The sequence below is a fragment of the Arvicanthis niloticus genome, chromosome X (assembly GCF_011762505.2).
Source record: "Arvicanthis niloticus isolate mArvNil1 chromosome X, mArvNil1.pat.X, whole genome shotgun sequence".
Classification (NCBI taxonomy): Eukaryota; Metazoa; Chordata; class Mammalia; order Rodentia; family Muridae; genus Arvicanthis; species Arvicanthis niloticus.
Window position 1 is genome coordinate 21680037 of NC_047679.1, and position 144179 is coordinate 21824215.

The following is a 144179-nucleotide window of genomic DNA, read 5'->3' on the forward strand; positions in this document are numbered from 1 at the left end:
ATGGTTCAAAGTGATACAAATCTATTGTCTTATAGGTCGGGAGGACAGAAGTGTATAATGAGTAACCTTGAACGAAAATCAAAATGTCAATGGAGCTGGATGCTACGATTTGGATGTGGTTTGCAGCTCCTATGATGAAGTTTGGTCCCCAGTGAGAAACAGCTGCAGCTTGTAAGGGGAAATGCTTAGTGAGAGGTAATCAGATCTCTATTTTGCAGTGTCTGGAACCCAAGGCCTGGAGAATGCTAAGGCAAGGCTCTGTGAGTCACAGCCCCCAGACCAGGGATATGATTGAGTGTATAAACGAGATTGATGCTGTTCTTATGGGAGTGAGTTCTTACTTTTAAATCAAGTTCAATGAGAGCACACTACTGTGTATGTTCTCTTTGACACACTCTCCTGCCTATGTGAACAACCCTAACCCTAACCCAAACCTGAACCCTCTATATGAACTTCTTTCCTTTATAAAGTGCCTAGCTTCAAATATTTTATTATGTCCACAAAACCTTTAGAGGCTCGCTGCATTCCTTGGCTCATGGGTCTGCATCAGCTCAGCCTCTGCTTCTAGTGCCATATTTTCTTTGACTCTTAGTTGCCTAACTTCCTCTTGTACTTCAAAGGGCTCTTTTGATTACACAGGACTCATCTGAGTAATACAGGAAATGCTCTCCATCTCAGTCCTTTACTTAATCACCTGTGCAAAGTTCCCTTTTGCCGTGTGAGACAGCATATTCATGGGTTCCAGGTACTGGAGTATAGACCTCCTCAGGCTCATTATTCTGCTAAGCATAGGGATCTTCCTGACTCTAGGCAAGATGTCGGAGTTAACAGCTCCCATTCACTGGCACCCTTTCTTTGGTGCCACACTGTGATTCTTGGCAAACATCTTAATACACATGAGCTACCATCATCTATTGAAACCGCTACCACATAGGACTGTTGTTAAGATGAATGAAGGTAACAGGCAGAACAGACTTCAGAGTGTCTGCTTTCGTCCACATTTGAGGAAACTTTCTAATGTAAAAGAGAACAAGAAGATTAGCCAGACACATGCCACTGAAAGACAACACAAGAAGATGAAATATGCAAAAGTACCTGCCATTAACGTCTTCTCAGAGAGGTAACCGCAGAGAATTAGCCCTCAAGTAAGAACTGGGATGCTGTCAAAGCAGAAGAACATTAGAAAGCAGGAACATGCTTTTGGAAATTAAAAATATCAGTCTGAAGTGTATGAAATCACCACACTTTAAGATCACAATCTTCAAATAGTGGCAGTCTCATACTTGAGCATCATATGAACCCAGAAATGAAAAGGTCAATAGAGTAAAAAGTTAAGGAGGATGTGGGAATGGCTTAGTTGGGTACAGTGATTGATGTGGGTGCATGATGACTGGAATTCAGAGCCATAGCACCCACCTAAAAGCTGAGCAAGTTTACTGGCTTCTATAACAAATGCTCTGAGCTGGAGCAGGGCAGAGACAGGCATATCCTTGGAGATGCTGGTTCTGTATCAAAACACTGTGTCAAAAACTAAGGAGAAAGCCAGGGGGTGCTGGTTCACACCTTTAATCCCAGCACTCAGGAGGCAGAGGTAGGTAGGTAGGTCTGTGAGTTTAAGGCCAGCCTGGTCTACAGAGCTGGTTCCAGGACAGCCAAGGCTACACAGAGAACCCTATCTCACAAAACAAAACAATACAGTACAAAACAAAACAAAAAGCCCTACAGTAGAAAACTATCTGATGTCAACTTCTGGCTTCCACACATGCACCTACTCACTCACGTGCACACACATGTATGTGTAATATGTACACACACACACACACACACACACACACACACACACCACATGGAAGAAATTTCTCAGAAGACACAGGAAAGAGAAGAATAAATGAAAAATAGAAACAATGTAAGAACTATCTCTCTAGGAGGTCTGACTACTAAATAAGAGAAACTCTGGGCAGGAGGGGGGACAAAAAGAAATGGGAGAGGAAGCTACATCATTCAAGAAATTACTCCTCCAGACCTGAAAGACATAAATGGAAGGGTCCTCTGTGAGTGGTCTGGAGGAGGAAACTATCACCACACTAAGACACACATTCTAGGAAAAACAAGAAGCTCACAGATAAATCTAGATGGGAGAAGAAACAACAGAAAGCTAATTTTGGACCTCTCAATAGACACAATGGAAGCTGCAGGTAGACAATTTTGAAGAAATACAGTTTTTAATCAGGAATTCTACAGCCAACCAAATTTTAAGGGTGCTCAAGATATTTTCAGACTTTCAGAGTCTCAAAAATGTATTTCTTGTATATCATTTGCCAGTGGATAACAAGCTTTCCCCTAAAACAAGGGAATCCAAAAAGAAAGGAAAATATAGTTTCAGAAAATGTTTAGAGCTGCCCTTGGTAAGAGAAACAAGACTTGTAACAAAAGTGCTGGGCTCAAGAGCAAATGCAAGGGAAGAGATAAAAAGGCATGGTTCCTCTGAGAACTCAGGGCTATAAGAGAAAACCTACCTGACCTGAAACTAGAGAATAATTTGTAAAAGAAGCATAAAAGCTACATCTGCCTGCAAGCACAGACAGTAATGATCTACCGATAACTCAGACTATCTTTACCTTTCATCTCTGCAATGCCGCTGGGGGCAATTCCAGTCTTACTGTGTTCTGTGAGCTGGTACCTGTGCACTTGCTGGATTTCCATCCCACATGCCTTTGGCTTCCTCCACCAACAAGTGGACACAACATACATCCAGTACCAGCAAGCTCATCTTCCCTTCCTGGTGTGACTGGTTGCAAGTATTGTTGCTTGGGAGAAAAGAAGCATGGTTTAAAGAAAGACGGGGACAAACAAAAACAAAAATGAACAAATATTTACCCCAACTTGGTATAAAATGGCCTGGAGTTAGCATAATTGTTTAGTGGACTGTTTGCTTGCCTGGGTCTTCCCCTGTCCCAGGAGGACTGAGACAGCCAGAGGAAAGCCTGGCAGAGGGAACATGCACATGCCATTCCCTTTTTTTTAAAAAGTGGGTAAAGGGGAAAGAAAATGCTATAATTCAGACAGTGTCAATGATAAAGGAATTTCCTTTAAAATACTACATAAGGTCATCTCTTCCTCAGCTAGCAAACATTTATTTGGTTTTGTAGTATGAATGCTATATTTATTATGGACTTAGGGCTCATTTTAATTTACAAAGTTCTGCCATCTACTGGCCAAATTAATAGTATCTCCTTTGACTTGGCCAATCTCTGCAGAGATTTTAAATATCTTTTCCTTGATACGAGCTTTTAAAAAAATTAGGTGGAACTCAGTAAATCCTGAGGAAGAAAGGAAGGAAGGATTGTAAGAGCCAGAGGGCTCAAGGATACCACAAGGAAACCCACAGAATCAACTAACCTGTACTCATAGAGGCTCACTAAGACTGGACCAACATTCAGGGAGCCTGCATGGGTCTAACTTAGGCCCTCCACATATGTTATAACTCTGTAGTTTGGTGGTTTTGTGGGACTCCTAACAAAGGGAGTGGAGGCTGTCTCTAATTGTTTTTGCATGCTTTGGGGAACCCTTCTCCTCCTAGTGGGTTGCCTAATCTAGCCTTATTATGAGAGGAGGTACCCAGTCTTATTGCAATTTAGTATGTCACATTTGGTTGATATTCCTGGAGGGCCTGCCCTTTTCTGAAGGGAAATGGAGAAGGAGTGGATGGGGAGAAGGAAAAAGACTGGGAGGAGAGGAGTGAGGGGAAACTGTGGTCCAGATATAATAATATGGAGAATAAATTAATAAAAAATATTAAAAGAAATGCTTAATGCAGAGCATTTGCTCAAAAATATTTGATGAATAAATGACATGTTGTTGTTTTGAGATATTGCATAGGACACACAGACCAGGAAATTTTAAGACAAGGCATCTAAAAACATTTATATACAAAATTGTTTTATCACAGTACAAGAATCCAATATGGATCTACCTAACAGAAATCCTTTTCCCCTCCTCCATCTTTCTCCCCTCCTTCATTCTCTTCCCCTCCTTCTTCCCTTCTTCCTCCCTTTCTTTGTGAGATTATATATTCCTGGCTGACCTGAATCTATATAGACTAGGCTGGCCTCGAACTCTCAGAAATGTACTTATCTCTGTCCTCTGAGAACTCAGACTAAAGGTGTGAACCACCATTGCCTGATGCTAAGTGAAATATTACAGGGCCAAGTCTCATGAATGTGTCTTTGTATGTTAATACTCTTCATCATTATAGCCAACATCCAAAGAAAGGAGACTATAAGTGCACTACAGACTCCTGGATGGGTCCATTCTCTTTGCTATGTCATATGGTATTTTAGATGGCTAGAGTGGGAGACTGATGAAAAGTGTCCAGGCCTAACACGTCCTCCTATTAAATAAGCTTGCTTTCTAAAGGAGGTGGAGGCTGGGGTTCCCTAAAGTGACACATGGAAGCACTGAGACGTCAGAGCTAGGGACTGAGCATGCTTTTTGATTTCTCTTAGACACGAGATCCATGCATTCTAACAGGTTCCTTTGGATCAAGTTCAATACAGAAAATTCTGAATTATTCATGCAGGATGATTACTTTATTGAAATGCTTTTTTAGGACAAAATCACACCAGATTGTTTTGATGAGTGACTCCTTGTCTATATTTTTAATTGTTCCATTTAAAAGCCCAATTTCAATTCTGGAACATCTATTCCACTCCCCCTTCCCCCAGTGTTCAGGAATCCTTGAGAAATAAGGGGTCAGAAAAACTGTGAGAGCCAGACGTGATGGATGATTCCAAGGAATTAGTGTTTGCTGGACACAGCAGGACTGATGTATATATGAACTCACAGAAACTGTGCCAGTACAAAGAATACTTGCTCAAGCCTTAGCTTAGAGCAAGTCCCAGCATAGAGCTAGGAATGTGAGCACGAAGTAACATACCCCGCTGAGGAGATATTGACATCTGGTGATTAGGTTAAAGTGACTAAGAGTTTCTAAAATGGTATGACTACGGGTAGGTTAATCATAATCAAGGGTAGGACCTAGACACAAGAGTATTTGGCTGGAGGTGAGGTAGAAACCTAGTGTAATGGAAACTCCTAGGAATCTAAGAGGATGACTCTATCAAAGACTTCTAGTAATGAGAGATCAAGAACCTGAACAGGACATCTTCTGTAACCAAGCAACCCTTTTAGTGTGTGTGTGGCAGGCAGATTGGGACATCAATCCAGCCACAAAACTTTCGACAATTTGTCCTGCCTGCAAGATGTGTTAGGGTAAAAATAGTGAAGAGATTGTGAGATTAGTCAACCAATCCTGGTCCAACCTGAGGCCCATGCCACAAGAGGTAGCCCACACCAGATACTGCCTAGAGGGCCAGGAACCAGAGGCTGGATAGTCCAGAGACCTAGGATAGAACCAAACACAACTGGCTAAACAAAACCAAAAGCAAGCAAACAAAAACAAAATCAATGAAATGATTCCTAATGATATTCTGCTATGCTTGTAGACTGGAGCATAGCATAATTGTCACCAGAGAGCCTTCATCCAACAACTGATTGAAACAGATGCAGAGACCCACAGCCAAACATTAGGCAGAACTCTGGGAATTTTTCAGAAGATGGGGGGGGGGAGAATTATAGGAACCTGAAGGGTCAAGGACACCAAAAGAAAATGGGGCACAATCAACTAACCTGTGCCAACAGGGGCTCACAGAGACAGAATTGACAATGAGGGAGCCTATATGGGTCTAACCTAGCTCATCTGCATATATATTATGGTTTTGTAGATTGGTCTTTTGTGGGCCTCCTAACAGTAGGACCAGGGGAGATCTCTGACTCTTGCCTGCTTTTGGGGCCCTTGTTCTCCTACTGGTTTGCCTCATCCAGCCTAATAAAACTATGTGCCTAGTTTTATTGCAACTTGATATGCTATGTTTGGTTGATGTCCCTGGGAAACCTGCTATTTTCTTATAGGAAAGCAAGGAGTGGCTACGAGGGAGAGAAAGATGTGCGGCAGGAGGATTAGGAGGAGAGGATGGAAGGAAGAGAAGCTGCAGTTGGGATATAATATATGAGAAAAGAATCAAAAATAAAGTTGCAACTTGGACATCAAAATAAAAATGGACACTACATGTTGAAAAGAGAAAGAGACAGCAGGAAGCTGGATGAGTAGAGAGATGGGAATGTGTGATCAAAATGAGTTATTATGTAAAATTCTCAAAGAATTAATAAAAATGTTACATTTTGAAATGTCCAATTCTGGAATCATCTTCCTCTGCAATCATTTTTTTTTTTTTTGCATTGAGGCTAAGCATTCCAAAGTACTAATATTTGTCCAGTCTGAGTCATTGGTTCTATATTTTCATATGTTTCTATACAGCACATAAAGCAGAAAGAGAACCACCCCCAAAGCCAAAAAAAAATCTGCTTCTTTTAGGGTTACTTGGGTTGGGGACTGTTTGTGCAAAGCATGGTAAATTACACCTACTTATGCAGACAGTAAGGTAGGGCTCCTGCTAGTAGGGTAATGTGGGAGAAACATTGCTTTGACTGGACAGGATCACTTTAAAGCCTGTTTAGCTTAGGGTGGCTTCAAACTAGTAATTCTCTATTCATATAAAGAATATATCTTTCTCTCTTTTTTTTTTGTAAGATGATGTCCTTGTACAACTTTTAAAAATTTAAATTGTTTATTATTTTGAGGATTTTATATATTGGTACTGTATTTACATCATTTCAACCTTCCCTCCATTTCCTCTCAAAGTTACGCTCTCTTCCTGAAATATATATATATATATATATATATATATATATATATATATATATATATATATATGTAGATGTGTATTTGTGTGTGTGTGTTATGTGTATATGTTTATATAATACTGAATCTATTTAGTGTGTTCCCTCCTCCTAGTCCTCCCATGCCCTCCACTCACTCTCAAATTTATGACCTCAATTATTGTTATATATCCATACATACATACAAGCAAACATGTGTATGTATGCTTACTCAATCTACAGAGTCCATTCAATGTTGCTAATAGTATATTTATTTAGGGCTGACCACTTAGGATTGGAGAACCAATGAGGGACCTCATTCCTGGAGGAAAGCAAACTTTCTCATCAGCCATTGGTTACCTGTAGCTCTTCGTTTTAGGGTGAAGCTTTGTGTGATTTCTCCTGTCCACACTATGTTTATAAGGTTTCTTCCCCTTCATCCATATTAAAGAGAGATTCATGGTTTGCTTGGACCCTAGATCTGAAGTGCCCCATTGACAGCATGTACTGTTTTACTTATCTGATTGTACACTGTGTTCTTTAATTGATCTTCAATGACATAACCCACTAGCATTCATTGCTCTTTGAAAAACTGGTTTCTGTTGTATTCAGCTTGATCTTCTTCCCATATATTGAATCACTCTGTTTCTGAAGGTCTTTAGAGGATTGACTTGTAAGTACAAATCTCTCCCTGAGTCCTATAAAGACAGCTCATTTTCCTCTATTAAATGGACTTAATTTTGCCTCCTGGGTTTGGGGTTTGTCCTCCAACAGAGTAGAGGACTCATAAAGTGCTTATCATAAGAACATAGGTGCTAAAATCAACAAAGTTTGTGGGTCTTTCATTTCTTCCTGAAAGAAGACCTCACCTAAGCCATCTTTGGAAGGCCCAGGTCTGTGGACTCCTCTCCTCACTGCCAGCCAATATCACAAGGCCATTGTTTCCTTCTGGGCCACCCATGGCTGCCTGGAAGCTTGGAGCTGTTGGCATTTCAAATCTTTTTTTATAACTTGGCTTTCTAACATAATTCTTCCAAATCTATTTGGTCATTTTTAATCTGTGTTAGTAGGGCTTAGTCTAGTTATTTTTGTGCTTTCTGTCTTGAAATTGGTCCAAATCCCTTTAGGAATGGAAATAAAATTACACACACACACACACACACACACACACACACTTAGTTTCATAATTCCCTGCTTCATGCCTTTGAGGTCTTGTCAGGAAGCAGGAAGCAGGTACCAAGAAAACCAGACCAAGAGACCCCTGAGCAGAGTTCAGTGATTTACTTTAAAAGGAAAATTGGGATGTGACTCACATATATGTATGTGTGTGTGTATATATATATATATATATATATATATATATATATATATATATATATATATATATATGGAGAGAGAAAGAAAGCGAGCGCACGAGAAAGATGTGTAGCTTCCCTCAAACACTAATTTATTAGGGCAATTGAATGTCTCATTTATGTAATATAATACATAATCCCTGACAAGTCTTTTTAGTTTTTCTTTTGCCTCAGAAAATATGTTTTATGATACATGAGTTCATATAACCAAAAGGTAATATTTTCTTAAACTTCCTTTACTTTCCAAGAAGCAAGTTCCCTGGAAGTTTCTTCTGGAAAGTTAAAATAGCAAGTTTTCATTCTTCCTAAAGGCCTTTACCCTGAGTAGCATTTACTTTTCATAGGTTAATTCTTCCAAATCATAGAAATACTATTTAAACCATGACAATTCAATAAATCTTTTTACTGGAAGGCCATAAAAATAGATGTATGTTCTAAAATAAGTACTGTCTGGGGCTCTAAGCTAAACCTGCAAATCTCCAGTTTCCTATAGCTATGAGTCATATGGAACAGACAGTTACCACAAAGCAACATCTGAAGGACAAGTCAAAAGGTCCACAGTCTTGCTGTTGCCTGTTTTTCCATTGTAAGATGGGAATTTAATCTATCTAAGAATACAAATCAGGCAGCAGACCCTTTGCCACATGGAGGAACAGTGCTGCACCACTGAGAAGTCTACCACTAACTTTGGCCTTCACTTCGATGTTCTAATAAGGCTAGTTCAGAATCCAGAGCTTCAGTATTACCACTGCCATAAGACAATAGCTATGCGGGCCTGCCTGCTCTGTTCCTTATATGATTTTCCCCTGGCATAGTGAAAGCACCCTCTCTTTCAGGAAGATAATTACATTTCTCAAGCCTTCTGCACGTCCTGAGCTGCATTGCAGCCCAGCATAATTGGAGACAGGCAGCTATTTGCCCTCTAATTTAAAGCAGGTCCTGAGGCTTGGAGACAAACAGGCAAAAGCAGATGCCTGCAAGAGCTGAAGAATCATGTAGGGTAGTCCTTGACTCAGTGGCAAGCTGAAGCACAGTCGAGGCAGCCAAGTACAATGGACATTTGGCCCAGATGAAACAAACATTGAGATTGCTGGTGCCGTCTCTATGTTAAAGGGAAGGATGTTGCATTGGACAAAGGTGTCAGTTCCAGCTGTAGGACTGGCAGACTACTGTGGCTGCTGGAGACAGTAGCATCAGCGTTTTCAGATGGTTCCACTTTTTAAGAGTTGTCACAGATCTCATGTTAATATGCATCTTCCACATTTTAAAAGTTGTCATCTAAGCCAATTAGATTCAAGGCAACAACAAAACTCATCCAGGTAGACCAAGAATACAGAATATAGGAAGTTAGTTTCCTAGCTGTGGCTTAGGGGGAAGATTTTTACAGCATGGGATAAAATATACATTGACACAAATGCTGTTTTGTTTTTAAATGTCTTTAGGAAAAAAATACTAAAGGACAAATCCTGGCTAGGTGTGATACACACCCCTTTAATCCCAGCACCCAGGAAATGGAATCAGGAGGATTAGGAGTTCAAAATTATCTTCACATACTTAGGGGGATCAGGAATTAAGGTTTTCCTAACCTACATATCCAGTTCCAGAGGAGCCTAAAATATGTTAAGATGCTGCCTCAAACAAATAATTTTTTTAAACAAATATCTGGATGTAGTAGTGTAGTCTTGTAATTCTTGCACATGAGGGATGGAGGTAGGAGGATAAAGAGTTTAAGGTCATCCTCAGCTATATAGCAGGTTCAAGGCCAACCTGAGCCCCATGAGAACCTTGTCTAGGAAAGACAGACAGACAGAAAGAAAGAAAGAAAGAAAGAAAGAAAGAAAGAAAGAAAGAAAGAAAGAAAGAAAGAAAGAAAGAAAGAAAGAAAGAAGAAAGAGAGAGAAGGAGGGAAGGAGGGAAGGAAGGAAGGAAGGAAGGAAGGAAGGAAGGAAGGAAGGAAGGAAGGAAGGAAGGGGAAAAAAGAAAAATCAAATAACATCTAAAAATTCTACTGCAGAGTACACTAGAAAGGTGAGTTTAGGACTAGCCTGGGATACTAAAACAAAGCAGGAATGGTGAGGTGGCTTGGTGGGTAAAGGCACTTATCAAAAAGCCTCATATCCTGAGTTCCATTCCTGGGACCCATTTGGTGGATAAAACTAACTTCTAAGAGTTTTCCTCTGTCCTTCACAGCCAACAGATGCATGTGCATGCGCGCACGCACACACACACACACACACACACACACACACACACACACAAAAGTAAATAAATGTAAAATAAAAATGTTAAATGTGAAATCAAATATTATCTATTACTTATAATATGGTAACCTGGATTGGATCCTAGAACAGAAAAGAACTCACAGCTGGTAAGGTAGTGATAGCCAAGGAATATCTGGAGATACCTAGAATTCCTCTGGCTCCTTAGGGTCAGCTTGCCCTCTCTAATACTGGACACTGTGTGATCATAGAACAAGAAGCAGCTCCATTACATGTCAGGTGACCTTGGATGTGTTGTTCGTGAGCCTCATTTTCTTCATTTAAACTTAGTGGGAGGCAATGCCCAGCAAGGCTGCTGGAGACTCACATATGGCTATGAAAAGGATCTTAAGCACATCATAAGGACTTATGATCCCTTCTTGGGGTCCCATAAATGGATGAATGATCAACCTTCTTTTTTTGGATTTGATTGATAAGATGTCTAGCTCTTGAATTTCACACACTATACTTTAATGGCTTCCTCTGAAGCATCTAATGTTGAGAGTCTATGCAATAGCAGAGAGAAGGCTGCTGGATCGAAAATCCCTGGTAGTGGCTGGCCAATTTTTCTCTTACCCATGACAGGGTGACCTTGAAGGCATGCCAGGGAAGTTAATCATTTACTAAGCAGAGCTTTTTCCCCCAAAGACACTTGAGCTGAGGCTTTTCAAGCCTGAATAAGGTCACATTAATCCTTCTTCAAAAAGCTCTAAAACAAAACCACATCTTGCCTTTATAGCATTCGTTTGGAGATAGTTTTTATCATAAATTGGCATCCATGGGAAAGAACGTTTTTTTGTTGTTCACAAACTGTGGGTGCAATCTAATTCTGGTTTAATGATAAAGCTTCCAAGAGTACATGCTGAACTCCTTGGCCTCCATCTGAGTTCTTTTGGGGGGGGGAATAAAATGCTTAGAAAATATTAACCTTTTTACAAAACAATATAATTTTTACACAGTTAAAAATGTTAAGAAAGCCTTGGTTTTAGTGTTTCTCCATAGCGAATGAGTGGTGGCGCAGCGGCTAAGGTGGCCGCCTGCAGAGTGTTTCTCCACTGGCTTGGTGAAACATTTGTATACATACTTCTATCTTTTATTTTCTTGAAGCAGGATCTTAGTGTATATATAATTCAGAACTGAACTTATGATCTTCCTGTCTTAGCCTCCATTAAGGTTGCAGGCATGTGTTGCCATCTCTGGCTATAGTTGATGTCTTTTTTTTTTTTAAGCTGGCATCTCTGCTCTTTAAATTGCAATATATGCTGTACATGGGCCAATAAGGAGAAACAAGGTCATAACCTCAGCCCTAAACACGTGATGATGGTAGGAAGAGACATGGGTGGTCTAAATGCTTGAGGTTGTGAATAACGCCTCAACCATGCAGAACTCAAACACAGCTTGATGGGGTGCTGTTCCATGGCTCTCCAGTATCCTTCTGCTTGTGGGATGAGAAGACAAGGAAGAGGCAATTCAGAATCTGGAGGGACAAAACCCCTGTAGCAGAACTAGCCAGGTTGCTGCTGTTTCAGTTAGGACACAATGATCAAAAAGGTGTTTGTGCTTTGCTTCTGCCAGCACTTACTGCTCTAAGAAGTTTCTTTTCTAGAGATAACTAAGTCCCACCTGATGTTTTACAGCAAAAATATTTTTGAGAGTGGCTGTGACTGAGTAGGATGAGAAAAAGTGTGTCTCAAAGATTCTAAACAGGTAACAAACTCCTGGCTGCTGCCTACACTACATCAATTACAAAAGAATCATGTTTTTACTTGAACATGTACTATGCTCTCTCCAAGAAACAAGCTTAAGGAGTATCTGATGGAGACGGTTTCTGATTCTTAAGCTCTTGACTACACACATTCTTTATTTCACGTGATCATGTATTTACTCATTTAGAGAAAGGATTTTGCTGTGTAGCTGAGGCTTCCCTAAAATTCACAATCCTCCTGCTTCAGCCTCCTGAGAGCTGAGATTACAGGCATGTATCAGCCTGCCCAGCTTTGCATGCTTTCTTTATTTAAAACAGAAATGGCCTTATATGAATCTGTCCATCATTGTATTAGGTGAGGGACCAATAAGCTACTTATGACTTACTGGCCACCTCCTGCATGTTCCATTTCCATATGGTCTTTCAGCCAAGAGTGTTTAATCTAGATTTTTAGAAGATTGGAGGAAATTCCACAAAGAAATAAACAATACATTTAAAAAAGATTTTATAGCACATTAAAAATAAAATAAAATTTTAATTTGGGTATCCATAAATAATGTTCTGTAGGAATACAACCACACACATTGCTTTATCTGTGCTGAGTGAAGACTTGGATAGAGACGTATAGCATACAAAGCTAAGCATATTTACTGTCTCACCTAGCACTGTGTATGGGACTCTGAGGATCAAATTCTGAAATTCAAACTAATGTTCCCCACATTTCAGTCACAATGATGAAGACAATCATTACATGACCAAAGACGAGAGAATCATAAATTAAGATAAATGTTACAAAGGTAGTCCACACAGAACAATGGGAAAAAGACAAATGATGTCAGAAATGGGGGAGGGGGGACAATTTCGTGAAGGGAGATATTTCTAAGGCACGTTGACAAAATCAAAATGGTAAAGGAACCAGTGAGAGGAAGCCCAGATTTGAACATTCCAGTCCAGAAGGAGTTTATTTATACAATCTATCACCTGTATTTTGGTGGCATGAGAGCCCTCACAGAAAATATATAGATGAGCAGGTACATAGATGTGAACAACCTAGTTTACCAAAGCAAGGTAAAGACAGGATCTCACTCTTAGGCTACAGTTTACTAACCTGTGAGGGTATAGTTGTGTGTTCAACTGTAACCTTCACAGCTAAGCTATAAGATAGGAACATAAACAATTAAGTCATCAGGATTAAGTAATGGGCTTTGATGGTATCAAAGAGACTGTAATAGAGTTAAGATTTAAAAAGCCAAGGCTCACAAGCAGTGTGGAGACTTTGGTAGCAGAACACTTGCCTAGCATACATAAAGCCATGGGTTTCATCACCAGATCCGGGGGGTGGGGGTGGGCATTAGAAAGGGGGAGCATAGTAGCATGTTTGTAAGCATTCCATCATTTCTTAGCTTGTGGGACAATCTTCAACAAAACAGCATCTCTGAAGGTTGGGGAGATATCTCAATAGGTAAGGTACATGAGATTCACGGACCTTAGTTCTGTTCTCAGAACTTATATAAAGAAGCCAGGTGGATCCCTACTTCTCTCTAGTAGGTCAGCCTAATCATTGAGGCCCAAGCTAGTAAGAGACTCTCAAATAAGAAAACACACACACACACACACACACACACACACACACACCCCAAACAACAACAACAAAAAAAAAACTGACGGAGCCTGGGGAGGAATACTCATTTGAATTCTGACCTCTATACACATGTGCATTTGCATCCACATGAGCATCCAAACACACACACACACACACACACACACACACACACACACACATTAAATTACTAGGATTATTTAGAAACTGAGTCCACTGTCAATGGAAAAGAGAAGTCCTCCCTTTTATAAATCACAGTGAAGTCAAATTGCTTCTGTTGCCAGTACTTATATGAAGTGAAGGAGGAGACAGGGCGGGAGGAGCCATAACAAAGAGTTCTCTCACAGGGAAGGGCAGTTTGAAACAAGAGCTCCACACATGCACATCGTTGTCTTTTCTCTTAAAATCTACTTTATTCTAGAAAAGACTCAGGGCAACTTGTTTTTAACTGGTCCTCACTTAGACCCTTGACTTCTCTACACATATGTCTCACACTAAAGTTAGTCCTGACCCTGCTGTCTGCACTAACTAAGCTCATGGCAGATGACATCATAATGAAGGGAGCCCATGTGACAGGAAAGCAAAGGGCCTTTTGTTCGTTCTGATTTGTTTTATAACAATTTTCTCCTTGGAGCCATCTGAGAGTCTCACAAGAGCTACCTTTCTGTTCCTGGAGTGTTGCTGCAAAAACAAACCACAAGGTTCTGGCTCTTAACATTTTCACACAGTCTCCCAACAGTGTCTTGCTGGGGGCCAACCTTCCAAAACATGAACTGTTGACAGACCCCCCTTGCAAGAACCTTTTACCTCGGTTGTTATACATGTTGTTTACACTCCCATTTGTACACAGGTTGTGAATGTCTATACCACTTGGCTTGTCTACAGTCCTCTTCCTCGTGAATTATGCATGCTGTCAGCCGGTATACAGCTATCTGCAGCCAAAAGAGGCCACCAGACTCCTCATATTTGACCTTTTTTCCAGAAGTGGCTGGTGCAGACCACATGAAAATGAGTCTCATTAATAGCATCAGATTTCATGAACCAACTGGAGATATTGGTGTCATTCCAACTTCACCTTGACTCTCAAGAAAACAGACTTTAATGACCAATTTTCATGAAAATGAATTAGTTTGAAAGTAAAATAGTAGATGTCACTTGAATCTAATGAAGCGCTTCATTTAGTTTGTTAGGGTTTTTCCCTGAGTGACTGTATATTGGCCTTCTTGTTTTTTTTTTTTTTTTATATATATATATATTTACTGTTTTAAGCAATTGCAACTTAATTACTTTTTTATTCTTTCCAAATTTCATACGTGTACACAATTGAATTAGTTTTGCTCATATTATCTTACCTTGGAATCATAGTAACCCATCAAAATAGGCACTTTCTCCCTTGTGATCTAACCCTTTTCTTTGAGATAGCTAATGAAACATGTCCTGGCTCACATCCCATCCGCTCCTGCCCCAGGTCTTGAATTAACCAGACTTCCAAAGACAGCAGATTCCTTTCCTTAGAGATAGAGATAGTACACAAACCTTTCGAGGTTAAAAAGTAAACCTTTATCATGTCTTTCTAATCTAAACCAAATATTAGGATAATCATCTGTCACCAGAAGAGAAAGGGAACCGCCTTACTGAGAAGTTCCTGCTAATACTTGTAGATAGGAAGAAGTGACAGGATTAGAAAGTTTGCCTTTGGGGGAAGGTTTTCAAAATAGCTTCACAATAAAGAGAGGCTGGTTGTCACTGCATGAAAAGCAGCAATGGATTTCACTCTCTGTAACTGCAGGACAATTTGATGTGTTAGTACCTTATGTGGAATCATGGTGTTGGAAACATAAAAATAATTTCTATTCTGTCTTAGTTATCTATTGCTGTGATAAGATACCATGACCAAAGGAACTTATAAAAGAAAAAATTTAATTTGGGGTACATGGTTCCAGAGGACTAGGGTCCATGACTATCAGGGCTGAGAATGTGAGAGCGGACAGGTATGGCACAGGAGTGCTAGCTGAGAGCTTCTATCTGAATCCACATGCACAGCAAGAGGCAGAGAGAGCTATCTATCCGGAATTGCATGGGCTTATCTGACCTCTAGTGACACTTTTCCTCAAAGGCCATACCTCTTAATCTCTCCCAAACACTTCCACCAACTGGGGACCACGTATTCTAACATATGAGCTTATGGGGCCCATTCTCATTCAAATTACCATAAGTATTATTGCTTTGAACAGGTTTCCTTCAATACAACTCATGTCCTATTCAATTACCCACCCTTAACAAGTATTCCACATCCCTTAGCCATAGTTCCACCTCCCTTCATCGTGCCAGACTCCCAACCCTAGGCAACCTCTTATTTACTTTCTCTCCATGGATCAGTAAATTCTAAACATTTGACATAAATGAAATCATACAATATGCAGTCTGTAGCTTTATCACTCACATGTTCTCAGGGTTAACACATACTGTACAATGCAGTAGAACTTCATTTCTTTATTGGATGTGTGTTCTGTATGCACATGTGATCATGGAGGTACCCAATGGCTAGTTGATAACCTCTAGTGTCCTTCTTAAGGCGACGTCCAACTTGGCTTTTGTTGTTGTTGTTGGTTTTGTCTGTTTGTTGAAACAGGAGTCCTTATTTGGCCTGGAATTTGCCAGTTAGTCTAGGTTGGCTGGCCAAACAGGCCCAGGGATCTACCTGTCTCCACCTTTCTAGTGCTGGGATTACAAATATGTGCTACCAGGCATGATTCTTTTTTCTTTTTTTATTGGCTTATAAAGTAGCAGAATTTTCTTTTCTTTTCTTTTCTTTTTTTGTGGTTTTTCAAGACAGGGTTTCTCTGTGTAGTCCTGGCTGTCCTGGAACTCACTTTGTAGACCAGGCTGGCCTCGAACTCAGAAATCCGCCTGCCCCTGCCTCCCAGGTGCTGGGATTAAAGGCGTGCGCCACCACTGCCCGGCTGTAGCAGAATTTTCTTATGGCCTTTTCATATATACTTAGTTTTGGTTGACCCTCTCTCCCACCCAGGACTCCCCTTTCCCTGCTTCCCATCCCTATTAAATCCTTCCATATCCTATCCCATTTCCATCTTTATGTCTCAAGTACTCTATTGTCCCTACCACTCTCCCTGGAAGTGTCTTTCTTCTCCTTCCATGGATCCCTGTTTAACTTCCTCGGTTCCATACTCGCCGGCTCCCACACAAATACAAGTATTAAAAATAGAAGCTAGGATTTGCATATGAGAGACAACAAGCACTGTTTGCACTTCCGAGCCTGAGTTACCTCAGTTAATACAGTATTTTCCAGTCTCACTTCTGTGCTGATTTTGTAATTTCTAATTGACTGTATGTTCCACATCTTCATCCACAAGGTGATGATGGAAATCTAGGTTGATTCTGACTTAGGTCCTCATGTTTACTTAGCAAACCCTTCACTGACTTATCCCTCTAGCTCTTCATTTATTTTTATTGCTAAAAAGTCTATTAAATTGTTACATTTATATGAATTTTATTATATGTCTGTGGTGGACACTTGGATTGTTTGTCTTTCTTTCTTTCTTTCTTTCTTTCTTTCTTTCTTTTGTATTTTAATCATGCTGCAATAGTATTCAAATACACTGTCAGGAGTGCCTGCTCTCAGTTATTCTGGGATGTCCCAATAAATAGGATTGTTGGGTGATACAGTAAGTGTTCAGTGCTGAAGGAGCAGCCAGACACTTCCAAAGCAGATGAACCTTTTTACATCCCTACCGGCTGTATAGCAGGGCTTTAGTTGTTCCACATTCTTACCAATATTTTGAGATTAACTGTTTTTTATGAGTGTTACCCTACCGGCTAACTTGGTAGTTATTTGTGTATCTTTTTTGGAGACATATGTAATCAGGTGTTTTTCCTATGTATTTTCCCCATTGTTTAACAGCACTTGTTTTTAGAGAAATATTACACCCACACAAAAATGAAATACAAAGGTTGAGCCCCTTGCTCACACATGTGCACGGCCTTTACCACACTCAACACTCCGCACTAGAGGAGCGCGCATCCTACAATCCATGCACTTCTGTGGCGTATCATGTTCAGAGTTGATGTTAGAATCCACTCTTGATACTGCACCTTCTGTGCATTTAATAAATGCACAAATACACATATCCTGCAGAAGAAGTACCTTCCCCACCCTAAAAAAAATATCCTCTGTTCATTCATCTTTCCTTCCCCTCAACTCCCAGGCATGCACTGATCTTTTCTAACTGTATTTACAGTTTTGTCTTTCCAAGATTGAAACATAGTTGGTGTCGTGCAGATTGATATTCACTTGGTAATATACACATGAGTGTCCTCCATGACTTCAGTTTTCAAGACAGTGTTTCATATATTCCACACTCATCTCCATTTCACTTTTGTAGCCACACCAGGGCATGAACATTTGGTCTTCTTGTCTCCATCTCCCAAGAGTTGGGGTTATAGGCATGCTTCACCATGCCCTATGTGGTACCTGGGATGGAACTCAATGCTTCATGCTTGTCGGACAAGCATTCCACCAACTGAGGGGCTTCCTCAGCCCTGTCATCCATGTCTTTTCATTGTTTGATGTTTTATTTTGTTTTTTTTTTTAAACCAGCCATAGCACTGTGAATGAAGCCTATCTCATTGCATTTATTTTCTGTTAACAATGAATAGTATAATATCACCTGGGCATATCATACTTTACTTAGCCTACTAAATACCTACTAAAGGATACCTTAGGTGTTTCTGAGTTTTAAAATATAGACACAAAAGAACAAAACCTTGGTAAAAATCCATGTGCACGCTCTTTTGCCCACTTTCAAGCTGAGTTCTCTTTTATTTATTGAATTGTGGTCATTTTTCCACACCATATTGCAGATGCAAATTCCTCATGAGATATAGGATTTATAAACATTTTCTAACACTCCTTGAGTTCTCTTCTGCTGCCTTGATACTGTCTTCTGAAGTACAAGTTCTTCTTTATTTCAGTTTTGATGTCCACTTTATACAATTTTGTAGTGGCTGCTGCTTATAATTTTCCTATCAAATCAATGAAATCATTGCTTCAGCCACAGTCATGAAGACTTGTACAGGCTTTCTTCCATGAATTTTATAATTTTACCTCTCCCATTGAATTATCTTACCTATTTTGGATGAGCATGTATGGTTTGATGTTCTTACCTTTTTACAGATAACAACGAAAGAGCAGATGAATTAAGTGAACATCTGAAGCAGCTGGAAGCAAATATAGCAACAACTTTAACTGTTGCAAAACCTATGTGGTGGATATATTTTTAAAGTCGCTTAGAACAATTTTTATAAGTAGCAAGCCAAAAAGTAAATAGGGAGAAATTAAAATTACCAAAGTGCTTGATGACAAATGAAAATGTCACTAATACGGGAGCAAAGTTGAACCCACTTTAGAACACGTCGGGGTGCACCAGAGTGTGTGTGTGCCAATGCTCATACATGTTGTGCTTGTATGTGTATAGAGGAGGACAAAGTATCCTGCTCTGTCACTCCCCTCCCTTCCTCTTTCTCCTCCAGACAAGGTCTCTAACTGAACATGGAGCTTGGCTGCCAGCCAACAAGCCCCAGAAATCCTTTTCTCTCTACTCACCTAACCCTTAGAACAGGATAATATACATGTTGCTACATTAGGTTTTTACCTGGCCTTTACTCAGAGTACTGGGGATCTGAACTCATGTCTTCAAGGGTACTCACCAAGCTCTCTTACCCACTGGGCCATCCTTGAGATACCACTTTAGGTTCTTTTGAAACTAATTGTTGATAAGCTTCAGTGCTTTATAGTTAGCTCTGCATTATTTGCTAAGAAAATGGACTTGTCAGGGGACCTTGGCTCTAGTGCTCTTGAAAATTGTTGTTGAAAGGCAACAGCTACCCTGGCCAGCATTCCAGGTGTGGCAAAGTCACATTCCAGATTGCAAAGTGTACTTTGTAGGTATAAAATGTACATCAGAATTTGAGGGATTACTACCAAAACAAGACAATGAACATCTCATTCATCTTTTCATGTTGATTACATGTTGGAGTAATACCAGTTTGGATATTTTGTATTAAATAATGTGTATTAATAAAATGACTATACTGGATTCTTCATGCTAGTTTCAAAATTAAATTAAATTAATTAATTAATTAAATTCATTCAGCAAACATACAGAAACCCCCCTGTATGAAAAAAAAAATCAGAAAAAATGAGAAAGAAAATACAAGATATAAAATCTGTTCCCTGAGTTCATTCCTCTCCATTCATAAGTGAAGTCACATATTAACAATGAAAATTCTCATCATTTTACTTTTGCCACACATATTTTAATCTTAAAATAATGAACATAGTGCAATATGGGCAAGGAATGAAAACCTATGTGCACAGAGTATATGTGGGCTTTCATTCTTCTGGATTTCAACAGTGAGCAGAGGCTGTGTTTTCTGGGAGCCCCTCACCCCACCCAGAAAGGGATTTTCCTGCAGCAGAACTTTGGTGGACCTACTATGCAATTCCTTGGTTTATTCACATTGCACTGACTCTAATCTTGACCACGTGACTTGCTTTAGGCAGCAGGGTATTAGCAAGCAAGATAAAGCAGAGTGCTAGTAAATTTTTGCTTGCAAAGCTTATCTTATTGTTAATTAATTTATTCACAGACAGATCTCATTATATGTATTCTCATTTACTCATTTATCATTGAGGCTTGTCTTTTTGGAAGACCCCCTTCTTGCAACTCTGTAGCTACATTGTCAGGAAGCCTGAAAGGCTACCAGGAAAAGTGCACATGGAGGAGAAAAGGGCTAGAAGTTCACTCAGACAACTGCATCTTTACCTGGGCTCATTTTGCCTTGAGGGGTAAGGGGAGATACTTAAATGTGCCTGGAGGCACTTTCAGTTGTCAGAACACATAAAGAATGACTACTGGTTAATCTTGTGGGTTGAGACCAGGAATGCTTCTAAAGCATCTTATACATACAGGAGAGCCCCACAACAAAGAATTACCCAGTCAGTTGAACGACAGTTGTAGATCAAATCTGGCTGTCAGTTGAAGACAGTTTGTAGGTCAAGGTTTTTCCACAATTTGCCCCCTGTGGATCAAGGACAAAGGTGTTTTGGAGAGAAACTGTTCACACTCTTTTCAGCCTGTATATTTATTTCTCAGTGTTGGCTTTGTGCTTAGCCTGTTTCTTAGGATGATTTTTGTCGACTCCCATTAGTAGCCCCATCAATTGTAAGGGCGATTTGCCCCTTGTACACTCAGCACGCAAGCACAGTTCCTCAATAACCATAGTCCTTGTCATGACAACATGGATATTTCATCTCCTGCTACTATCAAGGTCACAATTTAATCTTAGCTTCTAGAGTTTCATCTATGAATTAACCTCAGATTGGGAACTTTAACCTATTATTTCATGCTCTATCGATTTTGTTATCAAAGAATTCTAGGCTCCCACAGTGATCAGAAACTACTTTCCGCCTCATAAAAGTATGTATAGAGCCGGGCGGTGGTGGTGCTTGCCTTTAATTCCAGCACTTGGGAGGCAGAGGCAGGCGGATTTCTGAGTTCGAGGCCAGCCTGGTCTAAAGAGTGAGTTCTAGGACAGCCAGGACTACACAGAGAAACCCTGTCTCGAAAAAACAACAACAAAAAAAGTATGTATAAATTGAGAGAAATGCCATAATTGACAAATTTTGCCTATGAGACAAATATTTAAAGACAGAAAAAAATTACAGAAAATTGCCGACAATAAATTTTATTAGGTGAGTTTAAGTATAATTAATATAATTCAGTCAATAAAATTTTTAGACATATGTTTGGATAAGTATAAATCTCATCTCTGTGATAATCTGTTATGCAAATTTTATTATAAAATACAGTTATTTGCCACTGAACATAAGGAATGTTTTGAGAAATACGTTATAAGGTTAATTCATGATCATGTAAACATTGTAGAGTTACAGAAATGAACCAAGACAGCTGGAACATCATTAAGCACTAAAATCCTAATGGTGTGGTCTGTTATCTGAATCTTTATGCAGCATACATTGAGTGTAGCTTAAAACCCACTGTAGGTAGATTGTTGTTGCTGCTGTTGTTTTTGAAACAAAGTCTCACAATATAGCATAGGCTGGCCTGGGATTCTTGGTCTCGAAGCCTTAACCTCCCAATTGATGGCATTACTTACATAATCACCTTGGCTCTTTTAAAAAATACAATAGGATATATACATTTCTGTAAGCAGGATGAAAAGCGGCAGAAATGCAATGGGAGTGGTGCTTTGGAGAACTTTTTTGGTAAGCAGGTCACTGGCGTTTCAAAAGAAACCCTTTAATAAATCCAATTTGCTTGGGTTTGAGGGGACTTAAGGGGGGGTTGAGAGACACAGTTTCACTAGACCAGCTGGCCTTGAACTCAGAGATCCACCTGCTCCTGCCTCCAAGAGTGCAGAGATTAAAGGCTGACAACTTTGCAAAGCTCAAAGGACCCAGAAGCAAAACCCCCAAAGATGTATACAATCTAGATACTCTGTCAGTGGCAAGTAGTCTTGGTTGTGGATGGCAAGCCAGTTTTCAGCGGACATGGGTAGAGCCCAACCAATTATCTGGCAAGGTAAATCTGTCTCTGAAAGCTTTTAAAAATGTAAATCAGGATCACTAGCGCCCCACTCCTCCAGGAGCTCAGGATAAATCTCCTTTCCTTCTGTGTGATTGGCTGATACTGCACTAGCTACTTCAGAAATGCTGTGGTGGGGGTTGGGTGCAGGGAAAGCAGAGGACTCCTGGGGGAGTCTGGCTCTAGAGAATCTAGGGGACAGGAAGTTGTGAAGAGAGCATGAGAGCCAGCCTATCTGCATAAAAATGAGGACTCAGAACCCATTGGTTAGAGTCAACTGACCATTGAAAACAAGCTTACCTCTGGCACCTGAGCTTGGGGCTCAAATGGTGCCTCTCATCAATGGCTCCTTTACAGAGCAATACACATTTAGGAACTAGACGGTATCATTTTCAGGCTTGGTGGACCAAGAAGCAAAAGACAAGACATTATGTAGGCATTTATATAATTAGAAAAAAAACCCTGAATTTTCAGTGTTTGTTGAAAAAATGGAAAACAAAATATTTGAGCTCATATTTTAAAATACACATCTAAATTAAATGAGAGGAAAAAGCATTCACGTTGGTGAGAAAACCCTTTTCTTAGTCCATCTTCAAAAGTAGTATATGTCATCACTTCAAGTGCAAACATGCTTCACTCTCGTGTGCAAATAGAGGCCGCTGTGTGGGTCTGGCCTGCGTAGACACAGGGTGCACTTGAAGCCCAAGTATCATCTCTGGGTCCTGAGCTTCCGGGTTGAAAGGCGGCTCTTTAGCTGTGAGGCACCACATGGCCCCTTCCAGCAATGGCTCTCTGTGCCCACTTTATCTGGTTGGTTGACCTCATTTAAAGGCAAGCAAGGAAGTCCTGTGTGGAGCATCGAGCTCCCCTACGGAGCCATTGTACCTGGGTATTTCAGGACCACCCAGAGCTTCAAACCCAGCTGCCCAGCCTGCGTGGGCAGAAGCAGCCTCCCAGCACCCTCCAGCGACTCATCGGCTGCTCCTCCTCCCTCTGACTCCTCCCACAACCTTCCCCTCCTCTAGATCCCGCTGCCGCGTTTTCCCGCTTCCCCAGCAGCCACGGCCACTGCAGCAGCAGCAGCAACAGCAGCACCGGCAACGGTAGCAGCCGTCTGCGTCGCGGTCGCTTTCTCCTTCTCCAGCGCGCTCCTCAGTCCCCGTGCGTCACCATGCCCAACATCGTGCTCTTCAGCGGCAGTTCTCACCAGGACCTGTCGCAGCGCGTGGCCGATCGCCTGGGCCTGGAGCTAGGCAAGGTGGTCACCAAGAAGTTTAGCAACCAGGAGACCAGGTGGGAGTCTCACTGGGGCTGAGGCAGGGGCCGAAGCATGCCCAGGCCAGCTTCGCGGGCGTCGTGCTCTCCCTTCCGGGGCGGGACAGCTACAACGCGGCTGCGCCCGGGGAGAAAGAAGTTCAGCTAGGGAACCCCCAACCCCCAACCCGGTCACCCTGGAGTCTCTGCGCGCCTCCTCGGGCTGTTGTCCCTCTGGTGGCTGGGCCTCTAGTACTCGGACTTCGGCGACCTGTCGACCCTTGGGCACCCCAGGCCCCTCTTTTGCACCGCCTAGCCTGGTTGGTGTCTTCAGTCCGGAAGGGCGATATCGGGGCAGTTACTGAGCGTCTGGGAGAGTGGGCGCAGTCTGTGGGCATCACCTCAGTGCCGGGAATGGTGGGGGCGGGGAGACATCGGTGGATCCGCCCGCCCCAGCTTCCAAGTCTCTGCCAGGCTGAAACCCAGACTCCTGCATGGTTGAAAAGGCTCTTCACAGGTCCCGGGCACTGGGTTTACCCCGGGGAACTTTCGAATGCTACTTCCAGCTGCTGGCGAGCAGAGTACTGCCAGCTGCTCAGGTGACTCTCCAGAGCAGCCGGCTGGTTAAACGCTGCCTTATCCAGAAGGGTGGGTTTGTGCGGGAGTTGGAAAGAGTGTGAGAGCGTGGGAAAGCGGGGTGCACGTGTTGAGCGCTCCTGGCCTTCCTTTACGCGTTGCCGCATCTATTTTTGCGAACTAATAGCTGCTTTGTGTTTATGGAGCTTAGCTGCGCACAGCAACAAGACCTTAGTTTGGCAAGAATTCCACCCATTTCTCACATAGCAAAAAGTAGTCACCAGTATTCAGTGCCACCAGGCAGGCGGAAGCCCTCCTCTGGTTGGACCAGGGATTCCTTGTCCCACTTGCCCAAAGCCAATTTTTTCCCCTATTTCTATTTAGCACAGTGACAGATAACCGTTCTACATTTAGTAGCGTTCAAATTCATTCAGCAAGTTTTACAGGAAAAAAAAAATGCGGACACTCTCCGTATTTGCAAAAGTTCACTAGAAATGGATTGTAGACAAAAATATCAAAGCTAAAACTGAAATTTCCAGAAGAAAGCAAAAAATCTTGGTGATTGAATCAATTGAGAATTTGTGAAGTTAAGGGCATTTGTTTTTCCTTTTTGTTTTATTTTGGTTTGGTTTTCGTTTTCTGGGACAGAATTTTGCTATGTATATAGGCTGGTATTGAACTCACCATGTAGCCCAGGCAGTCTTCAAAATCACAGGAGTACTCCTGCTTCTACCTCCCAAGTATTAGAATTACAGGTGTGTGTGCGCGTCACCAGACTCAGCTAAGAGTTAGGTTAATATTGATGACAAAGATGATTTTTCTAGAGGCTATGTGAATCCCGAGTGACCTTTTCTAGGTGTTAAACTCCATTTACACAGCTCGGGTGACAATAGAAGAAAAGCTGTGGACAATTTAGGCTAGAGAACTGCCACTTTGTTTACTTACTGACTTTACATCCCAATTGCAGTCTTCCCCTTCCCTTCAGAGCTCCCCCACCCCACCCTCGCACACAAATAAATTAATGGGGGAAAAAAAGAAACAACCCAAACCTCCCTGGAGTCAGCAATAAGAAAACAGCAATGAAATGAACTATGAAATTGAATTAAGAACAGTGAAAATTTCATTTCCATAACTTAAAAACAACAACAACAAAAAGAATACCACTTTGGGGTTGAGGAATATGGCTCAGTTGGTAGAGTTGCTTGCAGGACTTTGCATGAAGCCCTGGATTTGATGCCCTGCGCAGCACCAGAACAGGATGTGCTGGCACACACTACAATCTCAGCCCATAGGTGGAAGAAGCCAGAGAAGCAGGAATTAAAGAGCATCTTTGGCTACACAGGGGGATTGGCTACATATGAGCCCATGTCTGTCTTCTTTTTTAAAGTTCACATTGCACTTTTTTTTTTTCTAGTACAGAGGATGGATTCCAGGTCCTTGCTCACGCTAGGCAAGAAGACTCAAACCACTGAGCTCCATCCACAGCTCCCTTTGTAGACTTGAATATATGGAGGGTGCTCTAGGACTTTGGAAAAGGATGGGGAGCTAGGTTTGAAAGTTGCAAGATTTTGTTAGTCTTAGTCCAAGTTTCAGCAGCTCTGCGGGGGAACAAATAAAATAAGCCTCTTTGTTTCGAAGGTGTCGTCAAGTAATAAAGGAGCCGGTTCTGGAGGGAGTGGGTTTTGAAAGTATAAGTGAAGCAACCATTCCTTGTAATCTCTGTGCAGCACAGTGCTTCAAGGCATGGCTAATCTAGATGATCTGTGGGCTGGCTGAGTAATGGATTACTACTACAAGTCCTGTATCAGCTGATAGGGGAAACTCACTCAGATGTTCAGGTGTGATTGTTCGTACATTTATTTAAACAGAAAGAAGTCTTGTCTTTAGTTTGGGTTAGCTTTTCACCACATTTGATCATTAGAAATCCTAAGATTTCGAAGACCCCCCTTTGAGCTCCACTTTCTGTTGAATGGGTTGAGATTTTTTTTTTTGTTTGTTTTGTCTGTTGTAGTTGTGGATTTGTGGATTTTTTTTTTCCCTTTCTTTGAGTCAGGTTCTCATGAGGTCTAGCCTGGTCTGGAATTCACTGTGTGACTTAAGTCTGCCCTTGATTTCATGATCCTCCTGCCCTCACCTCCCATGCATGGATCACAGAGTCCCAAAATACTTTGCTACGCCTTGCTACATTTTATGTTCTATCCTATAGAAAAATTTAAAAGGTTAATGTGCTAACTTTTCTCACAGACTACACGGAGGCGTTGTTTCATTTTTGTTTTTTCCCACAGTCTTCAAATTGGGTGTTCTTGTTTGGCTGTAGAAATGAGAAAACAAAGGGCAAGAGAAAAAGGAAATGGATTCATTTATGTGAGGTACTCTTTCTTCAGTGTCTTGCTGAGTGAGGAGCAGAAGTCTGAATGTTGTGCCCTGGCCCTCAGCACCTCAGTACCTACTTTTCTTAAATGCTACTTAATCAGACAGGCATTCTTCTGCTTTTACCTTTTCATCTGTGAGTTATTTCCATTGTGCAGGGAGAAGTCCATTCCAGTTTCTCTCCCAACCCCAGCAAAATGCTCCAGTGTCCAGAGGACAGTGTTCGTGGTGGGATCCCAGGTCTCTTGTATTTTCCCTGGTTAATTTACTGCTGTCAGGATCCTTAACCTGTATCCTGGGACCCAATGTGCAGGTTACTGCCATTTAAAAAATCACCAAGGACTCAGGGGCTTAAAGCAATCAGTGTTTCTTTGGTTCCCAGACTTGAAGTTAGTGCAGATCAGAGCAAGAAAGGCTTGTTTCTATCTCCAGTGGTGGCAGCTAGGGTGGATACTGGGGCCTCAGGACCAATTTTTAAAGATAGCTCACCCACATGGATGATGATAAGTTTGGCTAGCTTTTGCCAGGCTGTTTTGACTAAGAGTCACTCCATAGGGCTGCTTGGTTTCCCTTCTACCATAGGAGCTGTGTTCCAAGAAGGAGACTTTCAATAGACAGGAAGTAGTTAAGTACCAGTTTGTTAAGGCCTGGTCTTAGAAGTTAGCATATCATCACTTCTGTAACATTTTTTGGCTAAACACAGTACCCTCTTATGTCTAGGGAAGGCACCTAGATTCCGGGGGACAATTCTAGGGACAGGACCTAGATCCTGTTCCACAGTTGAAAGAAGTGTTATAATTGTCACAGCCATTAAGCATTAAGTCAGTCATATGCTTCTGCCTTGTTTGAGGGTCTCTTGTCTTTGGGCTAATCCACACAACCAACCCATTGGAGACCTCCACTACAGATTGGGGTGTGGAGGTCTTTGTAAGTAGAAGCAGAACTGGCTTTGGAAGAAATGTTACCATGATGTTTCCTGTGCTCCCCTGGACTGCTAGTCCTAGGAGGATTGCAGTTCCTTAGTGAGGAAAGGCAGGCCAAAGAATGTGATCTTGTGGGGATAAACAGTCATAAGACCAAGACTTGGGAAACTTTCTGTAAAGAGCCAGGTCGTAAATATTTTAGGCATCGTGCGCCACATATCTCTGTTACTGCTATGTCTTACAAGTCTGTAAGCTACAAGTTCTGCATAGGTCAGCAGGGCTGCCTTCTTTTCTCCTGAAGCTTCAAGAGAAACTCAGTTTCTCATACCTTAGTTTTTCTTTCCTCTTGCAGACAGACAGTCTCATGCAGCCTAGGCTAGTCTTGAACTCTCAATATGGTTGATGATACCCTTGAACTTCTGATTCTCCTGGCTCCACCTCCCAAGTATTAAAATCACAGATGAGTGTCACCATACCTGATTTTACCTACTGGTGGGGCTCAAACTTCGTTTATATGGGGCAAGCATTCTACCAACTAAACTATAGTCCCAGCCCCCCTTTTCAGCTTTGAGGGGACCCCACAGCCCTGGAATCTCGGGACCTTCATCAGTAGAGGATCTTTCTGACTGGCTTTAGTCATCACATCTCTCTCTACTCTTCTAGTCTCCCTCTTCCATACTGAGGGCTAGCCATGCTCACACGCAGTTAAATGTAAATAGTTATGTATGACCTTTCTGTTTTAAGATCACCTGATTAGCATGCTTCATTCCACCTGGATATATACATCCCTTTTGCTATATAATCTAATATACTAAAAGGAATGGGATATAAATGTCTTTGGAGGGTATTCATTACTGGGACTACCAACCATTGTTTGTGTGTGTGTGGGGGGGGAGTGTACAAAAACAGATTGAGCACTGTATTTTGTCAGTCCCTGAGCTATGTAATACTTGCTTTCCAAATTAAGTCAGCCCTATGCATGATGGGATCTTGTTAAATTTCAGATTATTTGTGTGCATGTATGTGCACATGAATGTGTGCACATATGTGGATGTCAGAGGAGAACTCTGAGAAGTCAGGTCTTTTCTTGCACTTGAAGAAGGATAGCTCTTGTTTCTGCCATTTTGTGTACTCCATGCTATCCGGCTCCAAAGCTTCCCGATATTTCTCCTGTTCAAGCCTCTCACCTCTCCATAGGAGTTCAAGGGTTACAGATTCATGCCACTACATCCAGCTTTCTATGTGGGCTCCAGGGACTGAACATACTTTGTTAGGCTTGTGAAGCATCTGCTTTAAAAAAAATTTTTTTTTAAAGATTTAGTTATTTTATGTATGTGAGTACACTGTAGCTGTCTTCAGACACACACCAGAAGAGGGGGTCAGATCCCATTACAGATGGTTGTGAACCACCATGTGGTTGCTGGGAATTGAACTCAGGACCTGGAAGAGCAGCCAGTGCTCTTAACCACTGAACCATCTCTCTAGGTCTGAGAATCTGCTTTTATCTAAGCCACTTCATTTCACTCTTTAGCACTCACAATAAGGAGATGCATTTCTGTTTCTTTCTGTCTACTGTAGCATCCATAGCAGAGAACTGTATGCAGGATTGTGAGCAAGTAGCAAAACTAGTTTTCGGGACCCAGCATGGTGGCTCAAGCCTATAATCCTAGCACTTAGATGGACGCAGGAGGAAGAGGAGTTCCAAGTCATCTTGGCTTTGACTGTAAATGTGTGCCACACAGATTCCGATGGTGTATTTTTAAGTGGCTGTATTCAGGTAGGCATAGTGAAGTTTTCTGTATTCATTTTTTTTTCAGTACAGGGCATGGAACCCCAGGGTTTCATATGTGTTTATGCAAATACTCTACCATTGAGCTACTTGCACAACCCCACTTTCTGCATTGTATTTCAGTATAAGAAATTACACAGACCTAGAGAGATGGCTCATCGGTTAAGAGCACTGACTGTGCTTCCAGAGGTCCTGGTTTCAATCCTCATCAACAGAGGGTGTGGCTCACAACCGTTTGTAATGGGATCCAATGCCCTCTTCTGCTGTGTCTGAAAACCGCTACAGTGTACTCACCTAGATAAAATAAGTAAATCATTTTTAAAAAGAAGATGAACAGATTCAACTCTTTTAAAAAAGAAGTCACACAGAAGCAAAATTCACATGATGTTCATAGTGTCTGAAATATATCAAATTGTTCAACTATTGGATCTGGATTGCCATTTTAAAATAAGAGCTCTATCAGAGCTGATCTGACTCTTTGTGCTGTGATATTCTGTGAAGGGTGTACCAGATGCATGATGGTTTCCTTCTCTGTGTGGCAGCCAGATAACATGGATGTGCTGATTCCGCTCATGCTGAATACCCCAGAAATTTGTAGACATGTGGTTTTCAAAGCATTGGCTACTACTAACTTTTCTCCAGGAGCTACAGGATGACAACAAGCAAAGCAAGGAAGTATACCGCACACAAAAAAATACAGAAAGTTAAAACTGCTGTGCAGCAAAGAGGTAGAGTTTCTATGGCAACTGGGCCATTCCTGTCATCCCGCTGTGAGTAGGATGTGGAGATGGACTTGAAGATTGACACCAAGTTTGAAATTGTGAATGGGCTGTGTGGGGTGGAATCTGAATGTGTAGTAAATATGAAGTTCAGCAGAGAAAAGGCTAAGGTAAAACACACACACACAGACACAGAGAGAGAGAGAGATCAAAACTCATGTGTGAAAGAAAAATACGAATGTTGACTTAGCTCTGATCATCATTTACAGAATTCAAATGAAGCCATCAGTCTTTAGCTTGAATACTGATGTGTATTGGCATGATGGTGAAGCGGGAAGTGTTCATCTGTGTGATGGAGAAGAGGAGGAGGTGTTAAATCCTCATCTTCTAGAAGTCGATACCTGATGCCTCATGAAAAATTAAGATTCGAGCCTTGAATGTTAGCTGGAGACTTGTAAATAAATCTCTGTTGAAAAAGCCATCAAAGAGTGAAATTGCTTGTCTCCAGGCTGCTTAACTGTTATAAGCCTTACAGAATAAGACCCCCCTCTGCTGTCCTGGAACTCACAGGTATGCTCTTTCAGCCTCCTATAGGCTAAACTGCCATACTTTAGTCATGATTTGAGTGTGTGTGTGTGTGTGTGTGTGTGTGTGTGTGTGTGTGTGTGTGATATGTACATGTTTCTGTGGTCATGTACATGTAGAGGCCATCTTTCTCCATCTCCCTCTGCTTTACTTTTTGAAACAGGGACTCTCAGTGAACTTGGAGCTCATTCATTCAGCTGGCTGGCTGGCCTGCCAAGGAGCCCTAAGGATCTGCTGTCTCTGCTCCCCAGTGCTAGGGTTATGGATATGCGTGCCATTGCTCCTGGAATTTTTTCATGTTGATTCTGGGGAGCCAAACTGAGCTCCTCTATGTTTGTGCTGGTAGTCACATTATCAACTGAGCCATCTCTCCAGCTCCTGTGGTTTGAAGTTTTAAGACAATAGCCAGTCTTAACGTTGATAATAGAAAAATTGCCATATAGAATTATCAGAGAAGGCCTGGAACTTAGAATGGCTCCTTGAAAGGTCAGCTTTTGGCTGGCCTAGGGGAACACAGCTACAAGGATTCCCACACCATTCTTTGGTAAGAATGGCTCGTTGTGTGTGAACTATTAACAGCTAGGAAACAATGTGACTTACACTGAGCTCCCGCCTGCCTGGTGCGAAGCTAGCATTTTGGAATGCACTAGCCAGTGGGTGACTACATGTCCAGCTTCCAGTCTGTAAGTCTTCCCTAATAGACAACACTTCCCAGTTGTCACAGCTCATTGCTGGACACTTTGAGCTGGACTTTTGTGACACCCCTGGGGAAGAATGCTTGGAAGGTCACACCTGGATTCCCCCATATCCTTTACCCTTTGCTGATTTTGCTTGGTGTCTGTGCCATCTCCTAAGTCACAGAGTCCCATGATTGGACCTGCTGCTGGATTGCTAAAGTTGGAGGTGGTCTCGGGGAGTCTCAGAGGCTATGATACTAACCAATGCTGTGGTGGCTAATTGCTAATTATCAACATGACAGAATCTGGGATCGCCTGAGATGGACTTCTGGGCCATGTTATGGGGTGGGGGAGGTATCTTAATTGTGTTAACTGAAGTGGAAAGGCCCACCCAAGTGTGTAGCACTATCTATCTCTGCTCCAAACTCTGTAAGTGGGCAAGAGAGCTGAGAAGTAGCATGCATCCATCGTTCTGGTTTTGAATTAAGAGTGAAGTGTGAGCACCTGCTTCAAGGCCCCTCTATCTTAAGTTCCTAGCCACAACGGACTTCACCTTGAACTGTGAGCCAAAATAAAAAGTCACTTTTCTTAGAGTACTTTAAATAGCAACAGGCAAAGAATACTAAGACAGATGGCATTGTTCTTTTGTAGCGTCGAGATTGGTGAAAGTGTGAGAGGAGAAGATGTCTATATCATCCAGAGTGGTTGCGGGGAAATTAATGACAACCTGATGGAACTACTCATCATGATCAACGCCTGCAAGATTGCATCCTCATCCAGGGTAACAGCTGTGATACCCTGCTTCCCCTATGCCCGGCAAGATAAAAAGGACAAGGTAGGCGAGGTGTGTCCTGCCCTAGAAACCAGCTGTGCTCATCACAGTTTCCTCACCTATTGCCTTCATTAGACTATCCAGAAGCATCAGCTTTCCTCTTCAATGATCATGTAAATATGTGCGCTCACCTTGTCTATTTCAGATTTGTCATTGAATCCATCATATGTATCAACACAGGCAATGTATGTTTTCGAAGGCAGTCAAATACCATTATCCTTGTCACGATAGAGTTTTGTAAGGTGGTGGATAGTGCTACATACACGCACGCACGCACACACGCATGCACGCATGCACACACCTGAATGAGTACAAGAGAAGACCATCCAAATTACTTTACTGCCTTGGATCAAGGTGAGGACACCAGTTGCAATATTGTGTACTTATAAATGGTTTCCATTGTAAAACTGGGTAAAGGGACCATAGGGCATCTGCATTGCTGCTTCTAACTGCATGTAAATTCACAGTGCCCCCCCCCACCCAAGGTTTAATTAAAATCAATACTCTATCTGGTTTTATAAGAACAACATTAATATTGCTTATTATTTTAGCAAAATTCCCACTAGTGGAGGCTCTGTAAATTTCCAGGAGAAGCTGAAGAACAGACAGTTGTTCTTAGCCTCTAACACATTAGAGAAGGTTGGTTACGGGCACCATCACAAATTACCATGAGCTGGGTAGATTTACAGAGCAGGAAATTATTCTTTTGTTTGCAGACCAGATGTTTGTGGTCAAGGTGTGTCAGTGCCATGCTTGCTGTAGGGGAGAATCCTTCCTGTGTCTTCCAACTCCCCAGGTATTCAGGCTTCATTTGATCAGTGGCCTCAGTGTTTCAGTCATTGTCTTCAAGACACTTCCCTGCTTGTGTGCCACTGTCATTGAATTGAAGGCCATCCTCATCCAGAATGATCTCATCCCATGATCCTTCACTGATTACATCTGTAATTATGCTACTTCCAAGTGGCATTAATAGGTTTTGAGGGTCAGTACATGGCATATATTTTTGGATGTCTCCGTTCAATTCACCATAATTTGATAGAACTTCCTCTAAGACCCTTCCTAGGGGAGGATCATCCCTGCCTTGCCCAGCAACTGGGGCCCTCAGGCAATCCATTCTAGCTACATTCCTTTAGGCCCTGCCTATGTCCTCTATGCCGCGGTTTCTCCTCCAGTTCTGTGTCTCCACTTCTATCTCTTATAAGGACGTGCATATCATTGGATTTAGGACCAAGCTTATCCAAAATGACCTCATCTCAGTATCTTTACATTAATAGTATCTGCAAAAAACTTTCTACAGTGAGACTCTGTTCCAGACTCATGGGCAAATATGAATTTGGGGAGACAATAACATCCACCTCGTGACAGTGAGAATTTGAAGCTGTTATTTCAAAACAGCACTCAGGATTCCCATGGATTTGAAAACTTAATAAAATAACCAACCCATATAAACATACATTTATGTCCTAAAATCTCCTTAAATATTAATCCATTATCTTCAGGAATGGTTTCCAGAGTCTGTAAGGAACACAGTCATTCAGTGTTTCATTAAAAATGTGATATGAAGAATTCCATTCACTCTTCAAGACATGATTTATATGGATAGAAGAGTCAGAGTTAGCTTTTTTTTTTCTATAAATGATCAATTTTTATTGCAGCTACCCAACTATGTGTCTCAAAACCAGGGATAGAGGACACTTTATAAGTGGCACATGTGGACAGGGGTGTCAGGTATGTGGGAGGGGAGACTGCTCAGTATGTAAAGCATGCATATGCAAAACTGTAAAGCAAATCCAAATTAAAATGTATTTATAGACATTTGTGAATTTCTATTTCTGTATGCCATGAAATATTATTTCCATTTTGAACCCCAACCATTTAAACATGCAAAAGAAACTTCATAGCTCATAAGCAGTACCCACATACTAGCAGGCTAGGTTGGGTCCACAAGCCTCACTTTATATTAGTTTTATAGTCAGTTTTTTGTTACTGTAACTAACGGATCTGTGTTGAGTGACTTTATAAAGTAAAGGGGCTTATTTAGTGAGCCTGAGCGATCCAAACAACTGCACTCTGGGCATCCTGGCTGCTGTTCACAATAAAGCAGAAGAAGGGACTAGCCACGTGTAGAAGGGATATGTGTGAGCACGGGACAACTGAGTGGGGATAGACCAGCTTCATTCTTTTTATTATAGCCCGCTCTTGTGGGAAGTTGCTCACTGAGATGGTTAATTTTAATTTTATTTGTCAACTTACGCAACCTAGAATCACCTGAGAAGAGAAACCTATGAGGGATTATCTAGGTGAGGTTTCTGTATGGGCATATTTTGGGGGATTGTCTTGGTTACATTAATTTGTGTTGGAAGAGCCATTGTGAAAGTAGGTGGCACCATTCCTTCGGCTTGGGTCCTAGGTTGAATGAAAACAAGGTGAACTGAGTATTAGCACACATGCATTCATTCTCTCTGTTCTTGACTATGGATATGACTAGCTTCTTGAAGTCCCTGGCCCCTCCACTTTCCCAGGATGATGGACTGTATCCTAGAATTGTGAGTCAATTAAACCCTTTCCCCTTATGTTGTCTTTGTCTTTGTCAGGGTGTTTTATCACAGCAACAGAAATTGGACTGACTGGCAAGGGGTTTGATATATTGCTAGCATGATTAATTTGAATTAAGTTCATGTCCTTTGGATTTTGTGTTTGGCTCGGGGATAATGTTACCTTGGGGGCTTCTTCGGTAAATTTTGTCCTTATAAGGGTCCTGTCCACTTGCGGGGCATATGTTTGAACTCTAGATTCTCCTTTAAGGACTACAAATACTGAGACACATTTGGTAGTGATTGTTGACATACTGATACATGGTAACCTTTACTAAAGTTCCTATTTGCTAACTTCTCTTTTATTCCAAATTTATGACAGAGAAACCTGCTCTGCCTGCCACCTGTCATTTACATTGCAGGAAATGTTTTGGTCTTTTGGTCTCTGTCCCCTGGTTGCAAGCACTGCCCCAGCTACTGCTTATGCATTTGAAGGTCAGGACAACTTATGGGCATTGTTTCTGTCCTCCACCATGTGAAGCCCAGGGATTAAACACATGTCATCAGGTTTTTAATTACAAGTGCCTTTACCAACTTAATCGTCTCAACCCCACTTTCTCCCACCCTCAGTGGCTTTAATTGTTTTTCAGAACTGCACTATGTGGCCAGCTATCTACCAGTTTCCCCATTGTTAGACATTTAGATATGTTTTCCATTTGAGGCTATTTTGAACATGTGTCCCATGCCTTTCCAAACTTAGCTGCTAATGCACAAGATAAGACTATCATCAAGCAGCAAGGATAGAACGACCTTTGAGAGGCAATAGGTACAGCTCAGGAAACTGTCACTTACTGTTAGAGAAAAGAAGCAACCATGGAAGCGTTTTCTTTCTTAGCATCCCTACAACAAATGGCTGCAAAGAGAATGGCTTCAAACAGCAGCCGTGTACTCTCAATCAACTCTGGAATTGCCAAATCAGGTACCAGACATTTGACCTACACCAATGGGTATTAAATGAAATTGTTGATGGATAGGGTGAACATTTTCAGGCTGGGTTAAGCTTTGACATAGTGCTGGTTTCCAATCATTGATCACTTCCAAAAGGATACTCCAGAGATTAAAAGGAAGTCAAGGGCTGACTGTGCCAGGAAACTAGTGTCCACTGCTCACACTGTTCTCAGCAAGTCTTACATAGGTCTGTAGCCTAACATGGCCTTAGAGGAAGTCAAGGCCCATGGATTGTTCTGGAGCCATGGCTCCCTTTATTTTTCATCCTACTTCTCTATCTTTCTCTCTCTCTCTCTCTCTCTCTCTCTCTCTCTCTCTCTCTCTCTCTCTCTCTCTCTCTCTCTCTGTGTGTGTGTGTGTGTGTGTGTGTGTATACATATACATACTTGTGTTCAGCAGGCATCTTTATGGAGTCAGTTCTCTCCTTCTATCTTTATGTAGGTCTAGCTCGGGCTCATCTGCTGAGCTCCATGGTGAGCCCCTTCGACCATGACTTTTAAATGGATCTGGGGAGTTGGGTAGTCAGGATGATTCAAACTATAGTAAGGAACCAATTACAATTTCATTCTCACATCCAATTGAATCTGTCAATCTGCCATTCAGTGTGTACCATTTGCATTCTGGAAAAAGTTCTAAAAACTGACATCTTCCCTTCAACCATGCAGCTTAGCCTGATGCTCGGTGGGCACTGAGAATTTACTAAGAAAAATAAGAAATGACCATAACCTGGTAGCGCACTTCATTTCTTAGTCTGCTGTTCCCATTTCCCAGTGTCTGGGAACTGTGAGGACACCAACCCTGGTTTGAGATGGAGAAAGGTACTTCCTACTTCCTTTTTTATTTTTTTTACTTTTTTTTTTTTTTTTTTTTTTTTTGCTTCACTTAGGGAGGCAGAAAGCCAGGTGGTATATGAATGTCATAGAAAGCCATGTGCTCCACTTAACCTAGACAGAATATTCTTGTTGGCTACAGGAGGAGCTCTGGGCAGCCCTCCCAGGCTGCCTATTGTTCTTTTCTCTTCCTTTGGGACTGTATTGCCCATGGCCACTAATAGCACAGTGAAATTCTGTGTAAATGCCTCTACCAAGAAACACCAGCGGAAAGAACCCAGATAAATCTCAGGGCTTTAAAACATTTTCCAAACTTGTTTCATGTGTTTTTTACCCCTTTGCACTATAAATACAGAAAGGTTTATTTAGCTTTGATTTCTAAGTACCAGGACCCAAGCACAGTTTCTCACAGGAAAGAAACGGTTTCATAAATGACCATTTAACACAATGGAATATTCACACAGGAAACTGATAATGATTTCATAGTAATTGTCAAAGGCATGATGTAAGCCCCGGTGTTGCAGTTTTGAAATGAAGTAGGCTCAGCTTTGAATTCCAATACCACGATTTACCTTGTTTGCCCTTCTTAAAAGTTACTTAAACTCTGCACCTTTAGTTTCCTTACCTATAAACTGACGACCATCTTAGCTGAAATTGAAGCTCCTAGCCTATCATACACAAGTGGACGAGCTTTCTGAAAAGCTCCAAATATTAGTGGCTTTGTAGCCCACTGATTGGTTGTGACAGTTTAACTTCTATCATTTTAGTGTAGAGATTGCCAGAGCCAATATGCAAAGTAGCGGGTGTGACTGTGTTCCAATGGTGCTTCATTTATGCACACTGAAATATGGGGTTTATGTCACATTCATATGCTACAAAAATCTTATTTTTGTCTGGTTTCCAATGCTTTTCTAAGCGTAGAGACCATTTCTAGCTCCAAACCAGGCATTGGGCAAGTCTAGCCCACCAGCTGACGTTTGCTGGCTCCTATAGTAGACACTCACTAATTGCTAGTTCTCTTCCCTAGAGAGAACAGTGGATTGTGAGCCAGGCAGGGAATAATTATTTCTGAGAGAGTGAAGAAGGGCTGTCACCTTGAATTATTTTTTTTCTTTTTTTCAGAATCATGTATCAGGTCATGTTGATATTTTAGTGATTGACACAAGTCTTTTTAATCTTGTAATCTTTGTATGTGTTTGTTTGGGGGAATGTGTGTCTCTGTGTGTAAGTCCTGCACACTTCCATGTGCATGAGTAAGTGCACGAATTCAGACAGCATTTTTCTGGTGCCTGGTGCTGCCTACCTTTTGTGGGTTTGTTTTGGTTTTGTTTTGATGAGATTTCTCCCTGGCCTGAAACATGCCAGGTAGACAGCCTGTGAACAGCAAGCCTGTCCCCACCTTCCCAGAACAGGGATGATAAGCATTTGTCACCACACCACAGCATTTTGATACCGATTCTGGGCTTGCGCTCAGCTGTTTATGCTTGCAAGGCAAGTCCTTTACCTGCTTTAAATGCCATGCTGATTGTGCTGTCTATAGACTTGTGGTGGTTTGAAGGCGAGTGGCCCTCTAGGAGTGTATGTTTGAATGCTTGTTCTGAAGTTGGTGGGACTGTTTAGAAAAGATTAGGAAATGTGGTCTTGTTGGAAGAAGCATAAAGGTTTATCACTGCGGGGTTGGCTTTGAGGTATCAGAAGCCCATGTCAGGCCACGCCCTGTCTCTCTCTACATCTATCTCTTGATTTATGGGTGAGCTATAAGCTCTTAGTACTGCTTAGTACCTGCCGGCCAAGACGTTTATGGACTTACCCCTCTGAAAGTGTTAGCAATCCCCCCAAATTAAATGGTTTCTTTTATAAGTTCATTTGGGGGCCATAAAATATATGTGAGGATGTGGTGCAGACCTCTGTTGGTGCTTGCTGCTTCTGTGTCTGTGAGTTCACAAGATCTTTGCTCAGTTGATTTAGAGGACCTTGTTTTCTTGGTGTCCTCCAGCTCCTGTGGTTCTTCCAGAGGGTTCCCTGAGCTGAATGTTCCATGGTCTTTCACTCTACGCATAATGGCTGGATGTGGGTCTCTGTATTTCTTCCCATCTGCTGCAGGAGGAAGCTTCTTTGATGATGGCTATAAATAAGGAAGGCACTGATCTATGAATATAGCAGATCATCATTAGGAGAAGAAAGGGATTATTTCTGGAATTCTTAGAGGTACTTAATATAGTGATATCTGAGCCAGACATTGAAGGATCAGAGAATGTGTGAGATTGGGGCAGCTGAGTATGTGAGACAAAACCATGGTGTTCTCTAGCAAAAGAGAACCATCTATTATACAGGGAAGGGTGCTGCATCAGAGGCAAGGGAGAGCAGTTTGCCATTAGCTACATCCAGATTGACCAGAATATTTGGACATTAAAGCTGAAAAAGAACTTTGATTCTTTCCCAAAGTCAATATGAAATACCATTCAGGGGAGTTAAATAAAGATGAAACCATAAGTTGTGATGTCTAGTTAGTATAGTGAAGATCAAAACAATCCCCCCACCCCTTTAAAAATAAGACAGAGAGGCTGGAAAAAAATGGCTCAGTGATTAAGAGTACAGGCTACTGTTTACAGAGTACCTGGGTTCAGTTTGTAAACCCACATGTGGTGGTTCACAAGCATCCATAATTAATTCTAAGGGATACAGCACCCTCTTCTGGCCTCTGAGGGTACTGCATGTACAGGATATGCAGGCATATATACATTGAGGCAAAAAAAACTCTCTCACACACACATATACATAAAGGAAAAACACTTCTCATTAGGCATGAATTTTCATGCCTTTAACCTTTAACCTAAGCTCTCTGGAGGCAGTACAAGGAATATTTCTGTTAAAGGCCAGCCTGGTCTTCAGCCTTCTGGCCCAGGGATCATCTGACAGACCTAGTGATGCAGAATTATTAGGGGCTGATTACTCTGTCTTGGCAGATATAAAGAGTCCACTATTCTGCAACTGTGTTCTTTTCTGGACAGTAATTTGTCAGTAGAAGGAAAGAGGCAATTCTTGCCTAGTAGCTGTCTCGCCACAACTGGAATAACTTCAAAGATGCTCAATTTCTTCTTAGAGTCCAAGACAGGAAGCTGTCAGGGGCAGACAGGTCTCTAATCAAAATGAACATTAATACAGAAAGGTGTGTAACATCAATTCTGTGGACTTCTGATGTTTTGAAAACCAACTATCCATGTAAGGTAATCTGGACTGTTGTCTGTTAACTCCTCTCAGCTATTTCTAAATAAAATATAGAAAACAACCTAACAATAAACTCAGAGCCATGAATTTGCTATAGGCCCTTAACTCACAGGCTAACCATCTCAAATCAGTTAAAAAAAGTTAAAGAAGCATTGGTTCTAAGCCTTGTATTCCTAAATGTGTTATACAGGAACAATGCCTATGAGAGTAACAATATTCATCTCACTTTTATATCAGTAAGAAGCTCATACCAATGAAAACCTTAAATTTGAAATCAAAGTAAATTTTGTACCATTTAAGAAATTATAACTTCATCTTAATAACAGTTATACAGGTTTCTACCAATAGGTTATGGCTATGCAATAAATCCTAGCTGATCCTCCCTGTTCCAACAAAACCACTACTTTTCCCTAGAAAGACAGCCCAATATTAACTACCTCATTCCCCAAGACCAGGGAATAGGGGCACTGAATCTTCATTAATTTTTCAACTGATTATGTGCGTTGAGATAATAGAAGAGGGGCAGGGGAAAGAGTAAATTGATAAACCTCTGACAATGTGTCTTCACTGCATCCAGCTGGAATTCCAGGACATTAGAGGTTTGAGCAGGTCTGTTCAGCTTGCTTCATGAGTAGATACACCAAGGCTGTGTATTCTGCAATATACAATTCTCAAAACAAACTTTAGTATCAAGATTTTTTTTGTTTGAATTCTGGGATCTAGTCTTCTGGCAGCCTGCCTCTGTCATGTCTAATCCATATAATTCTGGGAGTTTCTATGAGGGTGTGCTCCAACCATCCTCCCATTTTCGCCTCCCTGCTCTCAAATTCCCCAACACTAGGGAATCCAATCTTTCAGGCACCAAGGCCCTCCACTTCTACTGATGCCTAACCCCTTACCCACCTCCAATTTCTATGAGGGTGTGCTCCCACCATCCTCCCATTCCCACCTCCCTGCTCTCCAAATTCCCCAACACTAGGGAATCCAAACTTTCAGGTACCAAGGCTGTCCACTTCCACTGATTCCTGGCAAGTCCATCCTCAACTACATATACAGGTGGAGCCATGAGTCCCTCCTTTTGTGTTCTCGGGCTGGAGATTTTAGAATGGCTACTCCAGCTTGTTTCTTAGGACCATTTGCTTGAAAAATTGTTTTCCAGCCTTTTACTCTAAGGTAGAGTCTGTCTTTGCACTGAGGTGGGTTTCCTGTATGCAGCAACGTGCTGGGTCCTGTTTATGTATCCAGTCCATTAGCCTATGTCTTTTAATTGGGGAATTGAGTCCATTGATGTTAAGAGATATTAAGGAACAGTGATTGTTGCTTCCTGTTACTTTTGTTATTAGAGGTGAAGTTATCTTTGTGTGGCTATCTTCTTTTGGATTTTTTGGAAGAGGGTTACTTTCTTGCTCTTTCTAGAGTATAATTTTCCTCCTTGTATTGGAGCTTTTCTACTATTATCCTTTGTAATGCTGGGTTTGTGGAAAGATATTATGTAAATTTGGTTTTGTCGTGGAATATCTTGGTTTCTCCATTTATTGTAATTGAGACTTTGCTGGGTATAGTAGCCTAGGCTGGCATTTGTGTTCTCTTAGGTTCTGTATGACATCTGTCCAGCATCTTCTAGCTTTTATAGTATCTGGTGAGAAGTCTGGTGTAATTCTGATAGGTCTGCCTTTATATGTTACTTGGCCTTTTTCCCTTACTGCATTTAATATTCTTTCTTGTTTTGTGCACTTGGTGTTTTGATTATTATGTGACGGGAGGTATTTCTTTTTTGGTCCAGTCTATTTGGAGGTCTATAGGCTTCTTGTATGATTATGGGCATCTCATTCTTTAGGGAAGTTTTCTTCTGTAATTTTTGTTGAAGATATCTATTGGCCCTTTAAGTTGGGAATCGTCACTCTCATCTATACCTATTATCCTTAGGTTTGATCTCCTCATTGTGTCCTGGATTTCCTGGATATTTTGTTTTAATAACTTTTTGCATTTTGTGTTTTCTTTGACAGTTGTGTCAATATTTTCTATGGCATCTTCTGCACCTGAGATTCTCCCATCTATCTCTTGTATTCTGTTGGTGACGCTTGCATCTATGACTCCTGATTCCTTTCTTAGGTTTTCTATCTCCAGGGTAGTCTCCCTTTGTGATTTCTTGATTGTTTTGACTTCCATTTTATGTCCTGGATGGTTTTGTTCAATTCCTTCATCTGTTTGGTTGTGTTCTCTTGTAATTCTTTTATTTTTTTTTTTTTTTTTTTTTTTTTTTTTGTGTTTCCTCTTTAAGGGCTTTTAGCTGTTTACCTGTGTTCTCCTCAAATTCCTTGAGAGTGTTATTTATGTCCTTCTTAAAGTCCTCTATCATCATCATTAGAAGTGATTTTAAATCTGAGTCTTGCTTTCCTAGTAATATTGGGAATTCAGAACTTTCTAGTGTGGGAGAACTAGGTTCTAATGATGCCAAGTACCCTGGGTTACTGATGCTTATGTTCTTGTGCTTGCCTTTTGCCATCTGGATCTTCTTAGTGCTACCTGCCCTGTCTCTGACTAGAGCCTGTCTTTCCTATTATCTTGGTTGTATCAGAACTGTGTGGGGTGGGTGTTACTACTGGGGTAAGAGCTGGGGCCCAATATCTGCTCAGTGCCCAGGGACAGACAGGAAAGTACCAGTGCTCCTGGCGGGGAGTGACTTCCTGGGTCACAGTGGGTCTCAGTTACTCACTGTTTGGGGCAGGCCTTGCTGTTTGCTTACCAGGTTAGAGCTCCTGGGAGGCCTGCTTCCTCTGGGTTCTTAGAGATTGGGGACAGAGCTGCTGCCCGGGATCTCCTCAGTGCTTGGGCCCAGATGGGAAGGCATGTATTTGTCTTTTAAACAACATAATAGTGTTTGAAAGGAAATAAAGACATTTAATATTAACATTTTATATAATTTTAAGATTGTATTTTCTTTTGTGGCTTACATATAAGAATGAAATGTTAATAATTAATCTCCTCCTACACATGTCTGGACTATGTCTAATGATATCTGTGTAATTTCTCTGGTTGCTTTGATGTGGACTTTTTCATTGCCTGTGTTTTATGACATGGAAACTGAATTCATAAAGAAGTTAGGTAACTTTAGAAAAGGCATATGACACAAGGGACAATGAACTAGTTTCTCTGAATGTTGACTTCTCAATTACCTATAATTGTTAATTCTTGCATTTGGCTTTTTGTTGAATTTGTAGCCATGTTAGCTTTCGTCTGTCGAGGCATGGTCTTCCTCCATAACTAAACTTCTGTGGGGCTTTGGATGATGGTGGGTTTTTTTTGTTTTTTTTGTTTGTTTGTTTGTTTTTTTGTCTTGGTAAAGTTTATATATGTCACTGTTCCCTTCTAGAGAACTCACTTTTCCATAGTTTGGCTTTATCCCTTTGCTTTTTTTTTGTTTGTTTGTTTTTTTTGGCTTTATCCCTTTGATATTTGTATTCTGTATGTAGTGTCAGGTGCATGGCCACACAGGAAGATGGAAGGCTGGAGATGTAATTTAGTCAGTAGAATGCTTGTCAGGAATACAGCATTTCCTGGATTCCAGCCTTCGTACTACAGAAATTGAGCATGGTGGCACATGCCTATAATCTTCACTGCAGGTGGAGGCAGGAGGATTAAGAGTTCAAGGTCAGCCTGGGCTATATGAGACCCAGGTTCAGAAACAAACAAGTGATGCCAACCAATAGTATATATATTTAGTAACCAAATCCAGTGTATCAAATATATCTTTTGTTGTTATAACTTGTAATTTTACTCATAGGTTCCATCTATGATTTGGTTTCCTCATGACTATCCTATGTGAGAGGAATCTAACAGGTTCCATCTTTTTCTGATATTAAATCCTTGTTTCTATTTTTTTAGAGTCGTGCTCCAATTTCTGCTAAACTTGTGGCCAATATGCTGTCAGTTGCTGGGGCTGATCACATCATTACCATGGACCTGCATGCCTCTCAGATCCAGGTACGAGCATTGTGTTTCTGCCCACCATTAGGTCCTAACTCCCTTAATTAATTTTGAAAGATGTGAGTCTGCACAGCTACTATGTGGCTGTCTGTCTTTCCTGTGAATGCCACCATTCCACACACACACACACACACACACACACACACACACACGTTGCTTCCAATTCACTTCAGAGGAGCAGAAACACTTTCTTATATGTTTTGTGGTTCCATCTAAATTTTTGGAAATTAGCATAGTTGTGTGTATTTTGTGTGTTTGTACACATTGCATGCTTTCCTCAGTCACTCCCCATCTTAAGTTTTGATGACAGGGTCTCTTGCTGAACCTGAAGCTAGTGCATTGATTCAGGTAAGGTGGCTGAGCAGTGAGCTCTAAGGATCTGTGTGCCTCTGCTTCCCCAATGCTGGGGTTATAGAATATGCAGGATATCATACTGCAAGCATTCTATACATTCACACACTGAGCCATCTCCCTAGTCCTACAATACATATTTTTAATTTCTTCACAACTTCCTCTTTTGGCACGAAGACAGGCCACATTTCCCGGTGCCTATTTATGATCTATAATGAATGTGAAGTATGTGATTTGTGCTAAGTGCTAAAACAACAACAAAAGTCCTTCTGTCTTCCTGTCTGCCCTGCAGTGCTGTTCTTTCTCTCTGTGCACAGAGCATCACATAAATATCAAAGCATGCCTAAAAAATGGACTGGACTGAACGATGTCTTGTGACATCTTTATTGTTAGGTTTAATTCTGTTACAGTTACCTACAGGGAGACTGTTGTATAAAGGTATCTTTGGGATTAATAATTCAAATATTATTGAGAGGTCGCAAGTATCTTTTTAAAAATTGGCATCTAATTAATCTCTAAGTTCCTTGCCTTATGGAGCCTGCTGTGCAGTGGTGGCAAACAGCATCCTACTTGGCAGGTTGCATATATGGGTTTCTCTAAGAGACCTTAGAGACAGAACTTTCTGGTGACTAGTCCTGTCTCTTATCTTATGTTGTCTCCAGTCTAGGCTTCAGGCAGGTATATGGATCACCATTGGGAAGCCCCAAGGCACAGTGGCCAAGGTTCACATTGGCCAGGCCATCATGTGTGTTATACCACCTGCAAAGTAAGGAACATGTGATTGAGGTCCTACACACGGTCAAGTTCAAGTTCCCTAGCTGCCAGAAAATCCACATCTCAAAAAAATGAGATACCACCAAGTTTAATGCAGGGATGTTATTAGAGAAGCAGCATTTTCTCAACAAGTATAGGACAAATACATCGCTAATCATGGTCCCTCAGGCATGTGACAATTCCTGAAGCCATTATTCATTCCTGAGGTTTTCCACTGTTGTTGAACAATCATGTACTCGAATAAATCTCACTTTCAATCAGAAAACTAAGTTGACCTTGATTTTTTTTCCTTAGGGATTCTTTGATATTCCTGTGGATAATTTATATGCAGAACCTGCAGTTCTTCAGTGGATTCGGGAGAACATCACTGAATGGAGAAACTGTATTATTGTTTCTCCAGATGCTGGAGGAGCCAAAAGGTACCATACAAGTGACGCCATGCAGATTTCTCTCTTGTTACTTTGCTGATTTCTGTATTCCTCTATCTCTTAAGTGAGAAAGCATGCCTTGTTCCCTGCTGGGAGGGGGGGGGATAGTTTAACAGTTAAAGCTATTGCCCCACAAGCTTAAGGGCTGAAATTAGGTCTCAAGAACTTATATACAACTTATATACATGCTGAGTACGCTGAAGGGTCTGTCTGTGATTTTTAGCCTTCGAAGGCAGGGATGCAGGAATTCCCTGAGCTATCTGACTAGCTCAGGGTTTAATTGAGAGACACTGCATCAATAAATAAGGTAAAAGAGCAATCAAGGCACATTTCTGACATTAACCTGGAGCCTCCACATATGTGTGTACATACATGCACATCACAAAAAGACACACTAAAAACCTTTATAGAAAGCATGCTTTGTGTGTGTTTTGCTGGGGATAGTACTCAGTGCCTCATAGATGCTAAACAAATGCCGTCTCATTGATCTTTATCCCTGCCCCCCCCCCCCCGCCCCGGAGGCTTGCGTTTAATTATATAACATTAGATTTTGCAAATGAGCAACTGAATAGGGCTTTGCCTCCAGGACAGAAGCCCATCACACTCCCAGCATTTCACATCATTCATGATAATAAAACACACACATGCGTTCTATATAATAAGAATTTTAGTTAACACAATTGACTGAATTAGTCCTTCTAACCACAAACACTTGATTGGAATAGGCAGAATAGAACCCAGTTTTTCCAGATGTATGTGGAACAATAAGAAAGGAGGTTAAAGTCTGCCTGTATTACATATGGAGCTGGACTGTATTCTAGTGGTCTGGGGGTGTGGGTGAGATGGGGAAGGGCTGGCAGCTTGGCCTGCCCCACCTATTCAAGGGCCTCCGTAAAGAAAGATACTAAAAGCTAGACCCCTAGCCAATAAGCAAGGCCCTTGGCTGAGGAAAAAAAGCAGCCTCATGAGAAATCCAGCCACAGGTTTGTGCCACAGGCAGGTGAATATGAGGGCTTACCTTGGATGTTGGACTCCTGGACTAAGAAAAGTAACACAAAATTAGTCTGAGGCTGCAGTACAATGGAGAAAGCCTTCCACAGTTTGAGTTGGTAGGGAAGCAGTCACTGTAGAATGTGACCTGTCAATTTGATTATCCAAAGCTAGGCAGCCTTGAAGGCCTAATATGCCGGACTCATTGTGTACAGCTATCAGGGTACAGGCAGCCAGTACTTAGGAAAAGTAAAGTGACCGGCAGATGAACACATTTAAAGAAAAACTGAGCATGCTACCACAGTGTCAGCCTAAGGAAGTGGCACTGAGTGGCAGTGTCAACCAGCTCTATGGAGGGAGAGCTTCAAGAAGTGTACAAACCATTAGGGGACTTGGTGTTGAGGAGGCAACAAGACTAAGAAGATGATGCTAAGCCTACACACTGTTTACTGCAAACTGAGGCTTAAGATCCTAAGCCTTGCAGAAGTTGCCAGCTGCTATCTGGGAAGACAAAACCTGGTGGAGTGGAGTTGCATTGCTAAGGTAGGAGCCACCATAAGAAAGGGAAAGGTACCAGAGATCTCTATCCACCAGCTAAAGTAGAGAGGTTTATCAACGAGAGTCAGTCATTTGAGTCCAGGGTCAAGAATGATGATCAAGCTTCAGAGCGACTCGAAAGGGCAGTGATCTTGGGTGTGGCTCAGTGGTGGAACATTGGTAGGCACGCCCACAGCCCTAGATTTCTTCTCTAGCACTACACAAACACATTTGAGTGTACACACACACACACACACACACACTCATACACTCATTCTCATGTAGCTTCTCCCCATTTTTTGATATCTTTATCTACCTGCAGCCCTGCCCTAGAATCACGCTTAAAAAAAACTTGAGTGGTCCATAAAGGAGTCCCAGTATCCAATGCATGGTGGGCCCTGGTTTTCAGAAGAGCACATGTGTTGTGCTCTTAGTTGCTGTCTAGCCGCCACTGGTTCCCAGCACAAAAGAGAAGGAAAGAAGGCAGGTAACGAGAAGGACTCTCTGACAGCTGCCAGAAGTCCCTCTGCACAGGATAGAGACTCCCATGAAAGTCAGTGGCACGATGAGCTTGGGAGTAATAGTACATTGTCTTGCCCAGAGTATGATGAGCACATGTAACTTTGGGCAACACACTGAGGTTTTTCTATGCAATGTCTTTTTAACAATGTGAGTGACTTCGCAGAGTCATTTCTCCTGGATTTCTTCCATATCAACGTTGATATGGAAGCTTCCCAAAGTCATGAGGTAGAACATGCATTCACATTTATCAGATCTCTCCTAGGCTAAGGGGTCCAGGAGTGTTAGATAACTTGGGTTATAAATAACAGCAGTAGAGGGTTTCAGTATTTTTTTTTTTTAGATTTCTGCAACTGTCACTGTTAACCACCTCCAGGACATTTTCATCACACCAAGAGAAAAAAAAAAACCCATGCTCCTTAGCAGTCGCCACCCATGTCCCCTGATCCCATCGGCTACTCCAATGTACTTCTATGGGAAAGCATGTAGAGATGTGTTCATATCAATTGATCATACCGCAAATGACCATTTTGTCTGGCATAAAGAAAAAAGAAAATAGAGCTTTGGCCAGAGCAAGTCTAAAGAATAATAGATTCCATAGAGTTCTTTTGGCCTTTTTCCTTTTCCTATCCCAACTGTCTCTCTCTCTACAGCCAAAAATATCATTCATGTTTTAAGCAAAAATATTGAAGTAGAGGCTAGTGAGATGGCCCAGAAGCTAAAAGTTCCTGCATCCAAGCCTGACATCCTGAGTTTAATACCTGGGAGCCTCATAGGAGAAAACTTATTTCTACAGTTTATTCTGACTGCCACACATGTGCACACGTACGCACGTACGCATGTGCGCGAGCACACACACACACACACACACACACACACACACACACACACGGTAACACAAAATTAAAATAAATTGTACGATAGTTTAAAAAGGGTAACAGCTTCATTAAGTACTGATCTTTCTAGTGTTAGGATAGTGTTCAAACATAAATCCCCTGGTTTCATAGACACAGATGGTAATGTGTTACTATGAATGCGGAACATTTTCTCCAACCTCCTTTGCCTGCACACTTAGGCCACAGCTGCATTGGGGGTTTTAGAGCCTGGGAGGTAGACTGTTACTAGAAGAAGAGGGTCACTGTGGGGTTGTAGTTTATAGCCCAGATCAGCTTCTGCTTGGTTCTCTGCTTCCTGTTCCTCTAAGATGTGGTAAATAGGAGCCACCTGCTCCAGCCACAGAGAAGCTGCCTACTACCAGCCATTGCCTACCCTGAAGAGCTTTATTTCCTCAAACCATCAGCCAAAATTAAACCTCTCCTCTTTGAGTTGTTCTTTGTCAGGTGTTTGGTCACACCAGTAAAAATAACATAGATGCTGTACACACTTCTCCACGGAGGTTTTTAAAAAGCGAACTTGCTATATATTTTACCAGTGCTCCCATACTTAATGTAACTTATGTTCTTGATCATTGTTCAAAGAAGGGGGTTTATTTTGCCTTGTGATTTGAAGGTACAGCCTAGCGTGGCCAAGAAGGCGTGGCATCGGGAGCATGAATCAACCAGTTGCATTGCATTCTTGGTCATAAAACACAAGCGCTGGATCTTAGTGCTTCTCCGTTCTATTTAGTGCAAAAAATCATTTCAAGGAATAGTGACACCTATAATCAGGGTTACGTGGTTGGTTTTATAACTCTCTCTCTCTCTCTCTCTCTCTCTCTCTCTCCCTCTCTCTCTCTCTCTCTCTGTGTGTGTGTGTGTGTGTGTGTGATCATTTCCATGCTACTCATTCATAGACACTGTTGTTTGTGCAATCCAGATTTAGAGACATGTTCTGACCTTTTGCATAGTTGTCTAAATAAGATACATTCCTAAAAGTAGAACTGCCAACCCAAAGGCACAGGCCATTTAAGTTTTGGTGAACAGAGCCCAAAGTGAGTCTTTCAGGAAAAAAAAAAAAAAAAAAAAAACTTCCATATAGTGTCCAGTATGGCTGCCAATGTCTTGGTACCCACCCTGTGCAAATAGTGTATTATCGGTTTCATTTGGCATATAAGGCAAGTGACCTGTGGGTATATCTTCTCATGAACTCTGGCTGTTCTGAGTGAGATCAAGCATCCTTTCTGGCATGATGTTTTTTTTTTTTTTTTTTTTTTTTTTTTTTTTTTTTTTTCTGTGAGTACAAACTGTTGGTGTCCTAGCTGGAAACTTTTACCTGTGGATTGGCAAAGGTAGGATATTACCTTTTCATGACTGTCTCAGTTATTTCCCCAGTGTCTTATCAGCCTCCCACTTTTATATTCTTATTCCCTGAAGGACGTTGAAAACCATCTTACAGTTACATTCTGCCTTCTGGTCCCATGAGGCACTTGCCCTTCTCTTAAATTTTTTTCTTCGCTTATGCTTTTGGATGTTTTCAAAGATCTCTTTTTCTCTTTTAATGTTCTAATTTTTCTTGCGTTTGACATTTATTGGGAAATAAAAAGTAAGATAAAAATCCAATTCCCACCTCTCCTCCACCGGCTATCTAGTCATTCAAGAACTATTGAATTATCCGTCCTTTCTCTATTGGTCTAAAACAACATCTTTTATTATATACTAAGTTCTATCACTTGCAAACTCCCACTTTTAAAACATCACAGAAGAGGGCTTGGGAGACAGTCAGCGGATACGTGCTCTTTCTGCTCAAGTGTAAGGACCCGAGTTTAAATTCCTAGCACTTGTCTAAAAAGTTAGGCATGGCTACATACCCCTATAACTGTAGCACTGTGACAGGTATCAACAGAATGATTAATGAGGCCTGCTGGTTGACAGCATAGCCCCAGGTTCAGAGACCCTGCTTCAAAGTATAAGGTAGAAATGGATAGAGCAAGAAATTTGATGGCTATCTCTATCTAGCCTCTGGGCATTTGTACCTGCACACACATCTCTTCCTCCCTCCGTCCCTCCCTCCCTCCCCGCCCCTGTCTGTCTGGGGGGGGGGGGGCTAACTAGAGCAAAGTAAGTAGGTGACCAAGTTTAAACTGTTGGTCTGTTTCAAACTCCTCAGAATGCTCTCATCTAGCTATTTCTACTCCCTGTGCTGGGAAAGACAGGCTCTTTAAGGATCCACAGCACATGTAGGGATTTGTGTCACCTCTTTTCTTTACCTTGTCTGCTATACTTCCTTGTCACCATCATTTATTGCGATGGACTCTTCTCCCACTGACAGTCTCGCTGGAGCAGCCAGGCAGGTAGTATGTGTCACATAGAATTCATGGTAGGATAATGTTGGTTTCTTTGCTTAATGCAAAGTCATATTGCACTAGAAAAAAAATACCTGTTTATGTGGACTATCAAAACAGTTTCAGAGAAAGCTTCGGGGCCAAATCTTTCCAGGTAAAGCTTTGTCTTGCCACAGGAGGTCACTCTTGGGTAGTCTTTGAAGCTTAATTGAGTTGATGAGGAACATCTACCAATAACAAAGAAGCCTCCCTATAGTAAGTGTGTGTGTGTGTGTGTGTTTATTATATATATAGTAAATACAAATATAAAGGGTTGTGGAAAGTAGATGAAAGTTGGTGCTTAATATATAACTTTTTTCTGATTAGATGCTCTTTGAACATGTGCTATCAAAAATTTGAAACTTGGAAGGAAGAAGAATTTAATACCTTATAATTGTAGGGACACAGGTAGGAATGATTTAGTGTACTTGATGTCCTGAGAATTCACACACACACGGGCACGCGCGTGCATACACACACACACACACACACACACACACACACACAGAGAGAGAGAGAGAGAGAGAGAGAGAGAGAGAGAGAGAGAGCTAGAGAGAGAGAGAGAGAGAAAATGAGAGAGAGAATGAGAGAGAAAGAATGAGAGAGAGAGAATCACATATACAGGATATACAGGAATGGGAGTGGGAGTGAAGTGGCTCTGCAGAACACAAGACCTCCAAGGGTTGTCCTCTGACCTCTACAAGCAGAGTGGCCTGTGCATGCCTCTACTCACACCCATACTACTAACAAGTAACATTTGAACAATGTATTTATGGTGAGATTACTTGGAGAGTAAACTGCTTGCTGTTGCCCTGAGTTTTATTTACATTGGTGCCCAGCACCAATAGAAAAGCTAGGTGTGGCAGTGTGTGTCTCTTAACACCAGTGAGGCAGAGACAGACAGATTCCAAGGGCTTGCGGGTCAGCCAGCCAGTCTAGCCACAATAGTGAACTTGGGGTTCTGTGAGAGGCCTGGTTCCAAGGATAAGGTAGAAAGTGATGTAGGAAGACACCCAACACCACACTCTGGCTTCCACACATATAGGCACCAATCAAACATAGTTTTTATTCTAGCTCTTTCCACCCATGATTTCAGTGTGATTTGTTATATTAACCTCGCTTACTAGAGGCACATCAAGTCTCTATTATGTATGTGGAATTAGTTACATACAGCTTTCTCAGGAAATGATAATATTATAGCGACCCAGGGGATTTGGTTCAGGAATCTTTCCCCTTTGCTAATGTTGCATGAACCAGCAAGGAACTGACATGCCTGGAACTCCACCCAGATCAGGTGTCTTATGAGTCTCAGTGCCAAGAGCCACAGAGCTCACTTTCTTTTCCTGGCCTCTCTGCCTTTCTGCCTGCCTGTTTGCAGTGGGATTATAAGGTTACACCTGGACTTAGAGCTTCAGCCCCAAACTGTAGTGTCTCCCACAGCTGTACTGAGAACCAAGGGGCTCTTCCTGTTTCTTACCACATAAGTAAATACTAATTTTTTCATATCTACATTTTACATAATCTGCCCAAGCATCTTTTCTTAAAGAAAAAAAAAAAGCTGTCTCATGTTCTGAGAACCCACCTTTCCTTAATTGGGGTTTAAAAGGCTTATCATGAAATTGGCATGTGCATAGTATATACTTAAATGATTATGGGGCAAAAAGTTTACCTGTCTTCAAATTATAGTCTTCTTCTTTCACTTAACTGTTTAAGTAAAGAAACTTTATAGATGGACAGTGTTAGAGAGGAAAGTTGTCTGCTGCTATGACTACGGTTTGGGTTCCTACTGTGGTTTTATTGAATTGAATTTTCAGGTTGTATAGTTTGCCTACACATATCTTCATGCTGCCTTTACCGTGAAAGTGCAATTTTAGTAGCTATAAATTCCTAGCCTGACTCCAGGGTGGATGCTGAGAATTTCTGCCATTCCTTTCTAGGTAACCTATCTTTACCTCTTTTAAGATGTCATGTCTTCCGTAGTTATATTGTACTTGCTTGGGAGACTCGTTTATTGGGTTTATTGCTCAGAGGATTAGAATCTTCCAGTAATTCTAGAAAATTCTCAGGCATTGTTTCCTTGAAGTAAGTGTGTGTGTGTGTGTGTGTGTGTGTGTGTGTGTGTGTGTGTGTATATGTGTGTGTGTATGTGGTATGTGTGTGGTGTGTGTGTATATGGTGTGTGTGTATATGGTGTGTGTGTGTGTGTGTGTGGTGTGTGTGTGTATGTGGTGTGTGTGTGTGTGTGTGTGTGTGTGTGTGTGTGTGTGTAGAGGTCAACCTTGGGTGTCATTCTTCAGCAGCTGTCTGCCTGTGTTTTCTGAAACAGGCTTTATAACTGTGACCTAAGTTCCCAGCTAGTCAGCTTGTCTGACCTACTGCCTCAGGAATCCTTCCAGTCTCAACCTCTCCCAGAACAGACACATACCACCTCACCCAGCTTTTAGGTAGATGGTGGAACTCAAACTCCTGTGTGCATGTATGGCAAACACTTTACCCCCTCCCAGCCTCTTTTTCTCTTGACGGAGGACAGCTAGCTGCCTCTTTGCACTCTGCTCTTCATGACTTTGAGTTTATTTTGTATGCTTCCAATCTCTCCTTTTTTGGGTTACATTCTGGACTATAACTTCATCTCACCTTTAATACACTCTATCTAGGTATTTACATTTTGTTAGCTACTGTGCTCATAAGTTTAATAAAATATAAATATACTATTTCTGTTTCACAAAAGAAAAACCATTTTTTTTTTTCTCCCAACTTTTGATCGAGCATTCCTCATTACCCTTTTATTCTTACCCAGGCATCCATTTTATTATTTTAACATGGAAAATTCCTTCATCTTCATTTTTAACTAATTCCAGTGGCTCATTCTTTAGTCTTATGACTTGGTTATAGCTGCTTCTGGCTCCCAGTTTGAGTGTCTTGTTATCCTTGGATGTCTTATGTCCCCTCTCCCTTTTTGTAGAATCCTGAGATTTTGTGTAATCCAGAGAGGACTTGCACATATTTCTTTTGGGTTCCTTGAAGAACTACCCCAAATTTAAACTTTAAATTCAGCTCTCTGCTTGTGGGTTTTCATCACATACATAATGGGAACTGAAATGAGCAGCCATCAGGAGAGCTGAGATGTGGTTTAGAATGTTCTAAAAACATCTGACCTTTAGCCAGAATCAGAAATGAGGCAGAATAAATGCCCTTTCTGTTCCCACGGGGGCAGCAGGGTGGAATTTCATTGCTTGTTACTCTGGAGGGGAAATGTGCGAATCTCTGTGTTACACAGGGGTGTCCTACTGGAGTCTTGTTACAACTTGGTCCCAAGTTTACTCCCTCATCACCACCCTGCAACAGTCCCAGCAGCAAAACACAATTTTAAGATTATTAAAGAGCTGGAGAGATGGCTCAGTGGTCAAAAGCTCTTGCTATTCTTACTTAGTAGAGGACCAGAGCTGGATTCCTGGTACCCATGTCAAGCATCTCAAAACCACCTATAACTCCTAATTCCAGGGCATAAGATGCCCAATTCTGGCATTAGTGGGCACCTGTGTGCACATGTACCTGTGTGCACATGTTTATGTATCCATTTCAGCTTCTCGGTATATTTGTGATGATAGTTTCCTCAAATTCCTGCATTATCTACCTTTGTACTTCTTTCTGTTGGGAAAGATAGTCAAGCTGCCTAATCTCCCAGAAGGCCAAAATGCAGCCTCAAATGTCGTGAAGACTTGAATCTAGATCCCTAGCACTTTTGTAAAAATTGGACGTGGCTGCACTTAACCTGTAATCCCAGGAGTAAGAAGCAGAAACAGGCAGATCTTAGGAAGCTGTGAGCCAGCCAACCTAACCAAATGGTGAGCTCTAGGTTCGGAGAGAGCTCTGTCTCAAAGTGATACAGCGGAGCATGGTAGAGCAGGATACTCCACATTCTTGTCTGATTTGGTCATATTGGGTAAAAGGTGTTGAGGCTGAGAGAATTATGGCTGAATAAGCTGTATAGAGTTCCATAGGTTCTAGCAATTCATCTCTCAGATTAATGCTCAGAAGATCTGAAGAAAGAGGCTCATCTATTCATACACTAAATACATAGCCCCACAATTAATAGGTATGGGGTTTCCTTTTGCTTTTGTGACATGTTTTGGAACCAGACAGATGTTAATAGTTGTGTATTATTGTGAATATATTTAATGCTGTTGTTAAACATACATATGATATATATCATATTTTACTACTATTTTCAAAACTACTAGTCATGTTGAATATCTTCAGACTTGAAGCATAGTAACCTGAGTGGAGTACTAACATTGTGTGAGTCATGCTGCCGTCTCAGTCACAGAAAGTGAGTTTTCTCAGACAGTTGTCTACTTACTTTGTCCCGATGCAATCACATACACATTTTTTTTTTTTTTTGGTTGTCATCTGAGGTCGACATGATGCACAATATTCTTTTCTGTATGAATATCCTCCATGGCAAGGGAGTAAACCTGGGACCACGTTTTAAACAATAAAACAAGGAAAGTCTCAATGTCACGTTGTACTGATGCACTGTTTCAAAAGAGGTTTCGTCATCTGAGTGTATTTTTCTCAGACAAACCCAAAATGTCACGGACTCGCTCCCTACCCTGACTTCCCGTTCTCTTTCTCATGCGTGCTCAGGTTTTCCTGAGTTGGCAACAATGAACAGTCACATTGGATGGCAGAGGAACTAGATTCAGGCAGACGTGTGCAAACTTCCGACACTGTAACCCTCTGTTGTCATGTGGAAAGCTTTCATTTGAGAACCTGCAATCGAGGTTTATTTTTAAATCTCATTTTTATATTGTTTGATAATGTCATACATCTGTATAATGTGTTTCCATCAAATCCTCACTCCCCTCTCTCACCTCCAGTTTTGCACCTATCCCCCCTCCCCCCCCCCCCGCACATACACTTTTCCTTTCCAACTTCATATGTTATTTTAAAACTTGAAAAATGGCTTAGAAGTTAAGAACACTGATTCCTTTTCCAGAGGACCCAGGTTTGATTCCTAACCCCTACATGGTAACTAATTCACAGCCATCTGTCACAGTTACAGGAGATCCAACACTCTCTTCAGGATTCCATGGACACTGTATACACGTAGTGCACCAGGCTAAACATCCATGCATATGAAACAAAAGTAAACTTTAAAAAAAAAATTCATGTTTCGAGTAAGTTTACAATTTTGCATTGGGCCTCATTCATAGTTGTCCTTGGCTACACATAACCTACAGACTTCAGGTTGAGTACATATGGGTAGAATCTCATTAGAATCTCATTAGGCCTCAATGATGCCTCTTTTCACAAGCTTACAGATTGCCTGGATATACCAAAGACTTTTGTCCCTAATTTGGTTCTAGAAACCAAAAAAATGTTTAAGTTCTAAGCACCTTGTCTTAAATTGTGCCTGTGAGTTTTAAACAAACTCCGAAATCCTAACAAATGCTGTATCACTTTCCCAACCAGCAGTCTTACCTAGCTGCCAGGGTGCCCTGACATTTGTGGCAAGTTGCAATAGAGACAGAATTCATCATTAGCCTGTTCTTCCATGTAGATTGTGTGGTGCCTGGTGTCACAAGTGTTCCAATCCTTTTCATTATCATGACTGTGGTTGCTTGCTATGTTTTTCAAAAACAGATTTTATTTTTGTTTTCAGTGCTAGGGATGGAACTCAGGGATTCATAGGTGCTCATGAAAAGTCTGTAACAGAGTTTGTCAGTGAGGGACTGTTCACTAAATAGGCTAGCATGGCTTGCCCACAAGACCCAGGGATCTGCTTGTTTCTGATTCCCCAGTTCTAGGATTACAGGCATGTGCCATCATTCCTGGCTTTTTAAACATGGGTTCTATGAATTGAACCCAGGTCTTATTCTTCCAAGGCAAGTATTTCCAATTGGGCTATTTCCCTAGCCTAGTGCCCAGTAATAAATTCTTAGATGTTCCTTTGCTTCTTTCCACAGGGTTACATCAATTGCAGACAGACTGAATGTGGAATTTGCTTTGATTCACAAAGAGAGAAAGAAAGCAAATGAAGTGGACCGGATGGTTCTCGTGGGTGATGTGAAGGACCGTGTGGCCATCCTGGTGGATGACATGGCTGACACATGTGGTACCATCTGCCATGCTGCAGATAAGTACGTGGGATCGATTGCTTAGAAAGACAAGAAAACATCTCCTTAGGAAAGAAAAACATCCTTTTAAAAGTGTGTGTGTGTGTGTGTGTGTGTGTCCATTGGGAATGCATGTATGCTATGGTACAGTGATGGGTGTCAGAGGATAACTTTGGTGAGTTCATTCTCTCCTTCCACTGTGAATCACAAGGATTGAGCATAGCTTCTCAAGTGTACTTACCCACTAAGCATCCATTATTAGAAATTTAGCCTATTTTTCTTAATTATTGCTGATGAATTGACACTAGTATTTTAGGCCAAAGGAGACAAACACCACTACGACCAAAAACCCATGGGCTTTTTTATTTTTCAGGTTGGACTTTCTGGTCATTTTTGAAAGAGCCAGAGAAAGTGCTTCCCTAGAAATCAGGCCCAGAAAAACAAGATGTTTATTTGTTTCTTTCCACCCTTGCTTTCTTCAGCTCAAGCTTTGGGCTAGCCTTATAGCTCATGTGTCTTTTCAAAGACTACAAAGCCTTAGAAGTCTAAGAGCTTCACCCACTCCCTTGGCCATGCATGGCTGTGGGACACAGCTTGAGATGCTCTCACTGTCTCACTAGTAATATTCTGACTTGATTAATTATCATATGTTTTGACACTATTGGTTAAAATCAGTGGTTCTCAACATGGGACAGTTGGTTCCCTAAACAGTATTTGACAGTGTCTAAAGATGTCAATGGGTGTCATGTTTAAGGACATGGGAGTGTTGCTAGTATGTGGACCAAAGATGCAACTGAATTTTCCTACAATAGACAAGATAGCCAGCCCCATATGACAAAAAAATATATATATATAGATATAAGTGTCAGGGTTGATAATCTTTGATTTAACTGAATACAAAGCATTTTGCTAGCAGATACATTTAAAAGATTATATTTTGGGATAATAAATACAAATGGATTTTGTCCCATCCTTTCTTTTATAGGACACACTTTTTGCTTGTAATATTGAGTCAAGGTAGAATATTTTAAGAATATTTAGATATTTGTGGATACCTAGTTCTTTTGAGATGGGACCTTTCTCAGTAGCTCTGGCTTGTTTTGAACTCACAGTCTTCCTGTCTTGGCCTCCCTAGTGCTAGGGTTACAGGTGTACCCTATGTTTTATAACATATTGTCTTTTATTGTGCAGGTTACTCTCAGCTGGTGCCACCAAAGTTTATGCTATCCTTACCCATGGAATCTTCTCTGGGCCCGCTATTTCCAGAATAAATAATGCTGCCTTTGAAGCTGTTGTTGTCACCAACACAATTCCACAAGAGGACAAAATGAAACACTGCTCCAAAATTCAGGTACTATGTATACCCCCAGGCAGATGCATCAAGGCACCTGCTTCAGACCTTTCAATACTATCCAGCCTTCTGTTTGCTAAGACAGATGCTAGTAGAGACTGAAGTTTCTCATCGCAATGGAATATTAGTCATATTAGATCAGAAAGACGAGAATCGAGAGGTGAATGGTCACTATTTGGAAATAGCAAATGAAAAAAAATGAGGGAAGGCAGGCAGACAGGAAAGAAGGAAATGGAGCAGAAAGGAGGCTGGGATGGAATGCTGTTGATAGAGTGTTTGCATAGCATGTACGAGTCTGGGTGTTTCAGCCTCAACACCAAATAAAGTAGTCATGGTGATGCATACCTTATAATGTCTGCACTCAAGGAGGTGGATATAAGAAAGATCAAGCACTCAAAGTCATCCTCAACTTCAACGGCATCCTAGGAGAGATGAGGCATTATCTCTACAAACAAAATAAAAAATAAAAAAAAAAAAAAAAACAATGTAAAACAGAAACAGGAAATGATCTATGTAGGGTAGTACTTGAAAGGTAGAGGCAGGAGAATCATAAGACCAACCCGGGCTATACATAATCTTGTCTCACAAGCAAGCAAAATGAAATAGCAACTGGCAACAATAGTAGTTGGAGAGAAAGAAAAGAAATAGCAAACGAATACAATCACAATATAAAACAATAAGAGAATGGGGGAAATAGCTTGATGTAGCACTCACCTAGCATGGCCAACAGTGAAAAACAAAGTTAAACATAGACTTATTGTATAGGTCATCAACTTTATCCCTAGGTATATAGTCTCTTGAAAATGGAGTAGGGGCAGGGCAGCCGGCTGGGCTAAGCATATATAGTGACCTACTTTTTCAGGCCCCTCCTGACTATATGGCCACAAACTAGCAGAGTTTCACACCACTGCAGCATCTTTTTCGAACTGATCTTTCAGTGACCCCTGGCCAGTCATTGTGTTCCTAGAAGCCCTGGTCCCTCAGTAAGCATGAGGCACAGTGGTGCTTTTCATGCTTTCTGATCCAGCTGAAAACAAAAACAAAAGCAAAAACAAGAGGTCATTTGAACGAAAGGAAATAAGTTTGAAAGTTGTCAGAATAATGCCTCCTTTAAGTTTGTATGCCTGATCAATAGTACTTGAGTAACTGCTACCCAACAGCCACATCTATCCCACCTCTGTATTTTAAAGTTTTACCGACACAGTCACGTTTCATCTCTGTGGCCTGTGTCTGCCTTTGCACCACAATGAAGAACTGAATGTTTGATGCAGAGATAACCCAAAACTATTAACCTTCTGATATTTTACAAGAAAAGTAGTTTGCTGGCCCCAGGGTTAAATGATGATCATGGTTGTGTTTTTATCATGACAGACACTCAATGTTTTTTTTTTTTTTTTTTTTTTTTTTTTTTTAACAATTCTTGGGGCCAGTGAGATGACTTGACAGATAAAGCACTTAACTGCATAAGCCTAGCCATCTGAGTTTCATCCCTAGAAGCCACTTAAAGGTAGAAAGAGAAAACTGACTCCACAAAATTGTCTTCTGTCATCCATATGCATGCTGTGGTACATGAGTGCCCTCACACACACACAGACATATACACACAGTGGGTGGGGGGAAGAGGAGGGAGGGGAGAGGGAGAGAGAGGGAGAACTAGTGATGGTGATGATGGTAAATAAAAAAATTTTTAAAAATCTTACTGAGATGTAGCCAAGTAAACCGGTAGATTGTGTAAGATTTGCTTTATATTCCATGAAAAACTTTGCCGTGTTTTATAAATGGATGCTGGGATTATAGTCAAAACTTAAGAAATAAAAGGGAAGTTATAACTTAAAAAGAAAAGATTTGCTAAATCTTCTAAATAGAGGAAAAACCTCTGCAAACGAATAAAGAAAGCTAAGTTTTAAACAGCCAGTGTCCCAAGAAGGGACCATCTGTGGGTAAGCACCCCTGAGTGTCCACACTGAAAATTTCCCCAAGAACTGATAGCCAAAGCCCACAGTTGTTTGTCATTCCCTAAAGAAATGGCTCAAGGAGGTTTGACCAAAACACACCGTCTGTGTGCTGCAAAAGACATTTGTAGGCTTTCTGGCTTTTCAGCTTTTAAAGAAATAGAACTCACTCCTGTCTTGTGTTTTTCCCCTTGCTATTCAGGTGATTGACATTTCAATGATCCTGGCTGAGGCCATTCGAAGAACCCACAATGGAGAATCTGTGTCCTATCTGTTCAGCCATGTCCCACTGTAGTCTGGGTTGGAATATTGAAGGTGGAGCAAACCTCCTACAACTTCTTACTGTCTTTGTCTGCCTGCTGTTTTAGCATTAGGACTCAGCAATTCTAGGATGATCACTGGCAAAAAAACATCTGATCTATGTACACCCTGAGAGTCCTCTGTCTCTCCTAAAGCTCAAGACTACTACTTTCCAGTTCTGGGGGAGGGCAGAGGAAGGTGGTGGTTATTTGGTCTTTAAATGAACTGATATCAATGAGAAATAATTATTCCCTCATTTCTTTTTTGGTACTTTGAGGCAACAACTTTTAAGCCTAAAATCCCATTGTGGAAATTTGTCATACATATATTTTGAGGTTGCCAAAGCTGACTTCAAATGAAAGCCGCCTGTGTAAATATATAATAACGCCTGCGGGTGTTTGGGGAAAATTCTAAATAGCCTTTACTTCAGAGAGAACCTTGGAAAATTTATACTATCATGAATTTTGAAAATTTTTTTAAATGGTAACTAGGTTTATTTTATTGCCCTTTATCAGGACTGAATTTTATTGAGCCTAAGATAGTCATTGACATACTGGCTTTTCTTAGTAGATATTAGACATATTGAAGACAATATAAGACTGTTATCATTTTTAATTGCCACTTTGAAGATATGTCATAACTGTCAACTTACCTGAAACTCTCAAATTATGATCACTAATCACTGTGATTTGGATACCATTTCAGGATGTAGTCAGTCAGTTTGTGGCCACATTGATGTACAGCTTTGTTTATCCCGGGGGAATTACTCTTTAAGATGCAGCTCATCTCTATGCATTTTCCCCAATATCTTTTTGTAGTTGTCCACCAAAAGAAAGACTCCTTGAACTCCCCTCCCATTTTTAGGCTGATTATTATTTTATTTTTTCACGTACACAAAATGGGGAAGTTTTAAGGGTGCCACCAAATGTACTTATTCAAACCCTGCATAATTGACCTTGAGTTAAATATTCTTTGGCCCTATGTCATCAGAAGTACTAAATCTCTAATGACTGGTTATTGTCTCTAAGGCTGCTATAAAATGTAGATAGGATAGGGTTGCAAAAACAGTGGATGCAAAAGTAAATAGCCATTCCAGTAACATAATCTTCGAAGAAATGGTTCAAAAAGCATTGTGAAGAATCTCGTGAGGGATGGCATTCTTGATAAAACGATCTTTTAGTGAAGTGTGGAGGTCCTTGCCCATAATCCCAGCACTTTAAAACTAAAGCGGGAAGAGTATCACAAGTTGAAAGTCCAGCCTAAGCTACACAGTGTGTTCCAGATCAGCTTGGGTTGCAGCGTTGAGACTGTGTGTCATAAAACTAAAACAAAACAAACAAAAGGCAGTTCTCTATAGCGTCAGTAAAAGTGGACAATTTGTCCTATCCGTTTTCCTTCTCACAAAGAAGAGGATTTGCCTGTGTACCTAAATCTTAGGAATGCTAAAAAAATATATAAAAGTTCCCCCCCCCCTAAGTATTATAGATAAATTCCCAGCCCTAAATTCTGCAGGTAGAAAATCCTATCCATCTGAGTAGCACACTCAACCAGCACTCTCGAACATGAGAAGTCAGAGGAGTAGAAGTCAAATCAATGTTACAAAGTACAATTTATGTTATTACAGAAACTGGCATTTTGTTAATACCTTATTTGTAACTGTTCTAAAGAAAGTGGTCCCCATCACCTGGGATGCTCAGCTCTGTGGTACAGTCTGTCTGTGCAGTCTTGGCTAGACATGTGTCAAAACTTGTTTGATTCGATGCAACTGTTACTTTTGATAAATGTGTGATGTCTGTATTTCTTGGGTTTTCTGGCTGTGCCGAAGACATCCTCGTGCACACCCACATGGAGATAGCTTGGTGTGTGTGTGTGTGTGTGTGTGTGTGTGTGTGTGTGTGTGTGTGTGTGTACATGTCCCAAATCGTTGGCATGACAAAAGCCAGTTGCTAATCATTTTATCTAAGATATTTAAAGCTTAATGGTGTACAGTGGATCTTAAAATAATAATCTTAAGATTTAAAACCCTGCCAGAAAAATCTACCTGGCTGTCCTCTGAATTTGAGAACCAATGGTTTCTGTCCTTATGTGGCCTGAGTTAGTATTTTAAAGTACCTCTGAATACATTTGTGAACTAATTAGACTGAACTGAGCCTTATACAGTGGAAATACGGTTTTAAATATTGATGGTTTCAGTTTGGCTAAAATGACAAACAAAGGCTGCCTCATGAGCAGAACTTTCATGTTCCTTGCTGCTTGTGGTAAATAAATGTAACGGGAATCACCAAATAGATTGGCTCTTTCCAACTCTATAAAAGGAGAGTATGTTAGGCATATCTAGCCAAAAAAGGGAGCCAGGAAAATGTGAATATACAAAAGTTGTTTCACCTCCACCTTAATTGTATTAGTCAACTGATAGATGTTCATATGCTAACTTTCCTTTGTGAGATACAATGTCGACTAAATTCAGGAATATATTCCTTGCAATGCTTGCCCTGGTTTTAGAGACTAGAGAATTTTGAGATCCGATGGCATTTACTATGACATTTCAATAAAATCATGCTGACTACTTTGTTTCATAGTTTCATCATTTTGAAATTCTGTTTTTGATGAAATGATCTGCTGATGAAGTGCCTGAGAATGTTTGTTACTACTATGTGATAACAACCCAGTTTGCAAAAGGAAAGCCAAAAGTAATTAAAATGTCCTCTTCACCATTTTGAAGCCTTTTTTGTGAAGGACTTATTAGCTATCTTCTCTCACAAGGCATCATAGCTGTTCCACCGGACACATCCAAATTGATCATTCTAGAGATTACCATTCAAACGAAAGACCAGGAGTGGGGAGATGGTACCCATTGCCAAGCTGACCTGAGTTCAGTCCCTGGAACCCAAATGGTGGAAGGAGAGAGTTGTCTCTGACCACCACATGGAAATGTGGCACACAAATGCCCACTCCCCCCCCCACACACATATCCATACATGGCTACTGTGTATTATATACCACTACAGTATATTATACATCAAAGTAGAGAAATTCACTATCCATCTATTAGAGCAGTCCAAACTTAAGTAGAAACTGCATAGAAAGTTATCCATGTGCTTTGTTGTAAAGGATGCCCAAAAGGGTTCCTGCCCTTTTAAAGCACACTTCCTTCACCCCCGTTAGGTGATGCTTTAAATTTTGCTTCTGGGAACAAAATAATTGCATGTATGTGCTGTGAAAGTGAAATCCAAAGGCCTTAAAAATCAGACAACCAGGCATGGGGAGAGGGGGCACTTGCCTTTACTCCCAGCACTCAATAGGGGATGGCAGATGGATCTCTGTAAGTTCAAGGCCAGATTGATCTACCAAACAAATAAAACCACTATGCAATATAAAGAACTGCCACCAGGTCTGTGAGGAAAGAACACCATAGGGTTACTTAAGAGAAGTGCTGCTAAAGAGAGGAGGAAACAAAACCAGCTTTACAGTGGTACCCAATCATATGCTGCCACATCTTGGAAGTGTTTCATTCCTTATAGAAGTCCCCTCTAATCTACCCATGAACTCCAGGCATCAGGCCAAATGGGGAAAAGATAGTTGAAGTCTGAGAAATTTAGAGCATTGAATCTAGTCAGGGGCTCACACAAGGGACCACTGCTACAGGTGGTAATTTTCCATGGAATTTTCCAGAATGCAATCTTTATTTTCCAGCAGAGACTGTGTACTTCATGGTGTGTTTGAAGGAGGGTAGCCAGTGTAGATGGGGGGTTCGAGTACAAACATGACCATATCCTTCATCTAAATTGTGTGTATAGAACTGATCAGCTTATGGACCTTGTGGGGCTTGGGAGATGACTCAGCACTTAAGACTCCTTGATATGCAAATATGAGGTCCCAAGATGGGTTCCTTCCAGTCTTCCTGAGCACTGAGCAGATCTTGGGCTTCAGCTCTGCACCCAATCTCAAAAAGCTCAGAGGAGGCAGGCTCCCAGGAGCTCTAACCCAGGCAGTATCTTAGGTAAGGAGACAGCAACACTAGTCCCAAACAGGATGTAATTAGGATCCAGGAATTCACTGGGGAACTGGTTTCTTCCAGTCTGTGCCCCAGAACTGAGCACATCTTGGGCCTCAGCTCTAACCCCAGCAGCAACACATCAGTCAAACAGTTTTGACACAACCAAGATAATAGGAAAGACAGGCTCCAGTCAGAGACAGGGAAGGTAGCACTAAGAAGATCCAGATGTCAAAAGGCAAGCTCAAGAACATGAGCATCAGTAACCCAGGGTACTTGGCATCATCAGAACCTAGGTTCTTTCACAATAAAAAGTGCTGAGTTCCCCATATCACCAGGAAAGCAAGATTCAGATTTAAAATCACTTCTAATGATGATGATAGAGGACTTTAAGAAGGACATAAATAACACTCTCAAAGAAATTGAGGAGAATACAGGTAAAGAGATAGAAGACCTTAAAGAGGAAACACAAAAATCCCTTAAACAATTACAAGAGAACACAACCAAACAAGTGAAGGAATTGAACAAAACCATCCAGGACATAAAAATGGAAGTAGAAACAATAAAGAAATCACAAAGGGAGACTATCCTGGAGATAGAAAACCTAAGAAAGAAATCAGGAGTCATAGACGCAAAGCATCACCAACAGAATAAAAAAAAAAAAAAATAGAAGAGAGAATCTAAGGTGCAGATGATACCATAGAAAATATTGACACAACTGTCAAAGAAAACACAAAATGCAAAAAGTTATTAAAAACAAAATATCCAGGAAATCCAGGATACAATGAGAAGACCAAACCTAAGGATAATAGGTATAGAAGAAAGTGAAGATTCCCAACTTTAAGGGCTAATAAATATCTTCAACAAAATTATAGAAGAAAACTTCCCTAACCTAAAGAACAAGATGCCTATGAATATACAAAAAGCCTATAGAATGCTAGACTAGACCAGAAAAGAAATACCTCCCATCACATAATAATCAAAACACCAAATGCACAAAACAAAGAAAGAATATTAAATGCAGTAAGGGAAAAAGGCCAAGTAACATATAAAGGCAGACCCATCAGAATTACACCAGACTTCTCGCCAGATACTATAAAAGTGAGAAGATCCTGGACAGATGTCATACAGACCCTAAGAGAACACAAATACCAGCCTAGGCTACTATACCCAGCAAAACTCACAATTACCATAGATGGAGAAACCAAGATATTCCATGACAAAACCGAATTTGCACAATATCTTTCCACAAACCCAACACTACAAAGGATAATAGAAGGAAAGCTCCAATACAAGGAGGGAAATTATACCCTAGAAAGAGCAAGAAAGTAATCCTCCAACAAATCCGAAAGAAAATAGCCACACAAACAATGCCACCCTTAATAACAAAAGTAACAGGAAGCAACAATCACTGTTCCTTAATAACTCTTAACATCAATGGACTCAGTTCCCCAGTAAAAAGACATAGACTAATAGACTGGATACATAAACAGGACCCAGCATTTTGTTGCATACAGGAAATCCAATTCAGTGACAAAGACAGACACTACCTTAGAGTAAAAGGCTGGAAAACAAATTTTCAAGCAAATGGTCCTAAGAAAAAAGCTGGAGTAGCCATTCTAATATAGAATAAAATCAACTTTCAACTTAAAACTTATCAAAAAGGATAAGGAAGGACATTTCATACTTGTCAAAGGAAAAGTCAACCAACATGAACTCTCAATTCTGAACATCTATGTGCCAAATATAAGAGCACCCACTTTCATAAAAACCTTACTAAAGCTCAAAGCACACATTGTACCTCACACAATAATAGTGGGGGACTTCAACACCACACTATCAACAATGGACAGATCATGGAAATAGAAACTAAACAGATATACAGTGAAACTAACAGAAGTTATGAACCAAATGGATTTAACAGATATCTATAGAAAATTTCATCCTAAAACAACAGAATATACCGTTTTCTCAGCACCTCACGGTACATTCTCCAAAATAGACCATATAATTGGTCATAAAACAGGCCTCAACAGATACAAGAAAATTGAAATAACCCCATGCATCCTAACAGATCACCATGGACTAAGGCTGGTATTCAATAATGACAAAAACAATGGAAAGCCCACATTGACATGGAAACTGAACAACACTCTACTCAATGATATTGTGGTCAGGGAAGAAAGAAAGAAAGAAATTAAAGACTTTTTAGAATTTAATGAAAATGAAGACACATCATACCAAAACTTGTGGGACACAATGAAAGCAGTGCTAAGAGGGAAACTCATACCTCTAAGTGCTTACAAAAAGAAACTGGAGAAAGCATACACTAACAGTTTGACAGCACACTTGAAAGCTCTAGAACAGAAAGAAGCAAACACACCAAACAGGAGTAGATAGCAGGAAATAATCAAACACAAAGCTGAAATCAACCAAGTAGAAACAAAAAGAACTATAGAAAGAATCAATAAAACCAGGAGCTGGTTCATTGAGAAAATCAACAAGATAGGTAAACCCTTAGCCAGACTAATCAGAGGGAAGAGAGACAACATCCAAATTAATAAAATCAGAACTGAAAAGGGTGACATAACAGAAAGCGAGGAAATTCAAAAAATCATCAGATCCTACTACAAAAAGCCTATACTCAACAAAATTAAAAACTCTACATGAAATGGATGATTTTCTAGACAAATACTAGTTACCAAAGTTAAATCTGGCCCAGATAAATTAATTAAACAGTCCCATAACCCCAAAAGAAATAGAAGCAGTCATTAAAAGTCTCCCCACCAAAAAAAAAAAAAAGTCTGGGACCAGACAGTTTTAGTGCACAGTTCTATCAGACCTTCAAAGAAGACTTAATACAAATTCTCAATAAAATGTTCCACAAAATAGAAACCGAAGGAACACTACCCAATTCATTCTATGAAGCTACAATCATTCTCATACCTAATCCACACAAAGACCCAACAAAGAAAGAGAACTTCAGATCAATCTCGCTTATGAATATCGATGCAAAAACACACAATAAAATTCTCACAAACCAAATCCAAGAAGACATCAAAATAATTAGCCTTCATGATCAAGAAGGCTTTATCCCAGGAATGCAGGGATGGTTCAATATTTGGAAATCTATCTATGTAATCCACTATATAAACAAACTCAAAGGAAGAAAAACCCCACATTTTCATCTCACTAGATGCTGAAAAAGCATTTGACAAAATTTAACATCCCTTCATAATAAAAGTCTTGGAAAGATCAGGAATCCAAGGACCATATATAAACATAGTAAAAGCAATATACAACAAACCAGTAGCCAACATCAAACTAAATGGAGAGAAACTTGAAACAATCCCATTAAATCAGGAACTAGACAAGGCTGCCCACTCTCTCCCTACCTATTCAATATAGTACTGGAAGTCCTAGCTAGAGCAATTAGGAAACAAAAGGGGGTCAAAGGGGTACAAGTAGGAAAGGAAGAAGTCATAATTTCACTCTTTGCAGATGATAAGATAGTATATTTAAGTGACCCCAAAACTCCCACCAGAGAACTCCTAAACTTGATAAACAACTTTAGCAAAGTGGCTGGATAGACAATTAAATCAAACAAATCAGTAGGCTTCCTCTACTAGAAGGGTAAACAGGCTGAGAAAGAGATTAGGGAAATGACACCATTCACAATAGTCACAAATAATATAAAATACCTTGGAGTGAATCTAATCAAGCAAGTAAAAGATCTGTATGACAAGAACTTCAAGTCCCTGAAGAAAGATATCAAAGCAGATCTCAGAAGATGGAAAGATCTGCCATGCACATGGTTTAGAAGGATGAATATAGTAAAAATGGCTGCCTTGCTGAGAGCAATCTACCGATTTAATACAATCCCCATCAAAATTCCCACTCAATTCTTCACAGAAATAGAAAGAGGAATTCTCAAATTCATTTGGATAGCTAAAACTATTCTTAACAATAAAAGAACTTCTGGGGGAATCACCATACCTGATTTCAAGCTGTACTAGAAAGCAATAGCGATTAAAAAAAAAAAAACTGCATGGAATTGGTACAGAGACAGGCAGGAAGATCAAGGGAATAGAATAGAATAGAATAGAATAGAATAGAATAGAATAGAATAGAATACCCAGAAACGAACCCCTATACCTGTGGTCACTTGATCTTTTGACAAAGGAGCTAAAACCATCCAGTGGAAAAAAGACAGCATTTTGAACTAATGGTGCTGGTTCAACTGGAGGTCAGCATATAGAAGAATGCAAATTGATCCGTATTTATCCCCTTGGACAAAGCTCAAGTTCAAGTGGATCAAGGACCTCCACATAAAACCGGATACACTGAATCTAATAGAAGAATAAATGGGGAAAAGCCTCAAACACATGGGCATAGGGGAAAAGTTTCTGAAGAGAACACCAATGACTTATGCTCTAAGATCAAGAATTGACAAATGGGACTTCATAAAATTGTAAAGCTTCTATAAAGCAAAGGACATCTTTAATAGGATAAAGCGGCAACTAACAGATTGGGAAAAGATCTTTACCAATCCTACATCTGATAGAGGGCTAATATCCAAGGTATACAAAGAACTGAAGAAATTGGACTCTAGACAATCAAATAACCCTATTAAAATGGGATATAGAGCTAAACAAAGAATTCTCAACTAAGGAAACTCAAATGGCAGAGCAGCATCTAAAGAAATGTTCAACATCCTTAGTCATCAGGGAAATGCAAATCAAAACAACCCTGAGATTCCACCTCACACTAGTCAGAATGGCTAAGATCAAAATCTCAGGTGACAGCAGATGCTGGCGAGGATGTGGAGAAACAGGAACACTCCTCCATTGTTGGTGGGGTTGTAAGCTGGTACAACCACTATGTAAATCAGTCTGGTGGTTCCTCAGGAAACTGAACATAGTATTACCTGAGGACCCAGCTATACCACTCCAGGGCATATACCCAGAAGATTCTCCAACATACAACAAGGACACATGCTCCACTATGTTCATAGCTGCCTTATTTATAATAGCCAGAAGCTGGAAAGAACCCAGATGTCCTTCAACATAGGAATGGATACAGAAAACTTAATACATTTACACAATGGAGTACTACTCAGCAAATGGATAGAACTAGAAAATATCATCCTGAGTGAGGTAACCCAGTCACAAAAGAACACACATGGTATGCACTCACTGATAGGTGTATATTAGTCCAAAAGCTCACAATACCTAAGAAACAATACGTAGATTACATGAAGGTCAAGAAGAAGCAAGAAGACCAAAGTGTGAGTGCTTTGGTCCTTCTTAGAAGGAGTATCAAAATACTCAACCAGAGCTCCCAGGGTCTACACCTCCAGACTGGGAACACAAAGGGAGGGACTCATGGCTCCACCTGTATAGGTAGTCGAGGATGTCAGGCGTCAATATAAGAAAAGAGCCTTGGTCCCTGAAAGTTTGAATTCCTTAGTGTTGGGGAATTTGAGAGCAGGGAGGTGGGAATGGGTGGATGGTGGGAGCATATCCTCATAGAAGTAGGAGGAGGAGGGATAAGGGGTTTGGGGGGGGGGAATGGGAGAAGGGATAACATTGAAAGGTAAATAAGTAAAATATCCCATTAAAAACAGATAATGGGTCTGGCAATTGTAGTTGAGCAGTCGAGACTTTTTGTCAACAATTTATTATGGGGTTTTGCATAATCCTCAAGGACAAGGTATTGTGGAAGAGGCTCATGTAACTTTAAAAAGATTGGTGAGACATACTGTATGCCGACCTGTGAGCTTGCTGAGTGCCCTGACAAGGGTGACTGGGGAATTGTATTGGACATGTGTTCCTGACCCACCTTTATTTGACTATATCCCAGATGGGACAAGCTGCCTTGCCTCAAGTTTTTAGACCTTGTGGAATAGAGAATCAAAAAGAAAAATGATAATGTCTCTTATATTTTTCTTAAAGGTGACCAGTTATTAGGATTCAATCATGTACTGGTCTAGAAATCAATCCAATATTGGAAATAACAGTCTACTTTTGGAAGGCTGGATCTGGACATTGTCAGAGACATATTTGGAATTTAGCTGTATATGATGTTATGATAGCAAGAGATAAAGTTGGGACAGGATCTGGATTTCAAACAAGGGTTAGTGCACATTTTAAGGCTCTTTTAATTGTCAAGCTAAAATTGGTTCTGTCTTTTCTACAGTATTTATTGTAAGTTACATTGACTTTACAATTTCCAATTGTGTTAGTGTGTTGAAACCTGGCATGTCTGTTATGAGGGGTCTATCAACCAGTTTTTGTCTTACTGCCATGAGTATTAGAAAACCTTGATTCACTGGAAAAAGCTTGAAAGTGCTGAAAAAGTGAGTTAGGCTTTAAGCAGATGCAAAAGGGTAGCGGGCTTGATTATTGCTGGTATAACAGCTTTAATTTCATTAATTGCTAGTACCACTGCTTCTGCAACAGCATTAACACAAGGATTTAAGACAGCTATTTTTGTTAACCATCTAGCAAAAAAAATGTTATTAATGTATTGAGTATGCAAAAGGATTTATACAGGTATCTGGAAAAGTGAATGATGCTCTACAGCCTATTCAAATTATCTGAAGGATGTTCAGGGTTCAAGAGTTAAGAGCCATCCTAAGTGTCATGACAAATATCCTTGGAGTAGTGTTACTTTTGAAATTTACAATGATTGTCATTATAATTAGAAAAAGGTTTAAAGACACCTGTAGGATATTTGACATAATCCTAATACCTCTCTGGGCGTATTAACTTTGGATAATGAGATTATAAATTTAAAGAATGCTGCTTTGTTGAGCTTTGATGCTTCAGATAATGCTGATAAAATTGTCCATGACCTGAGGTCAGTATTTCTATTTTAGTAAAATCTCAGGAATGGCATATATAGCTTGATCAGGCTAGACTTTCTTGTCCTGGGAATAGTTTTATTCCTGCCCATCGTGTTAAAGCTTGTCTTTAATTATATCAACAGGCTGGCAGCCAAAGTACATGACTTGAAACTGATAATGGGCCCCCAGACAGAGTTATTAATTTAACAGGCTGGCAAGCCAAGGACAGGTAAGATTCTGCACAGAGACTTACCAACCTAAGACATAAGTGCATTGCTTTTGATAATACATATTCCATGACGGGTAAGGAAGGCATTCTTGTCAGAACAACCTAAGACAGGCTCAGTCTTGTTAATGAAATAAAAATGGGTGGAGAGGTGAAGAGCCTTTGGGGCTTCTTGGCAAGAATCTGACATGGGCCAAAGACAAGGAAATGGCCTGCTTGGCAGGAATATGACATTGGCCAAGGACAAGGAAGTAGGCTTCAGGCAGGAACCTGACATTAGGCTAGAACAAAGTAATTTCAGGTAGGAATCTAAATCTTAGGCTACAACAAAGAAGTAATTTCAGGCAGGAATCTAAATATTAGGCTAGAACAAAGAAGTAATTTCAGACAGGAATCTAAATTTTAGGCTAGAACAAGGAAGTAGGCTTCAGAAGTGAAAATGACTTTGGGCTAGGACAGGGAAGTAGGTCATCCCAATAAGCCTTTAGAAACAGTGATCATGGGAGTGTTCATGTAATTGGGTGTAATGCCTTGCTTTTTCTTTGACTATTTGTGTTTATTGTATTGCTTGTTCCTTGACTATTTGCATCTATTGTATTGCTAGACCCTCAACCTAGAACTGACCTTAATACATGCATGTAATCAAAATGGTATAAAAGCATAAAGGAAGAGGGAGTATAGGATACGGGGTTCTAGGGAGGGGAAATGGGGAAAGGGGATGACATCTGTATTGTAAATAAAGAAAATATCCAATAAAAAGGAAAAAAGTCCCAAGGTCAAACTCCTAGCTTGTATATAAGAAGCCAGATGTTGCCACTCAGATGCCTGTAGCTCCCACACTCTGAGGAGTGGATACAGGAAGGTTGATGGGGCTTGTTGGCTGTCAACCTAGCTCCAGATTCAGTAACAGACCCTGTCTTAAAGGAATAAATCAGTGGCAGAGCAGGGCACTCTTTCTCACAGAGATAAATGATCAGTTTATATCCTAATGTTAAATTTTAGAGCAGCCATTGTAACTATATCTTCAAATGGATTGAAGACAGGAAGAAGTAAGACAGTCATTAGTTTAGTGGGTGTTTAGCCTAAAGGGTGATATAACTCCCTTGCCTATAACTGTAGAAGGACTAAGTACTTGGTCTTCTCACAAGCCTCTCTGAGCCAAAGGTAGCACTGAGGCAAATAACAAACAGCTGTATGTAGGAAACACTCCCAGTGGACTGCAGAAAGGCAGGTAGGGATGAATGCCTTGTGACCATGGAGACACTGCTCTGCCAAGGCCTTGTACAAGCTGGTTGTGCTCTAGGCTTCCATCACCATCCTATAAGAGTTGAAAGTGATGTCCAGTTGAGTTCTGTGGCCAAAAGATAAATCAGCTGAACTCAATTTTACATTTTAAGAGAGTGATAAAATGGGAAATGAGAATGTCTGAAAAAGGAAAGCCTTGCGAAGTGCCCTCAACTGGGAATATGGCAAACTGGAGTGTGGTCCTGACAAGCTATAAGCACATTGTGACCTCATGACAAGTGTCTGTACTCCTGTGAGACTTATAATGTCTGTGCAAAACTCATGTAAGGGAAGATCATTACCAATGACCCAGCAATTTTATCATTCTAGGTTTCTTGAAATCGTTGGACCCACTTGTGGGGAGCCAACAGAAGGTGGCTATCATCCTTGCAGCCATCTTGAGCCATATACCCTGACAAGAGACTTGTTTCCAACAGCCTACAGCAGCTGAGCACACTCTGATAACATCTTGTTTTAGATACCCAGGATTTTCCCTTGAGTGTGTGAGACTTAAAGGTGTGAGACTTAAGGGCATGACCTAAAGGTGTGATTTAGAGACAAGACTTAAAGGTGTGACTTAAGGGCATGACTTATATATAAGTATATATATTGTAACATATAGATATAGATATATATCTTATTTAATGTTCTAAAAGTATGAACTGTGGTATGGTTCAGTTGACAAGTGCTTGCCTTGCATGCAGAAAGCCTTGTGTTCAAGCTGTATAAATGCACAGTTGGGTGTGGTGGAACAGGAGACATGCTTGTAATTGGAGGATGTAGGAGACTAATAAAGAGGATAAGAAGTTCAAGGCCAGTTTTGGTTACATAGTGAATTTTAGGTAAGCCTGGGCTACATGAACCCTGTCTCAAAAATTCTAATAACACAACATTTATAAACTGTGTAGTATTATTAAAAAGAAAAAAGTTTCTATATAGCATGTTCAGGAGAGGCAGGGCTACATAGAAAGACCCTGTTTCCAAACAACAACAACAATAATAATTATAATAATAATAAATAAGACAAAGTTTATGGGTTTGTGTGAGTGCCTTCGTGTATGTATTGCATCAACTGCCTGCCTGGTGGCCTTGGAGGCTAGAAGAATCCATCAGATCCCCTGGAACTGGATTTATGAACAGTTGTGAGCTGCTTCATGTGGGTGCTGGGGACTACATCCATGTCTTCAATAAAAGCAGCAACTGCTCTTAACCATTGACCACTTTATCCAGTCCCTGTATAGTGTTCTTTTGCTTTGTTTTTGTTTTCTGAGCAAAGGTCTCAGTATTTAGTGCAGGCTGGGTGTGAAGTAGAGGACTTCCTATCTCTGCTTCCTGAATACTGAGATTGCATAGTGCTCGGCAATGTCCAGCTGAAGCTTCAGGGTCATTGATGTTTACAACCCAACATCCTTCAGAGCATCAGAAACAACAAATCTTAATGCACTAATTCCTTTACAGGGATATTTTAGAAATCCAAAGAGGTGGCTATTAGCTTCATGGCTTCTAATGGACTATGCTTTTCAGTATTCATGTCATTATGGACTGCCTTTCCTTATTGAGTTTGGCCTTGGGTAACAAATAAAGTACTAGTAAGAAGGAGGTAAGCAAAAATTTAGTATGCTGGTACATCAGAGCTTGTTTCTCTTAAAATTCTTGCTGTTAAGATCTAGCCACCATAACAAGAAGTTCAAGTTATACACATTGAAAAAGGAGAAGTAATCACGTAGCCAAAGCAGAACCAGAGTTCTGGCTTCAACAGGCCCATCTCCTTATTTCCCAAACTCCTGAACAAAAGCAATAGATAGAAGCAAAGCCACTTGATTGATAGCCTTATGGGAGAGGGTCTCCAGAAAGACCACAACTGTGACCAACTGAAAAGCTCACAGCACAGCTGCAGCCAACACTGTGGGATTAGGAACAAACGTGTTGTGTTAGGACCCTAAGATTTGTGTTGGTTCTTACACATCAACAGATAAGCAAAATATGACCTTATGCAACATGAGTAGGAGCATCAAATAAGGGAAATAAATCCTTAAACTTCATAACTCATAACTTGACAAACTGCTAAGGTCCCTGTTGATTCCACGACTTGCAGTGACATAGGAATGTGAGCCATTGAATGAAGTCCTGGAAAGAGCTCTCAGCAGTTAAGAGCACACATGGTCTTGCAGCTCGCAGCACCAATGCTAGGTACCTCACAACCTCATGTGACTTCACTTTGCAGGGGCTCCTATTGCTAACTCATGGCCCCACAAGCACTGCACTCATGTGCACAAACCTGACATATGCACATAATGACAAAATTTAAAAGACAGAAGTCTGGCTTATTGATAAATCGATTTTTCTCTAAGAATTGGCTTAGCTTATCCTTCTCGGCAAATTGGGTTTAACAGTAGCTGCCTCTGAGCTATTCTGTTTTGACATTTGCATGGGTGAGGGTACCTCTAATTCCATGGAGTTTTCAACAGGATGAAGACATTGCTTGAAAGGCATGACAAAATTTTCAAAGGGTTGATTCCAACAAACAAGAGTTTATATCTCAGAAGCTCCAAGCCAGAGTGACTCGGGAACTGTGCAGAAGAAACACAAAGTGGAGACAAAACTTCTATAGGATAACCACCAAAATAAAGGAATGCAAGTGCTTGACTGGTTAACATTAGCAAAAGCTCTTGGCTTAATTAGAAATGTATTGACTGCTTCTGATTGAATGAGCTTAAGTTCTCACTTTTAAAATTGTAGTCCCAATGGATCACATCCACATCCATGTTCATGTTAGGAAATTAATTGCAATGTCACTGAGCTTTGGCCCTAAACCCTGATTTTCTTTAATATGTGCATTTTCAAGAAATAGCTAAGTTTCACTTATTATTGTCATTTCATCCCCAAATACCCTTTCTTTGAAACCAAGTCATCTAGCTACTCTATGATTTGTATCAGGGGCCTTCTTTCCAAACACCTGTGCCTTCAGACTCATGTGGTGAACTCCCGTGTGTATTTAGGACCAGCCTTCAGCCCTAAAGAAGATGTGTGTCACATCAATTTGCATGTCCCACCACAGTGTCTTCATAGCACTTTCATTTCTTAGTAAATGGAAACTTAACCAAAGAACTAAGCATCAGGGTACTTCATATTGCAATTTAAAGGAGGCATGGCAAACAAAAGACAAAGTTAATCAGGAGAGTTTAACTTTATAATTCTAAAAACAAAAAAAAAAATACCATACACAAACACTTAGGAAGTTTGTGTTCCTCTTTCATATGCCATTTGCAAAGAGCATCCTCAAGGTTTCTGCAAATCTCTCATATAGAATATTATTGTGTTTTAAATGTCCTAAGGTATATCTAACTAATGAGGTCAAAACTCTGGAACTGTTATGAAAAAAATGTGGTGTGTGTTTGCCTGCATGTTGTGGAGTGAGAGTCTCACATTGTGGATCAGGATGGCTTGGAGTGTACTATGTTAGAAATAGAGTCACCATACCCAGGTCTAATGTTTGTCATCAAACAACTGGCTTATATCATCAGAGAGCAGAAACAACTACAGAAACAGGAGTCTTTAGGAATGGTACCTGCCTGTCTCTCACAGGTTCTCCCAAATCAGGCAAGGTCTACGTGTGTGCTTGTGTGTGTGTGTGTGTGTGTGTGTGTGTGTGTGTCTGTGTGTGTGTGTGTGTGTGTGTGTCTGTGTGTGTGTGTGTGTGTGTGTGTGTGTGTGTGTGTGACAGAGAGAGAGGGAGAAAGAGAGAGAGAGAGGAAGAGAGAATCAGAGAGTGGGAGATAGATATCTATTCGTTGGATCCACTTGAGCAATTCAATTACCAAGTTTATGTAGTTGGCCATCAGTAAAGAATTTCTTCAGCTTTAAGAAAGCATGTATCATAGTAGCTCTTTTCTTTTAAAATAATTTTAATAACATTATATCCTTTCCTCTATCCAACCTCTCTGATGAACCCCTTCTTGTTTCCTCAGATGTTTAACTCCTTTATTTAAAATCATCGTCACATATGGGATGGATCCCCAGGTGGGGCAGTCTCTGCTCCACTCTTTGTCCTGTATTAGACAGGAGCAATTCTGGGTGAAAATTTGGAGATGGATGAGTGGCCCTATCCCTCAACCAGGGGCTGTGCCTAACGTCTGGATATGGTCTCTACAGGTTCTCTCTCTGCTTTGTTGGGTATTTCAGCTAATGTCATCCCTGTTGGGTCCTGGAAGCCTCTTGATTTCCTGGCACCTGGGACTTTCTGGTGGCTACCTCCAGTTCCCCATCCCCCATTGCTACACACCTCTGTTCAATTTCCTGACCCTCTGTACATTTCCCACCCCCAGTCTCCTCCCATACCTGATTCTGCCCTTGCTTTTCCCCTCCCCATCCTCTCTTCCTCCCAAGTCCCTCCCACCCTCTACCTCCCATGATAATTTTGTTCCCCCTTCTAAATAGGACAGACAAACCTATACTTTAGTCTACTTTCTTGAGTTTTATATGGCTTGCGAGTTGTATTGTATATGAAGACATCAAACCCAGACACTATTGCTAATGTCAAGAAGTGCTTGCTGACAGGAGCCTGATACAGCTGTCTACTGAGAGGCTCTGCCAGAGCCTGACCAATACAGGTATGAATGCTTGTAGGCCAACCATTGGACTGAGCATGGGGGTCCCAATGGAGAAGTTAGGGGAAGGACTGAAGGAGCTGAAAAGGTTTGTGACCCCCATGGGAAGAAACAACAATATCAAACAATCAGACCCTTCAGGGCTCCTAGGGACTAAACCACCAAACAAAGAGTACAAATGGAGGGACCCATGGCTCCAGTTGCATATGTAGCAAAGGATGGCCTTATCTGGCATCAATGGGAGGAGAGGCCCTTGGTCCTGTGACGGCTCAATGCCCCAGTGTAGAGGAATGCTCTGTGAGGTGGGAGTGGGTGGGTGGGGGAGCACCCTCATAGAAGCAAGGGAAGGGGGATGGGATAGGGGGTTTGCATAGGGGAAACCGGAAAGGGGGATAACATTTGAAATGTAAATAAATAAAATATCCAATAAAAAGCAAAAAATATAAAATTATCATCACATACACACCTAAATACACAGATACAACATGCTCAGTCTGTGCAATGTTACCTTATATGTATATAATCTCAGAGCTAGCCACTTGGTATTGCATAGCCAATTGGGAGGTTCTTCCCTAGGGGAGACTATTTTTCCCAGTCTTCACATCCCCCCCACCCCAGTTGCCCATAATTTTTTATTTAAAGTAGAGGCTCCACAAGTTTTCCCTCTTTCATATTGATGTCATCATTGTTGTTAGGGTCTTGCTTAGGCATACATGGTGATGAAAATTTATGGGTGTAGTCTCTTTAAAGTCTCTCTCTCTCTCTCTCTCTCTCTCCTCCTCCTCCTCCTCCTCCTCCTCCTCCTCCTCCTCCTCCTCCTCCTCCCTTCCTTCCATTTCCTTTATTATTTCCCCTCCTCCTATTTTCCTTCCTGTCTCCTATTTGAAACAACATCTCACCATGTAGCCCAGGCTAGCCTTGAACTCACAAACCTCCTGCACTGGCATCCTCAGTTCAGGGATGATAGTCATACATTGCCATAATAAGCTTCAGGTAAATTTTACTGAACCACATTGATGTACATTTCTGGACCAAGTAGAAGAGATGGGCGTCATTCAGACCTAGTGCTTTGTCCCTAGACATAACCTTGTTCAGTTAGCACTCTGAGTATGGTTCAATTATGACTTTCCTTCTCATTTTAAACACTTAGATCTAAGCCCATCAAGGTTTTAATTTCTAGATTAAAATATAACCCTCAAATAGCACAGACAGACAAAATGTAGGCTATCCAATTAAATGGAATTTTCAGATAAGCAACAAATACTTTTTATATAGAAATATGTCTCAATTTACTTAATTTAGTCAATTCTACCTAAATTTTTCTTATCTGGGGGCTGTTTCCTAATTATGTTGTATCTACATATACAAGGAAAGAGACTTAGAGAAAACATGAAGCCTTCTAAATAGCAAGAAGCCTATGCTCACAAAAATAAATCTCTCCATTCTCCATCCAATGACTTCCCTTGGGTTAACTCCCCTGCAGAGTATTTGACCAATGATATAGGATCCATCACTCAAACTAGGGGCACCAACTCAATGCTACAGAAGGCTTTCTCTGTGCCTAGATTTTTTGTGCTGTTGTGAACTCTGTCTTCCAGGCATGACATGTCTGCTGCTGTGTTGAAATTAGAGCAGATGTGAGGACCCACATGACATTCTCACAAAATAACCCATTCTTCTTCTCTCATGAGGGAGGGTGTTCAGGGACTACTCAAGGTCCTTCCCTCCTCAATGACCTATAAATGATTAACAGTTGTTAGAGAGAGGGACACTTCTTCATTTCACAAGTTGCTTGTGCTCCAGTAAGAAACCATTCACCCATGTTCCTGTAAACAACCCTACTTACACTCATTCATTCACCAGGGTAGCCTTGCGTTGAGTGGCTGCTTTGGTCTGTCATCAGTGCCCTGTATAAAATGGCTAGACTTTAATACATAGCTTCCCAGGAAAAGTCATGTGAGAGTTGTACTAAGTAGTTTGTGATGCCAACAATAAGAAACTATGCTCTAGTTCCTTTTCTGTTGCTGTGATAAAATGTTATGTCCAATATCAAGTTGTGGGAGGAAAAGGTTTATTTGGCTTAACTTTCCAGGTTGCAGTCTATCATCAAAGGATGACAGAGCAAGAACTCTAGCAGCAATTTGAAGAAAGCTGCTTGTTGGACTCTCTGAGGCTCATGCTTACTTTTCTATATCGTCCAGAAACACCCACCCAGGGAAGGGTGCTGCTTACAGGCCTCTGAGACCTCCAACCTCAGCTAACACTGAAGGTAATGCTCCACAGACATGCTCACAAGCCAATCTTATTTAAGAAATATTCAATTAAAACTTCCTTCTCAGATAACTCTAAGCTGTGTCAAGTTGACACTCAAACTTAACTAGAACACTATCTCTATGTCCATAATAAAGGAAAGATGAATCATATTGTAGGCTGTTCAGGCCAAGGGATATTCTGTGGCTGTGATGAAAGGCTATAGAATGTATAGTATAGATGCTCTCCAGATTGGAGTATAAAAGGAATTTCAACTAAAAAGCCAAGAATGAAACAAAGTACATGCTAACAAATATAGTTTGTAAGGAAAATGGGGATACAACTGTGTCTGAGATGCCTGAGAGCTGGCTCAGTGAGTAACAGTGCTTGCTTTGCAAACATGAAGACGTGAGTTTGAATCTCCAGCCCCTATGTAAAAATTTAGGCACGGCTGTGCATGCTTGTAACTTCAGAATTTCAAGACAGACCAGGCAGGTTCCTAGAGCTCCCTAGCTAGCCAGATAAACTGGAATGGCAAGTTTCAAGTTCAGTGCCTTGTCTCAAGACAATAAGGCAAAGAGAAACTGAGGATAACAACCAATGTCCTGCTCTGACCTCTGGGAAATATGAAAATGGTCATTGCTTTGTATTTACCCAGAAGAGCCATTCAATCCACTGTTCTGTTTCTCTGTGTCTGTCTGTCTGTCTTCTCTCTTTTTAAAAAGAAAATTATTTATTTACTTAAATATTCAATTGATTTATTCGCTATAAATACGTTCTATGATTAGTTTCTACTGAAACAGGCACAGACCAATAGAATAGAATGGGAAACTCAGAAATAAAGCAACATAGCTATGATCACCTGATTTTGGACAAATATATAAAAATTATACTTGAGAGGTTAAAAACAAACAAATAACAGCAACAAAAACTTCTGCATCAATGGTGCTAGGAAAGCTAGATATCAACTTGCAACAGAAGGCAAGGAGATCTCCATGTCTCACACGGTGCAAAGATCAACTCCAAATGGGCCAAAAGGCCTTAATGTAAAAGATGGACTTAAAACTCCTAGAGAAAAAAAAGAGGAGGGAACTCATTTTAAGACATCCTTGTAGTCAAGAACTTTCTGGTCTGGAGAGATGGCAGAGCCATACAAAGGACTGGGTGCTCTTTCAGAAGACCTAGGTTTGATTCCCAGCACCCATGTGTCCCCTTACAATAATTTGTAATTCCAGTTTCCACACTTTCTTCTTGCTTCTGTGGCCACTAGGCAAGCAGGCACTCACTGTACAGGCAGTGTATAGACCTGCAATTAGAACTAGACATTTTTTTTTAAAAAAAAAAAGAAGACTGAGTAGAGTTCCAGCTGATTAAGAAATAGAGCCAACAATTGATAAACAGGAACTTGTGAAATTAAAAAAACAAACAAACAAACAAAAGAACCAGCTCTGCACAGCAAAGGAAACAAAGACAGCCCACAGAGCAGGGAGAAATCTTCCTTAGCTAGACCTAGGATTAACATCCAGGGGCTACAAAAAAAAAAAAAAAAAAAAAAAAAAAAAAAAAAAAAAAAAAAAAAAAAAAAAAAAAAGAACTGGAGCCATTTAGTCAATAAATGGGCTAATTGAATGAGCATATGGCTATCATAAAAGGAAATGCACATAAGCAGTCAAAATATGAAAAGGTGCTCAACTTCATTAGCCACCAAGAAAGAAATAAAAACTACATTGGATCCCACTTGACCCCTGCCAGAATGATAATTCTCAAGAAAATATACAGCAAAGAATAGGGAGAATAACAGCAAAAAGGCAACCATCACCCACTGCTGACAGGAATGTAAACTAGCATAGTCACTATGGTAGTCAATATGGAGATCCCCTTCCTCCTCCTCTTCTTCCTCCTCCTCCCCGGAAAAAAAAAAAAAAGCCAAAAATAACCTAGAAATGTCATGTGGCCCACCTACACCATTTCTGGATATTTATCCAAAAGACTTCAAGTCAATGTATTGCTGAGACACTTGTACAGCAACAGCAGTTACTGCAGTACTGCCCATAATAGCCAAGTTGCAGAATCAACCAAGATGTCCATTAACAGAGGAGTGGCCAAAGGAAATGTGAGTATATATGCACGGTGAGATTTTTTTTTCAATTATAAAAAAGAATGGAGTCGTGTCAATTGTAGGAAAAAGAATGCAACTGGAGATGATCATATTAAGGGAATGATATCAGTCTCAAAAAGACAAATGTTGCATGTTTTCTTTCCTTTATGCATCCCAGACTTTATGGACACATAGAATTGCATGTGTACAGATGACTTCAATGTAGAAGTGAAAGTATCTGAGGAACCAGGGGACTAACGGGAGTAGAAGGAAGGAGAAAGGGGATGGTAATGGAGGGTGAGGGTGAGTATGTATAGGTACCTTATACACTTGCACCAGAAGTGAAGAAGAAAACAATTCTGATTCTGAATGGCACACAAGGCTGCACTTGATTAAAGTAGCTAATTCAACCAGGTAGTGGCCTCAATAAGATTACTGGCCACTTCAATCAGTGAATCTGCCTCATGCTCTTTCTCTTAAAATTTATACTTGTTTTGATATGCATGATCACTTTCATCACGAATAAAAGAGCAGTTCCTTAAGGAAGCACCCATTCATTGTGAACAAGATTTGTGGGACTGTAATGCCATTGGGTAACTAAGAGGTGTGGATCAAGGATAAATAGCAATAAAAGGAGGCAGAATATAAAATATCATAATCTCTCAGGACCTTGGCACGCAAACCCTAAATGTATGGTTTCTGATTGTACAGCATTTATCCGTCCTTTTGTGGGTAATTAGATTTACTTATCCATTATATTTATTTTTTTTGAAAATTATATTTATTGAGTCCTTATGGACTCAAGGTTTTTCTTCCTTCAGTGCTTCCTTCCTCCCTCTCTCCCTTCCCATCCTTCTTCCATTTCTTCCTCCTTCCTTCTATCATCCTTTTTTTTTGACACAGGTTTTTGTTATGTAGCCCAAGTTGGCCTAGAACTCCCCTGCCTCCTGAGTACCAAGATTACAGGCATGTGGCACCAATGCCTCGCTGCCCCATATTTTCTTTAAGACATCAGATTGCTGATGTTTGTTGTTGTCAGTATATTTAGAAAGACTTTCACACTTCAAAATTATAATTTCTCTATGGTTTCATTTATTTTATTTTATTTATTTTAGTATGTTATGTATATGAGTGTTTTGTCCATATACACATATTCAAACCACATGTATGCCTGGTGCCCACTGGAATAGGTCCAAATTAAATATGTGGATGCCCTGGGACTAGAGTTACACATGATTGTGAACTGCCATTGATGGTGCTGGGAATCACACCTAATTCTTCTGAAAGAGCAGCCAATACTTTGATCCACTGCACCAACTCTCCAGCCTGCCTATGGTTTCTTTTAGGGCTCTCAATAGGCTGTGTCTTCTGTTTAAAGACATTTTGGATCCTAAGAAAGTAATTGAGTGTAATAAATATCTTGACTGTTTTCTAAACTCCAGGCCAGTTACCTGAGCAATCTGAATAATCTCTTTTGCCATTGAAGTGACGTTAATACCCCTATGTGAGCTGTTACCTAATTCTGACTTTTCTGTTTCCTTGCTATGATGGAATCATGCTGCTTTAGCATTGCAGCATTATAGAAATTAATTCATAGATCTAGGAGAGAAGCCTTCAACTTAACACTTTTTCATTCATAATCACCTGGCTGTTCACAAATGTGATCTTACCCTATCAGACTCGAATGCAGAACACTGGGTAATATGCCCTTCATTATTCAAAAGGAGTTGACATTCATGGATAATGTTGCCTCATATTATTGAATAAAAAGGCCCGACTCCCCCAAATGTCCCCATTTGAAGTCAATCTGGCAAGTTTCTCATGAAATCCTGTAGGTATTTGATTGAGATTGCACAGAAACTACAAATCAATCTAACCAAAACTTGCAATTTTTTCACAGTACCGTGGCCACTCTTTCCAGTACCAACATATCTCATGTCACTTGTGTGTTTACAGCTTCTGCAGCCCCTGACAGGAAACTGATATCACATTCGTTTTAGAAACTGAGGAGTTCAGCACAGTGAATGTATAGTTAGGCTGGATTTAAGAGAATCAGAAGGGATGACGCAGCATTTCAGAAAAGAGCATTCCTGATTTGAACTTAAAGTAGCAAAGACAAGGAATGCTTACTAGCATTCAGTCACTCCATAGGAGGGACAAGAACCTCAGGACATGAGAGTTACAACCAATCCCAGGCAAATGGAGGAAAGAAGCTGTGGAGAGAGACTCTTTCCTCTGGTGTACAGCTAGAGCTTCTCTTTGCAGAAACCCAATCAGAAGGCAGCAACTAGCAAGGTCGGTTGTTGTTTGTAGAGCTCACGCTCCAACCACCCAAAGGCATATAGAAAGGCTGCAAGACTGTGCTAGGCCCAAAGTGTAAGTATTTGGTGCCTTAAGTACCTTATCTGTCACACCACCCGAATTCCTTGCATGCTTTTCCTATCATTTTCCTCCCCCACCCCCCATTCCCAACACTTTAGATTCTCCTGTTTCAACAGCCTCTCCCCTATCAGAACCAGTTCAAATCAGTTGTTGTATCTATATGAGAAAACTGTTAATTTTTATACGTGTCCCAAGTTTTCCCTTGTTAGGGGCCATAGGTACCAAAAGAAAATGTTAATTCCTATAAAATCTATTAATTTTCATCATGAAAATTAATTTGCTCATGAAAAGAAGAAGCAGAAGGTACCATCTGGGTTGTTTCAGTGGTAAGTTTATTTCTGGTGCTACTGGCATGCTCCAGCAAATGAAGAAGAAAATAACTGCCTTACTAGAAATCAGGATTTGTGTTAAACTCTCAGTCTCAAGAAATTGGCTTCTGGTCCCTATAATTGAACAATACAATTTGGCTTCTCCTCACCACCCATGAGGACAACTCCAATTCTGAGGACTCCAATGCGCTCTTCTGACTTCCTCAGGTACCAGGCACACACACAACACAAAAAAAAATCATGCATTTAAGCAAAAACAATAATACACATAAAGTACAATAACTAAATCTAAAAACAACTTTTTAAGACATTTGCACCATTATTTTCAGTATTTAATGACATAAATATGAACCAGTTACAGATGCATGTTTTAACAGAACAAGCCCTTAGCAAATGTAGTTGACCTGTAGTCAATATTTTCTTAGCTAATTTGGGGTACCAATGCAGGCCAGCGTATTAACCCTGGTCATTATTAGATTTTTTTTCCAGAGGATAACCTCTGCATCTTCTTTCTTGATGAAATAGGTATATTAAATAACTTTAAACAGAGCTATAATAATTTAAGTGTGTCCATAAAAGGCTTCCATAAAAGTACTTTTCTTAGGAACACTTTGAGAAGCAAATTTTTCTTTATATTGCTCCAGACTTCAAGTATGGCTGACCTTCGGGAACTAAAGTGAGAGAGCCAACTGGTAGCTTTTCTACCACTCAAAAATCAGTGTCCCTTTTAACTGGACCAAAACCAAATCAAGATAAATTTTGACTCATTTCGAGAATACTTATAAAGCAGTGCCTCTCAACCTAAACCACAAAGCCCCTCACAGCGTGTGTTCGAATCTGTGGAGACACCTGTAGTTAGGACAAGTAGAAGAAGGCAGTGTTGTTGATTTTTAGAGAGACGGGGCATGAATGCCACCAAATGTCCTACAATATAACAAAGAATGATGTCGTCATAAATGTCAATAGGGAGCTGGTGAGAGGCTCATTGGAGCAGAACACTTGCAGCACAAGTCTGAAGTTTGAATCGCCAGAACCCTCGTAATGTGGTGATTATGGCCTAATGGCTCTAATCTCAGCACTGTGGGGGTGGAGATAGAGCTGTAGGATTAGCTGACCCTAGTCTAGATTCAAATTCAGGAAGATACTCTGTCTCAAAAGGGTACAGTAGAGAGTGATAGATGTGTACTTGAAGTCCTCACCTAGCCTCTTCACACAAATGCACCTTCATACATGCACCTCCCCACCCCCCACCCCCACACACACTCAGTAGTGGCAAAGTTTAAAAAAATCCTTGCTTAAAAACAACAACAACAACAACAAAACAAAGACAGATTGGTATATCAGGTCGTTTGGATTTAGAGATGTTGCCTCAAATCTGGTGGTAAAAATAAGAGGAACCTGGTGTTTCTGCAAACCTCCTGTGTGGGGCGGCTTAAGTAGTCATGCTTCTTCCGGCCCTCCTCCTGCTACCCAGGCGCAATTTTGTATTTGGAAACCCCAAGGCATGCAGCTCAAAGGCTCTGCGAGTCTGGGTTTTCTGTTGCCTTCTCTCTGTCTCAGAGGACTTCACATATAGAACCACTCCATGACTTCAAGAAAGGTATTTTAAGCTTTGGGACACATTGGGATAGTTTCAGTAAGTAGATGTATGTGCTGGTGCAAGGGAGTGGGGATGGGAAGAGAAGAAATCCAAATCATATGCCCAAAAATGTTTTAGAATGTAAAGAAAATAATGTAGTACAAAATGTCAATTCTTTTTTTTTTTTTTTTTTTTTTTTTGGTTTTTTTTTTTTGGTTTTTTTTTTTTTTGGTTTTTCAAGACAGGGTTTCTCTGTATAGCCCTGGCTGTCCTGGAACTCACTCTGTAGACCAGGCTGGCCTCAAACTCAGAAATCTGCCTGCCTCTGCTTCCCAAGTGCTGGGATTAAAGGCGTGTGCCACCACTGCCTGGCAAGACAGACTTTCAGTAAAATTGGAAACAGTTTCCTGGAGTTTGTCTTTCTTTTATCTAGCTTTAATGAAATAAATACTATATGTATTCTCAATAGCACAGTTATAAAACAATGTTGTCAGTGTGTCCTTGTTGCCTTTTAAGTGTCACATTGGATGTCTCTGTTTCTCACTGCAGATGCCATTGAGTCCCTTCTCAGGCTGATCCTGGTCTATCTCAAGCTCTGTTCTCCTCCACCAGACCTCTTGATTCCATTTTGAAAGAAAACTGAAAATGGTAAGAACAATTTATGGAGCCTGAATTTGTCATTGGTAATCTTTGTGCTAAGAACTGCAATCAGTTGGCAAGAAAAAAAATATTTAGGAATTGTTCAGGGATGGAGATGTAGCTCAGCAGTTGAACACTTGCCTGGAGTCCCTGGGTCCCAAGGTCAGAGTGTTGTTTTCTAGGAGAAACTGCTTTGTGATATTTCACAATCAAAATGAATCAATGTAGTATTTCTTAATTTGAGATTAGTCATTGTTTGTTCTTTCCAACTTCCTACAGGCTAAATACATACTGTAGTAAGCAAGAGTAGATGTTTGAATTGAAAATTTCATTTTTTCTTAATTCTTCAGTTTGATTTTTAAAGCCATGCTGGCCCCTGAAATGACCTAATGTTTTTCCTATCATAAGTTGCTATCTGAGTGACTGTACAGAAAGGATGGAGCCAGGAGACACATAGAACAGGGGTTTGGAAAACTCCCTGCTCTACTGTTGTCAAAGATGCTCAGAGTTTACAATGATATGAAATGGGGTTTTCAGTATGAGCATATCAGGGGTAGAGGCCTCGGGATGCACTTGAACTCAATTCCTAACACAATCAGAACAAATGGGATGTAAAGCAAAGGGTGGGTGGCAGTCAGTGGATGGAAAAGTACTAAGAGGAAACTTCAGGCATGTTGGGGGGGTTCTAGCTGAAGTGGCCTGAGAGAATTCTTGTTGGAGTCTGGCCAAGATGGTGCAGCATTTCCTGGGGGGGGGGGGGGGAAGAGGGGAATGAGAATGCTCAGATCCAGTGGGGGCTGGGGCATGGAAGATTTAGGGAGGTTGGGGGTGGGGTGCAGTCATAAACCAAGGTACGGTTTTAAATCAAATGACTTAGCAAGATCACTGCATAAGCTAGACAAAACAAAGAAGGCACAAAGCCCCCATACCAAGGTTTAGGGCTTACAGAAGCCTGGCTGAAATTCAGTCAAGCTGGGTCTGACCATGCCGAGCTGGGAGAGTATGTACATTTCAGCTCAGTCTTCTGGAATTCACTTTCTTTGACCATGTGAGCACTAAGATCTCTTCGTGGTCATCTTACAGAGACACAGTGAAGCTCTATACATTGTTCAAAACCTTTGCAAATGGTAATTAGGTAGACCAAAACCAAATCAGAAAATGCTTCTTTTGAAATGACTTATCACCCATGCTAGACTCCATAAAAGGGGTATTCATTAGCAGCACTCTGTGATTTCCAGATTATCACATTGGTCCCAAGCTCAATGTCTAAGGTCTAATGATGCATTACCCATGAGACCGCTCTACTACAAAGGAAGCAACTGCTTTGAGTTTCATTTCCTAGAAACTCAGATGTCTATTTTAATGCATGCACATGCACACATCTGTCTTTGTCCCCTCTAAGGGTGGCATGCTAGGAGGATGGTGAAAAAGAGAGTTTAATTCATTGGCCACTTACTGTAAGTCAAGGTTCATGCTTCTGTTTTGGCCTCAAAGCTGGTCTGAGGCACAGATAAAGAAACTGAGGCTTGAGAGTTTAAAAAGAGGACATGGTCCTGGTAATCCACATCTTGAAGCTGGGGCTCTCAAATTGCTATATTCTTCCAAGACCAAGTTTGACATGCACTTTCACCCAGTGACACTCAACAAATGTGAGCTTCATTGTGATACCATACTACAAACTAAGGGGAAAAATTGGTGTACTTTTACATAAAAAAAATCATAAAAACAATTTTCAAAAGAAGTATTAGAGGCTCAAACTAGGGGAAGTCTGTGTACTTGTATGTGAAAACCCCTAAAAGCAATTGTAAAAGAAGTACTAATGGTCTAAAAGTAATGAGAAAATATCGAGTTTTGGCAATAGTCACATCATATGCTTTAATCTGGAAATTCCATTTCTAGAAACCCTAAAGAGTTTCTTGTAGGTGGTGAGGTATTTTCCAAAATGGTATATGCAACAAGACAAAGAAAACATGTGTCACCAGAGGAAAAAGTTTCACCACTGTGGGACACTTACTAAATGAAATGTTTAGCCATCAAGTCATGGTTTGAAAAAATGAGTATTGAATGATTTAAGAAGATACTCACAGTGTGATTTTAATTTAAAGAAAAAGGAAGGTTAGAAGACAGTAAGGGCAGTTTATTTTTTTCATGTTTTTAATGTACACTCTAGACAAGTGTTGGATGTCTACTAAATACTGGATAAACTTTATGGTTTATATAAATAATGTGTCATATACCTTAATTTTGCAAAAACAGCCCTGAATTATAACCAATTTAAAGATCTAAATTTTTTATTTAAGCATTATTAATTTATGTGAATGAGTCTGTGTGTGTTTCTGTGTGTGTGGCTGTGTGTGTGCCTGTGTGTGTGCCTGTGTGTGCATGTGTGTTTGGCTGTGTAAGTCTATGTATATTATGTGCATCAGGTGCCTGTTCAACCAAATACATCCTGTGGGACCCACAGGGACTGGAGTTATAGGTAGCTGTGAGGCTTCTGGTATGGGTGCTGGGAAGGGAACTCTGCAGTAAGTTCTCTTAAAAACTGAGCCATCTTTTTAGCTAACTGATTTAACTGCCCAGTTACAGGTAAAGTGATACCTGAAAGCCAGAGTTCTTATGTGGCAGATTAAGGATTTAAAGCCAAATCTCCCCTCTGGCAAAACACTGGCTATTACTAACATGTTCCTCACAATATGAAATAGATGAGAGATACTCACCATTAGAAGAAAAAAAAAAAAAAACCAAACTGTTTGCAGTGGCCAAGCAGTCAGTTTTAAAAGTGAAATAAATATTTTAAGTACAGATACTGCCTTTCATGGCTAAGTAAAGGAGGCAATAATGCATTTACAACATTAATTAAATATAATTATTTTTAAAAATTGGAAGTTCTCAGAACTAAAAATTATCATTCCAGATTAATCGGGTAGCTTCTTTGCAACCCAAGAATAGATTATTTCTATCACATAATTTCACAAAAGTTTATGGCTGATATTGGTTGTTCATATGAGGGTCTATGGAGGATTCTTCACTAGAAATGAATGCAGTTCAATGGTGGAGTACTTGCCTGGCATGCGCAAGGCGTTAGGTTCAACCTTCAGTGCTGCTAAATGAAGAGATAAACTTATTAATGGGAAACTTATTAATGGGAAAATTACTAATCCATTGTACTGTAATGTTAAATTCAAATTTCCATGCCCACAAAATAATGTTCATGTTTGTGTCTACAGCTGCTTTTAGACTATGATAGACAACTAGTCAATGAACTGAATGCTGACTGGAGCTGTGTGACTTATAGAATATAAAATGCTCTTTGTAGAAACAGTTTTCCACTCTGTGGTTTGTGGAAATCAAGGAGCTGCAAAGCTAAAGGTTGCATACAGTGTAATGTCTTGTGGTCCTTGATGACTATAATACATAGTAATTGACCTACTTACTTAAGAATGTATATTATTTTATTCTCTTAGTTTCAAACCTGAAGCTGAAATGGTAGGAAGTCTATGTATTTTTAAATAGTGTGCTTTTTTAAAAGTGGACTACACCCTTGGCCTTTCCTTTTTGTAATGCAATGGGAGTTTGGTACCCAGGAACTCCACATGTTGCAAAGACTAGCATATGATCAGAAATATTTCAAAATTTGTAAAAAGAAGCGATTTAGTCATAAATCTATTAAGGAAATTTCTAGTAAAGTTTCAGTATATAAAGAGCGACTTCCCTATTAACAGCACTTGTGCCACCCCTAGAGTGATTTACTTATGACAGATCCCATTAACATGCCACTCCATGACATCAATTTAGCCAAAGGTCCAGTTGAAATCCAAGGGTTTCCAACAAAGTCTACTCAATCCTCACTTCTTCAGTATGTCTCTCGGCTCTTCTCTAGGCAGGCTGCTGTCACCTCTGGATCACCCAGGCCTATCCAGTCCCAGGTTCCCCAGCAGGGTATAACTTGCCCAGGGATTCTTTCACTGAACTCCCTCCCTCCTTCGTTCCTTCCATCTCTTTCCCTTCTTCCTCCATGACTCCCTGAAAGATAATTCCAACACTTCCTTTGGACCCAGCCAGTTTGGATTCATTCTGCTCTGGGAATTTGAAAGAAGGTTGCAGAAGTATCTGAGGGAGACCCATATTCTGAAGGCTGGGGTCTAGAGGCTATCAGCTGTGTTGGCTTTTTCATAAGTTGATTGAGTGGGTAGGTAAAAAAGTTAAAGGGGGACCTAGAAAGAAAGAGAGAGGGAGAGAAGGGGGAAAGACAAAAAGAAGACTCATGAGGTTCAACATGGATTTTACTCTATGATAGTTTCTAAAAATAATCACACTATCTAATCTATAATAGCTGTGCAAAAAGTGTGTGTGTGTGTGTGTGTGTGTGTGTGTGTATGCATGTATGTGTACTTAAGGCTGGAATGAGGTTTAATACACTAAAATGTCAGTTTTGTTGAGTTTGGGGGAGTCCTTAGTGTTCCAAATTGTTACAATATACCTCCTCCTCTGTTCAACTCATGGTCTGTTGGACAACTCTATGCTCTCTTCTTTTCTCTTCTCTCTTCAAACCCTGAGCATCTCATCTCATGACATATCACTCTTAGCTAATTACCTTGTCTCCCATTTCACTAAGGGAACAACACAATTAGAAGAGTATTTCCCTACATATACTCTCTGTGTACCTATCTAGGGCATCCTCGTCTCTGGTCCTGTCTGACTCTATTCTATTACCTATCACTGAGCCATAGAACACCTCCAAATGTAAAGGTTTCAAATGATGACAATTATAGGCTACTTCCTGGCATGGGTCAAGGGCAGCCTGGGTTTGGCTGGGCAACTCTCACACTGACTTTCTTCTGTAGTTACAGTCAAATAGAGATTGTGGATCAAGTCACTTGGGAGCCTAGACAGTTTGGTGTCCAAAGCACTGGGGACTTCTCAGTTATCTCTCTCCTCGTGATCTCTGTACTATGACAGCTGTAGAAGAGGGGGGATTTTTACTAGGCTGCAGAGTAGGGAGAAAAAGGGAAAGAAAGAGTGTGGGAAAGAGAAACACTACAGGCCATGACTTTGTTCTTCTTAACAGGAAACCCCTATAAATCAATAAATCTATGTATTGCTCATTGTCTCCCTTTATATTCCTCTAAGAACCTTGAAATCATTGTACCTTCCAAGTACCTCTGGTAGGCAGCCAGTTCCTATTACTTCCAGCACTGCCATCTTGGTCTTTTGCTTTCCCTTAATAGCCTCTCACTGGTCTTCATATTTGCCCATTTGCTCTTTATCTTCTGTTCTCCACATCATTCTAAAAGATAAAGATCTGTTTGCAGTCAGCTGGAAAGCATGCAATGGCTCTGCATGTCACAACAGAGACCAGCTTTCCAAGGATGGTAGGCGTGTGCCTACATGCTTGGGCTCCCTCTCGGACTTCATCTTCTATCTTCCTTACACTCCTCCTTTGGCCATTGTGTGACTATTCCACAGTGTCTCTACTTTGGGATGCTTGCAGAAGGTGCTTCCTTCTGTCTGGAATACTTTTCCTTTGAGTATCCACATGGACAGTTTCTTCTTTTCACAAATATTGATTTAAACATCAAATTTCAATGTTGCTTGTCTAGGCCACTATATTTATGGTCAAATCTCTACCACCACGTTCCTGATCTCCTTTATTATATGTGGCCTATAACCATACACTTTATCATCTACCTTCCAGTTGACCCTGAAACAGGTATATTTTTTTCTGTGTCTTGAATCTTTGTCTCCAAAGAGTAAAACTTACTTGTCTTGACTACCATTACATCCCAAGGGCCAAGCAGAGCTCTTAGAGGGTATTAGTAAATGCTTGTTGTTTCAGGAGTCTGAGACATGATGAGTACCAAGAGTTTGAGGTCAGCCTGGACTATATAGTGATTTCCAAGCAAGTCTAAGCTACAGAGTAAGACCTTGTCTCAAACAGTGACACACACACACACACACACACACACACACACACACACACAAAATTGTCTATTTTTAAATTTCCTACAGTTATTGTTGGGTTTTAATAGTGTCTCTGTAATAAACAACAACAACAACAAACACATTCTAGTTTAAAAAAATCCCAAAATGCATGACATAAAATTATGAGTCTTCTTGATCCAGTTTTGATGGCTCAGCAGATCTACAGGTGCTTGCTGAGCAAGCAGAGCAACCTGAGTTCCACCCCTAGGATCCTGGTCAAGGTAGAAGGAGAGAGCTGACTCTGAAAAGCTGTTTTCTGACCACCACACACATACCATAGCATAGTATAAACACACACACACACACACAGAGAGAGAGAGAGAGAGAGAGAGAGAGAGAGAGAGAGAGAGAGAGAGAGAGAGTTCTCCATAAGTAATGGATGCTTTTATGCCACTGCTTGGAAAAATTGATGTAACCTTCAAAGTCTTCCACATTTTTCTCTGAAAATAAAATATATGCTCACCTATTTGTCAAAAAGTAATCAAATGTTTGAGTCATTCTGATGCTACCTTTACAATCTACTCTTTTTTGAAGACAAGGTCTCTGTAACTCTGTATCGCAGGCTGCCTCCTCTAGCCTCAGGCTACAGAGGGCTGGAGTATTTTTCTTACTTAATTTCAGATCTTGCAAGCTTTTCAATAACAATATCTGTACCTCTCTCACATGCTATTAAAAGAATATTTGGTACTTCATTACTAGTGGTTTCTTATTTTTAACAATTCTAACAAATTGATAGCTATTTAATTTATTTTGTTCTTATTATATCAGAGCGGTGAATCAAACTGATGAAAGAGTTTCCTATGTGGGCATAGACTGCTTGATAATTTTTTTGAGGTTGGATTAGTTAATAATCCCATGTAATCCTTAAGAAATTGTTATGGTGGTTTAAAGGTTTCTTTTCTTTTCTTCTCTTTTCTTTTCTTTATTCCTTCCTTCCTTTTCTTTCTTTCTTTTGTAGTTTCATAGTGCTGAAAAATAAACTAACTCAGACTCTTAAACATAACTAGGCATGTGCTCCAACACTGAGTGACATCGACAGTCCCTGCTTAGACTAGGTAATCTTGAAACAGCAATTGCCTGAAGTTCTGGAAGGATATGAACACCTCCACCCCAAGCTGAGGACAGTGGCTGGCAGATAAGTTTCAATGAGCTCAAATGTCCCAGAGTAAGTACAATGGAGAATGATTGGCTGACTTCCCATTCACAAAGTGTTAACTCCTGGGACAAATAAAAATGCGTAGATGTCTCACAAATCCTGGCAGTCCTGAAACTTGTCAGGAGACACAAACCATTCAACTTCTTCACGATTCACCAGTTCCCAGTGGCATGCATCTCCTCCTCACACCTCAGATTACAACCATGCCTCGATCATGAGCAATGTTTGGAAGATAATAAACTGCAACGCATGAAGCTGTGTACAGTTTGGTAATTGTGGCTTCCAATATCTATATACAGTCTCTATATAGACATGTATCTATGCTTGTGAACACTGAGTGGGGATCTAATGGTGATGTAGAATCAGGAAGGTTTGGGTCTGAGTTCAAGGTTGAGTCCTAACACTAAAGCTATGCATCTGTTCTCTGTTCTCACCACTTTGACTAATTATGGTGCCTCGGAACTGATTGCTTCCCACAATCAGTAAACAGAAGCTTCTCTGACCTAAGTTGAGAGCAGCACCAGTCTGAGTAGAAACAAAAACATTCACAAGGCAATTTGGCACCATGACCATTTAGGAAAACAAAAATAGCAGCTTCTACGCTAAGGATTTTAACCATTGAAGCCATGGGCTTTAGACCATCATTAGAGTCCCAGGCATAAAATTACCTCATGTGGAGCAGGTCTCAGTCCAATCAGAAAACAGCTGTTGCATAACAGTTGTACCACTATTGCGTATCTTACCTGGATGGTTGGTGTTGTGACATGTAGAATACAGTGCTGGTCAGATCATTGAGTTTTTTTCCCTCAAAAAAAAAAGCTGACATAGCATATGTCACATATAGGCACCACTAACTGGACCATGGATTGTAAAAAAAAAAAAAAAAGTAGTATTAAATTGCAAGGGGACGTGTTGTAAAGGACAGATTTGAAGGAGGGAACTAGGGATGATTATGATCATGTTTTATTGTAAGCATGTATGAGATTCTCAAGATAAAGAATAATTACAATTTCAAAACTATGTACCTGAATGGAGAGGTTGTTGCAATTTGGAAGACTTGTTAGTTCTCGCTTCTGATTGAAGGGTAGCCAAGCAGCAGTGCGTACTGTCAGCCCTTGTCCTTTGATTTTTCCATCACATGGATTTCCCTGAGGCAGAAAGAGTTCTGTTCCCAAGATATAGCCAGCTCTCTTCATCCATACATAAATAGGCATGAAATTAGAAGGACTAGTGAATCACTGGGAGTAAGAGAGGTGAGGTAAAAATAATAAAAGTAATTATGTAATTCATAAGGTGTCATAATAAAACCCATTATTATGGACTATTAATGTATGCTTTAAAAAAAAAAAGGAAGGAAAGAAAGAAAACAGATAGGCTTTGGACAAGACAGCAATGGAGTCTTTTGCTTTCTAGTTGGGTAGGGATGAGGAACTAACTCATTTTCTCCCTTCCAATGCTGTCTAGCACTGACTAGATTACCGGTAGTTGTTTGTTGGGTGATGACCTTATTATAGAGATTCCTTCTAAGAAAGTGATTTTGAACTTATAAATTCATAAAATGCATAAGGTAGCATTTCTAGGCAGAGGATGAAATTCTTAAGAAACATTGAAGCCAATTAAAATTTACATTCTTTCCCTCTTCAACCCAGCCTCATCCAAAATACAAGAATACTTTGGAGAATATTTTGTTTTAATATCTTTATGGTACTGAGGACTGAACCCAGCACCTCACCCATGCTAGGCAAACTTTCTTACAGATCCATAACTACAGCTTTCTGCATTATATTCTGTTTTGAGACAGGGTCTTGCTAAGTTGGCTTGGCTGGACTTGAACTTGCCATCTTTCTACCTCTCCCTCCTAAACAGTGTGCTTACAACCCTGCACTACCAGTCCTGATTTGAATACTTTTCTAATACTTGTAAAATGCACTTATGAAAATGTCTTAATTGCTTCTACCTCAAACAATAATAGAACAAGCCCAAGACATTAGACTACCAGGAGTCATTTACTCCAAAAGGAAATTAACAAAAAAATGCAAATACAAGTTGCATCGAGTTTGTTTACTGTGACTACATGAGGCAACATCCAAGTGATTGATCATAACTGAATTTGCATCTTAGGTTGCAATGGCCCCTCAGTTCTGCACTTCTTCCTCAGTAAAACAAACATATTTATGTGCTATTTCAACTTCAGTGTGAAGAGTTAGTGATGTTATCCAAATGGTATGTCTATTTTAACAATTGGCACACACTAGGAATAAAAGGCAGCCATTAGATAGAGTGTGTGCACACACATACAAATGATTCATGGCTGCTCCCCATGAATTCTGCATTTTCCATTTTAGCAAATGAGGTGATTTACTGAGAGAATAGAAACACCTGTGCATAGAAAATTGCACATTTCCATTTTGACCATAATTACTTCAGTAATTAAGCATCCAAATTTACCCAGTACATTTGCATGTGTAATTTGCTTTGACTCATTACCAAATCCAGGCCTATGTCACGGGTACTACACCATTTTATAAATCAAATTACTGAAAGAAGCATGTCTTTAGGCATCCATTGTTTCCCCCTCCCCAAAACAAGTAAAACAAAATAATGCGGATGATTTGTAACACACACACACACACACACACACACACACACGAGAGAGAGAGAGAGAGAGAGAGAGAGAGAGAGAGAGAGAGAGAGAGAGAGAGAGAGAGTTGGCTTTACATTTTAAAATTGTGTTAATTAAAATGAACATATTTTTAAAACTTTAAACAAGAACTTCCCAGTGTTTTTTAAAGAGGAAAATTTCTAACAGAATAAAGGAATAATTTCTATTTTTTAAACCATGCTTTCCAGACAATCTTTTGAATTCAGCAGCCTCAGGGAAAACATGCTTTCCCTTTAATAACAAATTTAGAAAGGCTCTGTCCAGATAGTGCATTTCTTGCCCTCAGCTGCTCGAACAGAGCCCAACTTTTACACTGCAGTTCAGGTTCCTACTGGCAGGAGTCTCAGTGCAAACTTTGCAGGTATCTCCAAGTACGAGGCTTGCAGTGCAGCCTGTATTCCCGGGAAGGCAAAAGAAGTTTCAGATGCTTTATACTCATCTAAGGGTCAGCTCTGCCTGATCTCATCCTCTGATCATAGGTCATGTGTGCTGGTAACCTTCTTTTGTCTGTATCTGTTCCCAGAAGACACAGATGAACTCTGTGTTCTCATTGGAGATACAACTAGAAGCAAATATAATGATAGAGTCCTAATAAAGACTCACTTCCGTGCCCTTCTGGTGACACTTCTGAGCTACACATCAACCCTTTCCTTTAGAGGCCCAACTCCTACTTAGTCTCCCCCTTGTACCCTTGATACAATCTGATCTTCAGTCTGTACAAACATAGGCCAATAAATATTCCCTCCTGGAGACAGAATGGGTTCATGAGCCCTACCTCCTACCCTGGGGATTGATGGAAAATTAGTAGTCACTGGAGGGAGGGGAGACCTTTTCTTCATTTGTTGTACAGACTCTTAAGTTGCCCATGCTCTTGTTAATAACCCCTTACCCAAGCAACCCTAATGAAACACATTGTGTCACCACCACCCCCACACAAAAATCTGATGCTCAGGGCAAAAACTTTACTAGTTATGATAATGGAATATGGGGTTTCAGGAGGAATTTTAAGAAGTTTAAGGCTTTGATCCCCTTAGCACATCTTTCCCTTGTACTCACTATATGTCTGTCTGGCATCTTAACAATGGAGTATAACTAAAGACAAAACACAGTTTGGAGGCTAGAATGTGTTTGTTCCCTGCCAATATGGGGAGAGAGGAATAGTAGCCGGGCCTTGGTTACTTGGTTCTACTTTGTACACCTTACAGCATGTTTGCTTTTCACTTTCTTTCTCAGAAATAAATCCACTCCTTGGAATTGAGAAGTATATGTCATTTTGAAATCAGCTCCATGAATAGATTTACAGGTTTTGCCAGAGATACATTTTTTTTTTTATCCCTGGCGAACTTGGATTTAAATGTGCTTAGAGTTTGTGCCATGCACAACCGAAGATTTTGTCTAGATTTGGTCTAGGGGTCTGCAGATTCTGACTCATAAGTTAAACCGGTTTTTGTTATCACTGTACCTTGTAATTCTGATCTGTTATATGCTACATGGTTTTTTAAGTACGTACATAATAATAAGAACATTGTCAAGTATTTATTCTTGCATTTGTTCCTTTGAGACCAGGTCTTACACTATATGTCCTAGACTGATTCAGAAGTCACAAAAGATATTTGCTTTTATGTAAAAAGTTTGCCAACTCCTGATTTATATCAATGTCTCATAGAAGCTTCTACAATGATGAAGATATCTTGAATCTATGTCCTTGAATACAGTAGCACATAAGCCTGTTAGGTCTTTGGAAGGCACTTAAGTTACAGTTAGTGTGACTGTGCAACTGAATTTTAATCAACTTAAAATGGGCATAGCCACAAAGTGACTCGTGGTTGTCACATTCAAGCAGTTCCAGACTGCTTGCAGCCTAAGGACTCCATGTCCTTTCTTATTTCTGTATTTTGTGTTCCTCTCTCAAATGGATCATTGGTCCTGAGGCTGTGTGAGTCAAAGGGAAGACAAAATTCTTAATCAGATTTCTGTCCTCAGCTGCCTTTCATTGTCTCCTAGTGAATGCTTAATAGAAAGCACTTGAAAACAATGCACATGGGCAGACGGCCGTTTCCTCTAAAGCTCTACTTTCTCTACCTATTATGTCTGCTTTTGTTTGTGGCTTTCTCAAATTAAAGAAAATCATAATCAATTTTGCACTCTGGGCAGCAGACAGACAAGATCTCTCTACGCAGAGCTATATTTCTTTCCAGCCCTCTTGAAAACTAGCTGACTTCTCTTTTAGTTCATTTCACTCACAAGACTGCTAAACCACAGGAAGGAGTGGCCAGCACACACTGTCTTTGTGAACACTGCTGAACCATTTCCCATAAAAGTAAACTTGCTCTGCACACAGTCATCCTTTCAACACAGCACAGACTGTTCTTCCTGGTAAGTATCCATACATGACAGCAGAAAGCTAGCCACCAGCTTTTCAGTCTCCAATATCTGAGTCTTTCTTGACCGTAGCCCGACAAAATCAACATCATACAATTTAAGCTTTCTCATGTTTGGCCACCCATTTGTAAATCCTATAGTTTAAAATTAGGTTTTCATGAGTGCAAAGAGAATTCAGTGAACAGATTTAGCATAACAGTGTTTCAAGTTCTCGTAAATATCCAGAAATCAGTAACTCAGGGCCACTGTATCAGATCTACTCAATGAGGTCACAAAAAGGATGAATTTAGATGCTCTGGATCTTTCAGTCTGTGGCTGTACAACCCAAATTACGTTTTCCTCCTCTGTGCCATCAAAGAAGGCTGCCAGCAACCCTGTTCATATTAAAAGAAGCCCCGTGGAAGTACATAGGAAGGAAGGGGAATATCTTCACTGCTTAAGAAGAGATTTCACAAGTTGAGTGTTTGCCTTTCTCTCACATCCTGTTTGCAAGAACATGGTCACATGGTCCCATTTATCTGCAACAGAGCATGGGAATGCAAGCATTTTTCAAAGCAGTATTTGCTCAATGCAGAAAATAGAAATTTTTGTCACTGTCAGATGAGAAAAAGTAGGGAAAGATGTCTTCAGACTCTAAGAGTAACTTAAGTAATTGACAGTATAAAAAATAATCTATAGAACAAGAACAGTATATATTTAAACTAAATCTAATAACAGGGTAACCATTTTGTTTGGAAAAACTACTGGAGTTTTACATTGTATTTTAGATTTATATAGTTTCCCCTACCCATTATACTTTGAGGTCTTTAAGTGCACAGACTGTGTATTTTTTATGTAACTAATACATAACCATCAGTGAAAGAATGCATGAGAATAAATGGATATTGCATTTTGGGTATAAATTTCTCATCTCAAGTTCATAGGTTTGAATACTTGGTCACCAGATGTTGGTGCTATTTTGAAGGTTGTACAACCTTGAAGAGATAGAGTCTTACTGGAGGAAGTAGGTCACCTAGGAGGTGAGCTTTGACATTTTGTAGATCCCTACCCTCTCTTCTTGTCCCCTCTACTTGCTGCCTGCAGACACAGTGTGACAAGTGGCCTCATATTCCAACTAACGTGGACAGAGATGCACTCAGTGCTATGATAAACTGACATCCCTTAAGTTGCCCCAGTTGGGGTTTTTGTCACAGTGATTTTTAAAGTAATTAATAAAACAGAACTCTGATATTTGTTCATATTTTTTTCTCTCACTGAGTACTTGGTGCAATCATTAGCTAAGGAAGAGTTGGAGTAGAGCATAGTCTGTGTCTATGTCATGCTCTTCGGTCATAGGATGTAGAATGGTTACATATATGCACTACATTATTTCTGCATCTGTCATTTTTCGTTGGGAGGTCTCCTAAGCAAAGGATCCGGCTCAGAGAGTGGTAGTGAGCAACCGAACCAGGAGCCAGCCAGTTCTTCTTGTTCATAACCTAGGAATCCCTCTACAGCTCCATGTTAGAATACTCCTGACCTGTGCTGTAGGACATGAGAGGATGGATTTGAACTGGACATTTTGAAAGCAGAGCCTCTTAACCCTTATCCACAAGGAAGCTTTGGGCAGATAGAAGAGACAAAAGGAGATGTTGAGTGAACAGATATAGCCTGAAGAACTTCCCTAAGGAGATACCCTTTTCTCTATTTTTATTTCACTTGCAAGGATGTTGTTTGCATGTATGTCTGTGTATCATGTGTGTGCAGTACCCACCCAGTTCAGAGGAGAGTGTAGGAATACTTGGAACGAGACTTACAGATAACTGGGAGTTACCATGTAGATGCTGGGAATCATACCTTCATCCTCTGGTAAAGGATCCAGTGCTTTTAGTCACTTGGCCATCTTTCCAACACCAAGGGGAATATGTCTTTTAAGCATTTTTGTTTACTTTGACATTCATTCATTTCATCATGTGTTCATTGTTTCACTTGTGTATTTAGCAACATAATGGAACATTAGTTAAGTGCAAAAAAGATCTCATTGTGCTAAGTGCTATTAAGTCTAATACAGAACATCAACTCCTGTCTGTGTCTCAGTTGATTTATCCTTAAAATAGAGATACTCTAGGTCTGCAGTTTGAAATGTCAAATTGCTTCCTCCTAACCTAGTTGACAGCAATGTGACACAACCAAATGCCTGAGAAGGAGAGTCTTGACCTAAACTAAAAAGCTACTTGTTCTTTGTTTCTTTAAATCCCACCCAGAGTAGAAAATGCTGTGTACTATTGCATAAATGATTGTGTTTTGAATTAGAAATTACTGCTCCTGGGACCCAATAGGTATCATGCAATGCCAGGTGTATTCATGCTACTTTCTCAAGTCTTAAAGATTCCAAAATCTTTTTACTCTCAGTAACTTCGAATAAAAGACTGAAAACATGTACATCTCCATTCTTAGCTGACATTGTAAAAATTAAAATACTTAGATGTTGTCTGACCTATGCTAAGTACTTTCTAACTTTGTTAATACTATACGTACCACTATTATGACTTGGGAGGTTTATAGATTGTTGGTCAGGGAAGCCCTCCCTCTCTGAAAATGTGTCATTTGAGCTGATACTGAAAAGTAGAAAGGACCTCCCCCACTGGAAGAGGAGAAAGACAATGTTAGGAAGTGGAGAGACATCAGGTGGCAAGAGTGACATGGTTATTAGCTTGGCTTGAATGTGGAACAGAAAGCAGGCCAGATGGCGGTATATGGGAAAGGGGCAAAGATGATTTAAGGTCACACACAGAAGGCAACTAGAGTCAGGCAGTGCACAATGTAAACAACAAAAAGACTTTGTATTTTATTCAATGGGTAGGTAGAAACTAGTTGATCGGGTTCATGTTGAATGCTTAGATGCTGCTTGATAAAGGAACCTTTTATCAAGAATAGGGGAAGCTGGAAGGTGAATTTGGCAGCCATTTCAGAGGCCTCATGAGAGCAAATGACTAATTGGAAAAGGAAGATAGTAGAAGAAAAGTGGGCAGCTGCTAGAGCGAATTGGGAAACCAGGGAGGAAAACTTTCTGATTAAATTTGCCTTTGAATTTGTAGTATGTCAATGTGTAAAATGCTACATTTCACAGTCATTGTCTGGATGAATTGAGCCGAGTGACATGTTAGCATCAACAAATACTGGATCACAGGAGAAATTCTATGCACCTATCCCCAACTGTTCACCCATGACATCATCCTTGTATCACAAAATTGGCCAGCTGGCAATACTTACACACTTGAAATTTACAAATTCTTGGCTGAAAAATGACTCTGCAGTTAAGAGTCTTCAGCTCTTTCAGAGGACCAGGGTTCAGATAATAGCACCCATATAGCGGTTCTCAACTGTCTGTAATTCCACTTCCAGGGGTCCAATACGATCTTCTGATTTCTATGTACACTGAACACATGTGCTGCACTTGGGATAAACACTTACACATAAAACAAAAATAAATATTGTATAAGAAATTGAAAATGCTAACAACTCAAGACAACAAATGAGGAAAGTTTTGGGTGGGAGCTGGTTACTAAATGACAGCCCACCAGTAGTTTAATTCTGACTCCATTTGTTTATGATTAAGCTTCCTTAGAGTCTTCATTTTCTTTTTGCAAAATCTATTTAATTGAAATAGGCCTATACGACTTCTTTCTCCTTTCCTCACCTCAGCCCCTCCCAGCTACCATCCTTCAAACCTTTCCCATGCTCCTCCACTCTCAAGTTGATAACGACTTTTTCTTTGATTATATTTGTTGTGTGTATGTGTATACATACAGGCACACATACACGTACACATATACATACTCGGTTGAGTCCATTTTTGTTGTTTGAGTATATTTGTTTTGAAGGCCAATGACTTTGCATTAAACAATCAATAAAGGGGCTCATCCCTGGATCGGATAATTCTCATTCTCCCAGTAATCAATAATTAACTGCAGATTCTATCTAGGCCAAGCCTGTGAGATGTTCCCTTTTCCACATTAACATGGACATTGATATTGCTATTGTTCTGGTCTTTTTGTATGTAGTCATTTTTAGGGGAGACCATTTTGCAGCAGATTTCCCAGTATTCTGACTTTTACATTCTTTCTGTCCTCTCTTCTGAAGTGCTCCTTGAGCTATAGATGCTTGAGCTGTCATGTAGAGGTATCAGTTTGGGCTGGACTCCCCCAGATCAGTTGGTCTCTGCACTGTGTCCAGTTTTGGTTTTCTGTGACAGTCTCAGTTTGCTGTAAAAAGGAGTGATAGGTACAATGATCTGATATTTGAGAATATAAGGATATGATTTAGAATATAGTAAGAAATTGTGCCAGGCTAGCAAAGTGGTGGTAGTAGATTCTTTTCTAAGATGCATGACCTCACTATCCCTGCGAAGCTGGCTAGGTTTTCAGCACCAGGAATGATTTCCCTCCTGTTGAGTGGACAATAGGTCTAATCGGACAGCTGTTTGTTTCCACTAATAGGTGATTGCCATTTACTGCACCCTTATGCATAGCTTGCCATGCTGGTCACTGTCATGGTTCATAGGTATCACAGCTGGATAGGGATGTTTGTTCCCCCTCCTTGGCAATTTGCATAGTATTTTCTGGTCACATGGAAGCTCGATTTTAGAAAGGAGACTTTCATGTCAGATCCAGCTGCAGTCACCTGAGCCATGTGCCCTAAGTATGTGATGTCTTCAGCAATAGGACGCCATTAAACCCCTGAAAGGTAACTAAGGGCTACATCAATAACTTATTGGACTATCCTGACCAGCATTTAGAAAAAGGTTTCTTGTGTGTGGTACTAGGAATTTCTTTCTTTCTTTCTTTCTTTCTTTCTTTCTTTCTCTCTCTCTCTCTCTCTCTCTCTCTCTCTCTTTCTCTCTTTCTTTCTTTCTCTCTTTCTTTTCCTATGGGAGCACTGTCAACCCAAGTGACTTAACTTTTTAAAAGAGGTATGTGTGTTATATATATATATATATACATATATATATATATTATATATATATATTATAATTATATACAATATATTCTGTACTGACCTCTCTCCTTACTTTCATGTTGAAGTCCCCCCCCATTATTCCATTTTTCACTTTATATCACTGTATCTTGCTATTTTCCTCTCACTCACTCTCAGCTATATCCCTTTACAATTTCTAGCTTCTGTGATTGCTCTAAGTTGTGTATTTGAGGATTTGGAGCTATGAACTTCAGATGAGAGAGAACATGGGGCCTTTGTCATTCTGGGTCTGGATTATGTCACTCAGTATAATCTTTCTTGGTTCACCCATGTGCCTACAAAATTCCTTATTTACCTTTTCTTTGAATCCAAATAGTATTTCATTGTGTACATGTTCATTTCCTGGCCATTGTGACTAAGATGACAATGAACACGGCTGAGTAAATATCTGTGCAGTGAGATATGTCAAGTCCTTTGGACAGATGCCAGTGGGGGAGGATGACGTCAAGGAAACAGCTTCTTAGACATAACCTGGGTAATGTACATGCAAACTCACAGTGGTTGTAACAGCATGTGCAAGACCTAAGTAAGCTCATGACAGACACAGCCCTACCATGTAAAGGAGACGTAGGCATGGAATCTACCACTAGCTGAGGAGTGATTGGCATTTGAAAGTTGCTGGGAAAAGGAGAGTCAGGTTTCTTTAATGATATGTCCCCTGGTAGGTTGACCACACTCCTGGGAAGGCTCTACTACTACAAATAGTCGGGCAACACAAACCAGACTCAATAGAAGAGAAAAAGAAGAAGAAAGAAACTCAAAGTTGCACAGGTAGAGAGGTGAGAGTAGAGGGCGGATATGAGAGGGATGAAGAGAGATGAATATGATTAAAGCACACTGCATAAAATTCTCAAAGTATGCAATAATATATTTATTTAAAGAATAAGTAAAAGTCTGGTTGGCAACCATTGAAAGTACTTTAAGGTGGTACATAATGGAATATTAATTAAAAACAATGAATTTGAGAAATTCTTAGGTAAATGGATGGAACTAGAAAATATCATCCTGAGTGAGGTAACCCAATCACAAAAGAACACACATGGTATTTACTCACTGATAAGTGGATATTAGCCCAAAAGCTTGAAATAGCCAAGATTCAACTCACAGACCACATGAAGCTCTTGAAGGAGGAAGACCAAGTGTGGATGCCTCGGTCCTACTTAGAAGGAGTAACAAAATACTCAAGGGAGCAAATATGGAAACAAAGTGTGAGACAGAAACTGAAGGAGGGGCCATCTGGAGACCATTCCACCTGGGTATCCATCCCATGTGCAATCACCAAAGGTAGACACTAATGTGGATGGCAGGAAGTGCATGTGGACAAGAGCCTGATATAGCTGTCTCCTTAGAGGTCTACCCGATTGTGACATACTCAGATGCAGATGCTCACAGCTAACCATTGATCTGATCAAGGGGTTCCTAATGGAGGAGTTAGAGAGAAGACCGAAGAAGCTGAAAGGGTTTGTGGCCCCATGAGGAGAGCAACAATACCAACCAACCAGAGTTCCCCAGGGTCTAAACCACCAGTCTGGGAGCACATAGGGAGGGACCCATGACTACAGCTGTATATCTAGGGGAGGATGGCCTTGTCCGGCATAGGTGGGAAAGGAGATCCTTGGTCCCATGAAGGCTGAACACTGAATGTGGAGGAATTTGAGGGTGGGGAGGTGGGAGTGGGGGGGGTAGGTGGGGGCATATCCTCATAGAAGCAGGAGAAGGGGGAATGGGATAGGGGATTCCTGAGTGGTGGCGGATATGGGGTAAGGGGATAAAATCTGAAATGTAAATATAATATCCAATGAAAAAAGTACTTTAAGTAGAAGCTGGAAAAACGTCTCAGCTTGTGGCTCTTTCAAGAGACAGGGGATCATTACCCAGGACTCATGTCAAGAGACTTACTCCTACTTGAAAAAGCTCCAGGGAATCTGATGCCTTCATCTGGCCTCTGAAGGCAACTGACCAGATATGGACTTCACACACAGAAACACACAAATCTCTCTCTCCTTTCCTTCTTCCTTCTCCCTTCCCTCTAGAAATCTTTTTTAAAAAGATTAATTTATACAGGCAAGATTTGGCTTCAAAATAAAATCTTAAATTCATATTATAGAAAAGAAAATAGTTTAAAACACTCTGTAGTGAGATAATGATAGAAGGTTAGAAAGCTTCCTGGATAATGTAGGGTAGAAGCATGAGATCCAAGGGACAAAGTTTTGAAATAGTCACAGCTAATATTGTGTCAACAAAACTGTGAAAGTATGGACTGGACAGATGGGTTAGTGGTTAAGAACACTGGCTGTTCTTCCAAAGGTCCAGCTTCAGTTCCTAGCACCTATATGGTGATGCACAACTGTTGTCTCTCTAGTTTTTGCAGACATCATGGTGTTACAGACACATATGCAGACAAAACATCCATATATATAAAATTAAAAGTGGGAAAGCAAAACATATGTTAAAAAGACAATGAAGGGGCTCCTTCAGACTCACTAAGTAAGTGTGTGTGTGTGTGTGTGTGTGTGTGTGTGTGTGTGTGTGTGTGTACACTTGTCCATGAACAGGTAGCACACATGTGTTTCTTCACATGTCAAGGCCAGAGGTCAACATGGTCTTCTTCTATCACTATCCATATTATTTATTGAGAGAAGATCTCTTGTTAAATCCAGAACTCACTGATTGGCTAGACTGACTGGCTGGTCAGTGAGTTTCAAGGATCAGCATTTCTCCTGAATTCCAATCCTCATGATGGTATAGCAAGCACATTATCAATGGAGCCATCTCCCCAGACTTTCAATGAATGGTTCTACTTATGGGGAAGAAAAATAGAGAGCAGTAAAGGAGAATGGGGAAAACATCATTTGGCATAAACTTTAGCTATGTAAAGATCAGTCAAAACAAAACAAACAAATGAAAAAAAACCTGTCACCACAACCATCACAACCAAAATCCCCTATGAGATCCTTAAGACCTATCTTCTACAGTGGTTCTCAACTTCCTTAATGCTGAGATATTTTCAAACAGTTCCTCATGTTGCGGTGACTCCTAACCATAAAGCTATTTTGTTGCTACTTTATAACTGTAATTTTGCTACTGCTATGAATGGTACTGCTATGCAGGATATCCAATATGTGAACCCCCAAAGGGCCATGATCCATAAGTTGAGAACCCACAGGTTGAGAACCCATAGGTTGAGATCCTGTGTTAGGGAAGAGAAAGCTAGGGAAAATTTTATGGCTTGCTTGCCCCTTATTAGAATTAAGGAATATAAACATTTGGTTTATTAGACAACACTAATAATAGACTGTCTCTCAGACTCAGTCAATGGCAAGACAAAATCAGTAATTGGACTAGAAGTCTACCATAAATAAATGGACTGCATCATCCCATGTACAAGTACTAGTGAAACTGAAAGAGGATTCTGGAGTAGATTCCTAACAGGCTCCTGAAACCCAAGAGCAAGCCCATGCTTTAACCTGTTCTGTGTTGGTGTCAGTGGATAAACAGAGCTCTTCAGTGTCCCCCACTTAGCACTTGAAAAACTCCTATGCTAAACTTGGATGCTCACAGGCATTGCCTTTAGCAGTGGATTTATATTTTGCTTGAGAGCTTAAGTTTAGTCTTAGCACAATGATTAAATATGGTCTCCTTCAGTCCAATTAATACCAATTTTACCAGTTGTGAGGCTGGCTCACCCAGGCAGTGCCATGATGATGTTACTCACAACTTTCCAATGCTATATGAATAGAAACTTGTTAGAAGGTACACCCTCTAGGTGCAATCTCTTTATGGATCAGCCCAGCCACGGTAGAAAAGCTGGCAAGCCACACCCAGCTACACCCTTTCTGCCCTCACAGTTCTCCAGTATTCAGATTCCTGAAGATTGGAGCTTCTTGGGAGTGGGTTCTTCCAGATAGCAAAGCCCTAAATGGAGGCTGGCTAACAGATGAAAAAAAAAAAAAAAAAAGGAAAAGTGACTTCCAGATACATCACTTATTAACTAAACCTATTGTTCTTCCAGAAGCTCTTTATCCAAGAATTTTCTTGAGAATTTTTAAACATTCTCCTTAAGAAACATCTTTTTTCAAAAGGAAAAAAAGGTGTTTCTAATCTAATATGGTGATATCAGTCAGCCTTGCACTTATTTTTCCGTGGCACAACACCTTCCTGTCTCCTTACTCTCTCACCAAGAATCTTCAAAACCAGACTGCTCTCTTCCTAAGCAGGATAATGCTTTCCTTCAAATCTTGATGGTTTGTCATCTCTAAGAAACCATTTGTCTGAAGGTTAATCTGATCTGTGTCTCTCCCTCCAACTAGGTGTCTCAGATCCTGAAACCTAACAAAACCCAGTGTGCAGGGAAAGCAAAACAAATCATCTTAGAGGTGATTTCTGCAGAGACTTCCAATAACAATCCAAGGAGAGGACCAGATTACAGAATGGCAGAAGCAGATGTTTAAGAATCAACTGCCATTTAGAAAACCAGCTACTATTGCTGAGCTGTGACTTAATTCAAAATAGAGGGAGAATGGATCTTTTTTATTTTTATCCTTACATTATTATGGGGCTCAACAATCACTAAAGATTTTTGCACGTGTTCCAAAGAAGGCTTAGTAAGAAAACATTAATTCTATGGAAGTCTTAATGCATTGTTCATCAAGTGTTTATATTTTTTAGCATTCCTTACTCCCACCTCCAAATTTCATAGTTTGATGCCTCTCTGTTACAGCACTCTATGCAACAACTAATATGCAATGCTGCTTCTGCATCTTAAAAAGTGTTTGGGGCAGCAAGGAAGATGCCTCAGTGGATAAGTATGGTGATGTAAATGAGAATGACCCCATAGGCTCATGTTTGAATACTTGATTTTCAGTTAGTGGAACTTTTGGGAAGGATTAAGAGGTGTGGCTTTGTTGAAAGTGGTGTTCCATGAGGGGTAGGCTGTGAGGTTTTAAAAGTCCATGCCCATCCCAGTCTTATTCCTTCCCTGCCTGAAACTTACAGATAACATGCTCTCAGCAACTGCTCCAGTGTCATGCCTACCTATCTGCTACCATGTTTCCTGTCATGATATCATAAACTTAACCCTCTAAAACTACAGGCAAGAATCAGACGAAATGCTTTGTTTTCTAAGGTTTTGTGGTCATAGTGTTTCACCAAAGCAGTAGAAACTGTGAGTGAGACAGTGAGTGTACTTGTGGACAGGACTGATGACCTGAGTTTGATCTGCAGGATCCACAATGTGGAAGGAGATAACAGAGTCTCACAAGTTGTCCTCTGACCTCCACAATTATGTCATGGTATATGCACACCCACAGACATATACATATGCATACTCACACAAGATAAATACATAAATGTAAAAATGTCCTTTAAGTTAGTTTGTTAGAAAGCTAAGATGATACAAGCAAACCATAAAACTGATTTATCAAAAACTTCAGTGGTTCACAAGTACAGTCCAGTCATGGGGCCAGGGATGCTGTTTATGCTATTACAAAAAAGACCTGTGTTGTTTAGTTTTAATAATATACCAAAAGAAAGGAAGTAAATGGGACTTCTGGATTGTTCCTTGGTACATTTTATAATAATGATTTGTTCTGTCTTTTATTTTCAGGTATTTCCAATGTGGACACTGAAGAGACAAATTTTTATCTTTTTAAATATGATCTTAGTTTCTAGAGTCCTTGGATTTCGATGGTTTCCTAAAACTCTACCTTGTGATGTTACTCTAGATATCCCAAAGACTCAGGTGATTGTGGACTGTACAGACAAGCATTTGACAGAAATACCTGAGGGTATTCCCACTAACACCACCAACCTCACCCTTACCATCAACCACATACCAAGCATCTCTCCAGACTCCTTCCGTAGACTGAACCATCTGGAAGAAATCGATTTAAGATGCAACTGTGTACCTATTCTACTGGGGTCCAAAGCCAATGTGTGTACCAAGAGGCTGCAGATTCGACCTGGAAGCTTTAGTGGACTCTCTGACTTAAAATCCCTTTACCTAGATGGAAATCAACTTCTAGAGATACCGAAGGATCTCCCATCCAGCTTACAGCTTCTGAGCCTTGAGGCTAACAATATCTTCTCCATCACAAAGGAGAATCTAACAGAACTGGTCAACATTGAAGCACTCTACCTGGGTCAAAACTGTTATTATCGAAATCCGTGCAATGTTTCCTATTCTATTGAAAAAGATGCTTTCCAAGTTATGAGAAATTTGAAGATTCTTTCACTAAAAGATAACAATGTCACAGCTGTCCCCACCATTTTGCCACCTAATTTACTAGAACTCTATCTTTATAACAACATCATTACAAAAATTCAAAAAAATGATTTTAATAACCTCAATCAGTTGCAAGTTCTTGACCTAAGTGGAAATTGCCCTCGATGTTATAATGTTCCATATCCGTGTACACCATGCAAAAATAACTCACCCTTACAGATCCATGATAATGCTTTTGATTCATTGACAGAATTAAAAGTTTTACGTTTGCATAGTAACTCTCTTCAACATGTGCCCCCAAAATGGTTTAAAAACACAAAAAACCTCCAGGAACTAGACCTCTCCCAAAACTACTTGGCCAGAGAAATTGAGGAGGCCAAATTTTTGAATTTTCTCCCCAACCTTGTCCAGTTGGATCTGTCTTTCAATTATGAGCTGCAGGTCTACCATGCATCTATAACTTTACCACATTCACTCTCTTCATTGAGAAACTTGAAAAATCTGCATATCAAGGGATATGTCTTTAAAGAGCTGAAAGACTCCAGCCTTTCTGTATTGCGTAAGCTTCCCAGTCTGGAAGTTCTTGACCTTGGCACTAACTTCATAAAAATTGCTGACCTCAACATATTCAAACAGTTTGAAAACCTCAAACTCATAGACCTTTCAGTAAATAAGATATCTCCTTCAGAAGAGTCAAGAGAAGTTGGCTTCTGTCCTAATGCTCAAACTTCTGTAGACCAACATGGGCCTCAGGTCCGTGAGGCCTTACACTATTTCCAATATGATGAATATGCACGGAGCTGCAGGTTCAAAAACAAAGAGCCACCTTCTTTCTTGTCTTTGAATGCAAACTGTCACAAATATGGACAGACCTTAGATTTAAGTAGAAATAACATATTTTTTATTAAACCTTCTGACTTTCAGCATCTTTCATTCCTCAAATGCCTCAACTTGTCAGGAAACACCATTGGGCAAACTCTTAATGGCAGTGAACTCTGGCCATTGAAAGAGCTGCGGTACTTAGACTTCTCCAACAACCGGCTTGATTTACTCTACTCAACAGCCTTTGAAGAGCTCCAGAATCTGGAAGTTCTTGATCTAAGTAGCAACAGCCACTATTTTCAAGCAGAAGGAATTACTCACATGCTAAACTTTACCAAGAAATTACGGCTTCTGGAGAAACTCATGATGAATGATAATGACATCTCTACCTCAGCCAGCAGGACCATGGAAAGTGACTCTCTTCGAATTCTGGAATTCAGAGGCAACCGTTTAGATGTTCTATGGAGAGACGGTGATAACAGATACTTGGACTTCTTCAAGAATCTTTCCAAGTTAGAGGAATTAGATATCTCCAGAAACTCCCTGAATTCCTTGCCTCCTGGGGTTTTTGAGGGTATGCCACCAAATCTAAAGAATCTCTCCTTGGCCAAAAATGGGCTCAGTTCTTTCTCTTGGGGCAAACTCCAGTTAATGAAAAAATTGGAAATTTTGGATCTCAGCCACAACCAGCTGCCAAATGTCCCTGAGAGATTGGCCAACTGTTCTAAAAGTCTCACAAAACTGATTCTTAAGCATAATCAAATCAGGCAGTTGACAAAATATTTTCTAGAAGATGCTTTGCAATTGCGCTATCTGGACATCAGTTCAAATAAGATCCAGGTTATTCAGAAGACTAGCTTCCCAGAAAATGTCCTCAACAATCTGGAAGTGTTGCTTTTACATCACAATCGCTTTCTTTGCAACTGTGATGCTGTGTGGTTTGTCTGGTGGGTTAATCATACAGATGTTACTATTCCATACCTGGCTACTGATGTGACTTGTGCAGGTCCAGGAGCACACAAAGGTCAAAGTGTCGTATCCCTGGATCTGTATACATGTGAGTTAGATCTCACAAACCTAATTCTGTTCTCAGTTTCCATATCATCAGTCCTCTTTCTTATGGTAGTTATGACAACAAGTCACCTCTTTTTCTGGGATATGTGGTACATTTATTATTTCTGGAAAGCCAAGATAAAGGGGTATCAACATCTGCAATCCATGGAGTCTTGTTATGATGCTTTTATTGTGTATGACACTAAAAACTCGGCTGTGACAGAATGGGTTTTGCAGGAGCTGGTAGCTAAATTGGAGGATTCAAGAGAGAAACACTTTAATTTGTGTCTAGAAGAAAGGGACTGGCTACCAGGCCAGCCAGTTCTAGAAAACCTTTCTCAGAGCATACAGCTCAGCAGAAAGACAGTGTTTGTGATGACACAGAAATATGCGAAGACTGAGAGTTTTAAGATGGCATTTTATTTGTCCCATCAGAGGCTTATGGATGAAAAAGTAGACGTGATTATCTTGATATTCCTTGAAAAGCCTCTTCATAAGTCTAAGTTTCTTCAGCTCCGGAAGAGGCTCTGCAGGAGTTCTGTCCTTGAGTGGCCTGCAAATCCACAGGCTCACCCATACTTCTGGCAGTGCCTGAAAAATGCCCTGGCCACAGACAATCATGTGTTTTATAGTCAAATGTTCAAGGAAACAGTCTAGCTTTCTGAAGAATGTCACCACCTGGGACATACCTAGGTACCTGAATTTTTCATAAATGTTTCTGTAAATGAAGGTCTGAAATTTTCCTGACAGCTGTCATAGCTCAGATTGGTGAGAAATCATCAATATATGGCAAAGAAATTAAGAAGGGGAGACTGATAGAAGATAACTTCTCTTTTTTCCTTCATGCTGCCATGCACATTTAACTATCTCCCCCAGCTCAACTACGAAATACTGTTTGAAGAAGGGTGCCTAGGAATAAACACAATGCTTTGATTTATCTGCATGCAATTGAGAAGAGCCCTTAAAAAGTACTAGTATTTTCTGCCCTTAAGAAGTACTAGTATTTTCAGTAATAGGGTAAAAATTATGCAAACTCTGTCTCTCTGATACTGAACTATACCGGAGGTCAATGAAATAAAACCCAGAGAACTTTTCAGCAAATTGTGTCACTATCATGTAGTATCCACCGTATAGTACACCACAAAAGCAGTTAATGGTACTGGACAGTTGGTAACTGTTTCAGTGCCTCTTACTCATTTACCTGGAGCCCATTGATGGGTTCTCTGGAGAAATAGGGAAACATTATTTTGTTGTCTATGGACATGGTCAATTTGTAAGTGGAGAAAATGGAAACATTGTCTCTTCAAGCAAAGTGATGTTCTTTGCATTTGATGATAATTTACCTGCTGAAATATTCTATATGCATGTCTGGAATACTGTTTCCAAAGGAAAATGATCTTTAAAATAACTTCATTAATTGATGTTAGTTTGTAAACTAGTGCTAATATTTTTAGGTATTTGTAACCATGGTGCATCAATATTGGGTGATTTTCATAGTAAGTCCAAAAGGGGGTTGAAAGAATATGTATTTAGGGTTATCAGGAATAAGAAAATAGAAGGATGACAATTGTATTTGTTTAATTCAGTTTTGAAAAGAAGGGGGAAAACATGAAGGTTGAAAGAGCTTAACATTGAGAAATCATTGGATTTTATTTGTTTGTTTTTTTTTTATTTTGGTGTTCCTGTGCATGTGTGTGTGTGTGTTATGTCCAGAAGACATTATCAGGAATTATATACACTTCCTTTAAGACAACTCCTATTGATCTGGAACTCAACAATTAAGTTGGACTAGCTGACTGACAATCCCTGAGGACGTGCCTGTCTCTGCCTCTTTAGAGTTTAGAGTATCTGCCACCAAATCTGGCATTTTTTCATAGGTTCTGAGAATCTAACTCTTGCAAATAAAGTGATTTACTGACTAACCATTCCTCCAACCTGAAAGAACCAATTTTAATTTCAGCTTTCACAACCAAAGATAACAAAAAGATATACTGGGTATACATTTACATGAGTTCAAAGTTTGAAATACAACCAACTTGCCATTTGGAAAATAGTGTGTATAGGTTTCAAGACCTGAAAAGTTAGTTCAGGGGAAATACATTTCCCTCATATGTGAAAATACCAAAAGTTTTATTTCAAGTGTAGCTTGGAAGAAATAGTATAGAAATTATTTCCAAATGACACAACTAAGAAAGTTTGCAAATTTCCAAACTAACCTCTGGAACAGCAGAGAAGTAATTAAAGTTACTAGAGTCAGTTATTTCACAATTTCTCTGAGCCTTATTGTGTTTAATAGAATACTTGCTTCTTCAATGAAAATATAGATAATTACACTAAAAAATAAAATCAGCTCTTGGCCACTATATATTTTTCTCCTACCAACACACATAAGTTCATAAGACTTAAGCTATCTTGGTGATCTATAAAGCATAAAACTTTGAAACAACTCGAGTCTCTTCTGAAATGCATTAAGGGGAAGAGAAACAACAACAACAAGAAGAACATGTACCACAGCTATGTTCTCGTATTTCCTCCTGAAGTTAAATACAGTGGCTTGATGTCAGAAAACAACTCAGAATGCACCAACAGATGTTATGGTTGAATAACTTTATTATCATAATGAATCACTGTTTTAGTGATCTTAGGGCTTTCCATAAAAGTCCATAGAAGAGGAGTCATCTATAGCATATGCACCTCAAATCTATCGCCTCAGACTACCAGGAAAAATTTACTCCCTGCTTCTGTAGAAAACACTGTTCTGATGGTTCCATCTCAGGAGGAACTTGAAGATTCTTCATAAATCTCACTCCACCATCAATTTTTGACTTCTAGTTCCTTGAAACCCTGCCCCTGGTAAGGGTATGTTTTTGACCTGGACTAGATAGCATACCTTGGCACGATCTGAATATTTTTATGATCCAAGCCATTGGGCATTGGGCAGATCACACGATAGTGGCTAGGAAAAGGACAAAATGAACATCTTCAGTTTGTAGAGATGAATGTGGATAGCGCACTATCCCTGACTCGGGTTCTCTGTGTCCAGAATACTATATACTTTCAGCTCTATTTATCTGAACCTTTGTAGTTCCCTTAAGGTAGTCAAGGAATATGGAGTACATAAAAGTATGCAGTGGTCTCAGAATGTGGACAACTTAAATCATTTCCAAAGATGTCATGATGAGAAAGATGAAGAGAAACATTTCTTTGGGGTAAAACCTGTTCCTCAATTGAAAGAACTGGCTGCTCTTCCAGAGAACTCTGGTTCAAGTCCCAGCACCCACAAGGTGATTCACAGGCATTCTTTACATGTAGTTCTTAGGAATCTGATGCTCTATTCTGGCCACACTGGTACTGCATCAATCTGAAACACAGACATGCATCTCATACCAAAAAAGCACCCATACACAAAAAAGAAAACAAAACAAAGCAAAAAGAAATCTTTTTCAAAATTAAAATATAATTACATTCTTATCTCCATTCCTTTCCTCCCTCTAATACAATGGTTCTCAACCTATGGATCATGACACTTTTAGGGATAGCATGTCAGATATCTTGCATATCAAATATTTTCATTATGATACATAACAGTAGCAAATTGATAATTATAAAGTAGCAATGAACATAATTTTGTGGTTGGGTGGTCACCACAACATGAAGAAGTATACTAAAGGGTCACAGCATTAAACAGATTTAGGCCCGCTGCTCTAATCCCTCCTGTGTGTCCCTCCTTGCTCCCTCTAGAATTCATAGCTTCTTTTTCTTTAATTACTCTTGTTTTACACACACACACACACACACACACACACACACACACACACACACACACACACACCTGCTTAGTACATTTAGTGATACTTGTGCATATATGATTTCAAATTTCAGAGATGATCACACGGTGTTGGATAACCAATTAGGGGCCTCATTCCAGGGGAAAAAGAACTATTTCTCTCACTTTCAGGATTCTTTAGTTGCCTGTAGATCCTTGTCTAAGGGTGGAGCCCTGTGAGATATTTCCACTTTTGTGTTAGCATGTCTATCAGTGTTGTACTCTGTTCAAGTTGTCTTTAGGCAGCCATATTGTTGAGATATGGTGAAGCTTCATTTCTTTCCTTTCTGTCATTTTTAGGAAACAAAATATCAGAGTGCATTTTCTGGTCCTCTTTGTCTTTTTAAAAATGTTTTTTTTTTTTTACCTCCTCTTCCAAGATGTTCCCTGAGCCTTAGAAGTGAGAGTAGTCTTATAGATGTATCAATTAGTGTCCGGCATCCCGTAATCACTTGTTCTCTACCATTCTGACTAGTTGTAGTTTTCTGTAATGGTCTGTTGCAAAGAGAAATTACTTTAAAGAGGGGTGAGAGATACACTCATCTGTGGGTGCAAGAATAAATATTTAGATTGCAGTTAGTAATTTTGCTGGTTTAGTAGTAGACTTTCTTCTAAGATCTATGACCTTACTAGTTCTTGGTAGTTGGCTAGGTTTCTAGTACCAGGCATGATTTCCCTAATGCTGAGTGGGCTATTGGTCCAATGGAGAACAATTTTACCACCAAGATATGAATGCCACTATTGCATCCTTAGGGAAACTGCAACATGCTGGTAAATGTTGTCATTCATAGGCTCTACAGCTGAGGAAGATTATTCTTTGTTCCCTCGCCTTGGACCGTTACATAGCACCTTCTTTTTTAAATGTTTAAAAACAAGACATTTTTTTCATCTAACTAGAGTGAATGAGATAGCCAGGTTACTGTAATTCATAGTCCTACTTTAACAGTTGCAATGGAGCCAATGTTGGGGTTTTTCTCTTGCCTCTTCTATATACGTTCAGCAGGGGAATACTGTTTATAAGGAAGACTAATTACCAAGGCTATGGAAACTCGTCTCTTCTTAGAGCTTTGAGCTGTCAAACTCTAGGGTGTTATTAATAATTATGGGATACAGTGCCAGTTGCATCTGATGGAAAGTTTAGCCCTTGACTCTAATGAATGCTGGAAACTTATTTGTATAAACTGAAAGCCCAATTGCAAGTGGAGTAAGAATGAAACAACCAAAGAGCTAATGCAAAATGAAGATAACATGAAACCAGCCACCATAGAGAAGAAGGAATGTCAAAAAAAGAAAAAGTCCCAAACTCCTAATAAAATAATATGGTGAGCCTTGGTGATCATAGGAGCCCAGGGTTCTTGTGAGATCAAAATTACACAGGACAGTTTCAAATCCTAATGTGTGCCACGATCTTCATGGCTTTAAGATTTACCAAACTGTGGCAAGGTGGAATGAAGAAATAACAGACACAAACACAGAAAAGCTGAGATTTCCTGGGCTGTGCATCCTAATCGGGAGACACCAGCAGCAGGGAAACTTGGTGCATTTACTATATATAGTACATAGGAGGAAGGAGGAAGAGGTGGGTTAGCTAATCCCAATCAGGGGTTTCTGTAGGGGAACAATCTCAAGCTTCAGTTATCCAGGAGGAGGAAGCTTTGCTTGATACTTTTTGCACATACCACCAACATAATTCTACCTGGAAATACCTTGTCATTCCCATGGGTTTGAGGCATTGGGGTCCTTGACATGGCCATGCACATGTGAATAACACATATTCACTTGGGTCTTTGTTCTCTTCTCACAGATTTCTTTCTTTCCCTCTGTTCTTCAAATATCTATCCCTTCCTCTTAGATTCCTTTTGATTCTAGAAGGCTATAGCAAGCCTCTGGGAATTCTTGAGAAAGAGAAAAAGGTAGCTAGGGTTGTAGGTAGATGGACTCTTCATTTGCCAGTTATTAATGTGTGAACTGTGGGGATAAAACCATTTTTACGTACCTACCTACTTTGGTGAGCATACTCATCTATAATTGGCTTAGTGACATATTTCCCTGGGTAACACTGGCTGGATACTCGGGTAACTCTGTCACATTCAAATGCAGGGTTTTTTGTTTTTTGGGTTTTTTTTTGGGGGGGGGTTGTTTTTTTTCTTCTTATCTCAACTTTCAACCATGAAATTAAATGGAATGCAACCTTGTGTTGTGCCTTAAAGTTTACCTGAATTTCAGATATTAATTCATTTCTAACCTAGTTTTATGCATTTCAGTGACTGCATTTTTTGCAAGCTCATCCCTTTTCCTTCTTGATGATTGATATTAATTTAAACTTTTGAAAAACCTCACAGACGTAAAGTAGCTGAAGAGGTTTGATCCACAGTGTCTCAAAATGAATACTCTCCAGAAATCCTCTGATAAGATCATTGGATCAAGAGGAAGTCCTAGAGGGCCATCCCTCAAACCTAACAGCTGGCAGTGGGGATCAGGTGGTTGCTTCCACAGACAGAAAATAACTTTTAATGTTATTCCAATTGGATGTAACTTTCAGAACTGAGGCTAGGCAGGGATGCATAGCAAGAACATTGTCTTGCTTTTGTCAGACAAACATAAGTGCATGATTATCACTATCAGAGGCAATACACTGGAATGAACATTATAGAGACTTACGTAGCAGCAAACTGTAAGAGTTGACATCTCCTGGAAAAAAAAAAGAAGAAAGAAATAAAGAAGGTATTGACAGCTACATGAGCTTATGTCTGTGTCCCATTGCCCAGGAAGACCACTCTGGTATGAAAATCCCCCCAGTTCTGTGACTAACTGGGACTTGGTTGCTCTCCTGAATTCACAGTGAACAACACCCTTGGTTAAGGTCCAGATGGAGACATACTATATAGGGCTTAGGTAAGGTGGTGGTTTGAATGAGAATGCCACCACAAAGACTCACATATTTGAATTTTTGTTTTCTACTTGGTGGACTGTTTGGGAAGGACTAGGAGGTGTGGCCTTGTTGGAGGAGGTGGTGTGTCACTAGAGATGAGCTTTGAGGTTTCAAAAGCCCATGCCAGGCCCAAACTCTTGTTCTCTGCCTCCAGCTTTCTGACCATCTACTGCTTCAGTGCCATGCCTGTTACCATGCCCCCAACCATAATGGTCATGGACTAACCCTCTGAAACTGTAAGCAAACCCTCAATTAAATGCTTTCTTTTCTAAATTGCCTTTGTCATTGTGTTTCTTCACAGCAATAGAACAGTAACTAAGATAGTTATCCAGTGTGATACTTATTAAATAAGACAGATTAAAACCCGCGTGTCTTATTCTTAAGCCTGCATTTTCCACAGTGTAGATTAGATGCCTTTAGATTGGGGCACCATGGCTGTAATTCCTGGGTAACATAACTCATAAGGGACTATTTTTAACACGTTATTCCTGTTTGTTGACAGATCATGACACAATCTTTGAGAATTGCAACTATCCAGGTCAGGCTAACTACTGAATAAGAAGGATGCACTTTCTTGGGGTTTGAGGTTTTGTTTTCATGAGATAAAGTACTGCTATATAGCCCAGGTTGGACTCAAGTTTGCAGTAATCCTTCTTCCTCAGCTTCCTATGCTCTGGAATTACAGGTGTGTGTTAGCATGCCTGCTCCTTGGAGAATGTGTTTTAAAATTGTCTCTTCTTTTTGTTCTTGTTCATGAATGGGGCCGTAAAAGGAATTGACCAGGCAAAGAGAAAGGGATGAGGATCTGAGGAAGAAGACTTTACAAGATGCAGTCACTGGTGCCCCCAAACTGTTCTCCATTGGCAGGATAGAGGAGACAGGAAGAAGTTATACTGATTAAGCAGCAAATGCAAACTAAATGCTTCATTTAATCCATTAAATCATTATAGCAAGGCTATGAGACTGATGCTAGTCGTTTTGCTTTAAAGATAACAGGAGAAATCAGAAGTGAAGAAGTGATCAGAGGTGTCCTGGAGGCCACTGGCCAGAATTACAGAAAAAGCAACTGACTCATATGAAACTGAATTGTCTCTATCTAACACGCCCACTTGGTTGTCTTCATTTTATCTGGGGCTAGATCTTCCCAAAGAGCTTAGAAACAATGTGCATTCCAGGCCAGAAATTCAGATCAGTAGGGCCCAGGAATGTTTACTATAGCAACTAGCCAAAACATTTGTGAAGAAGCTGACCCACAGAGAAATTTGGGAAACACATCTTCTGGGGCACCAGTGGCTGTTCATATATAGATCACGTTTGCAAATAAAGCTTGAGCCCCCAAAGGATGCAACAGCTCTTTCTCTTTGGTGTATGACTCTTGATGTGCTTATCCCATTACCAGTGACTAGAACTGTATTTAAACCCACAAATAGAGCTCCCTGCTAGGTACTATTAGGGAGTGGGGATATACTTTATATGGAAGTGGCAGTTCTGCTCAGGGCTAAGATATAACGACAATTGGAACAAGAACATTGGGACAAATTTAAAGTAATAGAATCTTAGCCCTGAGAAGGCTGGTCAATGGGACTGTTATTTAAACTGCATGCACATGTTGGAGTGAAGTGGAGGTTAGATAGGTTTACTATAATTTTCCTAATGTCTTCTGAATAAATAAATACCAACTGCAGTTCCATATGTAGGATAGAGAGTGCCATCTAGTGGAGTGTGAGATTCCTCCTGGGTGCTGATGCCCCATCTCTGAGCTCCTTAGCCAGGTCTCCAAAATTAGAAAAAAGTACCATATAAAAACAAATGCAATCATCTCTTATAAACATATATTTGTGGTTATTTTTATGTGCCCAGTGTATTCATGCACCAATGTGTCTGACGTGTATTAAGCATTGTTTACTGTCAGAAGGGGAACATAACATGAGGTAACAGAGTACCAAATTTCCCACCACTGTATAGAGTGCTTTTCAAATTGCTCTTACAAAATACTTCACAGGAAAGTAGGGAGGGAGAAAGAGAGGGAGGGAGGAAAGGAAGAATAGAGGAAGGAATGAAGAAAGAAAGGAAGGGAGGAAGGGAAGGAAAGAGGGAGAGGAGAGAAGGAGGAAGAGAGGGAAGGAGGGAAGAAAGAGAGAGGGAAGGAAAAGGGAGGGAGGGAGGGAGAAAGGAATGATGGAGGAAAAAGGAAGAAAGGGAAGGAGAAAGGGAGGGAGAGAGGGAGGGAAGAAGGGAGAAAGAAGGGAGGGAAAAGAAGAGAGAGAGGGAAGGAGAAAGGGAGGGAGAGAGGAAGAGAGGAGGGTGGAAGGAAGGAGACAAGGAGGGAGGGAAGGAGGGAGGGAGAGAGGAAGGAAGGAGGGAAGGAGAGGGGGGAGGAAAGAGGGAAGAAGGGAGGAAGGAAGGAGGGAGGGAGAGAGGGAAAAAGGGAGGAAAGAGGAAGGGAAGGAGAGAGGGAGGGAGGGAAGGAGGGAGGAAGAAAGGGTGGATTTTAGCCAGCAGAGCCAGAGATCAGTCTATTGTGGTAAAGAAGTCACTGAAGCATCAGCTCAAAGGCAGTTGGTCATATGGCATCTGCAGTCAAGAAGCAGAGCATGATGGATGTTAGTGCTCAGATAACCTTTTTTAATAAGACCCTATATCTCATCCACATTTAGGGTGTGTCGTCTCTCTTTTGTTAACCCAATTTAAAAATTCCTTCATGGACATGCCCAGAAAAAAGGCTCCTAAATGATTTTGGTTGCTGCCAAATTGGCAATCAATAAAAACCATCACAATCATTTATGTCCATTGTTTTTTCCCTAATAGCTCAAGATGAGGATAGTTACATATGACCTTCTGGGTACATTTATGTAAATGAGTAACCCTGAGGTAGCTAGCTGAGCTTGCTTCTTTCATTGTAATACATTCTCTTGTTTTCATAGAATAAACTCCCTATTTGAGTAGTAATGCAACATACACCTGTTCCTCACTTGTCTCCATCCACTTTGTATCTCTCATCTGTCTGAATAACCTAACCAATATCCTTCCTCTCCTACCACTACTCTATCCACAATCTACAAATGGTACCTTTGAAACTTGCTGAGACTTCATAGTTTGAGAATTAGTCATCTTTTTCACTTGCTTGGCTGTCAGTTCATAAAACATTGCTGAATACCCACTTAGCACTTAATACTTAAACACATACACACACTGTATCAAAACTATTCAGCACAAAGTTTGATTATCTATCAAATGCTTTGTTAAGTGTTAACTATTAATTTACCCTATTGCTTTGAGTTTATGATGAAATTAATCATCTCACAAGGTAAATTTGATATTGGCCATAAAGTGAATTATGAATTTTGTTTTTCTTTTAGCAAATAGTACTTGGAACAATTTTTACTAATAATCTCTACTGTATATAAAATGCTATATTGATATATAGTATATTGATATATTATATAAAGTACAAATTTATAGTTTTGAGGTTTTGCTTTTATGTTATCTGTATGGGTGTTCTACTGTATAGATGTCTGTATACTGCACGAGCACAGTGCCCTCAGAAGCCAGAAGAGGATGTCTATTCAGCACAGTTTGATCCCCTGGGGCTAGAGTTACAGAATCAAACTCAGGTCGTCCACAAAAACAGAAGCTATTATTTTTAATTGCTGAGACATCTCTCCAGTGCCTCAATGCTAAATTTTAAATTACAACATCACCTATATCTTCTATGCAATACTGACTTTTGTTGCTGTTTTGTTTCTAAAACACAGTTTTACTGTGTAACCCTGGCTGGCCTGGAACTTTCTATGTAAACCAGGTTGGCCTTGAACTCAGAAATCTGTCTTCCTTGTTTTGCAAGTGCTAAGTTTAAAAGTATGTGCCATTATACCTGGCTCAATCCTACTACTACTGCTACCACTACCTCTACTACCACTACTACTAACTATTATTAAAACCACAGGCTCCTCTTTCTCCTCCTCCTCTTCTTCCTCCTTCTCTTCTTCTTCCTCCTCCTCTTCTTCTTTAGCCAAGACAGGATTTCTCTATGTATCCTTGACTGTCTTGGGACTCACTTTGTAGACAAAGCTGGCCTCTAACTCACAGAGATCTACCTGCCTCTGCCACCCAATTGCTGGGATTAAAGGTGTGTACTACCACACCAGGCTCTCACACATATTCTTAAGCATGATTTGGTCGGTCTTGCTTTTTATTTATATCTTTAGTTCCATCAAATTTTCTAAAAATATTTCAGATACCCAGAGGTTATATCTGTAAACTTTTTTCTTAAATATATTTTTTTCATTTCGCATAATCTTTCCTCTACAGTAAGAATGCCAACCATTTCCTACTGAAGATTTATCATAGGAAAGTCCCTTTTTCTTGATCCAAGTTCCCAGATTTCTCTAGTTCTCTTGCTTCCTGTGACTCCACAAAAATAAGGGGAAGGGGGAGGAGAAAAGGGGAAAGAGGAGGAAGATGAAAAAGAATGAATTAGTTTCAAATGTTGGTTTGCATGAAACACTTTGATGAGTCCTTACTGCTACGTGAGAATTGACTGTCCTACTCTTCCCTTGCTCTCCCATTTCCTGATACTTCCTTCTATTCTGGATAGAAGTGGTCTTCATTACCATGCATGTGTTTACATTCTTCTAGATGCAGCCTTTTCTCTTAAAACTTCATGTACAATGCAAAGTTGAGGAACACTAAGGTTGATATACATAAAACTATGAAGAGATTTCTTCCAAGAATTTGAGGGGCAGGCCTTACCTCCAAGGCTTCTGTCACATTTAGTCTCAATGACACTTATTTGGGATTTCAGAATCCTGTTGAACAAAACTGATGTTTTCGCCATGGTTGGAGTTTGAGAGTCTGCTTGCTCACATCTCTCTAGATAGACAATTCATGTTACAGATAGGTAAAGAGATAGTATGGTTTGAAAACCCTTCTTGGTCAAGAGAAGAGAATCTCTGACCTGGGTGCAGACCTAACTTTCCAACAGGACTAGATCAAACTCCTGGCCAAGAAACCACCCCTAAAAGGCGTGTTTACATGTAACCATACCAATGAAATTCAATTAATTCTTTGCAGTAGGGACCTGGCTCCTTTACTGAGCCAATTATTACTAAAGAGACAAGTTCTCCCAGATTGCAGTTTCTTATTCCAAGCTAGGATAATTTTATTAGATATTTTATTTACATTTCAGATATTATCCCCTTTCTCCCCACCCAGGAACCCCCTATCCCATCCCCCTCCTCCTGCTTCTATGAGGATGTGGCCCTACCCACCCATCCACTCCCACCTTCCCACCCTAGAATTCCCCCACACTGGGGCATCCAGCCTTCATGAGACCAAGGACTTCCTCTCCCACCTATGCTGGACAATGCCATCCTCCCCTACATATACAGCTGGAGGGTGTCCCTCCCTATGTGCTCCCAGGCTGGTGGTTTAGACTCTGGGAGCTCTGGTTGGTTGGTATTGTTGCTCTCCCCATGGGGCCACAAACCCTTTCAGATCCTTCAGTCTTCTCTCTAACTTCTCCAATGGGAACACCATGATCAGTTCAATGGTTAGCTGTGAGCATCTGCCTCTGTATATGTCACACTTTGGCAGACCTCTAAGGAGACAACTATACCAGGCTCCCTTCCACATGCACTGTCTGGCATCCACATCAGTGTCTACCTTTGGTGACTGTACATGGGATGGATACTCAGGTGGAATGATCTCCAGATGGCCCCTCCTTCAGTTTCTGCCCCACGCTTTGTCTCCATATTTGCTCCCATGAGTATTTTGTTACCCCTTCTAAGAAGGACCAAAGCATACACACTTTGGTCTTCCTTCTTCGTGAGCTTCATATGGTCTGTGAGTTGTATCTTGGGTATTGAGAGCTTTTGGGCTAATATCCAATTATCAACGAGTGCATACCATGTGTGTTCTCTTGTGATTGGGTTACCTCACTCGAATATTTTCTAGTTCCATCAATTTGCCTAAGAATTTCATGAATTCATTGTTTTTAATAGCTGAATAATACCCCATTGTGTAAATGAACCACATTTTCTGTATCCATTCCTCTGTTGAAGGACATCTGGGTTCTTTCAAGCTTCTTGCTATTATAAATTAGGCTGATATGAACATAATGGAACAGATGTCCTTGTTATATGTTGGAGCATCTTCTGGGTATATGCCTAGGAGTGGTATTGCTGGGTCCTCAGGTAATGCTATGTGCAATTTTCTGAGGAAGTACCAGACTAATTTCCAGAGTGGTTGTACAAGTTTGCAATCCCACCAACAATGAAGGGGTGTTCCTCTTTCTCAACATCCTCACTAGCATCTACTATCACCTGAGTTTTTGATCTTAGCCATTCTGACTGGCATGAGGTGGAATCTCAGGGCTGTTTGATTTTCATTTTTCTAATGACTAAGGATGCTGAACATTTCTTTAGGTGCTTCTCGACCATTCAAGTTTCCACGGTTGAGAATTCTTTGTTTAGCTCTGTACCCCATTTTTAAAATAGGGTTATTTGGTTGTCTGGAGTCAAATTTCTTTAGTTCGTTATATATATTGGATATTGGCCCTCTATCAAATGTAGGATTGGTAAAGATCTTTTCCCAATCTGTTGGTTGTAGTCTTGTCCTATTGATAGTGTCCTTTGCCTTACAGAAGCTTTGCAATTTTATGAGATTCCAATTGTCAATTCTTGATCTTAGAGCAAAAGCCATTGGTGTTCTGTTCAGGAACTTTTCCCCTGTGCCTAGGTATTTGAGGGTCTTCCCCACCTTCTCTTCTATTAGTTTCAGTGTATCTGGTTTTATGTGGAGGTCCTTTATCCACTTGGAGTTGAGCTTTGTACAAGGAGATTAAGAACGGATTGATTTGCATTCTTCTACATGTTGACCTCCAGTTGAACCAGCACCATTTGTTGAGAATGCTGTCTTTTTTCCCCTGGATGGTTTTAGCTCCTTTGTCAAAGATCAAGTGACCATAGGTATGTGGGCTCATTTCTGGGTCTTCAATTCTATTCCATTGACCTTCCTGTCTGTCTCTGTACCAATACCATGCAGTTTTTAGCACTATTATTCTCTAGTACAGCTTGAGGTCAGGGATGGTGATTCCTCCAGAAGTTCTTTTATTGTTGAGAATAGTTTTTGCTATCCTGTTTCTTGTTATTCCAAATAAATTTGAGAATTTCTCTTTCTCACTCTGTGAAGAATTGAGTTGGGATTTTAATGGGGATTCCATTGAATCTGTAGATTGCTTTCAGCAAGATGGCCATTTTTACTAAATTAATCCTGCCAATCCAGGAGCATGGGAGATCTTTCCATCTTCTGAGATCTTCTTCGATTTCTTTCTTCAGAGACTTGAAGTTCTTGTCATACAGATCTTTCACTTGCTTAGTTAGATTCATACCAAGGAATTTTATATTATTTGTGACTACCATGAAGGGTGTCATTTCCTTATCCTTGGAGTAGAGGAAGGCTACTGATTTGTTTGAGTTGATTTTGTATCCAGCCACTTTGCTGAAGCTTTTTTATTAGGTTTAGGAGTTCTCTGGTGGAAGTTTTAAGGTCACTTAAGTATACTAACATATCATCTGCAAATAGTGAAATTTTGTCTTCTTCCTTTCCTATTTGTATCCCTTTGACTTCCTTTTGTTGTTTAATTGCTCTGGCTAGGACTTCCAGTACTATATGAAATAGGTGGGGAGAGAGTGGGCAGCCTTGTCTAGTACCTGATTTCAGTGGGATTGCTTCAAGTTTCTCTTCATTTAGTTTGATGTTGGCTACTGGCTTGCTGTATATTGTTTTTACTATGTTTAGATATGGGCCTTGAATTTCTGATCTTTCCAAGACTGTTACCATGAAGGGATGTTGAATTTTGTCAAATGATTTCTCAGCATCTAGTGAGATGAACATGTGGGTTTTTTCTTTGAGTTTGTTTATATAGTGGATTACATTGATGGATTTCTGAATATTGAACCATTCCTGCATTCCTGGGATAAAGCCTACTTGATCATGATGGATGATTGTTTTGATGTGTTCTTGGATTCAGTTTGCAAGAATTTTATTGAGTATTTTTGCACCAATATTCATAATTGAGATTGGTCTGAAGTTCTCTTTCTTTGTTGTGTCTTTGTGTCCTTAAGATATGAGTGTTATTGTGGCTTCATAGAATGAATTGGGTTGTATTCCTTCTGTTTTTATTTTGTGGAATAGTTTGAAGAGAATTGGTATTAGGTCTTCCTTGGAGGTCGGATAGAATTCTGCACTAAAACTATCTATTTGGTCCTGGGCTTTTTTTGGTGGGGAGACTTTTAATGATTGCTGCTATTTCTTTAGGGGCTATGAGACTGTTTAATTCATTTATGTGCTCCTGATTTAACTTTGGTACCTGGTATCTGTCTAGAAAATTGTCCATTTCATCCAGATTTTCCAGTTTTGTTGAGTATATGCTTTTGTAGTAGGATCTGATGAGTTTTTTAATTTCCTCAGTTTCTGTTGTTATGTCTCCCTTTCAGTTCTGATTTTATTAATTTGGATACTGTCTCTGTGCCCTCTGGTTAGTCTGGCTAAGGGTTTATCTATCTTGTTGATTTTCTCAATGAACCAGCTTCTGGTTTTGTTGATACTTTGTAAAGTTCTTTTAGGTTCTACTTAGTTGATTTCAACCCTGAGTTTGATTATTTCCTGCTGTCTACTCTGCTTCGGTGTATTTGCTTCTTTTTTTTAGAGCTCTCAGGTGTCCTGTCAAGTTGTTAGTGTATGCTCTCTCCAGTTTCTTTTTGTAGGCACTTAGAGCTATGAGTTATTCTCTTAGCACTGCTTTCATGAAGTCCCACAAGTTTTGGTATAATTTATCCTCGTTTTCATTAAATTCTAAAAAGTCTTTAATTTCTTTCATTATTTCTTCCTTGACCAAGTCATCATTGAGTAGAGCATTGTTCAGTTACCATGTGTATGTGGGCTTTCCATTGTTTTTGTCATTATTAAAGACCAGCCTTAGCCCATGGTGATCAGAGAGGGTGCAAGGGAGTATTTCAATTTTTTGTATCTGTTGAGGCCTGTTTTGTGACCAATTATATGGTCTATTTTGGAGAATGTACCGTGAGGTGCTGAGAAAAAGGTATATTCTTTTGTTTTAGGATGAAATGATTTATAGATATCAGTTAAATCCATTTGGTTCATAACTTCTTTTAATTTCATTGTGTCTCTGTTTAGTTTCTGTTTACATGATCTGTCTATTGCTGAGAGTAGAGTGTTGAAATCTCCCACTATTATTGTGTATGGTGCAATGTGCGCTTTGAGCTTTAGTAAGGTTTCTTTTATGAATGTGGGTGTTCTAGCATTCGGAGCATAGATTTCAGAATTGACAGTTCATCTTGGTAGATTTTTTTCCTTTGATAAGTATGAAGTGTTCTTCCTTATCTTTTTTGATTACTTTAGGTTGAAAGTAGATTTTATTTGATATTAGAATGGCTACTCCAGCTTGTTTCTTGGGACTATTTGCTTGAAAAATTGTTTCCCATTCTTTTACTCTGAGGTAGTGTCTGTCTATGTCACTGAGGTGCATGCATTTCCTGTATGCAGCAAAATTCTGGGTCCTGTTTACATATCCAGTCTGTTAGTCTACATCTTTTTATTGGGGAATTGAGTCTATTGATGTTAAGAGATATTAAGGAAAGGATATTGTTGCTTCCTGTTATTTTTGTTATTAGGGGTAGAATTATGTTTGTGTAGCTATCTTCTTTTGGGTTTGTTGGAAGATTACTTTCTTGTTTTTTCTTGGGTATAGTTTCCCTCCTTGTGTTGGAGTTTTCTATCAATTATGCTTTGTAGGGCTGGATTTCTGGGAAGATATTATGTAAATTTGGTTTTGTCATAGAATATCTTGGTGTCTCCATCTATAGTGATTGAGAGTTTTGCTGGGTATAGTAGTCTGGGCTGGCATTTGTGCTCTCTTAGGGTCTGTATGATATCTGTCCAGGATCTTCTCACTTTTATAGTCTCCAGTGAGAAGTCTGGTGTAGTTCTTATAGGTCTGCCTTTATATGTTACTTGGCCTTTTTTCCCTTACTGCTTTTAGTATTTTTTCTTTGTTTTGTGCATTTGTTGTTTTGATTATTATGCAACGGGAGGCATTTCTTTTCTGGTCTAGTCTATTTGGGGTTCTGTAGGCCTCTTGTATGTTCATGGGCATCTCATTCTTTAGGTTAGGGAAGTTTTCTTCTATAATTTTGTTGAAGATATTTATTGGCCCTTTAAGTTGGGAATCTTCACTTTCTTCCATACCTATTGTCCTTAGGTTTGGTCTTCTCATTGTGTCCTGGATTTCCTGGTTGCTTTGGGTTAAGAATTTTTTGCATTCTGTGTTCTTTGACAGTTGTGTCAATATTTTCTATGGTATCATCTGCACTTGAGATTCTCTCTTCTATTTTTTTTTTTTTTTTTTGTATTCTGTTGGTGATGCTTGCGTCTATGACTCCTGATTTCTTTCCTAGGTTCTCTATCTCCAGGGTAGTCTCCCTTTGTGATTTCTTTATTGTTTCTACTTCCATTTTTATGTCCTGGATGGTTTTGTTCAATTTCTTCACCTGTTTGGTTGTGTTCTCTTGTAATTGTTTAAGGGATTTTTGTGTTTCCTATTTAAGGTCTTCTACCTGTTTATCTGTGTTCCCCTCAATTTCTTTGAGAGTGTTATTTATGTCCTTCTTAAAGTCCTCTATCATCATCATTATAAGTGATTTTAAATCTGAATCTTGTTTTTCTGGTGATATGGGGAATTCAGGACTTTCTATTGTGAGAGAACTAGGTTCTGATGATGCCAAGTACCCTGGGTTGCTGATGCTTATTTTCTTGAGCTTGCCTTTCGCCACCTGGTTATCTCTAGTGCTACCTGTACTCACTGTCTCTGACTAGAGCCTGTCTTTCCAGTTATCTTGCTTGTGTCAGAGCTCCTCAGAATCCAGCTGTTTCTGTGATCCTGTGATTCTCAGTTCCTGGGTAGAAGAGCTCCTGGGACTCAGGCTACCTCTGTGATTCTGAAATTCTGCTGCTGTGCAGTGGCTCCTCTAGGATTGTTCAGGATATGGTGTCTTCATGGGAGCAGACCAGCTATGTGTCTGCCCCAGCCAAAAAGGCGTACCTTAGTAATATTAAATTTGGGAGCCCTCAAAGAGCCAAAGTGAAGATACCGATTCAGTCATTTTTGGTGGTTTATGAAGGCCAAGAAGAGGAGTTGAGATAGAGGGAGGTTGTTGGGGTCTCCTGTGACAACGGTGGTGACATCTGAGTTTTTGGGGCAGGGCCTTGCTGTTCAAACTGTGGTACTTGAATCAGAAACACTGACCTTTGCTGGAGGCTTGTTAGAGATACAGTGTCTAGAGCTGGGGAGATGGACCAGTTGGTAAAGCACTTGTCTCAGAAGTATAAGAAATGAGATTTGATTCCAAGAATTCACATTTTAAGAAAGTCAGGCATAGTGTGATGCTCATGCCATCCTAGGAAGGCAGAGAGGAGGGGAGGAGGTAGAGAAAGGATTTCTGAGGCTTGCTGGCCAGTCAGCCTAGCATGATGAATAGCCTCCAGGCAGTCAGAGACTCTGTCTCCAAAATGGGTGAATGGTTTTGGATGACATCTGAGGTTGTTCTTCAGCTTACACACACACACACACACACACACACACACACACAGGGTAGGGTAGGGTGGGGTTGGGGGATACAGTATCTAAGACTCTACCATAGATCAGCTATATTAGAGTCTAAAATTTAATGTCCTCTCTAGGTGCTAGGAAGCAGGTCCATACTTTCTTATAGTAGAATCCCTTTATCTGTTGGCAAACTATTTATTATTCAGATGGAATAAGAACTTTTGTGCATTCAGTGGTAGTTAGCAGTATCCCTCCCTCACCAAACTATGACAACTGAAAATGTTCCCAGACAATGTAAAATGACTCTAGGGATTACTGTACAACTTCCTCTGAGATCTGCCAATGACTGGTTAGGCATGGAGTAGGGAAACAAGAGAAGAAAGTGATAAGAACTGAGCTTTGAGTTGTTCTCATCTTCTGTGGCTTGTGGGTGAGCCTAGAAAAGAAGATAAAATGACAGACTGGATGATGGAGGAATCCCAGGGGAACATCGGCTAGAAGATCAAGGAGGAACACACTGATAGATGTTGCTAATGAGGATGTGAACTATAGCATGCTTATTTTATCTAGATAAATGAAGGCTACTGATGAGCCAAAATAAGCTCACTCTATTCACAGTGTGTGTGTGTGTGTGTGTGTGTGTGTGTGTGTGTGTGTGTGTGTGTGTGTGTTTAGGGAGCAGCAATCAAAGTCCAGTTGGAAAATGAATAGGAGGTATGGAAACTGACTGGGCGTTAGTTCAATCTGGCCCTGAAGAAGAACTCAGAATTTCCCAGATCATCTTTAAACACATTAGATGTTGGGAGACTTGACCAATGGGTGATTTTTACATCTGGTTAGTTGAAGGGAGGAAAGAAGCTGACCTTATACAACAGGTTTTCTATATGTGAGTGTCTTAAATATGCTGCTCTCCCAAGATTTAAAAGACCTATATATGGTTGAACATCGTGTCTCTTGTAAAAAGAAAATATGTGATCTACAAACTCAGAATCAGAATTCTGATTGCATTCTTACTTTTGAGAGGCTAGCTAGATATAATTTTAAAAATAAGTTATCAAAATCACAAAGATATTTATTGGTTGATACTTTTGTTCAGACAATACATGCCTATGAACAAGCGCGAACACTATTGACATTGTTACTATTGCATTGGAGTCTCCTTTTGGTAAGGGCAAAGTCAGTAAGCATAACCAAGAAATAAAAGGGCAAGAGAATACTGGTATCATTCCTCCATAGTGAAAGCACAAGGATCTTATTCAGGAAGCACAAATATATTCATATAAGAAAGCACTTTGGAACCAGCACCTTCCTAAGAATGTTCAGTTTAAGATGTACATTGCTAAGCATGCTTGGTTTAAGGTCATAGTTCAAGAAGGAAAGAGGCTAGGCATATTAATGGGTATGCTTGGTTTAAGATCATGGGGAAAGAAGATCATGGTGCACACATCCAAATGGTGAAAAAAAATGGAAGACGAGAAACCTTCTGGGTGTGCTTGATTATGTTATAAAGAGGGTAGACAGAATTACCATTGGGCATATTCAGCTTCCTTTTCCCAAAGAAAGATTTTAGTTAAAACAAAGTGGAAAGAGAAAGACACACACACTGAAAGTACAATAATATACAAGTTTGCCCCTATAAGGGCTCCTCCCTCACCTAGTCACTAACAACTGGTTGACATTCATGAAAGCGAAATATTGAGCCTGGCATAGTGGCACAGCCTTGTAATCCTAGCACCTGGCAAGCAAAGGCAGGAGGATCACAATTTCCATACCAAGCAAGATCCTGTTTCATAGAAGGGATGGGGGAAGTGGAGAAGGAGGGTAGTAATTATGGCTTATTGTATGTACATATAAGCTTGCATTTTTAAGTGTACAGGTGTTTTGGTTACATGTGTGTATATATGGTATGTGTGTGGCTGAGACCCTCAGAGGTCAGAGGTCATTGGATCCCCTGGAACTGTAGTTATAGATAGTTGTTAGCCTCTGTGTGGAAACTAAACCCTGATCCTCTGCATGGCCAACAAGTATTCTCAACAGCTAAGCCCTCTCTCCAGTTTCTTGTATATCTAATCTAAATTCATCGTTTTATCAACTGCTCCACACAAAGGTGAGAAGGCAGTTGGCCCGAGTTGTTCTAACTGTGTGGCTTTCAACTTCTTTAAAACCCAAGTAAGCACACATGTGGCAGAGAACGTTGTCCCATCAACAACAAAGGTTACAATCACGGAGAGTTTTAGGGGTGGATAAAATGATAACATTCAAGCCAGAGGCATTTCTTTACTGGGAGAGAGTCCCAGTAAAACTCAAACAATAATTCCCCTACTTTTTACAGTAACGCCTAAATTTGCCTGCGCCTTGCAATTACACAGACAACTAAAAAAGCAACAGTGGAACAAACACAAAAGCAAAGCGTGACTCGGAGCCATGCACTGTGTGGGCTCTTGTTGAATTGGTTAGAGCTAAAGCTTCAGCTTTGGATTTCAAAACTTGAGGTGGATTCCTATCGGCAGGCAAAGAGGACAAAGAACCAATCCAATTAATCTTATTGCAGCAGGTTTTCAAACTTAAAACGGCGGCCATCAAAAACCACCTAAGAAGCCTAGGGATCCAGGCACTCACCAGAAAAGCACAAGGCCCTAGTTTTGACCCTCAGCATCTGATCTGCTTAGGTAAGGATATCCAAACTATTGGGTGGAGAGCGCCATCTCGTGGCGGAATGATTATTAGTTCTTTAGCAGTTGGCAGGCTTTTCCAGCCATTTCTGACAGGAGGCTTTCTCCAACAGGGCGTGCAGCGATTCTGGAATAAACTTAAAAAGGGGAACTAGAAGGGAAGAGGGAAAAAAACCGTGTCAAAAGAAGGGAAGCAGGGTTCCTGGAACTCGTAAGGCCTTAAGTAAAGTAAAAGCTCGAAGAGAACGAAAACGGACAGAAAGGTCTCCTCAAATCCTCATCTCAACATCAAGCCCCTCTGGCGTTTTTTCAGATTGAAAAATTTGAAATCACTTACTGGCCCCAGGATCGTCCCACACACATCTTCAGTTTCTGGCACCAGCCTTTCCGGACAAACATCCTTTCCCGGACTAGAAAAGCACTTCCTCAAATCACCCACCCACAACCACCACTGCAAAATGTCTCTTGTCACCAAATCTCCCCATCATCTGATAGAAAACAGAGTCCTTCCCCTTCTCCCCACCCCAGCCTGCCTTCCTTCCCAACCCCGGAGAAGAGGCAGCTTTCCCCTATCTAAATTGAAAGTCCAACCATACCTGCTCCACGCTCTCCTCACTTGGGTAACTGGTTAATTTGCTTTACTTCATCTGTTGCAGAATCGCTCTTTCCCATTCTGCTGCCTTTCGCTCACACCTGGTATTCGATTTCAAAAACCAGATTAAACTCTAATATTAGTCAACAGAAATAAAAGGTTGCACCATATCAATGTATCATTCTAAATAGATTATTTTTAAAACAAGATTAAAATCCCAGCACTCAAGAAGTGAGGATTATGAGTTTGAGGTGAGCCTACACTCTAGATGGAAATCTTGTTTCAAAACAAAACCAAAATAGCCGCGCCCCTCCCAAACACTCCAACTAAATTAATTAAATTAAAAAAATAAAAGCAGAAGACATGCCCATATCCAAAACAGAACTGTTAGGCACAGAAAAAGGTTAGAAAACAGGACATTTTAAAACATTTATTTATTTATTTATTTATGCAGTGGAGGGGTCAGTTCTTTCCTTCCACTATGTGTGTTCTGGGGATCTAACTCAAGTTGTTACACTTGTCAGAAAGTACCTTTATCAACTAAGCCACATCTTTGACCCCTGTGATCCCATTTTTGCAAAAAAGAACTTTGTATGTGCTTACATAACAACATACACATAGTAAAGCCCCTGAAGAGCAAACATCCATCTTTGTATTTAAATGTTTGGAACCACATGGGAATAATACTATAAAAGTATGCATGATAATATAATCACACAAAACTGGCCTGTATACATATAATATTCTTTGGTCTCAAAAATTTTACAGTCTTGTTGGATATGGTGGTAAACACATACCTATAATCCCAGCACTCAGGAGGCTGAGGCATGAGGATTAAAATTTTGAGGTCAGTCAGGACTGTAAAGTGAGTTTGAGGCCAGCCTGCCTGTAAAGAGACTTTATCTCAAAGTAAAATAAAATGTGTGTGTGTGTGTGTGTGTGTGTGTGTGTGTGTGTGTGTGTGTGCCTGTACACGTACACACTTGTGTATCTGTAAGTGGATGACACAAGTCAACCTTGGGTTTTGTTTCTTAGAATCATCTACTTTGTTTTTGGAGATAGGGTCTCTCCTTGGCCTGGAACTTGCTGATGAAGTTAGGATGGTTGGCCAGAAAACCTCGAGGATCTTCCAGTCACTGCCCCAGTCCAGGATGTTACAATTTCGTACCACCATGCCCAACTTCGTAAATGGATCCTGGGGGTCAAATTAGGTCCTTATGCTGGCACTTACTTTTTAGACCCATTTCTTCAGCCTTCCAAAAATATTGGTATGCTAAAGAATGTCTAGGGCAGACCATGAAAAGTATAAGAGAGTGTTCAATTCAAATCCCAGCTTTACAAAAAATGTTTAGGTAAATGACTGATTCTCAGCAAGCCTGTTCATATTATTCTGTAAATGAGATTCTAATAACAAGAAGTATGTGAGCTGTGGGGGAGAAGAGACACAGATGGGTGTCTGCTACAATGGACACCATTTATCTCTACCTGGGATCAATGAGGGATCCACAGGCACTTGGGGACAGAATTCAGAAAGTCTATTTCTGCTAGAAGACAATGGTAACATGGATAGAACTAAAATAGCTGTGTCCCAAAGGCTCACTGCCAGAGACACTCAGCAGATTATACAAGAGCCTTGTGATTTAACTGGAAGCCTCCAGAGACCTGTCCAAGAAATATGAGTCTGGCCAAGACTTAGGGAGTTCTTAGGAGTACAGGAAGTCACATGAACTGAGATTTTAGAGTATTGTGAGAGACAGTTGGGAAAGATTTGCTCACCTTTTCAGAGAAAGCCAGCTACTAGCTCACCATTCCTTTCATATGGCAGTGTGAGTTGCAATGCTAGTCATATGGGCAACGTCTTGGGAAGATCAATCAGAGGTACTATGTGGTTGTTGGTGGTAAATAGAAAGGGCTACCAAAGAGCTGTCAGGTTCCACTCTGATTTAACTTTCTACAATCAGGCTTTAGATTCTAGCACCACAATATCAAAACTACTCTTGACTGTCATGAGTAAAATTCTCTTTGCCCAACTAGGCAGTTTCTTGTACAGCTTGGCATCATTGCACTAGTATTTGATGGTTAAGAGCATGAACTTAGGAACTAGGATAATCCACCTTTTCTTTACATCAATTGTTCCTTTGAGAAGTGTATCCATCACAGGTTTCTACTTTTTTGTTCATCTTTTCTTCCCTCTCTTTATTCTAGAAATATCTACTGAGCTTCTATTCTACAGACTCCAGGACTGAGTGCAATAGGTTAAAAGGACAGCCTTCCTGCTTGGAGAAACCAGTCCAGAGTATGTTCACACTGCTTGATCAGTGAGTGAGAAGAGTTTGAAAGGAGGAAGTAGAACCTTGAAATCCTAAAACAGGAGGCTCAACCAATTCAGGAATGAGGCTATTTCAGGCACGTCATGGCATCATAGAACAGTCATGAAGCACAGTCACATCATTGTGCTCAATTCTAGTTTATCCCCTTCCCTGGATTGCTCTGTTTGGGTCTGTTGACATCCCCATTCTCATATTTTTGATTCAACAATGAATTTTCAGGGCTGGGACTGTAGTTCAGTTGGTAATGTTAGGTTTCAAAACTAAGACAAATGGTTGAGGTGCCTACTTGGCATATCAAAGCAGATGCTAGCTACTAGTTTCTCCTGGCATCTCTCAGTCCCTACCTGTTACAGAGCTATCCTGGCTGCCACAACCAACCCTCTACACTGAGTGTTCCAGGCCAGAGGGCTGGGCTACTCTTACCTATATAATCCAATCATTTTTGAGTACCTGCCCTTTTTGTACCTTTGGGCCTCCTGACTGTTGCACCTGGTTCCCTCTTCCCTTTCCCTTGCCTCCTCCAGACATGGCCCATCTCAGACTGTTTATGTTTACTCTGAACTCTGCCAGATGTCCCTGCCTCTGATTATGCTTTCCCACCATACCTAGAAGCAGCCATGTTTCTTTCCTTTTGAACTTTTTATTTTCATTCAGGTAGACCACTTGCTTATCATACATCGAAGGGTTGGATTTGATCTCCAGCACTGTATAAACAGGGAATTGTGAGTGGCCCATGCCTATATCCAGGCACTTGGGCTGTGAAAGCAAGAGAATCAGAAAGTCAAGGGGTCATCCTTTGACACATAGTGAACTTGAAGCCAGATTGAGCTACCTGAGACATTGTATTTTTAAAAGTGCAATCGGGGGGGGGGGGTGGGGTGGGGGTGGAGGGGGGTGGAGATTTAGCTTCATGATAGAGCATTTACCTCGAAAGTGCCAGACCCTTGGGTCTTGGTGAGGGAGGTTTATTTGGGACTAAATAAATAGCTCTGAAGTTAAGAGCACTTTTTTATCTTGCAGAAAACCCAGTTTTTGTTCCCAGCACAGACATGGTAGCTCACAACCATATATAATTTTGACCTCTTCTCCTGACCTCTGAGGGCACCAGGCACTCATGTGGTACACACATATGCATGTAGTCAAAACATTCCAACACATAAAAATAAGGTAAATAAATAAATAAATAATAACAACAGGTTCATTTTCATGCCAGACCCCATGCAAAGAACTAGGAATATGGCAAGAACAGAGAGGCTCTGCCCCTTTCTGACCATTGCTTTCTCAACATGCTACCTGTCATCATCTTACTTGTTACCTTTGTGACTCTGGAAAAAGGTGTCTCCTTCTTATGTTGTCACTTTTTGGTTTAGTTTGCTCTGGGTTGTTTTTTGAGAGAAGGTCTCATGTGACCTAGGTTGGGCTGCAACTCACCATGTAGCCAAGGATAAGCTTGAACTTCTGATCCTCCTTCCTCTACCTTATAAGTCCATGACTGCAGGTGGGCAGCCCCGTGCCTGGCTCAGATGATATTTTTGTTGTTGCTGCTGCTGCTGTAACTTGTTGCAAGCAAGGAAATTCACATTTTTTATACATATGTTTACATATACATACATATCTGGAATTACTGCCTTCCTCAGCTTATAAGGTCATCTATTTTGCTGTTACTTTTAAAAGATTGCTTTAGTTTCAATTATGTGTCTGTGTCAGGGTATGGGCAAGTAGGTGTGGGTTCCCCTGGAAGCCAGAGGTGTCAGGTGCCTTGGAGCTGAAGTTACAAGCAGTTGTGAATCAGTTGATGTAGGTGTTAGACATTGAATTCAGATCTTCTCAAGGGCAGTAGGCACTCTTAACTGATGAGCCATATCTCAGCCCATATCCATTTTATTTTTAATAAATAAATACCTGTACAGACATCCAGTTTTTCTTACTACTAATATCTTACATTGCTATGAAAAATTAATCACAATTAATGAGCTAATATTGATATAGTTTCACTGATTACATATTACAGTTTATTTAGATTGCAGTAGCTTATTTATGTCTGGTATATATTACATTATAGTGCTCATTCCATCTCCTTAGGCTCCTATGGGAGTTGCTAAGAGTTTCCTTATTTTTGATTACCTTAATTTTGAGGAATATTGGTAAGGTGTGCTGTAAAATGCCCCCTAATATGGTTTTGCCTAATGACTGTCTTGTAGTTCCAGGGTGGAGTTGGTGATTCCCACCCCCACTCCCCCCCCCCAAAAAAAAAAAAACAGATAAGAGCAGATCCATACAACTCACAGCAGGGCCTTTATTCTATTGGAGATAGCTCAGGCTCTGCAGTTCACACACAGGACGGTTTTGGAGAGAGGAGCCCTGAATATCTACCAGGGCAAGCCTTTATAGAAGGCTACAAGTGGGGGTTGGAATGAGTGTTTAAGCATCTAATTGCAAAGTTACTATGGCCTTTAACATACTTGGCTCTTGCCAGTCATATGATAAACTTAATTTCTCCTTCTCTCTGCATAATCTAGAGACTGGAGTTAGGCTTGTGTTTTGTTGAGGGATAACTTGGAAACTAATGCTAGGCCTGAAGATTTTGCCTCTTAGTCTTCATGATTAGACTACAGTCATGATTTTTGTTTTAAATGGGACACCCACAGATAGGTGAAGCACCATTCAGCACATGTCTTAGTTACTATTCTACTGCTGTGAAGAGTTGTCATGACCAAGGCAACTTAGAAAAGGAAGTATTTAACCGGGGGCTTGTTTACAGTTTCAGACTGTGAGCCTCTGACCATCATGTTGGAAAGCACGGCAACAGGCAGGCAGGCATGGCACTGGAGCAGTAGCCAAGAGTTTACATCTTGAGACAACAATGACAAGTCAGTGACAGACTGGGCCTGGAGTGGGCTTTTGGAACCTCAAAGCTCATCCCTAGTGACACACCTTCTTCAACAAGGCTACACCTAAAACAAATTCACCAACTAAGGGCCCAGCATTCAAACATATAATATACTATGTAGGTCAGTCTCATTCAAACCACTACAATACATGTATTGGAAGTACTAGGTGCCAGCTAGATATGTCATATTGTTGCTCACATATGACTGACTTAGAATTCCCAACTGTAAAAGAACACCCTTGCTTTCATGATGTATTCTTTGAAAATGAATTGCAGCCCATGTAAGAAGTAGAAAGTTGGGTGGTGGGGCGGAGAGGGAATCTCCATGAGCTCTTTGGAATTCTTTAAAACGTGGAAGTTGTCTCTCCTCTCCCATGTGTGTTTAATCATTTACTCATATATGTATCTCTGGATGAAATCATGGATGTTTGCTTCATACATTGGGCTCTAATCCTATATATTTTAAAGTATTTTCCTATTACTAACCATTGGGATCTTATTCTTGTTAAGACAAATTTTTTCGTTTTCTTTTCATTTATTCTTTGTTTCATTCTTTGTTACTTTCTTTCATGTAGCAGATTTTATTTCAACAAAAAAAATAAATAAAAATAGGCTGTGCAAACCAATTAGAAGTCCCAACCATTTCTCAGTGTTCATAATCATGACGCTAACCGTTAGAAGATGCTGTAAAAAGACAAGTTCTTGGGACCTAGCTCTTCCTTTGTGTCAAGATGCATGTTTCCCTTTTCTTCCCATCCCTTCTTTTCTGATTTGTTATGGTAGGTGTATCAGTGAGTATAGCCAAGAAGAATTTCAAACGACCTAGGCAATAATGACCATATCATGGCCACAAGGAACGGCTGACTGTATTTAGCTAATGGGAAAGGCTTCTTTTCTCCGAAGATTTTTTAACCCAGCGCTCAATTTCATATTCACATGTTAATGAATGCTTTCCTGTCCCTGAAGTCAACACTTCCCAGTTGTGACCAACTTTCTGGAAACAGTCCTTCATGTTGACCCCAAATGTAGTTTCCAGGAGGAAGGTGAAAGGCATAAAGCCACACATCTTAGTTCCCAGGGAACTTCTGAGTCAAGACAAGAGGCATCCTCTTGTCCATGTCATCTAGACCTTAGTGACCCATCAACAATTCCCCTTGAAATGTTTTGTACCTCTGGCACAGGAAGTAGCTGTGAGGAGTCATGGCTGTATAATATAACCAGCAGAACTGGCTGGCTGATAGGATCAAGTGTAGACAAAAGGCCCTCAGAACTGCAAGGCCACACAGCCTCCTATTGCTGAAACCCTGGCAATGGCCACCAAGAGAACCCTGGGCTCCACTTGCCTCTCAACTCTAGAAAGCCATTATCTCCCTTTACTCATTGAGAATGAAGACTGGTGACGAAAATGTGAGGGGCTATAAAGCATTTCCATATGTCAGACTCAGCAACAATCCACAGAATGTTCTTGCTCCATCAACCAGCTTATTCACTGTAACCCTCACCCTTTGCTGCCATCCACAGGTCCCCTGACCTGACTGGATTTGGAATCCAATTCTTCAGCAAATTTTGACCCTATCTCTGGAGTCTGTCCTCCCCACTCCCATGATATTCTGGGACTTAGAGCAATCCAGAGTAGTAACTTTGGGCCTTTTCTGCTTTCAGTCTGTGGTAGTGAGGAAAATTCCAGATGCTACCATCTCCCAACCTTAGATGGGTTGTGAGGTAGCCATTTCCTCTTGTTCTGAGTCTGACAACTTACGAAGGACTTCTAAGTTCCTGCTGAGCCTGAATTTCGAATCTGTGGCCCATCTCTTTGTTGAGAAATCCAATAGCATTTTCCCTGGTTTGTTTCTCTTGCAGCGCATTTTCTCCAGAACAAATCCAATTCACCCTGTCTATGGAATGATACACTATTTCCTAATGTATATTTTTTCATATAGCTTCTTCATTTGGAAACTGTTCACTTTTGTTTGAAGGTGCTGAGTCTCCCATATGACTCCCAATAGTAACTGCCTTACAGTCTGTTTGTGAAGTTGGAGACTCCTTACACTGGAAGGCATACTTTGTGGGAGGGAGCTACTACCACGGACAGACTTCTATAGTGCTTCTCTGATTCCCAAATCCATTTAGATCGAGGATACCAATCCATGCTTGAGTTTGCTTTGGTGGATCAGGAAGAGCAGAAATGATCACCAGACAAATATCCAGTCCATCCCCAGAGAAAGGAACTGGATGACTGGAGAGAGAGTTCAGTGGGTAAAAGTACTTGTCATGCCAACTTGAGAATCTGAATGGAAGCCATCAGTACTTATGTAAAAGCATAACATGGTGGCACAAGTATCTTTAATCTCAGACCCCCTACAAGGAGATACGAGGTGGTGACATTACAATCTCCAGAAGCTTGTTGATTAGCTAGATTAAAGTCAAAGAAACTCTGTCCCAAAGTGGAAAGTGAGGACCAATATCCAAGGTTGTCTTCTGACCTCCATATATGCACTGTGGAATGAATATACTCTTACACACACACACATGTAGAGTGAAAAATTATAAAGGCCATTTTATGAAATATGTGTAGATTTTTCGCCTTAGACCTGAGCAGAAAAGTGCAGATTCCAGAACTCGGAACTGAACATAAGATTTCAGGCCTTCACTTTCCCTGGGTCACATTCCGGGTGGAAGAGGCCCAAGGCAGGAAGGCATTCCTGACCACAGATAAAAGATGCAAGCCACCTAGGTGGGGCTATAGCAGGAAGAAGTAAAGATAGTTAATCTGAAATAGTTGATAAATGACAGGGTGGGACACAGTGACATGGTAAACCATTCAGTGTTGGGCCTAACACAAGGTCTAATCTCCATTCCACCTCCACCCTTCAGTCATGTACACAGGTGGAGGGTGCGAACAGGCCCTAGAGAGATTTACATACTAATGAGGTACCTGAAGGCCAGAGGTGGAGCTGATTAAACATTCCTCCCCAGCCCCTCCCCCCTTCTCCCCTCCACTTTTAATTCAGGTCGATCCTGGGTTTGAGGGGGTATGCATCCAGATCCATCCACGATCCGCCATGTGAATAAACCAGTTTTGGAAACCCAAGGGCTTCCTCGTGTGTTGGGGCTGCGCCGCTATGAGGAACCGTGAGGAGCCAGGGAGAGACTTTTAGTTAATGAACTAATGGCAGGAGGAACCGCGGGATCCCCAAGCCTTTTTCCCCCACAATTCAGGGTGGGTTTCTCTGGAATGTTTCTCTATTCTTATGTTATGTATCCTTGGCAACCCCTCACCCCCGCCCCACTCCCCAGGTTTGTGGTTTTTCTCTTTAAAATGCTCCACGGACTGGATGTTGGGGTCAGACCCTACTCCTGCACGAGTATGTGGTCAGACCGATGGCTGCCAGCTCTTTTCCCTAATAAACCTCTGCTGATTGCATCTAGGTATGGTTTCTTGTGATCTTTGGGTGGTCGTGATTTTCTGAGACTTGAGGAAGGGTCTCCCGAGTATGGGGGTCTTCACATACACACACACACACACACACACAAAGTACTAAATATATTTAAAATATTAAAATATTTGTATACAAAAGCAGAGAAACTGGGTGGTTATGATGATATTTTTATAAAAGAGCTAGGAAGAAGGACAGGACACTGGTGAAAATAGATGAGACACTCATGACTAGCCTTTCCTCAAAACAGCTGACTTGATGTCATCCAGTTTTTCACTTGGGATATTTGTGAAGAAAGATAATGAAAACGCATCAGAGCAGAACTTAAGTGGTGAGAGTTCTAATACCTACTTTCCCTCTATTGAACCCTTGCTCTTTGGTTCTAGTTCCCTTACCCATAAGATTTGATGACCTTTTTGTAGCTTTTAACAGCTGTGGTTACTTGTCATTATTTGGAAGAGCCTGGTTTAAAGAAATACAGAAAAGAATGGGAACTGGGAGGAAAACCTGGGTTTCAGATAATTATTCTTTAGCTCTAGAGGGACTCAAGAATGAATTTGCTGAGGACTGTGTCAGGATCTTGCCTTCTCTTGTATCTGTGCAGTTATACTTACCATTGGAAAAAGACAGGCCCCTTCATCACAGTCAGATGCATTATTGTGCACAGTTGCAATGATTGTCCTCTGCAAGCCAACTTGCACAACTATATGGTCAAGTAACCCTGTCATTTAGCCCTCCTTCCTCTTACCTCGCTCTGTTCCCCAATTTGCAACTGTATCAGCTCACATAGAAGAAGCTAACTCATTTAACTAAAGAGCCTTCTGTTCCTAATGAGCACTGAGAAGTTGTATAGTCAAACACTTTGAGCTCAGAGTTGAAGTGAGGAATGAATATGGAAATGGAAAACAACCATTGAGGCTAGGAATGAGTATGAGGGTAAATGGCTGAGTATAGTAAAGCAAAAGATGCGATCAGGAGGTATCCAATAGCTTTATACCTTGCAGGGCAGGGCAGGGCAGGGCAGGGCAGGGCAGGGCAGGGCAGGGCAGGGCAGGGCAGGGCAGGGCAGGGCAGGGCAGGGCAGGGCAGGGCAGGGCAGGGCAGGGCAGGGCAGGGCAGGGCAGGGCAGGGCAGGGCATTCAAAGCAATTTCAGCAGTTACCAGTACTAACTCTTGGGCTTGGCCAGAGAGTAAGATCATCTGACTACTCTGCATGTTGTATGGTAGTCCTTTACAGGGTCCTGCCCACCCTCCTATCAATTCTTTGTTCATTTTTATCATTGTTTGGGAACAATAACAGATGATTTTATGCATTTTCCTGGAAGATAAAAGCCTGTGTGTGTGTGGTTTGTACTTGGGTGTAATTATGTTTTATGTGTTTCTTATTAACTGTTCTATAATTGTTTAGTATTTTGCACCTTTGAACCCAGACCACAGGAATCAGATTCTTCTGTTTAGTACAAGATACCCTACTCAGCCATCTCACTGCTTTTCTGTTGGTGCTGTTATTTTTGCTTAGAGTGTTGAGTTTCTGAAATAGGATGTCAGTATGACCTGGAACTCACAATAAAGACTAGGGTGTCTTCAAATGCATGAAGATTCTCCTGCCTCTAGTTTCCTTGTGCTCAGATTATAGTGTGCAGCATCATACTTGGTTATAACGTTCTTTTGAACAGTGTTTTAGGAGAAACAAAAAAGTGAGAGGTGTCTAAATATAGCCTTTGATTTCTAAGGCCTTACTCCCCTGAGACCATGCCTTCCCTGTGGTAATGGATCATACTGATTCTTAAGCTGTAACCTTAATAATAAATACATCTTTCCTCTGTTAAAAAAAAAAAAAGATTTCTAGTTATTTCACAAGTGACTATGCTGTCTATATTCCTTGATGACCTGGATCCTAGAAAGCTCTTCACAACCATGGCCAAATTGTCAATTCCTCAGGGACTAAGCCTCAAAAGTCAGTCTAGGAAAGGTAACCCAAGGCATTCTGTGACGTCTGCAAGCCATTTCTGTTAGTATTCTGTCTAAACTCCACCTCCACAGTTACCTGGTAACAGCCAGGTATGCTCCTCCCCACAATTACCTGGCAACAGCCTGGTAGGCCTGACCCACTATAAAAGTGGCTACTT

General features: G+C 40.4%; 2 protein-coding genes and 1 pseudogene across 4 annotated transcripts; all 3 read left to right on the plus strand.

Annotated features, from left to right (window-relative positions):
• Positions 1–22983: 22983 nt before the first annotated feature.
• Prps2 (phosphoribosyl pyrophosphate synthetase 2) lies at positions 22984–62780 on the plus strand. 3 transcript variants are annotated; one of them, XM_034485752.2, is made up of 7 exons: positions 22984–23615; positions 31867–32050; positions 43533–43631; positions 45054–45178; positions 56462–56635; positions 57803–57962; positions 60117–62780. In XM_034485752.2, exons 1-7 carry the CDS (start codon positions 23494–23496, stop codon positions 60207–60209), a joined length of 957 nt encoding a protein of 318 aa, XP_034341643.1. In that variant the 5' UTR covers positions 22984–23493; the 3' UTR covers positions 60210–62780. The 3 variants fall into 3 exon arrangements, with proteins under 3 accessions (XP_034341643.1, XP_034341642.1, XP_034341644.1); XM_034485751.2 differs by having other exon boundaries at positions 23332–23615; positions 31867–32059; XM_034485753.2 differs by lacking the exon at positions 22984–23615 and adding an exon at positions 23623–23896 and having other exon boundaries at positions 31867–32059.
• On the plus strand, positions 44484–44603 carry LOC117695586 (small nucleolar RNA SNORA70; annotated as a pseudogene).
• A 22911-nt stretch (positions 62781–85691) lies between the features above and the next one.
• On the plus strand, positions 85692–118776 carry Tlr7 (toll like receptor 7). The gene is made up of 3 exons (XM_034485728.2): positions 85692–85831; positions 86360–86458; positions 109253–118776. Exons 2-3 carry the CDS (start codon positions 86456–86458, stop codon positions 112400–112402), a joined length of 3153 nt encoding a protein of 1050 aa, XP_034341619.1. The 5' UTR covers positions 85692–85831; positions 86360–86455; the 3' UTR covers positions 112403–118776.
• The last annotated feature ends 25403 nt before the right edge of the window (positions 118777–144179 follow it).

Bases quoted from the DNA above. Each gene is read 5' to 3' on its own strand.
- Prps2 (XM_034485751.2), top strand. From the start codon at position 23,494: ATGCCCAACATCGTGCTCTTCAGCGGCAGTTCTCACCAGGACCTGTCG. The intron at 43,632-45,053 runs GTACGAGCATTG...TTTTTTCCTTAG, and splicing joins TGCATGCCTCTCAGATCCAG to GGATTCTTTGATATTCCTGT. The intron at 57,963-60,116 runs GTACTATGTATA...CTTGCTATTCAG, and splicing joins AACACTGCTCCAAAATTCAG to GTGATTGACATTTCAATGAT.